The sequence below is a fragment of the Canis lupus genome, chromosome 2 (assembly GCF_048164855.1).
Source record: "Canis lupus baileyi chromosome 2, mCanLup2.hap1, whole genome shotgun sequence".
Taxonomy (NCBI): Eukaryota; Metazoa; Chordata; class Mammalia; order Carnivora; family Canidae; genus Canis; species Canis lupus.
In genome coordinates this window covers 4,553,733-4,697,911 of record NC_132839.1, presented here as the reverse complement: position 1 = coordinate 4,697,911, position 144,179 = coordinate 4,553,733, and the positions used below count along the sequence as shown (strand labels likewise).

Here is a 144,179-nt window from a genome sequence, read left to right as displayed (position 1 = left end):
CCCCCCAACCTTGGCTAGCAGTGGCCTCCTGGCGCACAATGACTGGTGCTTTAGGGCTGTCAGCACCCAGGGAAGCCGGTCTCTGAGTTTGATCGCAGCGAGGTGGCGTTCCAAGAAACCTAGAGGCAAAGATTTGTCAAAAGGTCCTACGTACTTAGTACTGTACTGTCTGTCGAATGCGCTGCCTACACTGCATTTCTGCAGTTGCCGGACATGGAGCTATCATCCCTCTGGGACCGCGTGGGAATCTTCCAGGGCCCCGGAGCTCCCACACTGAGGGGAGGTTAGAAGGGACAGGACTCACCAGAGGCCTTAGGACAGGCCCTTCGCCATCTCTACCAAGCTGCACTTTGAGCAAACGGAGAGGGTGTTCTAACTCTCCTTATCACTTCATGTCGAAATTATGGACCCATTAGTTTCACATTAGTTAAATATACACTATGACCTAGGAATTCCACTCACAGAAATGCACCGAAAAATAGAAAAGAATGTATCCACAAAGAAGGCCTGCGCAGAATAGTCATAGCTGCTTTATTCACGATCGCCAAAATCTATAAACAGCCCAGATGTCCATCTGTAGAAACTGGATAAATAAGTTGTTACGCTCGTTCTATAGAATACTACTCAGCAATTGAAAAGAAAAGAAAAAAATTTTAAAGATTTTATTTATTCATAGAGACACAGAGAGGCAGAGACACAGGTAGAAGGAGAAGCGGGGCTCCCTGCAGGGAGCCTGACTTGGGACTAAATCCAAGGTCTCCAGGACCACGCCCTGGGCCTAATAAGGCAGACGCTGAACCGCTGAGCCACCCAGGCGTCCCAAGAAAAGAAACTTTTAAAACATGGATAAATGTCCAAAACTCAGGCCGAATCAGACTCTGGATTTGGGGCCCTAGAATCTCTACCTGATTTTAACCAGCTCGCCATCTGATTACTGCGCAGCTTGGCACCATGGAGACCTATCGGAATTTCACATATAATCTAACTCTAGCGTCTTGTTTTCACAACACGAGGCAAGTGACAGATTTTCAAGTAGTTTCTGAAATGTACAGCCCTAGCCCTTCCAATTCCAGAGCTGTTCAACCGCAAACAGGTGGCTGTTCTTCTCCTTACCACAGCTTGTAGCAGAGAGTCTTGGGTATTTTAGTAATGATGAAGCAAGCCACTGCTGTGGTCACCAGATCCCTGGTGAGTTTTCGAACTAATTACCCCAAGTAATAACACTGATAAATATTTTAAATATTCAGGGAACAGAGTTATGAGTAAGAGATATAAATAGCAATTTAGAGACAACTATAGCACTTGATGGTTTTGTTAGAAAAAGCAAAGCAGCAACTGGGAGCTATTAGCTAGGCCTCGATGTTACTGGCATTCTCCGCCAGGACTGAGTGTTGTGTCGAACATCAAAAATCTCACAAAACATCAACATCAGTCGTGGCCACTCTGTAACCATAATGGACCAGCCAAAAATAAGACCCCTCTATAATCAGGTCTGAACAAGAACACAAAAATACAAGAACATCCCCCAAAGCACAAAAATGACCAAGCATCCTGGCTAATATTAATGACTTCTGGGGATGCTTCAGGGGGGCTCAGTTGGCTAAGCGTCTGCCTTCAGCTGAGGTCATGATCCCCGGGTCCTGGGATCGAGTTCCAGATCATCAGGCTCCGTGCAAACACTTCTGCCTCTCCACTGTTCGTGCTCTCTCTTGCTCTCTGTCGGTCTTTCTCTTTCTCGAATAAATAAATAAAATATTATTTAAAAAATAAATGGCTTCTGTTTCTCAACCAATTATAACCTCGCCTTGCTCTGTTCTTCCTACCTTCCAGACAACAATTATTATTAAAATATTCAATCGTAGATTTACCTGCTTTCTAACAGCATCCGATCCAGGGCAAAGTCTTGAACAGTCCTAGAATCACCTAACACAATCCCAATCCTATAATAATAAGCCTTTTACAACACCTTTTTGACTGAGACTCTCCACAGTTCCTCTTGGTGTGCTATCTCTGTTCTTGTGACAAGTCAATAAACCCAAGTTGGTTGGACTATGGGCGTGTTCCTGCTGGCCTTTGGCTGAAAGTCATTAACATTTGTTATAATCAAGACTATCACCCTACCTAAAATTATTCCTTCCTAATGCATATACCCTGAAATTATATAATGCTGTCTTTTTTTTCCCCATTAAAACTGAATTACTCCCACCTTTACTCTTCCTTCTTATCCTGTCTTTATTTATACGTCATTACCACATTCATTTTGACTTTTGTAAACTCCAGGAGGACAGTGACTTTGTTCAGTTTTTAGGAACATAATCTGGTAACTAGAAGAGATGAACTAGAGAAGGAAGAGGCTCCTAGCAGCAAGAAGAGTTAAGATTGTCCAGTGGGTCAACAGGGAAAACGTAAAAGTATGATAAGGCAATTATTGCTGGGAGAATGAAGTAGGGGTAGGATTCAGAATTATTTCTTATGTGGAGTTTTCAGAATTTTGTAATTTATAAATGAGGTAGAGAAGAGGGGATGACAGGAAGAAAATGAACACTGAAATAATGACTTGTTTATTCAAATGATTTTTTTTTCAACGTATAACTACTTGTGGTGAAATAGTGGGCTTTATAATATAAAATATTTTCGTATATGGATAAAATTCAAACCTGAGGTAGACTTGTGTTATGACGTAGATTCGCAGTGAAAGCCAGTCTATAAATTTAAAAAGTTGAGTTTATTTTTTTCAAAGATTTTTATTTATTCATGAAAGACACACAAAGAGAGAGAGGCAGAGGGAGAAGCAGGCACCCTGCAGGGAGCCCGATGTGGGACTCGATCCTGGGACCCCAGGATCACACCCTGGGCCAAAGGCAGGCACTAAACCACTGACCCACCCAGGGATTCCCTAAAAAGTTGAGTTTAAATAAAAGCTTTTCTTTTTTTTTTTAATTCAAATATATTTTATTGAAATGCTTTTTTTAATCATTCAGTCATCCCTAACAGAAAAGCCTTTTCTTTCTTGTTTGCTGACATACAATATACTCCCTTTGAAAGTCACATTTGCCAGTAAGAAGACACTTCAGGATAAAAAGTTGTAGTGCTTGCAGTTGGGTAATGATCATCATTATAAACAGCTGAGGGATCCCTGGGTGGTGCAGCGGTTTGGTGCCTGCCTTTGGCCCGGGGTGCGATCCTGGAGACCCGGGATCGAGTCCCACGTCGGGCTCCCGGTGCATGGAGCCTGCTTCTCCCTCTGCCTGTGTCTCTGCGCCTCTCTCTCTCTCTCTGTGACTATCATAAATAAATAAAAATTTAAAAAAATAAAAATAAAAAATATATATATATAAACAGCTGAAACATCCTCTGGCACCAGTGACCCGGGTAGAACACGGGGATCGTGCTGTCGACCCCACTGATGGGGGTGGGGGCAACGGAAGGCCTAGTAAACACTCTTCGGGAGCAGAAGACATTGTCCTTTGTGCAGAAAAACCATGCAGCGCCCCAAGGGTTCAATAAACTTAATTCCTTATTGGACTGTGTTTTTGAAATACTCAGAACCAAAGATACCACACAAATGAGCTTCTGAAGTGCTCAAAGCCAGAGACAGCAGGCTCAAGTCCCAACAACGGGCACAAAGCTTATTAATAAAACGTTCAGCTGCTGCCTGCACTGTTCTTCCCTCGGCTCATCTGACCAACTGATGCTCACCTGGGTCTCAGCCCCGGTGTCACCTGTCGCAAGAGCCCTTCCCCAGCTGCCCCGTGCCAGTGCACCGTTCCTGTCCCTCGCCGCAGCTCCCACGTCCGAATCCAGCCCTACTCCCAAATTAAGCTTGCTCCCGATCGCTAGCACCTGCAGGTGCTAATCAGTTGCGTTTTAAAGAGATTATCTCGGGTAGACACGATGTTATCAGGTGAGCTCTTTGGAAGAAGGTCTGCAAGTCCGAGTACAGGAGAAGTCCGAGGTGAAGAGCAGCAGCAGATGCTTTACTGTCGGCCTGGAAGAACCAAGCTCCTGTGGCCTGGAGAAAACTACGTGGCTGGTGGCCCCGAGGAACTAAGTAGGCTGATGATGGGCGCCAAGGCCATTCCTCAGTCCCGTGGAATTCTAAAGTATGCCAACCAAACACCTGAGCCTCCGAGAAGATCCCGAGCTGCAGAAGTAAGAGCACGGGGCACGGACGCCTTGATCTCAGCCTCGTGAGAACCTGAGCAGAGAACCCAGTTGACCTCCTCCCAGAACAACTGATACACGTAACTATGAAATAGTATATATTATAGCTACATTTATTATCATTTTTTTGCTATTGTTGATGTGGAATAGGAAACGTACTTGGCCAGCAAACAGTCCTGAGGAAACCAAGACTTAATGCAGTTTATTGGGAGAAAGCAAAGCAATCAATTATCCATGCCTCTTCAAAGATTAATTCAAGGTCATGCAAGGAGACACCAGGACTTACAATCCTTATTCATTGTTCTCCCACTTTTATGTAAATTAATGGGATAATTGAGGCAAAACTGGGGGTTTAAGTTTTCTTTCTTTCTTTTGCTTAAGATTCCCATATTTATCTTTTCTTCTACCTAAATGAAATTAATGCTACACAAAGATGTTTCTCCATTTATAACCCCTCAGTTCTGTGTCCAGCCATATCCTATATTGTAATTGATATTTTTCTCACTTTCCACTGCTAGAACAGGGACTTTATTTTTTTTTTTTTTGTAAGATTTTATTTATTTATTCATGACAGGCAGAGGGAAGAGCAGGCTCCATGCAGGGAGCCTGACGTGGGACTTGATCCCAGGACTCCAGGATCACGGCAGGGCTGAAGGCGGTGCTAAACCACTGGGACACTGGGGCTGCCCAGAACAGGGACTTTAGATAAAATAGTTGAGTTGCATATATCTCCTGAACAAATGTTTTTCCTCCTAAGTTTAAAAACATTTAGGTTTCTTATTATATAATAATAATATATTATTTTATATTTTTATATATTTTAATTATACATTAAATATAATATATATTATATAAATTAAATCACTTTTTAGGGGCACTTGGCTCAGTCAGTTAAAGCCCAACTCCTTGATTTCGGCTCAGGTCATGATCTCGGTTGTGAGATGGAGCCCCACGTCTGGCTCCGCACTGGGTGTAGGGCCTCTCTGTCTCCCACTGCCCCTCACCCCTCTAAAAAGATTACTGTTAGTGACTCACAAATGGCAAACCACGATTCTTTGTGTTGACAATTTGTGGCATCCGTACAATAATCAACTGAATGTCAGTGCTCTGGCTTTGTTTGCCCCACTCCCGGGTCTGATTACCCGCAAAGGTTGCCCCTTCCTAGCCAGTTCCCTAAATAAAAAGAGTTTCATCTCCCACTCATATCCAGGATCCACAAACCAAAGGGATTAAAATGACCTTTCAAGTTACATGTGTGATGCTTCCTGGCACAAGTAGGGGACAGAGAAAGGGTGGCAGGAGTGGTGATGCGGGGTAAAACCCACCTCTGCTCTGATCCTCTGATACTGCTGGCTTTGTTAATCCCTGGATCAGGACACCTCTTGCCTCATGTTGCCTCCTTAGCCGAGTGATGGACATTGTTCTTCATTACTCGTGAGGGAGTAGATAATACTCTTTGGATATAGAATGGGGTGAAAGAACATTTTGTTTAAGGGGATCCCTGGGTGGCTCGGGGGTTTAACACCTACCTTTAGCCCAGGGTGTGATCCTGGGGACCCGGGATCAAGTCCTACATCGGGAAAAAAAAAAAAAAAAAAAAAAGTCCTACATCGGGCTCCCTGCATGGAGCCTGCTTCTCCCTCTACCTCTCTCTCTCTCTCTCTCTCTCTCTTTCTGTCTCTTATGAATAAATAAATAATTTTTTTAAAGAACATTTTGTTTAAATATTTTATTTATTTGAGAGAGAACAAGTGGGGGGAGGGGCAGAGGGAGAAGCAGGCTCCCCGCTGAGCAGGAAGCCCAATGCAAGGCTTGATCCCGGGACCCCGGCCCTCCCCATCATGACCTGACCCAAAGGCAGAGGCTCAACCAACTGAGCCACCCAGGTGCCCGAAAGTACATTTTTCTTCAAGTCCTTTTTCCTCTGTAAAAATAGAAAGTAAGAGTCATATGCAAGTGTGAAAACAATGGAAGAAATTATTGGGAATCAGTTCTCTTTAACCTCATAAATTACATAAATTCCCTCAATTTTCTGGAAGAACGCTTTATCAATATCTCATCTTTGTTATCGTCAGTAGCTTTGGATTTCAGTTCTGTTCTACTTGCTTTATAATCACAAATTACATTTGTTTTATCATTTTAAATTTAGTTTGTTGTGTGTTTTTATCCACTTATGCTCACAGTAGATAATGATGCAAATATACCAACCCAGTTTGGGGGCCGTTGTTTTCTACTAATTTCATGTGAAGGTCCAAGTAGAGGGATTAAAAATTATATTGTCTTTAATCTAATTGTTAAAGCAAACCTAAACATCTTCTTGTAAGATGTTTTAGTTGGTCAGTAAAGCTTGTAAGTGAATTCCCTCTCCTACCCCCGTCTGAGTAATGGGAATGAGTGAAATTTCGATGTTAAAGTCTTTTGTCCCCTCCAAGGGAACTGATCCCCATAGCTTGACCACCACGGTTATAGAAAGCATACTGTCTTTGTGACTTCTTTACCTTTACCTTCTTTACCTGCCTCATAAATTAATTTCCATCTTATTTTGGAAGAATATGTGAGTATGTGTGTCTGCATATGTTTCTCTATGTTAGGGAGTCAGGGCTTTTTCCAGTTTCTATTGTTTCGCCAATAATTTCCCCCAACAAATCAATACATTTCTTCTATTTGCTGCCATGTCTGTAAAAAGCAACATCCCAAAACATTAATGAATTTGGTCTAGGTTGAGTAATTTGAATCTTTATTAGACCACAAATCAGAGGTGTTCACTGCTGGCTTACTGACAGATAACAAATGCGGATAGTGGTAGATGTCATTTTCAAGTGCTATGGGTATAAAGGAACTCTATTTCTAAAATTAATATAGTCATTTTCTGTGTCAATTTTGAAAGGATAAATAGTTTTTCCAGCTACCAGCCTCTACGTATTCTTATAAATTAAAAAAAAGGCAGCCCAGGTGGCTCAGCAGTTTAAGTGCCTGCCTTCGGCCCAGGGTGTGATCCTGGAGTCCCGGGATCAAGTCCCACGTCGGGCTCCCTACATGGAGCCTGCTTCTCCCTCTTCCTGTGTCTGCCTGTGCCTCTCTCTCTCTCTCTCTCTCTCTCTCATGAATAAATAAATAAAATCTTTAAAAAAAAAAAAAAAGAAGAAGAAGAAGAGGCACCTGGGTGGCTCAGTGGTTGAGCATCTGCCTGCAGCCCAGGGCGTGACCCCAGGGTCCCAGGAGGAGTCCTGCATCAGGCTCCCTGCATGGAGCCTGCTTCTCCCTCTGCCTGTGTGTGTGTGTGTGTGTGTGTGTGTGTGTGTGTGTCTCTCTCTCTCTCTCTCTGTCTCTCATGAATAAATAAATAAAATCTTTTTTTAAAAATTTTTATTTATTTATGATAGTCACACACAGAGAGAAAGAGAGAGAGGCAGAGACACAGGCAGAGGGAGAAGCAGGCTCCATGCACCAGGAGCCCGATGTGGGATTTGATCCCTGGTCTCCAGGATCACACCCTGGGCCAAAGGCAGGCGCCAAACCACTGCGCCACCCAGGGATCCCATAAATAAAATCTTTTTAAAAATAAGAAAGAAAAAAAAATTTACTTTAGAAGTCTCAGGGGCACCACGATCTATTAGGATCTTCACCAGAAAGATATGTGGAGCACATAGCCAGTGGAAAGTGACCAAAATCTATAAAGAATTACAAGAAAATTTGTTATTTCAAAAGAAACCCTAACTCTAAGAGAAATTAACCCTAAGACCTAGCTTAAATAGTATTGCCTGTTTCGTGATGTTTCATCTACTTTCATTAACAGCCAGCGTCCCTACACTCCTAAAATGTCTCATTTCTTACTATGCTTTTCTGATCCAGACGACACCTCAACAATATTGAGATTTGCTTCATAGTCTCTTCTTAGAAATGCGGTTTTGGAGAAGAGCCAATGAAGAAAATTAACAATCCTTTCCAGGCACATTTTAGGAAACATTTGCTGAGATCAAGTTGGACAATGATTACTCCAAAAAGAAATTTTGAAGAATGGATTAATGGGGGCAGCCCGGGTGGCTCAGCGGTTTAACGCTGCCTTCAGCCCACGGCTGATCCTGGAGACCTGGGATCGAGTCCCATGTTGGGCTCACTGCATGGAGCCTGCTTCTCCCTGCCTGTGTCTCTGCCTTGCTCTCGCTCTCTCTCTTTCTCTCTGTGTCTCTCATGAATGAATAAATAAAATCTTAAAAAAAAAAAAAAGAATGGGTTAACGGGAGAATAATTGTTTCTAAAATAAAATAGCCAGGGATCCTGGCTGGCTCAGTCAGGGGAGCATACGACTCTTCATCTCAGGGTCATGGGTTCAAGCCCTATGTTGGTTGTATAGATTACAAAAATAAAAACTTAAAAAAATATTTTTAATAAAATAAAATATGAGCCTGCTGCTCATTTTCTGGGAAGCCATCAGGTTTTAGACTGCATGAGGTATGTGGGAATGTGTATGTGTGAAAGAGAGCTTCTTGTGTATTATGCTACCATCAGTAATTATTTTCAAGAAATACCAAACAAGTTCTACCTTTAACTCAGTCCCTTCCTTTATAGAGATACACTGATACACACAAGCAAAGAAAAATTTTCAGGATTGGAAAAATTCTGGAACCCTTCTGACTAGACTGAGACAGGCCCTGGGGCTGAGCTTATAATCTTGGCCACAAGAGAGAAAGCATGATAGGAGGAAACAGAAGACAATAGAGAAATGACCTAAATGTTATGGTGAGGTAGGGTCTTTCTAATGGCACACAGCCCAGAAACTATCCCTTCCTGTCCCTGAAACCTAGACCTCAAAATTTAAGTAATTTAAATTAAACTCCTAATGAGATATCCTCACACACCTAACTAGGAGGGCTAACATTAAAAAGATTGATATAGCTGGTGTTGGCAAGGATGGGAAACAACCAAAATTTTCATATACTGATGATGGAAATGCAAAATGGTAGCCAGTTTGGAAAACATGCCACCAGTTTCTTTTAAAATTAAATACACAATTACCATACAATCCAGCCATTTCAGTCCTGGGAGTTTGTCAAAGAGAAATAAGAATGCATGTTTACACAAAAGCCATTATGTAAGTATTTATAGCAGCTTTATGTATAATACGAATATGAGATGCACACAACTCCTTTTTCCATTAGTGAATGGATAAACCGTGTTATATCCACAGCAATGGACAAATCTCAACCACATTACACTGAGTGAAAAAAGACTCAAAATGCTACATATTGTGTTATTACACTTCTATGACTTTCCCCAAAAGGCAAAACTGTAGGGACAGAAAACAGAGCCCTGGTTGCTAGAATGGAACTTTTTGGGAGAGTTAGAAGTAGTCTGTAACTTGGTGGTGGTAGTGGTTAACAAGACTAAATGCATTTGTCAGAAATCAAAGAACTATACACTGGAAAAGATGAAATTTACACTGCATAAATTATATCTCCATAAACCTGACTTCAAATGAAGGAATAGAGGATGTAAATCTATGAGACATCTAACCCAGACTCTTCAAAAATTCAATGTCATGAAAACAAAAAAGAAGAATATCTGAACTAGATTTAAATAGACTGATGAAACAAAAACACCAGATGAAATATATAAACCTAGAATGGATTCTGGTTTAAAATAGCGTAACAGAAAAAAAAAATTTTTTTAATTAAAAATAAATTAATTTAAAAAAATAAAAAAATAAAATAAAATAGCGTAATAGAACAACTAAGAAAATTATCTTTGGGGATCCCTGGGTGGCTCAGCGGTTTGGCTCCTGCCTTCGGCCCGGGGCATGATCCGGGAGTCCCGGGATCGAGTCCCACATCAGGCTCCTTGCATGGGGCCTGCTTTTCCCTCTGCCTGTGCCTCTGCCTCTCTCTTTCTCTGTGTCTCTCATGAATAAATAAATAAAATTTAAAAAAAAAAAAAAAAGAAAATTATCTTTGTACAATGGTGATTTGAATATGGACTGGATATTAGATGATATTATATAATTATTGTTAATTTTCTTAGGCATCAAAAGAATATGATTATATAGAATGGCTTTTTTTCGTTAAGAGATCCATACTGTGGGATCCCTGGGTGGCACAGCGGTTTGGCGCCTGCCTTTGGCCCAGGGCGCGATCCTGGAGACCCGGGATCGAATCCCACATCGGGCTCCCGGTGCATGGAGCCTGCTTCTCCCTCTGCCTGTGTCTCTGCCTCTCTCTCTCTCTCTGTGTGTGTGTGACTATCATAAATAAATTTTAAAAATTAAAAAAAAAGAGAGACCCATACTGAAATATTTAAGATGAAGTATAATATTTACAGCTTAGTTTCAAATGGTAAGGAGGGAGACATGACAAATGCTGATTTTTACTTTTTTTTAAATTTTTTTTGAGACAAGGGCCAGGGAGAGAGGGAGAGAGAGAATCTTAAGCAGGCCCTGTGCTCAGTTCAGAGCCTGGGGCTCTATCTCACAACCCTTAGATATGAATTGAGCCAAAAGCAAGAGTCAGATGCTTAATAGACTGAGCCACCCAGGTGCCCCCAAATACTGATCATTTTTAAAACTAGGTGAGGAGTTGTACTCATCAGGAAGATGTCTTTAAGTGTAGTGATAACACTCTGACCTAAATATTCTCTTTATTATATAACAAATGCCCATAGTGGTTACGATTAAAAGGAAAATTCTAAGAAAATATGTATTGCATGATTCGAGGTTTAAAAAGTATGTGTTGGGACGCCTGGGTGGCTCAGTGGTTGAGCGTCTGCCTTCGGCCCAGGTCTAAATCCCAGGGTCCCGGGATCAAGTCCCACATGGGCCCCCCGCAGGAAGCCTGCTTCTCCCTCTGCCTGTGTCTGCCTCTCTCATGAATAAATAAATAAAATATTTTAAAAATTAAAAAAAAATCCCAGTTCCATACCCAGGTTAAGTAAGGATAGCTTTTGGATTATTCTATTCATTCAACACTTAGTGGTGACTGACTATGTGACAATGCTGGGGATACAGACCTGAGTAAGAAGACCCTCTCCTTCCTCCCGGAGCTCACATCTAGAGACCCTCCTGGTCCTTCCTGCTGACTTCTTCATTCCCTCACTCTCTCCCACCTCAGATAGTTACGGAGGCTTACTGTTAACACGACGGCTGGGTCATATTTGGGTTGAATACACATTTCCAATCTGCTTTCCTATCTTACCCACATGTCTAACAATGTTGCTGTGTGGGAAATGTTATGTGAGAGGCATTCCGAGCAGCTTTTGTTGATTAAATAAAAACATTAGTAACATTTCTACAACTTCCTCAAACAGAAGAGGAAAAGGATCTCCTTTCATAATTTTGTATCACTCCAAGATGAGTAATAATTTGCAAATGAATTTTGACTACTCTGCTGTATTGGAAACTGCCTATATTCATGGGTTGCCTGTCATTTTCCAATGATGCTGTTATTGCTGAAAATATTTCTTGAAGTTCTTTTTTTTTAAGATTTTATTTATTTATTAATGAGACACAGAGAGAGAGACAGAGACCTAGGCAGAGGGAGAAGCAGGCTCCATGCAAGGAGCCTGATGTGGGACTCGATCCTGGGAATCTGGGATCCCACCCTGAGCTGAAGGCAGACGCTCAACCGCTGAGCCACCCAGGCATCCCTTGAAGTTCTTTTTTAAGATTGCTTTGAAATGTAGAAGTGTTCTATTATGAGTACCTCAAGTGTAGATATTTGTTCAAGGAGAATTTGGTTTTAGAAAGTCAAAAGTCTCTTGGAAAGGATTTTAATCTCATTGTGCACATACGAAATTAAGGATCAAAAATAAGGTTTTGGATGACCTCCTTTTCTACCTTCTACCTTGAGTCTCCTACCACAAGAACCGTAGAAATCATCCAAAAGCCTTTCAGCATTTTAAGTGTTTAAAGTATTAAGTATAGAGTACTAAATAAAATTTCTACTTAGGTCCTTCCAATTTCTGCTCCTTCACCTTACTTACCAGTAGGTACCACTACTAACATTATCGTGTGTATCAACACCAGATTATTTAGGAACTCATAAAGATTGATCTATATACAATAATCACATGTATATTTTTATTTGAATTTTTTTATTTTTTAAAGATTTTATGTATTCCTGAGAGACACACAGAGAGAGAGAGAGAGAGAGAGAGGCAGAGACACAGGCAGAGGGAGAAGCAGGCTCCATGCAGGGAGCCCGATGTGGGACTCGATCCCCGGGACCCCAGGGTCACGCCCTGAGCCCAAGGCAGATGCTCAACCACTGAGCCACCCAGGCATCCCCAGAACTGGACTTTTATAGTAAGTCATGTTTGTCTTAACCCATTGCTAAAGGATTCTTTTTTTTGGAGCTAGAATCATGAACCTTGTAGAAAAATAAAATAAACCTGCGTTAAGGAATGTTTCAACTCAATTACTGAAGGAACTGGAAAAAAACGCAAAAGTCCACTTCAAGGAGATTGGGAAGACAAGACACAAAGGCAACGAAGAGTGCTCAAATGATTTGTTAAAAAGGGGGGGGGGGGGAAGAGGTCGAAATTCACAGGGAAATCATCAATTGCATCTTCACCAGCAAAAATCATTAGTATTGGGCCCCTGGCAGGCTTCATCAGTAGAACCTGAGACTCTTATTTTGGGGCTGTGGGTTCAAGCCCCATGTTGGGTGTGGAGATTACTTTAAAAATAAAATATTTTTTAAAAATCACTTGCATTACCAGTAGCTTACTACAACTAACAGGGTGGTAAAGACTCCGTTGCAATGAAAAATGCAAATTATGAGGAAGAGTGAGCTAGGCAACACTTGGCCTTTCATAGGATATTTTTTTCAGAGTGATATTTTTTCCTTTGTCATTTCAGTCTTTCGCAATTTTTCCAGATGGTGTCTTCTCCTTGTGAGAATAGTAATTTCAAAGATTATTATTTTTTTTAAGATTTTATTTATTTGACACACACAGAGCGCACAAGTGGGGGGACCCCAAAATGGGGCTCAATCCCAAGAAACTGAAATCATAACCTGAGCCAAAGGCAGACCCTTAACCAATTGAGCCCCCCAGGAACCCCTCAAAGATATTCTTAATCACCCCAAAAGACTGGTTTTACTGAGTTTGACTTCATTGTTTATATAGTTGAAGCAAGGGCAGGAAGAGTTAGCTGTTAAAAAAGAGACAACAGGTTCATGAATTGTTGAACAAAGCCAATTTGATATCAGATGAATTTTTTTCTTTCTTTCCTTCCTTCTTTCCTTCCTTCTTTCCTTCCTTCCTTCTTCCTTCCTTCCTTCTTTCCTTCTTTCCTTCCTTCTTTCTTTCTTTTTAACAGAGCTAGCTACAACCTGTGGGCTGATTTCCCCCCCCAAAGCCTGGTTTTGTGCCTCTGGAGCTAAAAATAGTTTCACATTTTTAAATGGTTGAAAAAACATCAAAAGATAAATATTTTTTTGTGACACACGAAAATCAAACTTTGGTCTCCATAATTAAAGGTTTATAGGAACACAGCTATGCTTTTTCTTTACATATTGTTTGTGACTGCTTTCCCACAGGCTCACAAAACAAGGCCAGATCTAAGGTGAGGCAAGCGAGGTTCTTTTCTTTGGTACAAGGCTTGAGGAGGCACCAAGAACTAAGTAGTAGATAGAGGTGCCTGGCTGGCTTAGTAGGAAAAGCATGAAACTCTTGATCTTGGGGTTGTGCGTTGGAGCTCCACATTAGGTGTAGAGATCACTAAAAATATATAATAATAATAATAATCTTTTTAAAAATGAGTGATGAAAAATGAATGAATTTTACATTGATGCAATGTTTTGTTCTAAAGATTTTATTTATTCATTCATTCATAGACACACAGAGAGAGAGAGGCAGAGACAGAGGCAGAGGCAGAGGGAGAAGCAGGCTCCATGCTGGGAGCCTGATATGGGACTTGATCCTGGGTCTCCAAGATCATGCCCTGGGCCAAAGGCAGGGGTTAAACCGCTGAGCTACCAGGGATCCCCCTGATGCAATGTTTTTAAAAATCAAAGGTAATGCAAAAAAAAACCTCGATGTCAAAAATTTAAACAAAGACAGAATGTTACTGATTTTTCCATTTGCTTCAAGCTCCAATACAGTTTGGCAAAACACGGTGACATCTCACTCGCCTCACCCTGATCCTGGCTCTATTGAAAACCTAAATTATTTACCACTGGCTTTGGAGAAAAGTTGATAAGCAGCATTATTAAACAAACATATAGCTGCCTTGAGGTTTTTATTCCAACTTAAGCACTAAGCTTCAAGGCCACAAAATAAACTTCTGATCAGGAGATTTCATAGAGTCTTGGATTGGAATCTTAAAGATTCTATTACTGGCTATCCTAAGGCTAAGAAATCAAGTCCCAAAACCTTTCTCCAAACCAGACTTTGTCTGCAGTACCTATAAATTCAGTGATTGCCTCATTTTTGAGGTCCTCAAAATGAGCTAAGTTTTCTGGCTTGCCAGTAAGTGAACTTTCTCTTATCATTTGTCAACCTTTGTTTTCCATTAAAATGACCTGTCATCACTGATTTAAAAAGCCCCATTCTCAAATCATACACTCCAGGCAATTTGTCTAAATGAATCCTGGTGTAAAGGCAGACAGATTCTTATTGAACATATGCAACTATAGGATTTTGAAAAGCCACGAGACTTAGTAAAAGTTTCTGAATTTAGGTGCATCAGTGAGAATCAAATATCATGTGAAAATGTTTTATTTCAGCTTATAAAAGCAGTACACCAAATTGTTGTGGGCTACAGGGGCCCCCAGCTGGGTCAGTTGGTAGAGCATGTGACTCTTGATCTCAGGATTGTGAGTTCAAGCCCCATGTTGGGCGTGGAATCTATTTATTTATTTTTTATTTTTGGAATCTATTTTTTTTAAAAAAGAAAAATACGATAAAAACAATAAATAAACAAATGAATAAATAAATTGTTGTAGGTTACAGATTGCTTAAGAAGAAAGAAAAAGGGCTTCCTCATTTACCTAAAAACAAAACAAAATAAAAACAGAATAATAACACAACCAGCGATATTCCAAACGAATAACCACCATAAAATTCCTCTCATCACTCCACTCATTCCTCTGTAATCAACTTTCACTTGGCTGGGTCTTGGTTAGCAGTCTGCTCTCATGAAGACCCTAGTCTCTGAACTAAAAGGGATTGGAAAATTCTGACTCAGTTCATTTGTAAGGTCTGAAAGTTACCTAAGTGCTATCATTTCAGAAGTCTGAGCATGAGTCTGTTTTTGAATTGCCAATAATACCTATTATAGTCTTTTTTCCACTGGTCCCTAACACTGTCCTTGTTTGTTGAAGACACAAACTCTGGCTATAACTTTTAACAGTCCTTAGGCAAGCCTCAGAGTAAACAAAACAAATCTATCTGTAGATTACAAAGACTCCATGGCTATGGCTTATTTATTACTGCACCCAATAATATCAGAGGAAAAAAATAAAATTCTCTATTGGAGGTACTGCATAGCTATTTCATGAGTTGTATTCGGATTTCCCCTGAAAGTAAAAGTACTATAGATAACAAACATCTAGGGATGTCCTGTTAGGCATGCAAGCTCGGAAATGTATCATGAAAACGTCTCTCTATACAAATCTATGCTAAGAACAAAAACAAAAACAAAAAACAAACAAACAAAAAAAACCCCAAATCTATGCTAAGGAATATAAGAATCTCTTCTGACCTGTCAACCCTTCCCACCCTCTTCTCAAAATAGGAACATCTTGAACAAACCTAATTATTTCTAGCATTTCTCCTTCCATAAGGCAAGGAAGCAAATCTTTGTGACTTTTTTCCTGGGGTCTCTGAAAATCTCAAAGATGCTTATAGGTATAAAAGATATCCTGAAATAATTATTTATGAACCTGGGGCTCTGGTTTGAGGAAGGCAATTTCAAAAGAGTTGTCAAAGGACATGTAGACAATTAAGATAGGATCATGGGTTACTGAGAAACAATACCTAGTTACTTATTTAATCAAATTGACAATAAAAGACTTAACACAAACCTAGAAGGTTAATGTGATTGTAAAGAACCTCAGCTCTTTGAAAAGTGGGAAAACTTTGTTCTTTTTTTTCCTTAAATAATCAAGAACATAATAAAATCAACATAAGGCACAAATAAAATGATTCTGATAAGTCACAGAATCTTTGCTATGTAGGCAGATAACATGAAAAGTAAAGAGTAAGCTTTCATCTTATAAATGCTAACTATTAATCAGTGAACCAAGGAAGTAATCTATTTAAACTGAGTTAATCTTTGCCAAAATTTAACACATATTATAGCCTCTTTCAGACTGAAGTATTATAAAACCAAAGAAAATAAAATTCCCTTTATAAGTCTTCTCCATTATATTATTATTTTTTAATTTACAGTGTCTATGATCTAATTTTTAATCTCAGTCACTACCCTCAAATTATATTATTTTTATATTCTGGAATAAACTGACCTTTTTCTTAAAGATTGTCTTCGTTCATTTGGCTACTATAACAAAGTACCATGGCCTGGGCGGCTAAATCAACATTTATTTCTTACAATGCTGCAGGCTAAGACGTCCAAGATAAAGACACTGGCAGATTTAGTGTCTGGTGAGAGCCCTCTTCTTGGTTCACAGACAGCTAACTCCTGGGTCATCTCATGGCTGAAAGTGGGTAAGGGAGCTCTCTGGGTTATGTTTTATAAAAGCACTAAACTCATTGATGAAAGCTCCACCCTGATGACCTCCAAAAAGCCTCACCTCCTACTGCCATCACATCAGGGATTGGATTTCAAACCTACGAATTTTGGAAGGACAGGAACCTTCAATCTATGGCGAGGACAGAGTATGGTCTCAGGATCTGTAGGGTCCCCAAAACTCTTTTAGAAGATGCACAAAGTAAAGACTATTTTCATAATAATATTAAGATGTCATTAGCTCTTTCCATTCTCATTCTCTCAGAAGTACACAGTACGGAGTGTGGCATCACAGCAGATTGAATGCAGCAGCAGATATGAGAATCCAGCTATCTTCTAGTAAGCCAGATATTTAAGAGAGTCCCAATAGTGCAAAGTAATGCCATTCTTCTCAACTTTTTTGGTTTTAGAAAATATAGTTACTTTTCATAAAAATGTCATTTCTTTCAACATGTAGTAGGTCCCTATGATATTGCTATTTTTCCAAAGATTCAAAAAATAAATATTTTTATACATTTTTCACATAAACAAAATCTCTTTGGAATCCTCAATAATTTTTAAAGTGTAAACAAATATAGAGATTTTTTTTCAATTCCTTCTTTTTTTAGAGAGGAAGAAAGGTTAGGAGATGGGCAGAGGGAGAGAGGGAATCTTAGGCAGGCTCCATGCACACCACAGAGCCTGATGCAGGGCTTCATCTCACAACCCTGAGATCATGACCTGAGCTAAAATCAAGAGTCAGACACTCGGGCAGCCCGGGTGCTCAGCGGTTTGGCGCTGCCTTCAGCCCAGGGCGTGATCCTGGAGACCCGGGATCGAGTCCCACGTCGGGCTCCCTGCATGGAGCCTGCTTCTCCGTCTGCCTGTGTCTCTGCCCCTCTCTCTCTCTCTGTTTCTCATGAACAAACAAATAAAATCTTAAAAAAAAAAAAAAAAAAGAATCAGACACTCAACCAAGTGAGCTACCCAGATGCCCCTAAAAATTACACTTCTCATGGGGGGAAAAACCCTACTCTTCTTTGTTTTTTGTTTGTTTGTTTGTTTTTAAATTTTATTTATTTATTCATGAGAGACACAGGGAGAGAGAGAGGCAGAGACACAGGCAGAGGGAGAAGCAGGCTCCATGCAGGAAGCCTGCTTTGTGGGACTCAATCCCGAGACTCCAGGATCACGCCCTGGGCCAAAGGCAGGCGCTTAACCACTGAGCCACCCAGGGATCCCCCACTCTTTGAAAAATAAAAGCACACACATAATTTTATTTCTCTCTCACTCTTGCTCCTATTATGGCCTCAGCCACTCCTAATAATTATAATTTTAAAAAAGAAATAATTGACTTTTCTTTCACAGAGTAAAATGATGGTATAGGGATGAAGTGATTAAAATTACTTTAAACTTAAAACATCTGACCAATCAGCAGCCACAGAAAGAAACATCTAAACTGAAGCAGATACTCCCCAAAATAAAGCTGCCATTGACCATAGAGATTTTCTCATTGGGAAGAAGATTGGCCCTTACCGCCAGGAAGTACAAATTAAGCTGTTCATTAGCATCATAAAGACCAATAGAAAAAAAATAATAAAGACCAATGGAAACTTTCATACTTTCCAGTGGAAGCCCTAGACCCATCTCTTTATTAAGTTGGCATATAAACCTTTACCTCTGTCTATTCAGTGAATTATTCATTACTGGTGAGTTCTGTGAACAGATATAAATAAACCTTGTCTTTTCTCTTGTCTCTTGTTAATTTGCAGATCCCTATGAAATGGAAGTAGCTATAGGAAAAGTTTCTCTCCCAACAGGGATGGATTGCTGAACTATTTGTCCTACACAATCATTTGAATAAACTAGCACGTAACACATGTAACATAACCTCTACAGCAACATCCATCTCTTTTATACCTTGTGAAGATGGCAAGAAGGAACACTTCATTAACATGACCAAAAGTTGGGACACCTGGGTGGCTCAATGGTTAAGCTCCTGCCTTTGGCCTGAGGCGTGATCCTGGAGACCTGGTTGAGTCCCACATCTGGCTCCCGGCATGGGGTCTGCTTCTCCCTCTGCCTATGTCTCTGCTTCTGTGACTCTCGTGAATAAATACTAAATAAATAAAAACAAACAAACAAAACCATGACCGATAGTTATAGCCTTTTGGTAGCAAATGAACTAGGATGAAAAGTAGCTACATTTCAAACTTTGCTTCATAATCGATGGTTCAGTATTCTGATTTGTCTAGAAATTATCCTGGTAGTCAATGTTTATCTATTAATTAACTCAATCTAATAACAGTCCAAGGTTTTAGGTTACCCAAAGATCTTGGAAATTATCTTGAAGCTGACACACTAGAAAACAAAACTACTGTTGTAATTAAAAGTTTATCAGAATAATGACTCAATTTAGTTGAACAGTATTTACCTTTAAAAAATTATGTGGGAGAGGGATCCCTGGGTGGCTCAGTGGTTTAGCGCCTGCCTTTGGCCCAGGGCGTGATCCTGGAGACCCGGGATTGAGTCCCACGTAGGGCTCCCTGCATGGAGCCTGCTTCTCCCTCTGCCTGTGTCTCTGCCTCTCTAAGTCTATAATGAATGAATGAATGAATGAATGAATGAATAAATAAATAATTAATTAATTAATTAATTAATTATGTGAGACTGACGTCAGCTTATTTGATTAATAAACCGGCAGCTTGGAAAAAAACAAATCTGAGTAAAATAAAATGTACATAAAGGAATCCAAATATACCACCCACTGTGACATAAAAGTTACTTTGAGCAGAAGGCATTTGAGTTTCCAAATTTCCTTATTTGTGTAAAAGCAGAAACTCTCCCCCCGCCCCCCCATCCTCCCCTAAAACTCAAAAGAAACGAGGTGCCACACATCCCATCCCCGGGAGCAACCAGGTAAGACTGACATCACTGAGGATGAGAAGTTTTCTATTACCACCTTTAACAGATATAGTCACAAAAGTTATCTCCCATCTATTGCCTATTTGTCTTCCTAAAAAGCCATTCATTTTCCTTTAAGTGCCCTGGTCTGTAGGTATTTGCCAATGGGGGAAAAAGTCAACAAAAGTAGTTTTGTTGTTGTTTGATATTCACCTGTGGGAGCTACAGCAGATGAGCTGGGAGGCTGCTTTTGAGAGGTGTGTCTCCATGGTGCATGTTCCCTGGCTCTGCAGGTGAAGCCATAGGGCATCCTGGAGGAGGATCTCCTAAACCTTTGAAATTTAAATTTTTAAACAAGGAAAATCACAGTCTTCAATCAAATGTAACATGAACACATGCCAAAGAGTTTTAAGAATCCATTAATCAGTGAGAGAATCAGGACAGTGTTAAAAACCAAGTAAAAAAGAAAAACAAAAAATAAAATAAAATAAAATAAAATAAAATAAAATAAAATAAAATAAAATAAAATAAAATAAAATAAAATAAAATAAAATAAAATAAAAACCGAGTCAAAGGAGAAGTCAAAGAGTAGACAAAGTAATAGACAATCAGACACATGGGAATACGTTTGGTAAGAGACTCAAAATGGGTAATAAAAAAAAAACTGGGTAATATTCACAGGGCAATAATCAACCATATCCTCAGTAGTGAAACTTCACTCGTGTCTCTATGGACAAGAATTATTTGGTTTTTTAGAGAGAAAAGAAGTTTTCTTCTACAAGCTTAGGTGCCTGACTGGGTCTGAAAATTAAACTGACAAAGACAGATTTGCAGGAGAAAAGCATGAATTCATTTAATATTAGTTTTATCTGGGATCCCTGGGTGGCGCAGCGGTTTGGCGCCTGCCTTTGGCCCTGGGATCGAATCCCACATCGGGCTCCCGGTGCATGGAGCCTGCTTCTCCCTCTGCCTGTGTCTCTGCCTCTCTCTCTCTCTGTAACTATCATAAATAAATAAAAATTTAAAAAAATATTAGTTTTATCTGACATAATTCCTTCCCAATAATAAATAACTCCTTCTTAAGGAAATGAAGACCTAAAGAAGTGATTAAACCTAAATGTTTGTATGCTAGGTCTGATGAAGAGCTAGGTCGTTGTGGAAAAATATGATGGGACAGAGACTACGAGGTAAGTGTGATAAGTGGAAAATCGAGCAAGGCCTGATTGTTTGGATGATTCTTCTTCTTTGTCTTTGTCTTCCTCTTCTTCTTCTTAGATTTATTTCTTTTTAGAGAAAGCAAGCATCAGTGCAGGAGAGGCAAAGGAACTGGGAGAGAGAGAATCCCAAGCAGACTCCCCGCTAAGTGCAGAGCCTGACCTAGGGCTCGTTCTCGAGTCCCTGAGAGCATGACCTGAGCTGAAATCAAGTCAGGTGCTGAACCAACTGCACCACCAGGTGCCCCTGGATTCTCTTTGATGTCCCTCTGTCTTGGAGATGAGGATGATTCCTTTCTTCTGGGTCTATGGAGGGCGCTTCCCACAGGAGCCTTACAACCTCACTGCAAGAAAGGCAGTGGACGGGTAAGTCAGGGAGACTTTGTGCTTCCTCAAACTCAGCTTAAAGTATTCAGTGGGCCAAAGTGGCTGCGTTTGGGGCTCTTGTGCTCTGCACTACAACTAACAGAGCAATAAGATAGCCCTGAGATGACAAAAATTGTAGATAACTGAGAAGATTAGGCCAGACGACACCCAGCACTCCACAGAGCCCCCAGGAACCTCTTACTCCTCTTTCTAAAGCTTCCACAATTTTTTTAAAAGATTTTTATTTATTCATGAGACACAGAGAGAGAGGCAGAGACCCAGGCAGAGGTAGAAGCAGGCTCCATGCAGGGAGCCCGATGTGGGACTCCATCCCGGGACTCCAGGATCAGGCCCTGGGCCAAAGGCAGATGCTTAACCCCTGAGTCTCCCAGGCATCCCTTCCACAATCTTTTCCTACAGATTTTCTCGCACCGCTCAACATGCCTCTTCTTCTGTGTCCTCAAAGGCAGCTTAGGGAGATCTCCCCTTTCTCTTCCCCATCCTTTCCCTCCCTTGGCATCAGGCCTATTCACATTTAGCTCCATCTAATTTCTCTCTATTAACTTTCAGACAAAGCACGAGGAATGAAATAATTTACATGAAGCTCTCCACCCCTATATACCTTATGTGCCCAAAGGTGCGGATATGTTAACAGTAATAGTAATGATGCTTGTTGTCCTAGTGAAATCTATAATTCAAAATATCTTTTTAGGGGATCCCTGGGTGGCTCAGTGGTTTAGCCCTTGCCTTCGGCCCAGGGTGTGATCCTGGGGTCCCGGGATCGAATCCCACGTCAGGCTCCCTGCATGGAGCCTGCTTCTCCCTCTGCCTGTGTCTCTGCCTCTCCCTCTCTCTCTCTCTCTCTGTGTGTGTGTGTCTCCCACGAATAAATAAATAAAATCTTAAAAAAAAACAAACCTTTTTTTAATGGAAGGCAAAGTGAAGTAAAAATTCTTCACTGTGCAGAGAACCAGCGTTCGATGTGGGGCAAATCGTTAGGCAGCCCAGCCCTGGCTGTTCACAACTGCAGCATCTCCGGCTTCAGGAACAGGCTCACGGCAAAGGTCATATGGGTTCCAGGGGTCAGGGAAGTAAAGGCAGGTCAGGGCCCCCCAGGGTGTATTGGTGGCTTTTTTATAAGTGGCATGTTTAGAAATGTACACTTGTCTGTTCTTTGAAGGGGACAGTAATCACGAGGTAAATGACTATGTTCTTGTCATTTAAAATCTTGTTTATGCAAGTGGTCTCCTGGTGACAAAACGCTATGAGCGATATGTTCCCTATATTGTAGAGCGTAGAACTGTTATGGAGTTTTTCGTTTACTTAAAACAAAAGTAGATACTTCATTGTGGTGATTTAGATCACTTCAATTTGGTAATGTCTCCTATTTTTATTTAAAAAAATTAAAATAATTAATGTTAGAGTCTTTAATATTATTGTTTTGAGTTAAAATAATTAATGTTACAGTCTTTAATATTATTGTTTTTTTAAAGATTTTTAGCTATTTAGTTGAGAGAGACAGACAGACATAGCAAGCGAGAAGGAGAAGCAGGCTCCCTGCTGAGCAGGGAGCTCAATGTGGGGCTTGATCTCAGGACTCTGGGATCATGACCGGAGCTGAAGGCAGACGCTTAACCAACTGAGCCACCCAGGTGCCCCTTTAATATTATTTTTATTTTGCTTTTTTTCCCCCATCTCCTGGCATTTTTAACCTTTTGGAGTTTATTGAAACTTACTACCTGTGTGTATTTTTTAAGGCCAGGGAGGGGCAGAGGCAGAGGGAAAGAGTCATAAGCAGGCTCCACGTGTAGGGCAGGGCCCATCGCAGGGCTCAATCCCACGACCCTGACTGACATCATGACCTAAGCAGAAATCAGGAGTCAGACCTTTGACTGACTGAGCGACCTGGGTGCCCCTACATAATGTCTATTTTTAAGCTATTGAAATATTTTCTCTCGCTAATGATGCTGACACAGGTTCTGTGCTTCACTAATCTTTTTTTTTGTCAGGCTCCTGAAACTTTCCCTAGGCCCCTCCATGTGCTTCCTTGTGAAATCAGGTTTTACCAAGAGCTTTGTTAACTTAGTTTAACCAGAACCCCCTACTCTGCCTATCTTTTTTTTTTTTTTTTCTACTCTGCCTATCTAATCACTCCTGGTATCTGATCAGGTTCCTCACCGCCCTCCCTCCCACCCCCCCATCCCTATCCCACCCCGCTGCCCACCCTATGATGTTTGATCACCCTGTCCTGTCTTCAGCAAGAATCCTGTTAGGTTGATTTAGCCAGAATCACCCTCAGCCCTGATGCTTCCTGGGTAATTTCCCACCACACTGACCACCTTGCTTCTGGGCTACAGATGACCACCACCCTGTGCTGTATTCAGAGTAGAGCCCAAGCTCTCCCTCCCCACCCCTCACTGTAAAATCCCATCGCAGGGGCCCCTCCACCTAACTCGATGGCCCTGAGTAAAGTTGGCCTTGCCGTCTTCTATTTTATTTATTTTATTTAGTATTTTTAAATTTTATTTATTTTTTATTATTTTTATTTATTTTTAATTAATATATTTTATTTTATATTTTATTTTATTTTATATTTTATTTTATTTTATTTTATTTTATTTTTTTGCCTTGCCATCTTTAATAAGGGTCACATGTTTTGATTTTCTTTAACAACAGTTTAGAGAAAGACTCCATAAGGAAAATTACGTATTCGATTTTCATTAATTAAGTAAACACAAGGAAAGAAAGAAGTGTTGACAGGTTAGGTATCTTGGAAAAGATTCTCTGTATTCTCATTTTTAATTTTTATTTATTGATGATAGTCACACAGAGAGAGAGAGAGAGAGGCAGAGACACAGGCAGAGGGAGAAGCAGGCTCCATGCACTGGGAGCCCGACGTGGGATTCGATCCCGGGTCTCCAGGATCGCGCCCTGGGCCAAAGGCAGGCACCAAACCCCTGCGCCACCCAGGGATCCCTGTATTCTCATTTTTGAGGGAAAGCAATCAGTAAAGATCAGTATTCATCTTATCTCTTCAATCCCTACTTTCATGTCCTACTATCTTTGGGGCAGCTAGAATTCATTGCTGGCTCGCTTTCCTTTCTGCAAACTGAATTCCTAAAAATATTTTGAGGAAGTGCCAAAGGTATATGTCAAAGCGATAACATAACAAATTTTTCCTCATTCGCCATCATTTGCCTCTGACAGGAATTAATGACTTACCCTGGCTGTGTCAAAAAGTCATAAACAGGGATCCCTGGGTGGCGCAGCGGTTTGGTGCCTGCCTTTAGCCCAGGGTGCGATCCTGGAGACCCGGGATCGAATCCCACATTGGGCTCCCGGTGCATGGAGCCTGCTTCTCCCTCTCCCTATGTCTCTGCCTCTCTCTCTCACTGTGTGCCTATCATAAATAAATAAAATAAAAATTAAAAAAAAAGATAAGCTAAAAAAAAAAGTCATAAACACTATATACCATCACCCAGATCTTCTAAATGTTCCTGAAATCTTGTGAAAAATCAATTGTCACTTAGAAAAACACTAAAATGTTTTCCTTTTTATACATCTGGTCGAAATCTTAAGGAGATACATAGCAGTTTGCAGTTGAATATGAGCTGGCTCAATCAGAAGAGCATTGACTCCAGATCTTGGGGTTGTGAGTCCCAGCCCCATATTGTGTGTAGAGATAGCTAAAATAAACAAACTGAAGTTGAATATGTCAAGATATCCTCAGTAGAAAACTAAAAAAAGGGAGGGGGCAGGAATATACAATTAGCCAGAAAAGAGAGACAATAGAAAGACGGTGAGGATGAAGAGTAAAACAAGTGTCTCGGAAGGGCAGAAAAAAAGGATCCACCCATCTCGAGGAGGGAAGGGGAGAGATCTTTTGAAAAGGCTTCATCAGAATAGGGCAGTAGAAGTGGTTTGTAAAGGGTGACACTGACAATGACATCAATGAACATTTGTCCATTAGATGCACTTTGGGGCTGCCTAGCGGTGGTCTGAGGCTGCAATGAAAGATAATTCAAGCAACAGCATTTAAGTCTAAGTTATGTAAAGTCTGGAATTACACCTAGAGAATCAGCAATAGATCTTGAGTGGCAAAACCTGCCAGACGAAAGTCACTGTTCTCACCCTATATCCTCATTTCTCTGTTCTTCTCAGCTTAATATATTTCATACTCTCATAAGCTGCTGTAACACAACTACCTCCTACCCATGGCTTTCTAGTGAGTTTAGTGAGCCCTTCGAAAATCCCATTTGTCACAATTAACAATCATAAAGAATACACAATATACCCACTGTATCATCCGCACACTTTTTACATGAGAGTAGGTAAAGCGGTTGTGTGATTGGTGGTGGTGGTGTCAGAATGTCCCAGGAGAGGTTTCAGTTACCCCTTAAAAAAATTAAGAGCTTTTGTAACCCAAAACTCACTCTGGCCCCATGCCTTGCAAATTTTCCATTTTGATTCTACCTTCAGTGGATACTTTCCCCAGGATCCCCAACACACACACCCTCTTTCGGATGGTAATAGTGCATTTAATTGTTCAATGTCAGCTATTCAAATCCCTCAGGTGGAGATAGGATCATTAACATCTCAATGATACCTATCTCTTATCTAAATCTTTCCTGCTTTGCAAAGGAAAAGTCTATTTAAATCCGTTAAATCTCTGAATTCTCCGATAGAGCCTCCACCAGAACATTTATAAAGATGCTAAAATGGATACCACCACTACTTTTTAAGAAATGAACCCTTCCACGCTTCTCATTTATCTCCTCCGTTTGCTTCCTCTCTCCAGGCCGACTTTCAGTTTTCAACAAATCCCACCCATTTCCCTGTCTTACTTCCATCAAGAATTGTAGGAAAAACTATAAAGTCACCCCTTAGTCCCTTTCAACCAGATTTTCTTCTCGGGAGAGTTCCAGTTCTTTTCATTTTGCAAAGCACCACCAACATACTGTTTTTTCGATTGGTAATCCTACCATTTATAAAACCTAGTGGCGCAGCAGTTTAGCGCCTGCCTTTGGCCCAGGGCGCGATCCTGGAGACCTGGGATCGAATCCCACGTCAGGCTCCCGGTGCATGGAGCCTGCTTCTCCCTCTGCCTGTGTCTCCGCCTCTCTCTCTCTGTGTGACTATCATAAATTTAAAAAATAAATAAATAAAATCTTGGGATCCCTGGGTGGCGCAGCGGTTTGGCGCCTGCCTTTGGCCCAGGGCACAATCCTAGAGACCCGGGATCGAATCCCACATCGGGCTCCCGGTGCATGGAGCCTGCTTCTCCCTCTGCCTGTGTCTCTGCCTCTCTCTCTCTCTCTCTCTGTGACTATCGTAAATTAAAATAAATAAATAAATAAATAAATAAATACAAGGACTTTAAAAAAAAAAAAAAGAAACCTAGTTTAGGTGCATAAGAAAGTAAAAGAAAGTTAAGGCAAAAGAGTTAAAGAGTTAAAGAAAGTTAAGTCCTCTGGGAGTCCATTTCCTTATCTGTAAAAAGCTCTGCATCACAAATCTCTTAAATGGTTAATGGGCAACCCTGAGAGGCCCTACTTAACATACAGGCCGCAGGTTTGTAATCTCTGTTCTGCTCCAGCCCAGGTGCCTCTTCTTCCAGGCACCGTGGATCCTCCACGACTGGCTTCCGAGGCTCCACAGCTATCACAGATTTATGTAGTTTGGCCAATAGTCATTCAGTGTTACCCTCAAATGTCTTCACAGTTCCCAGATGCTGTGCTCATTCTTTTTTTTTTTTTTTTTCTACCTTAAATCCTTTTCATTTAATCAAGCAGCATAGTACACACGTGCATGCATTTTTTTTTCCAGGGGAACTTGCAGTATTTTATTTATTTTTATTGTTTTATTTTTTAACTTGCAGCATTTTCGATACGAATCTCTTTTCAAGGTAGTAACTCACATGTATACAGTTGGGGAGATCATTGACTCGTTTGATCAGTGAATAGTTTCGAGCATCTTCTCTGAACCAAACTACTGTCTTAAAGTACCCGCTCCCAGGGAACTTAGATTGTAGAACAGAGAGTATGTATGTTGGGGGCTGGGAGCTATTTTACATAAGGTGGTTAAGGTATCGGCTCTAGAGGAAGTAGTATTTGAACAGAGCAAGGAATGCAATCTCTAAGTAGGCTATGCTGATACCTCTAGGGGGCAAGGGAATAGGGAGACCCAGTAACTGCAAAGGTGCTGAGGTGGGAATCCCAGAATAGCAAGGAGCAGAATCAGTGCGGAAGGCAGAGTTTAGTAGAAGTTATGGAGGTAGGTAAGGGGGCAATATCCAATGACCTTCTTTACCATAATAACCACTTCGGACTTCATTCTGAATGATATGGAAAGCCACTAGGTAGGATTCCATTTCAAGCTGGATTTCTCTGCTTTATAAAAAGGACCAATGCTGAAAATCAACTTAGCACACCATTTTTTTTAAAAGGATGAATACTTTCTTTTCTTTTTTCTTTTTTTAAGATTCACTTATTTATTTTAGAGAGATGGAGAGTAGGAGGGGCGGAGGGAGGGAATCCTCAGACTCCCCACTGAACAGAGCTCAATGTGGGGGTGTGATCCTTGGACCCTGAGATCATGGCCTGAACCAAAATCAAGAGTCATGGATGCTCAACCAAATGAGCCACTCAGGTGCCCCTCTTTTTTTTTTTTAAAGTAGGTTCCATGCCCAACATGGGATTGAACTCACAATCCTGAGATCAAGAGGTGCATGCTTTACCAACTGAGCCAGCCAGCCAGGTGCCCCCAGTCTTTACCCTTTTTATTTCTACCCTGGAGCATCCCATTAATTGTATGATAATTATCTGATGTAGAGATTAGCAAAGATTTTCTGTAAAGGACCAGCTGGAAAATATTTTAGACATTTCATTCCGTGTAGTTTCTGTTACAACGACTCAACTTTGCTATTATAGTGCATAAGTACCCATGTACAAAAGAATATGGAACACCAATAAGACTTTATGGACACTGATGGTTGAATTTCATGGGATTTTTGTATCATAAAATATTTTTTCTTTTGATTTTTTTAAAAAGATTTTATTTATTCATGAGAATACACAGAGAGGAGATAGAGAAGCAGAGACACAGGCAGAGGGAGAAGCAGGCTCCATGCAGGGAGCCTGATGTGGGACTCAATCCCGGGTCTCCAGGATCACACCCTGGGCTGCAGACAGTGCTAAACCACTGAGCCACCAGGGCTGCCCTTTCTTTTGATTTTTATTCCAGCCATTTAAAAATGTAGAAACCATTCATAGCTCATTGGCCATACAAAAATATGCCTTAGGCTAGATTTAGCCCACAGGGCATAGTTTGCCAAACTCTGACTCAGTTGTAACTTGTTACAATAATTAGGTCTTTATTTCTAGCCTACTGAAAGAAGAAATGAGAAATTATGGCAGAAAGAGAAAAGTCAATCTCATTTGAAATCTCTCAAGCAAGACAAATATATACACAAAAATGTATTGAAATCTTCTTAAGTGAATACAATACGAAGTCTATGGTCAGGGAGAAACAAGCTTATATATAAAATAGGACAAAAATAGCTTTTGAAAGTAATCTGAAAAAGACATCTATGTTTTAATAGCTCAGAAGTAAAACATAAGGTATATTCAGAAAAAAAAGCTTTAAATGTGGGTTTTTCTCAAGAATCTAAAGCCAGGGTGGACTTTACTCATAGGCAAAAGATGACGGTCATCACTGAGTGATTTCCGGGGCAATGGACAAGTTGTAGCGCTGTTAGAGAGGGCAGCTGGGTTCCGACAGGATACCTGGAGGTCAGGTCAGCAATGAGGAAGGCGTGGCCAGCTGTCAGGAAGGTCAAAGGCTTGTCCTAGAGGCCAGGCCTAACCAAACAGGCTCAAGATGATGGTTGCCATGACAGGCAAGCCCTGACCAAATTAGGAAGGAAAAGCAGGAACCACTGTTTCTCCACCCCAGGTAATAAATACCTCACCCCCAAGTAAAAGCTAGAAACCCACCCCCCAGGGCTCACAGCTCTCTCTCCCTGGAGCTCACCAGCACTCCTATCTCAGAGTGTACTTTTTGCTTTAACAAACTGTTCTGCTCGTGTTCCTCATCCCCTGTGTTGTGTCTGTCCTTGAATTCATTCCTGTGACAAGACCAAGAACGTTGGGTGACTCCTTCAAGTACCAGAGCCCAGGGACTCCCTGGTTCACTCAGCGACAGCACCTTCCCGAATATTTTCACCACCACCTTCGTGATGCCTGAAGTTTCTTTAAACAGGATAAATCTTTTTATTCCAGAAACAGAAAGTTTAAAATAGAGTTAAGTTTTAACAATAAGTATGCACCCCGTGGTGATATCTGAAAACTTTCCAGTATGTGCATTTACATGAAGACTTTTAAAAGATGTCAACATCCTTATGTACTGTTTCCTAAAACTGATCCATCTGAAATGTCTGAGTCACCATTGGTATAAAAGAATGGCATACCCATCCCCCTCTCCACCCTAAATCTCACTACCGTGCTTGGCTCAGGAATGTAAATACCTGTGAAGAGCTAAACAAAGGAATATTCAAGTTTTTGTTCAAGGAACACCCCCCCACCCCCCCACCCCCGCGCAGTGATTAATTAAGGCATATGTAGTTTACACACATTTTTGTTAAAGGTGAAGTTCTGAGGGGAAGCCTGGCTGGCCCTACCTGGTGCACCGTGTGACTCTTGATCTCAGGGTGTGAGTTTGAGCCCCAGGGTGGGTGCAGAGGTTACCTAAAAACAGAATCTTAAAAGAAAAAAAAGTGAGGATCTGAGAAATAGGATGTTCGACTCATGTTGAAGCATTGAATTCACAACAGAAAGGAAGGGTAGACGATGATTCTTATTCTTCTAAACAGAAAAGGGATGCTTTGTCAAGCTACCCAAATTTTGATATATTGGATAAAACCCATAGATAAAAATGTAACAGCGCTTCTTTAGGTGGAGCATGCTTATTCAAAAAGGTAGTTTAGACCTGTTTCATCAAATCTCATCTTCAGTCATTGGTTTCAGTTATAACCGATCCTTTATTTCATCCTATAAAATAGTTAATAGTCTGTATCTTAACAAGAAACAAACTTATTTAAATATATGATAACAATTTAGCTGTTAACTTAAAAATGAGCAGGAGGGTACACAGAGTTTCACATTTATTTTAAGGGATGAATGAACAAAAATGCTTGAAAACAATTACCCTAGAGAACTGGGAGGGGCCCTCAGTTCCTGTGGGGAAAACAAGAAGACAGGGAGAAGGGGAGACCTTGGGAAATTTGGGGAGGAGCACAAAGAGGTCGCCAAAGAATCCGAACACACATCCACTTTGCAGTTTTCCAAGAGAGCAGCCCTAATACCATCTACTAAATCTAAATCTACGCTCTTCCCACCCCTCCATGTGAGATTGGGCAAAAAGAAAGGGAGGTGGAATTAAGCTTTATCGGGGTTTCGTTGGGCAGAATAACAGTTTAGGATTGGCTAGTTTGAATAATTCCAGCCCCAAACCTACAGGGGTGGTCTCTGGTTGTCTGTACCCAGCCCTGGGATGATTTAAAGCAGGGGAAATATTGGTTTGGGATGTGAAAGTTAGACAAGGAGCTGGTTGGAGCTACAGATTTCAGATGGATTGGTTTGCATATGAAGATGTGCTCCCAGCCCAGTCTTTGCTGTCTCTGAGAATTGGCTAGCCCAGGGAAGGACAGTCTTTATCAGGCTAGCAAGCTTTCTAAGACTTCAAACATCACAAAATAGTGAAAAAAATTTTAATGTTTTTTTAAACATTTAGAAAATATTTAATTTATTTATTCATGATAGTCACACAGAGAGAGAGAGAGAGAGAGAGAGAGAGAGAGAGGCAGAGACACAAGCAGGCTCCATGCAGGGAGCCTGATGTGGGATTCGATCCCGGGTCTCCAGGATCACGCCCTGGACCAAAGGCAGGCGCCAAACCGCTGCGCCACCCAGGGATCCCTGTTTTTTTAAACTTTTTTATGTGTATTTTTTTTTTATTGGAATTCGATTTCCTTTAAAAAATGTTTAATCGGATTATTTGTTGATATCTTTTGCTCACTTCTTAATCAAATTGCTTGTCTCCTTGCTACTGAGCAGTAAGAGTTATTTGCAAATTCTGGATAATAGACCTTCATCAGATTTGTGCTTTTTTTTTCCAAGATAGTTTTTTTTTTTTTAAGATTTTATTTCTTTATTCATGAGAGACACATAGAGAAAGAGAGAGACAGAGAGACAGAGACACAGGCAGAGGGAGAAGCAGGCTCCATGCCGGGAACCCGACGTGGGACTCGATCCTGGGTCTCCAGGATCAGGCCCTGGGCTGAAGGCGGCGCTAAACTGCTGAGCCACCAGGGCTGCCCCAGATTTGTGCTTTGCAAATATTTTCTCCCAGGTCTGTGACGTCTTTTGCGTTAATGATTAGACAATTATTCCTTTTTTTTTTTTTTTTTTTTTTTTTTTTAGTTAAAGATTTATTTATTTATTTTAGAGATTTGAGGAGGGGCAGATGGAGCGAGAGAACCTCAAGCAGATTTCCCACTGAGTGCAGATTTCCGTTATGGAGCTTGATCCCAAGACCCATAGATCATGATCAGAGCCGGAATCACAAATGGGATGTTTAATAGACTGAGCCACTCAGGCGCCCCTGGACAGTTGTTCTTAAAGTCACTGTGTCTTTCCATAGTATAAAATTGCTTGGTTCATTGATTCTTAATCCTGACTTACACATTGAAACCTCTTGTGCAGTGGAAATCTTTCAAGGATCCTTATTTCATTGTCAATGGACCCCCTCCCCCCATGGTGTTTGTTTGTTTGTTTGTTTTTTAAGTTCCTTCAGTGTTTACTTGCATAGCCAGGATGGAAAACTACCATGTTAGAGAAAGCATGTAACAAGGGTCTTGGAGGCATTGTTGAAGATAGTCAGAGACTGGCTTGTTTGATATTCTCTGTTCCCGCCAATCAATCGCCCAGCCAGCTGGTCAGGTCTCTTGGATGTGAGGACCTGTTGCTTCTTCTCTGGATGCCTCGTTAGGTGCCAAGTGTTCGGCACTTTCATGTATATTATCAAATTTAACTCTCCCACCAACACTGAGGGAGTAGATATAATCCTCTCTTCAGCAGATAAAGGAAATAAGGTTGAGAGAGACCAAGCAAATCAATTACAAATACACAGTTAATAGGGGATAAGGACAGAAAATATGAACTCTGTATTCTGACTCTAAAACCCATGTTCTTTCATCTATCCCTCAATTTCACAACCACAAGGCAGCACCAGGTTGAGTCAATGCTTCTCATTACACGATGTCATCATTCTTCATCAGAGAACACCATCTCATGTCTTAGGGTTTGCAGAAAGAACAGGTATTTGAAGTGGAAAGGAAGGCTACAACTTCATGCAAAACTTCCTCAATAATTAATTCCCCAGTGCCTTTGAGATTTACTAAAGCAGACTTCTCAAAAGAAGTCAGTAACTGTTAAAGGTGAAAAAGAAGCAGCGAGCCCCAGAAAATTTTCATGTTTAAGAAATTCACCCTCACTTTTACAACAAAGTTACTAGGAGGGGAAAAGCTTCATTAAAAAAAAACAAAAAACAAAAAACACTCTTTCTAGCCCAGAGGAAGGAAAAAAACTTCTATTAAGCAGAAGAGAAGGACGGAGATTCCGGGACAGTCTCCTAAAGTATTCCCCAGAGGCTCCTATGGAATTTTCCATTTCTGTCAAGAAAGAAGGGAGGGAAAAGGGTGGAATTACTTTGAAGCCTCTCATTTAGAAAAATCTACTAAGGTCTTTAAGAATGTATATTTGACAAAGAAAGAATAACATCTTTTTCAAATTCTCCTAAATAATTTTCCAGATCCCCTAAAACCTCCATGAAGACTTTAGAATCTTTCAAGCTCTGTTGAACAGGAAAGAATTCACTGAAAATTTAAGCAAATAGGCATTTAAGTTGGGCAATCACAGTTGCAATTTGGGCTCAGAGATTCAGGTGGAAGCCTGGGTCACGTTCCCAGAAAGACAGGTGGGGACAGAGTTGCAGAGGCAAAAGGCTCTGAGTATAGTTCTCCTGCAGGCTCTGAAAGAAAAGGGAACGAAACTAGGTTAACTGGGATTACCTGGGTTGATATGCAAAAGAAAGATTGAAGCTTGTTAAAACCTTGGCTCCTTTAGACGTGAAGAAGGCAGAGGGTATTCTGATGAGAAGTTAAGTCCAAGCTGTGGGGCTTACTGATGGCTGAAAAGTTGTTTTTAAGTTCCTGGTTTCCCTGAGGAGGACTTACATAAACCCCTCATCCCTCATGCATCCCAACCTATTTTAAACAGAGACTCTCTTAGCTAGGCTGGCTCGCTCCATTTTATTTTACTTTATTTTATTTATTTTCTTTTATTTTACTTTAGATATTTATTTATTTTTTTTTATTTATTTATTTATAGACAGAGACAGGAGGAGGGAGAAGCAATCCAAGGAGCCTGATGTGGGACTCGATCCCGGGACTCCAGAATCACACCCTGGGCCAAAGGCAGGCGCTAAACCGCTGAGATCGGGATCCCCTCCATTTTAAAATCTCCTTTTATAGCTCAAGTGAGGAAAATGGTAGGACTCGTTTAAAACCATACAGTCTTAGGTCTTTAAGATTCTAAGGAAATAATATTTGTGGGGAAAATAGAGAAGTTCTGTGAAAACTTTTAAGAAAGGGAGAAAAAGGGGGCCCAGAAGCAAAATACAGAGAGAGAAAAAGACAACACAAAGAGAATATGTTTAGTGGGGAAAACGAGTATATTCATGTAAAACTCTCCTGAGATGTTTTGAGGGTATAGATTATTCCAAACTGATATTTTTAGGCGAGGCTGCCAGAGGGAATAAGAGGCATCAGAATTGGATAAAAAGGTGCACAGAAATAATTATCTTAAATAAATTTTTCATAAAGAAAAAAGGAAAGGAAAAAAAAACAAAAAAGGGAAAGAAAAAGAAGAGAAAGAAGAAAAGTCCTTGTGCAAGATTTCCTAAATAAATTAATTCCCCAGTGCCTTCAATAATTAAGATAAACTACCTCAGAGGGAGAAAATATTGGAGAAAGAAAAAAGTATTGAAGAAACTACTTTTGCAAAACGGCAGCTTTTCTAAATGTACTGTAGTATCTAAAACTAAATATTTAGATGAGAGGGTTTTCAGTGTAAACATTTTATAAAGAAATTAATTTGGTATTAAAAAACAAACCCATCCTAGACTTTATGACTAAGCAAATACAAAGAAGATTCCGGTTCTCTTCTTAGCTAACTTATCAGTTTGGGTAATTGATTATCGAACATAGTCTCATATTAGAATCATACAGAGAAAAATTTTAAAAATATATGCATATGCCAGGCCTTGCCTTCCAGAGATTTTGATTTAGTTGGTCTGGTATGAAGAATTAGCAGTATTTAAAAAAAAAAAAATCTTCCCAGACAATTCTTTCAAGTTATCCTCATGAATGTAGCAGAGGTAATAAATCAATGGTTGCAAAGAATCAAGGATATGTATTAAGAAAGTGTTACAGCCGGAGAAAGACAAATACCGTATCACTTCATTCATATGTGGAATTTAAGAAACAAAACAGATGCACGTAGGGGGAGGGAAGGAAAAATAAAATAAGATGAAAACAGACAGGGAGACAAGCCATCAGAGACCCTTAACTATAGGAAACAATCTGAGGGTTGTTGGAGGGGAGTTGGTGGGGGGATGGAGTAACTGGGTGATGGACATTGAGGAGGGTACATAATGGAATGAGCACTGGGTGTTTATGCAACTAAATTCTACCCCTGAAACTAATAATACACTATATGTTAACTAAACTGAATTTAAATAGAAAATTTTAAAGAGGGATCCCTGGGTGGCGCAGCGGTTTGACGCCTGCCTTTGGCCCAGGGCGCGATCCTGGAGACCCGGGATCGAATCCCACGTCGGGCTCCTGGTGCATGGAGCCTGCTTCTCCCTCTGCCTGTGTCTCTGCCTCTCTCTCTCTCTCTGTGACTATCATAAATAAATAAAAATTAAAAAAAAAAAAAAGAAAATTTTAAAGAGAAAAGGAAAAAAAAACGTTAGGGTCAATTTGACAGAATAATTTTACACTACTGAATTTAAAGGTAAAATATTTTGACTCGTATTTTATTTGCTTTTATTTTTATTTCTTTTTCTAATTCACTGATTCGTAATTTACCAACATATTGGTCTACAATCAAGTGAAACCCTAAAATTGAGAATCACTTAAATACCTTCAGCATGGATTTTAAAGATTTTGCTGAAAATACAGAAAAGTCTTTTTCTAGTAGAAAGAGCAAATTTAAAAAAAAAGAGCAAATTATTTTTTCTTTCTGATGGATGTAATAGTTGATGTAAATAAGAGTGTTGGGAAATTAACTATACAGGGAAGTGTAGATAATGCCATGAGCAAAGGCCCTGTGGTCGCCACACAGACCCCACAGGAGGTCCAAAGGGCAGGAAGCAAAAGCGGTCATGTTTATCCATGGCAGGTGGAAGTGGGTTAGGTATGTGCTTCTGTGGAAGGCCCCAGCTCCCGTCAGATGCCCTCTCCACGCCCTTCCTTCTGCTTGTATTATCTGCTCCCTTCACTTACTCTCAGGCCGAGGGATTGCCAGCCACTACCCAATTTCCTTAAATCTTACCCGCATCTTAAATTCTTGCCAAATTACCCCGTTTAAGGGTGCCATCTGTTCCAAACAGGACCCTGACAAACACCACCTTCACATTTTAATACTTAAAAAGCAAGACAAACCCCATACATTCCCAGTTTCCTTATTTGCTTGAATGTAAACATTAACTAGATGCTTCCAATCAGACACAGCCTTCTGGGATTCGCGTTTGGAGCTGAGTTTTGCAGGGATGCGGGTAGGGTGCAGGGCATCCACTCTGCCGTCACAGGTGTTTCAGTGAAGTTCATTTGGGGAAGCAGAACCCCTATGAATATCTGAAATAAGGTTTCATTGTAGGAATAGGACTGTACACAATTGGAAGAAGGGCTGGGGCAGGAAAGGTCCCCTCCAGCATCGGAAGATCAGGGAAAAGCCACGTGGTTCTCAGGCACTGGGACAGGTGAACGAGTCAGGCCTTGCGGGAAGCCAGGCACATCCAACTGCAGAAGGGGACCCCAAAGGGCTGGTGTTGAAATCTATGTCCCCTCATCCTGGCTCTCATCTCTGAGTACACAGCAAATTTGACAGTGGGGGGGTACCTGGGTGGCTCAGTGGTTGAGCATCTGCCTTCGGCTCAGGGCGTGACCCTGGGGTCCTGAGATCGAGTCCCGCGTCTCCTCGCAGGGAGCCTGCTTCTCCCTCTAGCTGTGTCTCTGCCTCTCTCTCTGTGTGTCTCTCATGACTAAATAAATAAAATCTTAAAAAAGAAAAAAGAAAAAAAAGAATTTGATGGTGGGCCTGCGATTGCTTTGGTGTTGACCAGAACTGCCAGCTGTTGGGAAGCACTGGGAATGGGGCCAGAAAGGACGAGTACGAGCCAGCTCCTCGGCACCTCCGTGCCTCTCTGTCTCATGGTCTCTAACCGCAGTGACCTTCAGAGAGCAGTGGCTGGCCTCATCTACTTGCCATGGAGTTTGGCCAACTCTAACCCGGAGCCATGCCGTTGTTCTGCAGTCTTTCGGGGAGTTTTGGGGGTCTGCATTTCCATGAATGGTCACCAGATGACAGCAGGACACTGACGACACTCAGGCGTGATGTTAATTGACTGCAGGTTTGGTTGGCTCTCCCACACAGGGTTTGGCACACCTCTACGAAGACTTCCCCAGTGGCTCCAGGGTCATGCTGACTTGTCCCTGACATCATCCCGACGCCACCTGGACTGTCACGTGACGCCACCTGGCCTTGCTGGACAGACAGCAACAGCAGGAACGTCTGTTAGCGCAGGTTCCGGACAAGCCCTGGCCCCCGTGATGGGCCAGGCTTCCAGGAGGGGCAGCACCCTGGTTTTGCCCACTTCCCCTGCACCGGAATTCTCACCCCAGTGGAAGCTCCTGAAGGACTGGCCCCAAAGAGGCCGAATTTCGAATCCATTGTCAACTAAGAATGATTATTGTCTTCGGAAGGAAAGGAAATCCCCTACTTGAGAAACACAGCATGGGTGTCATCAGTGGCGAAACAAAAGGCTTGACTAGGACCCCTGGGTGGCTCAGGGGTTTGGTGCCTGTCTTCGGCCCAGGGCCTGATCCTAGAGACCCAGGATCAAATCCCACCCGGGCTCTCCGCATGGGGCCTGCCTCTCCCTCTGCCTGTGTCTCTGCCTCTCTCTCTCTCTCTGTATCTCTCATGAATAAATAAATGAAATATATATTTTTAAAGATTTTATTTATTTATTCATAGAGACAGAAAGGGGGTGGTGGTGGGCAGAGGCACAGCCAGAGGGAGAAGCAGGCTCCATGCAGGGAGCCTGATGTGGGACTCGATCCATGGTCCCCAGGATCACACCCCAGGCTGCAGGCAGCACTAAACCGCTGCGCCACCGGGGCTGCCCAATGAAATATTTTTTTTTAAAAAAAGACTTGACTATATAATCTGCCTTGCAGAGAGATTTATTAGCGAAATAAATCTTATAATTCCACCTCTTTTTTAAATAAAATATTTGGCAATGAAAATTAAACATCGATGAGAGTTTATAACACGTAAAGTACAAAGAATGAAGCAAAAGCCTCCCCGTCTTGGAAGAAGGATGCCTGACCCATTCAGTGAGCCTAGGAAATGGGTAAAGACAGAGATGCATGAAGAAGGGTGCCGTCGGTGGCGCCCCGCGCTCCCTGTCGGCCAGGCATTTGTCCAGCCTCACTCAGCTGGTTTACGGTTTTGTTTTTTTTATTTTATTTTATTTTATTTTATTTTATTTTATTTTATTTTATTTTATTATTTTATTTTATTTTATTTTATTTTATTTTATTTTATTTTATTTTATTTTATTATTTTATTTTATTGGCTTATGGTTTTAATAACACCTTCTGCGACTCTCTAAATTCCTGGGCACCTTTATCTTCCCGCCCCGGGTCAGTCAAAAACTTGATCCTGGATAAACCCAACGGCCTGACCCGGTCACGTCTGCAAGAGGCCCAGTGGGACAATGATGACAGATGTCACCCAGCAGAGAGGACGGTCCCTGCCACGCACTCGTGATGGTCGGCTTCGTTGCTGCCAGCCTTACCTGGGCAGGTGGCGCTTGCTCCCTGGCTGCTCCCCGAGCCCCCCAAGCACTGCCGCCCTCCCCCGGGGCTCTGTGGCCGCACGCCTCATGTGTGTCCCCTGTCCCCATGCTCAGGTGCACGTGCTCGGGGCTGTGGCCCGCGGGCAGGCCGGCACCAAGCCCCCCGGGCGGCCCTCTCGGCAGTCGGGCTCCTGTGCAGTGCACCCCCTAACCTCTGCCTCTCCCCTGAGAGAAAGGAGAACAGGTAAGCTGCCTTCCAGCGCTTGCACTCCTCAGGGCCCCTTTCAGCACTTTGTGTTCTCCGGGGGGCGGTGGGGGGCAGGAGGAGAATGTTCAGCAGGGGCACAGCCTAGGGCCAGCGGGTCAGCCAGAGGCCCAGTCGTGAGAGGGGGAGGCGGGGGGCCGGGCTCCTTTGCCCCCTGGGCCCTGCTCAGGGGAGAGAGGCTGCCCCCATTGGTAGGGCTTGGACCCTGAGGTGGGTGGCTGGGGGCTCCCGATGGCACAGAGAGGTGTCCACGTGGAGACTGTCGCCCTGCACGGCCTCTTGGGCTGCAGCCTGCAGCTGGCCTTAGCCACTCGCCCTGAGCCGCCAGCTGGCTGCAACTGCTGCACGAGGCACGGAGGAAGCAGGGGCTCCCCTAAGAAACGGGGGAGACAGGCCCAGGCCTGTCCCCGGGGCCTTGTGGACCCCAGTCCTCCGTTGCACGCAGCTGCCCTGCGGGCTGTTCTCCGGGCTGGGCGGCCCCACCCGCGCTCACTAGCAGCCGGGGCCTTGGCCCTCTAAGGGGCTGTGTTCTGTCCAGAGCAGCTTGGAGACGTTGGCTTTTTTACTTTTTTTTTTTTTTTTTAAAGATTTTATTTATCTATTCATGGGAGACACGCACAGAGAGAGGCAGAGACACAGGCCGAGGAAGAAGCAGGTCCCACGCAGGGAGCCCGATGCGGAACTCCATCCCGGGACCCGGGGTCACGCCCGGGGCTGAAGGCAGGTGCTCCACCGCTGAGCCCCCCGGGGATCCCCTTGGGGACGTTTTCTGTGTGGCTCCTTGTAACCGGCACCGGCTGGGGGCCAGTGGCCTCCTGGGGGTGATGTCAGGGAAGGCGAGAGGGCGGTAGAGGTCAAAGGGAGACGGGCGCGGGCGTCAAGGGTGCCTCTAGGCCTGCGAGCCCCGGGAGCCGCAGGGCGCGGGCCCCCAGCCCCCTGGGAAAGGCCTAGAACCTCGGGCCGCAGCAGCTCCCTCCCGGGCCCACAGGGTGGCTCGTGGGGGAGGCTTGCCCCGGGGATGTTCTGGGGGGTGAAAGGTGGCCGAGGCTCTGGCCGTCCGGGAGACCCAGGCGAGCCAGGCCCGGCCCGGGACGAGGAGGCGGGCGCGGCCCGAGGGCAGGACAGCGCCTGGGCCTCTGCGGGATTAGATGCCTCACAGGCACCTAGGAAAGCCTTTTCCAGTCTGGAATCACTCCCAACTCCCAGAAGCGTTGCCGGGTGGTGGAGTCGCACACGCCCCTCACCCAGTGTCCCCGACGCCGGCGACCCACTGCCTGGCTGCAATGACCAGAACCAGCTGGGCCGGCTGCTGACCACCCCGCGGGGCTGCTCGCATTTTGTGGGGTTCCCCCAACGCCTCTTTCCGGCCGTCAGGAACCCTCCTGCCTTTAGCCGTGATGCTTCCTTCACCTCCTCTCATCCTGACGTCTCTTTAGTTTTCCTCTTTCATGATCTTGACACTCCGAGAGCACCTACTCGTCGGGTGTTTGGTTTTTACTGTCCTTCAGTTTGGGTTTTTCTAGTATTTTATCACGTACGGTTAGATGAGGTTATGGATTTTGGGCCAAAAGCCACAGAAGTGAAGACGCTCTTCTCAGAGCATTTTCTCAGGAGCCACGTGAGGTCAATATGGCCTCATCCACCTTCACGACCGGGTTAAAGCGCTGTCTGCTGGATTTTTCCAATATAATGTTTCTTTTTTCCCCCTTTTCAATTAATAAATCTCTTGGGGTGCCCGGGTGGCTCAGATGGTTGAGCATCTATCTGCCTTTGGCTCAGCTCGTGATTCCGGGGTCCTGGGATCGAGCCCCACATGGGTCTTCCCCCTCAGCAGGGGAGCCTGCTTCTCCCTCTCTCTCTGCCTCTCCCTCAAATAAATAAAACATTAAAAATGAATATAAATAAATAAATAAATAAATAAATAAATAAATAAATAAATATCTTGGAGAGGCTTGTCAGTGGGTCAGTCCATTAAGCACCGACTCTTGGTTTCGGCTCAGGCCATGATGTCAGGGTGGTGAGATCCAGGCCTGTGGGGGGCTCCATGCTCAGCTGGAGTCTGCTTGAGGTTCTCTCTCTTTCCCTCTCCCTCCATTCCTGCCCCCAATTGCACCGCCCCCTCCCCAAGTACATAAATAAATGAATAAGATCCTTGGGATCCCTGGGTGGTGCAGCGGTTTGGCGCCTGCCTTTGGCCCAGGGCGCGATCCTGGAGACCCGGGATCGAATCCCACATTGGGCTCCCGGTGCATGGAGCCTGCTTCTCCCTCTGCCTCTGTCTCTGCGCCTCTCTCTCTCTCTGTGACTATCATAAATAATAAGGAAAAAATATTGTAAAAAAAATAAAAATAAAAGAATAAGATCTTTAAAAATATATCTTGGAGAGAAATTTTTTTTTAAAGATTTTATTTATTTATTCATGACAGACCCAGAGAAAGAGAGAGAGAGGCAGAGACAGAAGCAGAGGGAGAAGCAGGCTCCATGCAAGGAGCCTGACTTGGGACTGGATCCCCGGTCTCCAGGATCAGGCCCTGGGCTGAAGGCGGCACTAAACCACTGAGCCACCCAGGCTGCCAACTCCCACCCCTTTTTTTAAAAAAAAGATTTTATTTATTTATTCAAGAGAGAAATTCTTTGACACGATCCTATTTCTCATTATATTTACCCACTAAGTTTAGCATCCGTTGATGGTCCTTGCCTGCCCTGTTGTCGCTGTGCTCTTGGCCTAATGGTGATTTGCTATGTCCCCCAGTCGCACGGTTGATTTCCAGTACGTGTGAGGCTGCGGGGGAGACTAAGGGCAAGAGAGGGCTGGTCGAGGTGCAGTTCTTTCCTGCACAGCGGTACACGGGGGTGGATTTCCTTCTGACCTTAGGGGGATCGTAATGTCCATGAGCATTCTTGGGCCGGTATGTAGGAGGATGGAGATTCAGAGGGAGATACTAGACTTCCTGCTAATAAGTCAGTTGGGGAACCGAATCATTAAGTTAGAAAAATATTAACCATATTTTTACATGATTTTATAGAGCAGTTTATTCCAGTTAATTAAATTTAATCTGGAATACAATGATCCCTTTAAATGTATAGATTTAGGTATGCCTCCACTTTTTGAAAGTTAAAGAAAATTGTGTTCCACAGGGTTCATTTTTTAATTTATGCCAATTATTTACATTTAGCTTTCTTTCTTTCTTTCTTTCTTTCTTTCTTTCTTTCTTTCTTTCTTTCTTTCTTTCTTTCTTTTTAGAAGTCAAGGGAATCTTTTGCAAACTATCATACCTTATTTATTTTATTTTTTTAAGATTTTGTTTATTTATTCATAGAGACACAGAGAGAGAGAGGCAGAGGGAGAAACAGGCCCCATACAGGAAGCCCGACGTGGGACTCGATCCCTGGTCCCCAGGATCACACCCCAGGCTGCAGGCGGTGATAAACCGCTGCACCACCCGGGATGCCCTACATTTAGCTTTCTATCGTCTTTCTTTTTTATCTACTATCTTCTTTTCCCCCTACACTATCTTTCTCCTTTTGTCTTTGTCCTCTGCTTTGTGTGGATATCTTAAATGCGTCTCAATGCTATCGGTCCACTTTTCTATAGGGTAATATTTGATCCTAATGAATTTTGGGTCTTGCAATGATATCATTTTCCTCCTCAAGTATTTCACTCTATTTTTATTTCATTCTTTCACATCAGATTTTCTCTGACATTATTAAACATTGTTTTCTAAACTTTTTTCTTCTATTTGTTGGAATATATATCTTCCAGAGTATGCTCTTTGGATGCCAGTGTTCCCTTCCTTTCTTCCTTTTGCTATACTTTGCATACTGCCTCACTTTGCATCATTAAAGATCATCTCTTTTATTCTCAACTTTGAATCAGAATAGTTTATCCAGGATTATGATTTGCCCCCTCTCCCCAACGCTACATATGGCTTCTTGTTGACTTCTTTTCCTATTCCCCTGGGCAGTATTGGAGTCTTCACTTAGAGCTAGAAGACTTGATATGTTGGCTTGTATTTTCTGATCAATTATGCAGCTATGTGAGATGGGTGGGGAGGAAGCAACATCTAGGGGCAACTGTATTCAGGGAAATTTATCTCTGCTCTCTCTTTCCTCATAATTCTCTTGAAAAGTCTGCACCCACGGCTGGCTGAGTTGGGATAGTGATTTTCCTTTTTTTTTTTTTTTTTTTTAAGATTTTATTTATTTATTCATGAGAGGCGCAGAGAGAGAGGCAGAGACACAGGTAGAGGGAGATGCAGGCTCCCTGCGGGGAACCTGTTGCAGGACTTGATCCCTGGGCTCAACCCCTGAGTCACCCAGGCATCCCGGAATAGTGATATTTCCTAACCAATTATGGCTTTCAATGTTTTGCTCTTCTCTTCAGGATGAGCGAAACACTTTGGTGAACAGTTACAATATTTTTTTGTTTCATGCATGAGTGTGTGTGTGTGGCTGTACCTATATCCCCGCGCTTATCTATCTTTACTTGACACTATCACTCAAGATCAAGATAGTGGTCCCTGAGAATTATTCCTGTCTCTGTCCCACTTTGTGGAGCACCTGGGGCGGGGGGGAAGCCTCTCTTGCTTAGTTTCTGTTCTAGCTTCTGTCTTGGAGTGTTGGCTAGAGGACTTCAAAAAATATATTCCATATCTTTCTCCTGGTATGCTACTGTTGTCAGTTCTGGTATTTCTTTTTTTAAAAGATTTTATTTATTTATTCATAAGAGAGAGAGGCAGAGACATAGGCAGAGGCCGAAGCAGGCCCCCTGCAGCAAGCCAGATGCGGGACTCGATCCTGGGACCCCGGGGTCACACCCTGAGCTGAAGGCAAATACTCAACCACTGAGCCACCCAGGCGTCCCAGTTTTGGTATTTCTGAATTGGACAGCATGAAAGAAGTGGGTTTTGTTGTTGTTTTTGTTTTGTTTTACAGTATCTTACTATCTTACTCTACCGTCATCTTTCTAGAAAGGAAATTCTCTTTGACTTTTGGTATTTATTTACTCTACTCTAAATTGAATGATTTTTCATTGATGCCTCACGAAGTTTGCAATTAAGATCATATATGTTCCAACTGTTCAGTATTGAGGATATTATTTTTATACTTTGCTTTTATTTGTTGTTGGGCTTTTTTGTTTCAAATTCTTTTAAATTCATTTATGGGAGAAACCTCCAGCAAAATCCCCATATAGTTCCAAAAGAATCTATATGCTTTTTGTAGCATGGAAAGCAGGCTTTGCCTCTCCTACCAATGAAATAAGATATATCTCATTGTCATTTGTTTTGTGCTTTTGGAATTCAAAATATACGACTTAAGTTGTAACAAATCTCTTCTTACTTTCATAATCTTCTATATGTTTTACCTAAAAACAACCTTTGAAGTTCATAAAATATGAAAGTACTCCCTTAAAAGTTTTTGTTTCTACTATAATTTTTTTAAGTAACAGAGGGCTTTGAAACACAAATGAATTCCCAGATGTAGTCATATGTGATGAAGTTATATGATCACCAGATGTCAGTCTTGCTCCATGCCATATTTCAACCAGTGCCTAGAAAAGCTAACTGCAATGCTGGTTTTCAAGTGGTGAAATATTTTTATCAGCAGGGAAGCCTTATATCCTCTAATTAAACAATAAGACATAAAAGGGAGTTCATTTTGATAGTAGAAAAACAAAACAAAACAAAAAAATCCTCTCTATTGACTTTAATTATCACAAGAAAGAGGTAATTCTTTAAAACACCTGTCACTTAAGGAATGAAGAAATTATTGCATGGAGCTTAGCTTGCTGCTAATTATATACTGGCTTTATTAAATTGACATATACAACAGTTGCTTCATAGTTTTAATTCGAGCCAGCACAATTATGGTGCAAATTTAAAGTGTCATTTTCTCCTCAGTTTTGGAAGAACTGATTAAGTACAAACTAGAAATTATTGTAAATGTCTTGAATTTTCCTGTTCAGAAAATAGTGAGTGTTAATTTTTTTGGAGATCATTCTTTTCAATGGTAGGTAAGATGACGTAATTTCATAAATACTACACCAAAGTTATCTTGAGGATTTGCACGTTTCAAAAAAAATGTAATGTCAGTAGATACTGCATTTCAATTATAATTCCTGACATTTATTGTGTACTCACTGGATACCAGGCACTATTCAAAGCACTTTTTATGTTTTAACTCATTTGATTCTCTCAGTAAACCTATGAGGTCCATACTCACCATTTTTTTCTTTGTTATTTATTTATTTATTTATTTAAAAACATTTGTTTTTTCAAGAGAGACACAGACTGAGAGAGAGAGGCAGAGTTGGAACACACTGAGTCTCAGAAAAGTTCCACAAACTACTCAAGATCTGATGTTTCCACTCATGAAGTCTGGTTTTGGGACCTACTGCTGTGCCATCCGGTGAACTTTCATACACCAGTCAACTTCCAAAAATGTGTAGAAGTTGGCCTCTTCCTGCAGATCCGTCCCGGGTCTGAGCAGTGGTGCCCCTCGTGATGGCGAGCCTACCTGGGTGGCACAGCCCAGCAGCCAGCGAGAAGTGTTCTCAATCCAGGAACGGGCCCCTTATCACACTCAGTGGTACTGGCGTAGGTGTAAGCACTTCCTGAGGCCAGTTGTGCTTCACGTGGAGGCCCGTCTGCTGGAGAAGATAGTTGGACCAAGCAGAGCCCTCCTCCTGGGGTTCCAACGGGAGTTCAAGGTCCTGCTCCAGAAGATAGACCCCAACTCCGAGGGCAAGGTTCAAATCCTCATCGTGGGGAGGCGCTGGTATCCAAAGTGTGCCCAAAGGCTGATTCACACTTGGCCGTTAAGCCCCGAGGGAAACACTATGGAGGCACAATGAGGCTCAGCCTGGAACCCAGGAAGTCTTTTGAAAGAGAGAATGTCCATTCCAGTGATTTCCTCTCCACCGCAGTGATGAGCAGCCTGGATGAAGCCATGCAGCCCCTGGAAATAGGCCAGGACACTGTCCAGGAACCTCTTACCAAGGCAGTGTAATTTTTGTCATTGGGACCTCAGTGCAGGGCATGGGTTCGGGTCAGGAGCCTTACCCTCCGAGGCCCAGTCTGAACTCTGCCTTTGCTCCAGTGGCCAAGGAGAAACCAGCATTGTCAGGGTTCTACCCACCTTTCTCCTTCGTAGATAGTTGTTTCAAATCAAATGTGAGTTAAAATAAAAAAATAGGGATCCCTGGGTGGCTCAGCGGTTTGGCGCCTGCCTTTGGCCCAGGGCGTGATCCTGGAGTCCCGGGATGGAGTCCCACATTGGGCTCCTGTCATGGAGCCTGCTTCTCCCTCCTCCTGTGTCTCTGTCTGTCTCTCTCTATGTCTATCATAAATAAATAAAATCTTTAAAAAAATAAACTTGAAATAACATAGCTATATACATAGATATAGACTAGGATTGTCAAGAAAGGCAATCCTGCTTTTGCATGCTTCATGATGGGAAAAGGCTAAGAATTAATAAATGGCTGCTTCTGCTTTTCCATAGCATTTTGTATGAGTTGGTGTGTGGCTGGGATCTTTAATGTTCCAGGGAGCATTTGTCCAGAAGGAAGAACTTTTTTTTTTTTAAAGATTTTATTTATTTATTCATGAGAGATGCAGAGAGAGAGGCCGAGAAGCAGGGTCCATGCAGGGAGCCTGATGCGGGACTCGAACCCAAGTCTCCAGGATCATGCCCTGGGCTGAAGGCGGTGCTAAACCGCTGAGCCACCCAGGCTGCCCCAGAAGGAAGAACTTTATTGCTGTTTATACTTTCCCTAATACTAATTTTGTTTTTGTTTTTGTTTTTTTAATTTTTTTAAAATTTTTATTTATTTATGATAGTCACAGAGAGAGAGAGAGGCGCAGAGACAGAGGCAGAGGGAGAAGCAGGCTCCATGCACCGGGAGCCCGATGTGGGATTCGATCCCGGGTCTCCAGGATCGCGCCCTGGGCCAAAGGCAGGCGCCAAACCGCTGCGCCACCCAGGGATCCCCCTAATACTAATTTTGAAAAAAAAATGTTTCATTGATATTAAACAAGCTTTATAAACCCCCCCCCCAAAAAAAAAAATTCGTAGAGGTTAAGCTACCACAGAATATTCGGTAGTTGGTTATTTTATTTTATTTTATTTTATTTTATTTTTTAAAAAAGATTTTATTTATTTATTCATTCATGAAAGACACACAGAGAGAGGCAGAGACACAGGCAGAGGGAGAAGCAGGCTCCATGCCGGGAGCCTGATATGGGACTCGATCCCAGGCCTCCAGGATCTCGCCCTGGGCCAAAGGCAGGTGCTAAACCGCTGAGCCACCCAGGGATCCCTTTTTCTTTTCTTTTCTTTTTTTTTTTTTTAAGATTTTATTTAAAAAAAAAGATTTTATTTATTTAGTTGGTCATTTTAGAGTGGTTTTTAAGTGTGTTACAAGTCAGAAAGCTAGATTCCTCAGCTTACAGGCTAGGTTATTTTTGTGTCCGTCAGTCTTGCCTACTCACTTTCAGAGTCTCATGCTCGAGTGGAGAAGAAACTTAAACACTGTTCAACAGCTAGAAGAAAAAATATATATGTAAAATATTAGTTCTTAAAACTATTAATACTTCCAGGTTGATACCAAAGAGAGTCAATGATGTTGTTGTTGTTGTTGTTGTTGTTTTGGAAAAAAAAGTATCTTTATTATAAGGAAAATACACAGCAAAACAGAGCTGGAAAGTGGTGTGGGTAGAAGATCTAGAAAAAAATCACAAAACAAGCAGCTCAGTTACCAAACAAGCTGTTTAGACATGGCTTCCTGCTGTAAAGGAGAGTGATTTAGCTCTTATCTTTCCCACCTTTCCTGATTCAAAAAAATCTGCTCTTAGGTCTGGGCCCTGGGACCCCCATTTTCCAATCTGTTCTCTTCCTGGAGTTTGGGAAAGGTAATATAGTTCTCAGGCTTTCAAGATACAGAAGACAATACGGAGAAGGGAAGGATGTTCTAGCCCTTGGGTCCAGTGTTACCCCAGCCCTATCCCTCAGTATTTGTTGATGCCAAAGAGATGAACCCTGTGGAATTGGAGTAATTTAGGCAGCCGTACACTAAGCAATGAGGCTGTGTTGCTGAGGAAGTGAGCAGCATCATACTTGGTGTAGAAGCTGGCCAGGAGGTAGAGTACAATAGGAGAGATGCTGAGGAATTTGCAGGAAGAGGTAAATTGGAGCCCGTAGTCCATCTGTTCCCAGCGTGTCAGTAGCCGAGCCCTTCCTTGGTCAGGGGTCTCAAAGGGTGTCCCTTTCACAAATTATGGGTGACATTGCTCAGGGTCCAGACAACGGTATGCTGAAGAAGGGGATGCTGGGTAGAACCACATGCAGCAGTCCTACCAAGATGATGTAGGCCAGCCAGATGCCCCAGCTATCCATCACTCAAGTGTTGGGGTTTACTTCGCAGTATGCCACCCCCACATTCATCCTGCGGCTTCCCCAGCGGGTCCGACTCGAGGTGCCCAATGATGCTGTAATAGAGATATATGGGAGCTGAAGGGAGCCACATTTGTGGTCAACACAGGGTAATATATAAACTTGTCAGATCTATTTGTCGTACACCTGAAACGAATGCAACATTGTGGGTCAACTATACCCAAAATTTTTTTTAATTTTTATTTATTTATGATAGTCACACACACAGAGAGAGAGAGAGGCAGAGACATAGGCAGAGGGAGAAGCCGGCTCCATGCACGGGGAGCCCGATGTGGGACTCGATCCCGGGTCTCCAGGATCGCGCCCTGGGCCAAAGGCAGGCGCTAAACCTCTGCGCCACCCAGGGATCCCTATACCCAAATTAAAAAGAAAAAAGATGCTGACTGGGATAAGGTGGTAGATCTAATTTGACCCCTTACCTAAACCATGTTAAAACTATAGACAGGGTATGTTTTAAAGAATCAAAAACTCAATGTAGAGACAGCTTGGTAGGAGAAAACAGCAACAAAATTTCGTAGGATGGAAAGCAGGTGGTTGAGAGCCAACTGTTAGCCTGGAAGGTTGAGAACAAATACAATCTGTGATTTACTCTAGAGCCTTGAAAAAGTTCAGGAACTATTCGTTCCAGGTAGGTTTGGAATTGGATGCAAGGTGTGTCCACTTGTGAGGGTGTCTGTGTTGGAGTCATGCTATCATTAAAGGTATGGGTGGATGCTGTTAGATTTAAAAATGTCCTTGTAAAAAAAAAAAAATGTCCTCGTCTTAGGACACCTGGGTGGCTCAGTTGGTTAAGCATTTGCCTTCAGCTTGGGTCATGATCTCAGGGTCCTGGGATTAAGCCCCACGTTGGGCTCTCTGCTCAGCAGGGGGTCTGCTTCTCCTTCTCCCTCTGTTTTTCCTCCTCTCTCTCAATTTATTTAATTAAAAAAATCTTTTTAAATAAAAATGTCCTCCTCTCTGTGGCTCTGGGCCATTGCCCATTGTCCATCTAGGGAGAAGACTAGAGGTTTATTTCTGGAGAGTGTAAAAGAGGATCTCTGCACAGGGAGTGAGGGGAAAGGGCATCTTCAGCACAGTTGAGGGAACATGGCTACAAAGCCAAGAACAGGGCGGAATGTATATCTACACAGATATACCTAATGTTGAATGCAGAACCCTCTGGACACCATCCCTTACTTGGTCTCCAGAATAGTCGGACAGACTCTCATTCTCTAGTCAGGGTCTGAAGATTCTTGGAACTCTGACCAGGCAAAAAGGAAATACCTACATATATCAGCACCAGGGCTTTCCTAGCAAATGACTCGTCCAGATAAACTTAAAGAGAAGCCCAATGATAAGTCTCCTTCACATGCCCAGGGCTTCCGAATGAGCTTTTTAGTTCCCTATCAAGGGCAGACAGCCAAGGATTTCCAGGTATCTGAGGAAAGCTAACAAAGAAAATGAGGACAAAACCAAACAGAAAACAGCAACTTGGAGGACCTAGAATCTCCCCAGGTAGAAGAAAACTTAAAAAACAAAACTAAACCCAAACCCAAACGACCTTTAATATTCTCAGAAAGACAAAATGTTGTAACTCTGAAACAAGAAGAGGGTGCTAAGAAATTTATAAAGAATAACAACAACAACAAAAAAGATTTGGAAATTATAAACATTATAGCAGTGGGGAAAAAACTCAATAGAACATTAGAAGATAGGGCAGCCCTGATGGCCCAGTGGCTTGGCGCCGCCTTCGGCCCAGGGCGTGATCCTGGAGACCCAGGATCGAGTCCCACATCAGGCTCCCTGAGTGGAGCCTGCTTCTCTCTCTCCCTCTGCCTATGTCTCTGCCTCTCTCTCTCTTTCTCTGTGTCTGTCATGAATAAATAAATAAAATCTTAAAAAAAAAAAAGAACATTAGAAGATGAAATCGAGGCAATGTTCCTGAAAGCAGAGCAAATATAATATATAGAGATGGAAAATAGAAGGAAAAAAAAAAAAAGACAAGAAGGTTAGAGGAATCGTCCAGGGAATCCAATGTCCAAATAACAGGAATTTCAACAAGAGAAAACAGAGAGAAATGAATCATTCAAAAATCTCCTGATTGAGGGGACCCAAGAAGCATCCAGGACGACGGCAGAGACAGACAGACAAACAGGCCTGAAGGGCAGCGAGAAGATTGGCTAAACGTCCGAATGTGGTGTTCACTGTGAGGCATCTGGTCAACGGGCTAACTGGCACCCAGCTGACTTTCTCTGCCGGAGGGGCTGCACCCAGGTTCAGCTTCCCACAGGACCAGTGACTTCTTGTCCCCAGGAAAAGGAGGGGCTATCCCTTTCCTCGGACACCATCATCTCCAAGTGCAAGCAGCTAGTGTTCACACCCCATTCCTACAAAAGCTGGTACCCTCCGCACCCAGCCAGACTATGTAGTCCCTTCCCTTGACTCTAGGCTTGCCCAAGAGACTTGCTTGACTAATGGAATGCAGGGGGCATTTGATGTCCAAGGCTAAATCCTAAGAAGCCTTGCCACGTTCACCCAGGTCTTTTGGAACACTTGCTTGTGGAGTCCCGCTGCCTGCTGGAGAGAAGCTCAAGCGACCCTGTGACAGGAGCTGCTCCCCTGAAAATGCAGCTAGCCGTCTACACAGCAGTGAGGACCAACTTGCTGGTAAGTGAGCTAACCTGGAAGTTGAATGGCCAGGCTCAGTTTAACCACCCAAGGAAAGCTGTAGGAAGCAGAAGTGGGCTGTACCTACCAAGTCCTGCCCAAACCACAGGTTCATGGGCAAAGAAATAACTGGTGTTGTTTTTTTCCTTTTAATCTGCTAATATGCTGAACTTCGTTAGTAGATTTTCTGATATTGAACCGTTATGTTCCTATGTTCTTGGAATATACCCTTTTCTGTGTTGATGTACTCCCACCATTTGGACCCTGTACTGAGTATCATCATCACTTATGGAGAAAAAAAGAAATTTACCAAACAATTTAATAATGTAAAAAAAATGCATGGAAAATGTTTCACTTGTTTCAGACAATCTCAGACATAAGGGTAACATCATTAAGTAGGGCAGCCCCGGGGGCTCAGCGGTTTAGCGCCGCCTTCAGCCCGGGGTGGGATCCTGGAGACCCGGGATCGAGTCCCATGTCGGGCTCCCTGCAGGGAGCCTGCTTCTCCCTCTGCCTGTGTCTCTGCTTTTCTCTCTGTGTGTCTCTCATGAATAAATACATAAAATCTTAAAAAAAAAAAAAAAAAAGAAGAAGAAGAAGAACATCATTAAGTAGTCTGGAGCGATTCCTAGCTGGCAACATTGAAAAATACAGTTTGCTTTATTTTACATAATTAGAATTTTCTTTAATTTGGAATACTTACTCCAAATGAGCTGGTTTCTTCTCTATTTTTCAGTTATTTTGAAGGTTGTGTTTGAAGTTCAGTTCTTCCATTTGTCTTTTCTTGTGATTCAATTTAGGGACTTGATTAATGGTATTCTATTTAGAAAACAACTGAGGCTTCACTAATCTGAAATAATCCGAGGTGGGACTCCATCTCTCTTGCTATGTCTCTCTCTCTCCGTCTTATCCCACTGAACATTTCTTTTAATGAATGTAATCAACTGTTTGTGTAAAAAGGGAGAAACACAATGAGCCTTGAAAGTCTTTTGAAAATGAAAAATAAGAAAAAATAAAAGTAACAAGGCAGACTAGAGGCTTGGAGCTGCTCTAGTTTGAAAAATTTATCAAGTAAGGGGTGCCTGGGTGGCTCAGTCAGTTGAGCATCTGACTCTTGATTTCAGCTCAGGTCTTGATCTCGGGGTTGTGAGTTCAAGCCCCACATTGAGCTCTAGTGTGGAGCCTACTTAAAAAAAAAACAAAACTATCAAGTGAAAAGATGTTTTCCTGCTTTTCAAAGATAATAATATTTAGGAGAGAACCTTCTACTCACACCCTACTCTCCAACTCCTACCCCAGCTACACACACACACACACACACACACACACTCACACTCACTCCCTTATATGTCCCACCCTCTTTAGGGTGATGCTCTTTTAACCAATCCCCACCCCCAAAGCATTCTTTCTAAGACAGAACTGATGGACCCTCCCCTTCCTCTACCACCCTATCATCAGCATCCTTAAGAAACTTACTTTCCAGGAAAAAAGGGGAGAGAGAGAGAGAGAGAGAGAGAGAGAGGAGCAGCCTTAGCAAATTCTCTTTGAGTACATTTCCATTTCTAAGACTTTTTGATAAGAATTTTCTCTCTTTTTTTAAAAGATTTTATTTATTTATTCATGAGACACAGAGACAGAGAGAGGCAGAGACCCAGGCAGAGGGAGAAGCAGGCTCCACGCAGGGAGCCCGATGTGGGACTCGATCCTGGGACTCCAGGATCAGGCCCTGGGCTGAAGGCAGGCGCTAAACCGCTGAGCCACCTGGGCTGCCCAGAATTTTCTCTAGAAGATGGCTTGCTTGGAAAATTTACTGAAGTCCCAAATAGTGAGGGACCAGCATTTATTGCCAGAAGTGACACTAGCAGAGAGTAGAGTTCCCAGCTGGGAAGCTGTCATTATGTAAATGTACCCTTGTGACAGCCCTTGGAGGAGGACAAATGACTTGTCAGTGACTTCTTAATCAGCTTGTCTCTTGCAATAATAATCTAATCACTGGTCACCTAATTAAAAATGAAAGAAATTAGTGCCTTTCCAAACACTAAGCTTCTGGAATCTCAGGTTACAGACTGTCATTAAGCAGAGAGCTGTCAGCTATTTGCATGTCACTCTACAGAGAGGCAGGATTCTGTGAGGTGCCTCATGCTCATGCTCATGTCTGTGGTTTGATTACTCTTGCCATCATTCATTTAATGCATTGATCTGGATGATTTGCTACTCTGGGGCCCTCATTCATGATTTCCACTGCTAGTATTTATTGCGGTCTTACTGTATGCTAAGGGATATATCCTGGGGGTATAAAGAACAGGAAACTGTTCCAGCATTATGGTATATGTGCTGCCGAAGCGAGCACTGTTCCAGCATTTTGGAATATATCACTGTAGGGGAAACAGATCTAAAAATATTTAACTATGATGTAATGGTCAAGCCGTGGTAGAGGTAACAAATATGCATGCATATTGCAAAGCACGGAAGAGGCGAAATGGTGGCCCATTGGAACCAGTCCACAGAATCTGAGATCCTTTTTTTTGTGGGGTGGGCATATGCTCCTCAATTTACCGAAAATTCTACCACACCCTATTCTTTTAAACTTAGTCTGCTTCTTTCATTTGTGTTATATGCCTGGTCCTTGTTAAACTCTTGAGCTTGAGATCTTGGTAGAGAGATAGATTCGACAAACAGACACCTGCTGTGAGATGCTATATTATAATTGATTTAAGTACTGTTCTTTTAAATGAGTTTCAAAGAACATTTTCATAGTGGGTTAAAAAGTTCTTAATTACACTCCTCAGGTATGGAAAAAAAAATACCTCACTAGCCACCTGTGCTGCATAGCAGGGAAAATAAATTGTAAACTTGTCAGTCAATAGCATTTAAGAGTATCTGTTTCTATTTTAATGCTTTCTGAGGCTATCCATTCTCTTTGGGCTTAGTGCTTAGTCTTTCACTTCTCTTCCTTCTTACCTGCTTCTCTTCAGGTGATGTTAGGTGTTTGGGGGCTTTCTTGACTCTGCGATGGTCTGGAGAAAAGCATCCTCAGAGCCATTGCCGGTCTTGCTGCCAAGTGGCTACCTGGCTGCCCCAGACCAGTGCCCGTGGAAGGGAAGCTCATCTTTAGCCTGTTGTGAGTTATTTGGACATAGGTGCCACTGCTGAGTTCACAGTCACAATCTTTTTTTGCCCTTGGATCCAACATTTCCATTCACGGTGGCCTCCTTCTGATCTCATCTTTTGCTCAGGTATACCCAGCCCTCTTAGCACTTTTAGGCTACATTTGGGCACTGAAAACTTTTGGGATCCACTGAAATCCATGAACAGATTGTTGTTTTAATTGTACTGGGATCAAAGAATATAGTTTATGTGACATCAGTCCTTTGAAATTTGCTGGAACCAGCTCCAAGATGTTATTCGTGATCAATTTTAATAAATATTGCATGTGAGGTTGAGAAGAATATGCTTTTCTCTTTTTTTTCTTTTAAAGATTTTATTTATTTGTTTGAGAGAGAGAGAAAGAGAGGCCACAAGTTGGGGGGAGAGACCAAGGGAGAGGGACAAGCAGGTTCCCCAGTGAGTGTGGGCTGGATCCCAGGACCCGGAGATCATGACTTGAGCCAAAGTCAAATACTTAACTGACTGAGCCACCCAGGTGCCCCAGGATATGCTTTTCTAATGATAGAGTGTATATTAGTTTCTTATTCATATGGAACAAATTAACAAAATCTTAGAGGCTTAAAATGACATCCGTTTTTATTACCTCACAGTTTCTGTAAGTCAGAAGTCTGGGCATGGGTTCTCTGCTCAGGGTATCACAAGACTGAGATCGAAGCATCTAACAGTGTTCTCATTTGCACCTTAGGGTCCTCCAAACTTATTCGGACTGTTGGTAGTATTCAATTCCTTGTCATTATAGAACTGAGGTCCTCATATTTTGACTAGCTGCTGGCCTGGGGTCCTAGGGCTCCTACAGCCCCCTCTGGTTCTAGCCATGTGGTCCTTTTACACATGGCAAGTTACTTTTTAAATTTAATTTAATTTAAATTTTTTTAAATAAGGAAATATATATATTTTTTAATTTTTAAAATTTATTTATGATAGTCACAGAGAGAGAGAGAGAGAGAGAGGCAGAGACATAGGCAGAGGGAGAAGCAGGCTCCATGCACCGGGAGCCCGACGTGGGATTCAATCCCGGGTCTCCAGGATTGCGCCCTGGGCCAAAGGCAGGCGCCAAACCGCTGCGCCACCCAGGGATCCCTACTTTTTAAATTTTAATTTATTTTTTATTTATTTTTAAAGATTTTATTTATTTATTCATGAGAGAGAGAGAGAGAGAGAGAGGCAGACACAGGCAGAGGGAGAAGCAGGCTCCATGTAGGGAGCCCGACGTGGGACTTGATCCGGGGTCTCCAGGACCACGTCCTGGGGCAAAGGCAGGCGCTAAACCACTGCACCACCCAGGGATCCCAAGTTACTTTTTTTTAAAGCCAGAAGGAGAATCTCTCTCCAATCTGAAAAGATGGGGTCCTATGTAATGTCATATAATCAAGGAAGTAACAGTCTTATCACATCCATGGGCCCTATGCAAGCTAACGGGGAGGGGATTTTACAGGGCATGCACATCAAGGGGTGGGAATCTTGGGGACCACCTCGGATTCTTACTACTAAACAGTAAAAGGGTCTTTATATGTTGATTAAATCCAGCTTTTTAACTGTGCATTCAAATCTCCTTTATGCTTATTTTTCTGTCTGCGTGAGCTAATCACTAATGCAGTTGCGGTGATTATAGATTTATCTGTTTCTTCTTATAGTTCCATCTGTTCCATTTTTTTGTTTTATATATTTTGAGAACATTTTATCAGGTGTATACAGCTTAGAATTCTATTGACTTTCTTTAACTCTAACAATGGCTTTTGTCTTAAAACCTATATTTTTGATATTAATATAGAAATGCAGACTTTCATATTGTTAGTATTTACCATATATATGCATGTATACATATATATACACATATAAATACACACATACACACATTCAATTTTCAGCCACCATGTACCTTATATTTTTGGTGTGTGTCGATTATTTCTTGGTCCTTAACATGCTGCTCCTAAATTTAATAGCTTAGTAGCTCAACTACTTGATTTGACCATGTTTCTGTGGGTCAGCAATGTGTGTTGGACTCAGGCAGTTTTTCTGCAGGTCTTCCATGGAATTATTCATGTGGTTGCAAGTCCCTTGACAATTTGACTGGCACTAGATGGTTCAAGATGTCCATATAGGTCTGGCAGTTATTGTTGGCTTTCGACTGAGCCACTCTCTCCACATAGTTTCTGATCTTCAAGAAGGATGCCTGGGTTTCTTCATGTGGTGTTGGCATGTGAAAACTGAGAGCAGAAGTTGAAAGGTTCCTTGAGGACCAGGCTTGGAAATTCACAGGTTACTTCTCTCCTGTTCTCAATGTATTCAGCGAATCCCTAGGAACAGTCAGAGGCTCTGGCCTTGGTGTGAAACTTTTAAGGGTCCAGGGGCATGACGGCCAATAATTTTTTTCATGACAGTTTCTCTGAGAGGGAACAATGATCAGTGCTCCTCCATGGCTACGACATAGATATGGCTTAATTCAATGATTAAAAATGTTTCAGACTTTTGCTATCAGTGAGAATCCTTGTTATTGACTTCTATTTTGAGTTTTCAATGCTTGTGATTTCCTCTCACATGTATCATTTGAAAGATTCAAAATAAGAAAGAAGATGTACCTATTGAGTAGGGATTCACCTTTAAAAAACCAATTGTTTTAATCATTAATCAATTCATTCACACAGAAAATATGAATGTTTCCTGATTTTTGGAGAAATTCAAGTTCACCTTTCTTCTAAATAACTTGCTCCAAATGACTATCGTTAAAACAATGGAATTCTATAGTGAAGATTTTAGTTTAAAGATGTATTTATTTATTCATAAGAGACATAAACTGAGAGAGAGAGAGAGGCAGAGACATAGGCAGAGGGAGAAGCAGGCTCCTCGCAGGGCACCCAGATGAGGGGCTCGATCCTGGATCCCGGGATCACAACCTCAGCCGAAGGTAGGCACCCAACTGCTGAGCCACCCAGGCATCCCTGTAGTGAAGATTTTAAAAGACATTAAAAGAGCAATTACTTCTATCCAACTCTATTTTTCAGCCCTGAGGCTGAAATATTCATTCTGATTCTCTTCCTTCTGCAACACAGTCCATTGCTCTCAATATATGTCTGTCTTTCTTCAATTTTTGGCCGGGCATCTGGCTGCCACTAACGAAGACTAGTCGTAGTTGTATAACTAAGTTCTGGAAAGGGTGAAAGTGATAAATATGACTTTCAGAAGTGACTGTAAAGAGAAGATAAATACTTATCTCTTTCTCCTTTCTTCTTTCCTTTTGGCTTAAACAAGAGAATCAGAGCTGCGGCAGACATCTGAATCAAGTGATAGCTGCAGGATGAGGTTGACAGAGCAGCAAGGTAGAGAAGCCTAATTCTATCACTCCAAGTCTAGATCATAGATCTGAACAGTTTGATGAGAGAAAAATAAAATTCTATCATGCTTAAGCCATTGTTATTTTAGGGGCTCTGTCACTGATTGCTAAAGTGAATCCTAAGCAGTTCTTTTTTACGTGCTTGCTTTCGCTCACCATTTTATCCCCAACATCTGCTATAGGATGTGATGGAGCTGAACTTTGAAAGACAGTCATCCGGCAGGATAAACATGATGGGCTTTCCCTAGCCTGGGAAGGGGGATGTAAAAATATGAATCCCAACTGAGGACAAAAAGCATCCCTGGCACAAAACATGCAGTCAATAAATATTTGTTGAATGAATTAATGAATATAATAGGCAGTTGTCATATTTTTTAATCAAATATTATACTTGTCTAGATCATTTTCCTATAGCAGTTAGTCAACTCCTACTGATCTCTCAAGATTCAGCTTAACTGTGGCTTATCTGTTAAACCTCCCCAGCTGCTCCTGGCATTGGGGGCGTCTGCCTCCCTAAGTATGTCTGCAACCGTTATACCTATTTCTGCTATCATTTTATCATATTGGAACTTGAGAGGAGTGCCCATGACTTCTCACTTTTGGGTCCTTACTACTCAACATGATGGCTGGAAGAATGGAGGGGAAGCAAGGAAGCAATTCTTCCAAACATATGGACTTTCCTTTGAACATTTACTTCCTTTGCAACCTAGGAACTGCATCTTTCTCTCTCTCTCTAGAGGATGCATTTAATGCAGCCTCTAGAGAGAGAGAGAGAGAGAGAGTTTTATTTTAAGGAATTGGCTTATGAAATTGTGGGTGTGGAAGTCTGAAATCTGTGGGATAGACTGGCAGGCTGGAGACCCTGGGATTCCGTTGATGCTACAGTCTCACGTCTCAAGGCAACCCACTAGCAGAATTCCTTCTTCCTCCAAGACTTCACTCTTTCTTTTATGGCCTTCAACTCATTGGATGGGACTTATTACAGAGAGTATCCTGCTCTACTCAAAGTCTATTGATTTAAACACGAATCACACCTGAAGATTACTTCCATAACAACATCTAGATGGGTGCTTGACAAAAAACTAGGGTACCATGGCCTAGCCAATTTTTTAAAAAGATTTATTTATTTATTCATTTATGATAGACACAGAGAAAGAGAGACGCAGAGACACAGGCAGAGGGAGAAGCAGGCTCTATGCAGGGAGCCCGACGTGGGACTCGATCCCGGGACTCCAGGATCGCGCCCTGGGCCAAAAGCAGGCGCCAAACCGCTGAGCCACCCAGGGATCCCCTGGCCTAGCCAATTTAACACATAAAATTAACCATCAGAGGAAACGTAAAGAGAAGTGAGTTTATTTAATAATTTTAAGTTCAAGTAGTACTATTTAGATGAACTTTGCCAGGAAAATTGCATTTATTATTCAGTATTATAGCAGGTCACCATGAAGCCAGAAAAAAATATTGATTATGACAAATGAGAGGTCCCATAGAAAACAATTGGAGATAAAATCAGATGTTTGATAATTTCAAATTCATTATTACCGCCTACATAAAGTTTACTCTCACAGAGCATTTGCTATGTAATAGAATTAAGCTAAGCTCATGTGAACCAAGAGTTGTGGAAGAAAAACAAAAAGAATGTGCACATCAGGAATTTCACTGAAGGTTATAAGATTTTTACAATTATTAATCAAGGATTTGAAAACTGGACGCCTGTGGGGTTCAGTGATAGAGTGGTTGCCTTCAACCCAAGGCGTGACCCCAGGGTCCTGGGATTGAGTTCCACATCGGGCTCCCCTCAGAGAGCCTGCTTTCTCCCTCTGTCTGTGTGTCTCTCATGGATAAATAAAATCTTAAAAAAAAAAAAAAAAAAAGAATTAAAAAAAAAGAATCTGAAAACTTTGAAGATAATACTTCTTTGCCCAGGAAAAGAAGTCCTATTCATAGTCCAGATGAAAACTATATAAAGAGGAGGAAAGGAGGAAGTGATCCCTAGAATGTGTTGATCTAGATTAATGGTTGCAGTGTGCAATGCTGTAAATTTAACTTTTCTTGCTGTTTGTGCACTAAATGGTACTCAACTGGCCCAAAAGAATTAATGCAACTGCTAAAAGCAGGCCAACTAATTTATAGCCAATAGCTTATATACCAGGAAAACTGGATCAATAAGTAATGTTGTATTTATTTCCAAGAAACCTAGCAATATTTTTCTCATTGAGAAGTGAACAGGGATGAAGTCAGTCATGAAGTGTTTTTTTCTGAGGATGGAATGAGCATAGGGAAACACTTCTCTCTGAGGAAAGTATATAAAGCAGCGACCAGCAAGGCAAGGAGGAAGAGAAGGAAAATGCACGTGGCAGGAAAAACCTGCTAGATCTTTCTCAGTTTGACAGAGAATGTGAAGAATTTGGGTCAAAATTAAGGCCAAGGGGCACCTGGGAGGCTCAGTTGGTTACCATCTGCCTAGTCTCTCAGGTCGTGATCCCAGGGTCCAGCCACTGAGCCCCAGGTCAGGCTCCCTGCTCAGCGGGGACCCTGCCTCTCCCTCTGCCTCTGCTCCCCGCCTCTCTAAAATTAATAAGGGGGATCCCTGGGTGGCTCAGTGGGTTAGGTGTCTGCCTTCAGCCCAGGGCATGATCTTGGAGACCCGGGATCGAGTCCCACGTCGGGCTCCCTGCGTGGAGCCTGCTTCTCCCTCTGCCTGTGTCTCTGCCTCTCTCTCTCTCCCTCTGTGTGTCTCTCTGCGGTAAATATGTAAAATCTTTTTTAAAAAAATTAATACATAAAATGTTTAAAAATATTAAAGCCAACACCCAGAAAGAAAGACCAGTCCTCTGTGACATTATCATTACTAGAATCCCATTCACCTTCTCTTTAATGCATTCAGGTATCAATCTTCTATTTCTTCAGCTGTAGTTCAGGGAGCTCACAGCAGGCCGGAGTCGGATGGGAACCAGTCTACAAGCAGCCCAGCCTGGTCTACACAGTTCATGCCCAGCCCAGGTCCGTAGCCTTCTCTGGAGGCCCTACACAGTTCCCTCTACGGGCTGATGGGTCCTTAAGTTTCTCCGCTGGGGGTGTTTGAGGGGACGAGGGGGTGGAGGGGGGCTGGGGGGCATATGCTCAGAGAGGTGTTAACACCTGTGATGGGCCCTAACCAGTGATACCCAGAACACAGCTGATAAATGCCCCAGTCTCTGAACACTGGAGGACCGAGGTCCAGTTTGCTCCCAGGGGTCACCCGCTCACTGACACTCTCCTCCCTCCCCCCGGGGTTTCGGGGTCACCTCCCCATCACTAAATCTTCGGCTCTGGGGGATGAACCGCCCCAAGCCATGAGGGAGTAAGTGAGGCCGGCGTGGTCTTCCCGCGGAACCTCCCCCTTGGCAGAGGAGGCAATAAACAAATCACGGGAATAAATACCCAGAAACTGTGTTCCGGTGATCTCAGCAGCAAGGTGACCAGCAGGGCCCGGGGGGCAGGGCGGGGCCTCGTCCGGACCCGGGGATCCCCGTCCCCGAGGTCCCCGTGCCGCCCTGGAGCCTCCCCTGGTTGCGGGGGTTCCCCCTCCCGTGGCGCCCCGTTCCTGGGGGGCCGTTGGGCACCGGCCCAGGCGGGGCGCAGGGCTGCGGGGCTGCGGGGCTGCAGGGCTGCGGGGCTGCAGGGCCGGGCCTCCCGCTCCGACCCGGTCACCCCAGGACCTTGGGGCGGCCTTCGCTGCAGCTGGGCCCGGGCCTCTCCCGCCCCCTGTGGGCCGCTCGGGGCGACGGGGACACACGGGCGGGGCCTCCCGTCCGGCCCTCGGGTCCCGCCAGCACAGGAGGCTCAGCACAGCTCGCTCGCCGCCCCCACGTGCGCAGACACGACGGCCGTGCCCGGGTCGGGGGTAAACGCATCATTTCAGAACGAAAAGCCTGCCTTCTTTCTTTTAATTAGTTAATGGGAGACACGGAAAGAGGCGGAGGCCCAGGCAGAGGGAGGAGCAGCTCCCTGCGGGGAGCCCGACGCGGGACTCCATCCCGGACCCCGGGGGCACGCCCTGGGCCGCCCAGGCGGCCCCGGACTCGATTTCTTTATGAACGCCAACCCGCGCTGCAGAGCCGCGGAGCCGCGGAGCCCGACGGCGGGGCGCGGACCCGCCCTCCTGCACCCGCCGCGCCGCGCCCCTCCGCCGCGTCCCTGCCGCCTGCCCGGCCGCGCCCTGCAGCCACGCCCCCGCCGCCCCTCGGCCCCGCCCCAGCCCCGGCTTCCGGTCCGCACGTGGGGCTCGGCTCGTCCCCGCTTCCGGCTTCCGGTCCGCACGTGGCGCTCGGCTTGTTCCGGGGTGAGGGGCGGCCGCCGGTCAGGGCGGCGGTGTCAGCAGCGTGGCCGCGGGGCTCCGTGTCCCGAAGGCGGCCCGCCCAGGTCCCCAGGGGCTGACCCCCGAGCTGACCTCGCGGAGAACAGTTTGAGCGCAGGTACGGTCCTGGGCCCGCGGTTGGGAGGTGCGCAGGGCTGGGGGGCACGTCGGGGCCAAGAAGTGTTCGCTGGCGATTGTGGCCTTTAACGAAAAAGGAGGAAAAACACCCAGGAATGGGAAATGCTGGAATCCACAAGCTAAAGGAATTTTAAAATTATTTCATTTTGTTATTTTATTTATTTATTCATAGGAGACAGAGAGGTAGCGACACAGGCAGAGGGAGAAGCAGGCTCCACGCAGGAGCCCGTCGGGACTCGAACCCAGGACCCGGGGTCACGCCCTGAGCCGGAGGCAGGCGCTCACCGCTGAGCCACCCGGGCTGCCGGAGAAAGTGTAGCGTCAGCCTGCCTGGCTGAGCCACTACAGTCCGTCCTTTCTTTTTTCTTTCCTTTTTTTTTTTTTTTTTTTTTTAAGATTTTATTTATTTATTTATTCATGAGTGAGAGAGAGAGGCAGAGACACAGGCAGAGGGAGAAGCAGGCTCCATGGAGGGAGCCCGACATGGGACTCGATCTGGGGTCTCCAGGATCGTGCCCTGGGCTGAAGGGGCGCTAAACCGCTGAGCCACCCGGGCTGCCCCAGTCTGTCCTTTCTTTGCATAGTTTTGTTAATGCATGAATTTCAGTTGCTGTGGTTTAGTTAAATTTAAATACCAGGCCCTGCAGGACACAGTCTGGGTTTCAGTTACCGTGTGAGTAACTGCGCAGAGGACACGAGTTGCTGCTGGCCCTTCAGACCACAGGTCTTTGTGTAAGTAATGGATACACAGCACGGCCAGTGACCCATCCCATCGCTTCTTTCAAAATCTGCTGGCGATTGGTCGGTGTATGTAGTACATCTGTTAACTCCATGCACCCGCAGGCAGTAAAGCACGTAATTATGTGGCTTCCGTGTCTCCCACGGGATTAAACCCCTGCGACGCCTTGGAAAACCGGATGATGGAAGAGAGAGTCGGCCAGCGAAGCTGAAAGAGCAGCAAAGAAACAACGTGGCGGTGCTGAAAGTGAAATTCAAGCAGAATTTCTAGAAGAAATGAGCGGCCAGGGGAACGTTGACATTGCTGCCAGTGAGAGATGCTACAGGTGCAGCCAAGGGATTGAGTGAGGCTGTGCACGCCTAAGTGGGGAAAGTGCTGGCCATGGGAAGAAGGAAGATACCCGGAGGAAGTGACCCCTGCAAACACTCCAGACACCAGGGCAGATATTTCATAACCCTCGAAGCATGAAGGATAAAATACTGGAAAGTGATCCACACCTAAAAAATGACATGACAGTTTGGGGCGTGTGGTGGCTCAGTCGGTTAAGCATCCGCCTCGTGATTTTGGCTCATGTGGTACCAGAGTTGTGAGATGGAGCCCAGGTTGGGTTCTATGCTGGGTGTGGAGCCTGCTTACGATTCTCTGTCTCCCTCTCCTCCTGACCCCCCACCCCCTATTCCCTCTCTCTAAAAAAAAATTAAAATTTTAGAAAAATAATGTTACAGTTTGCCAAGGTGCAGAAAAATGCTTCTCAACATAAGTAATGTGAGATGATAATTTGAATGAATGTTCAAACTACCTTTTTTTTTTTTTTTTTTAAAGATTGTATTTGTTTCTTTAAGAGGGAGAGCTAGGGAACACAAGCAGGGGGAGCAGCAGCAGGAGCCCTGAGCCGAAGGCAGATGCCTAACTAGCTGAGCCACCCAGGTGCCCCAGAACTACTCTTGACTATTTTTATACGAAGAAAGCAAACACTTTTCATTCTCAATGTTTCTAATATTTAAATTGGAGTGTGCTAAGTACCATTTGCATTATAATTTTCATTTCTCTGTGCATTTGTAATGGTAATCGGATGAGTATCTGTAATCTTTATTTCTAAAAAGATTTTATTTATTTATTCATGAGAGAGAGAGAGAGAGAGGGAGGCAGAGACACAGGCAGAGGGAGAAGCAGGCTCCATGCAGGGAGTCCCATGTGGGACTCGATCTCGGAACCCCAGGATCACGCCCTGGGCTGAAGGCTGCGCTAAACCGCTGAGCCACCCGGGCTGCCCAGTATTTGTAATCTTTTGATAGAAAACTTTAAATCATTATTTTCTCTCTCTTTTTTTAAACATTTAATATATATATATATATATTTTTTTAAGACTTTATTTATTCATAGAGATGCAGAGAGAGAGAGAGAGGCAGAGGCACAGGCAGAGGGAGAAGCAGGCTCCATGCAGAGAGCCTGACGTGGGACTTGATCCCACGACTCCAGGATCATGCCCTGGGCTGCAGGCGGCGCTAAACCGCTGCGCCACCGGGGCTGCCCAAATCATTATTTTCTCATTGATTATCAAGCTCACTTTACCATATTCAGTATGCTTGGTCACTCTATGGTCCTGCATTCCTGTGCAAAGTAAGGACCACCTGCATGTAGCTGAGTATCCTGAGTGAGTTATTTTAGCTGTCTGTGGCTCATTTTTTTTTTTCACCTGGAAAATGGAGATAATGATGGTATCTACCTCATAGGGATGTTATGATGGTTATCTGAGTTAATATCTATAAAGCAATTAGAACAAATAATAGGTAATTAGTAGGTTAATAGCATTAATTGAATGCCCCAGTATATATTATTGTATGGCCATATTTTAACTTTTAAATAATCCCTTATTGTTGGAAATTTACAGTGTTTGTAATTATCTGTGATAAACAGTGTTGCAGTGATCATCTGTGTACATGGATCTTTGAATACTAGGTGTTTCTGTTGGATAAATCCTTTAAGAAATTTTTTTAAAAAAGATTTTATTTATTTGAGAGAGAGCATGAAAGAGCAGAGAGCAAAGGTGGGGAGGAGAGGAGAGAGGCAGAGGGAGAAGCAGACTCCTCACTGAGCCGGGAGCCTGATGTGGGGCTTGATCCCAGGACCTGGAGGTCATGACCTGAGCAGAAGGCAGAAAGTTCACCTGAGCCACCTAGTGCCCATTAGATAAATTCCTGAGGAGGATAGTTGGCATTACATAAAATGACCACTTACAAATTTAATAAATATTTCTAGATTGCTTTCCAAAAATGTACAAGGACGTGAGTCCCTATTTCCCCATAGTCACACACATTCTGAAACCTTTTAAATTTCTAACTTGATAGGCAAAAATGATATCTGATTTCAACTAGTATTTCTTTAATAAGAAGTGAGCTTGATCATTTTCACATGTTTATGGACTATTTTGTATGTCTCTTCCTGAAAGGCCAGTTATAGTTCTTTGCTTATTTTCCTATTGATGTGTCGTTTTCATAGTGACTTTTTTCCTGTTTTCCTTTATTTTCACCTATTAAGTAATGAAATCAAATGTTGCAAAAACAGTCGCATATACCACCTAAATAAAAATAAAGTTGATGCAGTTTTTCCTTATTTATCAGTCCTTCATTCTAGGCAATAACCTATTTCCTTATAACTTAAAAAAACCCTTGTTTTAAAACAATTATAGAAATTGATAAAATAGCACCAGAAATTGATAAAGTAACACACAGAGCTTTGTGAACCCCTTATCCAGTTTCTCCCAGTGATGGCATTTTATATGGTTATAGTACAATATCAAAACCAGGAAATTGGGATCCCTGGGTGGTGCAGCGGTTTAGCGCCTGCCTTTGGCCCAGGACGCGATCCTGGAGACCCGGGATCGAGTCCCACATCGGGCTCTCGGTGCATGGAGCCTGCTTCTCCCTCTGACTATGTCTCTGCCTCTCTCTCTGTGACTATCATAAATAAATAAAATTTAAAAAAAAAGGAAAAAAAAAACCCAGGAAATTGATATTGGCACAAAATTGTTGACTTGATTACAGTTTTTTTCCCTCTGTGTATGTCAAGTTTTATGCAGTTTTATCTCATTTATAGAATTGTATAACCACCACCATAATCAAGATACAGAACTCTTTCTTTTCTTTTTTTTTTTTTTTAATTTATTTATGATAGTCACAGAGAGAGAGAGAGGCAGAGACACAGGCAGAGGGAGAAGCAGGCTCCATGCACCGTGAGCCCGATGTGGGATTCGATCCCGGGTCTGCAGGATCGCGCCCTGGGCCAAAGGCAGGCGCCAAAATGCTGTGCCACCCAGGGATCCCCAAGATACAGAACTCTTATCCCCCAAAAAGGAACTTCTTTGTATTACACATTTGTATTTGCACTTATATCCATCCTCGTGTCCTAGCAACCACTGATCTGTTCTTCATCTCTTTAGTTTTATCATTTCAAGAATGGTATACAAATACAAATATGTAAGTATGTAGTCATTTCAGATTGGAATTTCTTTTTTTTAATATTTTTTTAAAGATTTATTTATTTATGATAGACATAGAGAGAGGCAGAGACACAGGAGGAGGGAGAAGCAGGCTCCATGTCAGGAGTCCGACGTGGGACTCGATCCCAGGACTCCAGGATCGCGCCCTGGGCCAAAGGCAGGTGCCAAACTGCTGAGCCACCCAGGGACCCCCAGATTGGAATTTCTTTTTAAGATTTTTTGTATTCATGAGAGACAGAGAGAGGCAGAGACCCAGGCGGAGGGAGAAGCAGGCTTCCTGCAGGGAGCCTAATGCAGGACTGGATCCCAGGACCCTGGGGTCACGCCCTGAACCGAAGGCAGATGCTGCACCACCCAGCCACCCAGGTGCCCTGAGATTGGAATTTTCTACTGAGCATAATGTCCCTGAGAGCCATCCAAATTGTTTGTATCAATAATTTATTCCTTCCTACTGCTGAGTAGTATCCCACTCTATGGATACCAGAGTTTGTTTGACCATTTGCCCCTTGAAGGACATTTGGGTTGTTTCCTGTTTTGACAGTTGTGAGTAAAGCTGATATGAATATTCATGCACAGGTTTTTGTGTGAGTGTAAGTTTTCATCTCTCTAGGATAATTGTCTAAAAGTATGACTACAGGGTGGCAGTATGGCAAACGGATTTTAGGTTTATAAGAAACTGCCAAATTATTTTCCAGAGTGGCTGTACCATTTTACATCCCCACAGTAATATATGAATGATGCGGTTTCTCTGCATATTTGCCAGCATTTGGTATTATCACTTTTTTATTTTAGATATTCTGCTGGGGTGTAATGATACCTCATTGTGGTTTCAATTTGCATTTCCCTAAGAGTTGATAATGTTGGACATCTTTTTGTGGGCTTAGTTACTATTCATAACTCTTCCTCGGTACAATGTCTCTTTACCCATGTCTTTCACCCATTTTCTTACTGAGTTGTTTGTTCTTTTTTGCTATTGAGATTTGAGACCTCCCTATATATTCCAGGTGAAATTCTCTGTCAGGAAGGTGGTTTGCAACTGCTTTTCTCCAGTCTGCAGCTTGTCTTTTCATCTTTTTAATAGAGACTTTTACACCGCAAATGATTTAATTTTTGATAAACTTTAGCTTATATCACTTTCTTTTATGGCTTTCTTATTGATTGTTAAGTGCTCATGCATTAGGGGAATTAATCGTATGACAGGTATGTTGGAAATAGCTTTCCAATTTTTATGTTAGTTAATTCATGGCACTTTGTTCCATATCAAATCTTCATCATTTTAATTTGTTTTATCTTTTGTACTGTTACCTCTTCCTTTAAATTCTTTCCTTTTTTGCCTTCTCTCTGCTCTGTGATTTTACTCAAGTGCCCTAAACTCTTAAAGTCTTTAGAAAAAACTCTCAATTCCTGACATCTTAATACACTCACTTTTTATGCTCTGTATATTTTTTCCAGCTGATCTCATGTATTCTCACAGCTTCAACTATAATCCCTAGCTTTGATTTGTATGTATAGTTCCCAGCTGCTTGGATATTTTCACAAGGCTATCCTTCCATCTCCTGAAACTCAAATGTCCCCAGAGGAAATCATTATTCTTCCCAATTTGGTTAAGGACATTCCCATCAATCTAGGCTAGAAACTGCAGCATCATCTTTACCTTTTCCTTTCTCTTATGAACACGTGATATGTGTTCACCAGTGGTCACCAGTTCCTACTGACTTATTTTGCAGAGTCCGTTAAGTCTCTTTTTCCCTGGTTCAGACTCTGATCATCACTAATTTGAGATGACATAGTTGTCTCCTAAATGATATTCCCATGTCTTCTCCCTTTCAGTCTATCCTATACATTATTGTGATTGTTGTCTTCCTGGGACAGAATCCAGGTTTATCATTCTTCTCAAAATCCTACGATAAAAAGAGAAAGTAGGGGCAGCCTCGGTGGTGCAGTGGTTTAGCGCCTCCTGCAGCCCGGGGTGTGATCCTGGAATCCCTGAGTCCCACGTCGGGCTCCCTGCATGGAGCCTGCTTCTCCCTCTGTTTGTGTCTCTGCCTCTCTCTCTCTCTCTCTCTCTCTCTGTGTGTGTGTGTGTCTCTCTTTCTCGTGTCTCTCATGAATAAATAAATAAACTTAAAAAAAAAGTAAGTAAAAAAACAACCCCCCCCCCAAAAAAAACTAATGAATAAAAATATAACAATGGGTGGATGAGAGACTAAAACTTTTATGGAAGATAAAGTATATGTATAAGTCTGACAATTTAAAAATCTGAGAATTGCTGTTTCCTTAGAAAAATATAAATTACCAAACTTGAATTTAAAAAAACCTGAAAAAGTCCAGAATAATGAAAGGGATGTAGAAGATTTATCATTTGAAATGGTACTAGACCTAGTGTTAGTTGCTATGGAGGAGGAACAAAAATCCAAAAGAAGCATACCCTCTCTGAGACCTATACTGAATTTAAAGGCCCACTAAAAGTTTTTTTCAAAATCAACACTAAGCATGTTTTACTTAATAGAGCACAGGTTGTATCTAGCAAAGCAAGAGAATGTGACTGGTTAGATTACTTCTTGATTCTTTTAAGTTTATGGACTTTATATATTTTTTTTCCAAGTCAGATCTCTTGCATATAGAAACGACAAACAGAACAGAGATTTTTTGGTTTTGTTTTTCACATTATTTTTGTTCTCTGGAAACCTCAAGATGGCAGCATTTTACTTTAGAAGGTGTTTACTGCCTGTAGTACCCATCATGCTTTTCTATTTATATTAGCACCAGGAGCCAGGCTGTCCATAGGGGGAGGGAGACAGGTTGGTGTGTGGATTTCAAAATATTCTGACCTTTTACATTCTTCTCTAATTTACCATCTACAACCTCTGTAAATTGGTACTTGAGGTAAGCCTTCAGGTAAGCAGTTTCAGGTATTTTATTCTAGCTACATCTGTCCCACTCCAGCTAAATAGCTGATTTTTCTGTTCCCAACATGCTGCTTGCCACTTAGAAGTTAGGCAGTGGAGAGTCAATAGTATAATAGTGCAATAGTATCAGACCTTGCCCAGACTGAAATGGTCTCCTTGCCTCCTTAGAGCCTCTTTTCCAAACTTCCTATCGTATCATTCTCTTTTTTTTTTTTTTTAATTTATTTTTTATTGGTGTTCAATTTACTAACATACAGAATAACACCCAGTGCCCGTCACCCATTCACTCCCACCCCCCGCCCTCCTCCCCTTCTACCACCCCTAGTTCGTTTCCCAGAGTTAGCAGTCTTTACGTTCTGTCTCCCTTTCTGATATTTCCCACACATTTCTTCTCCCTTCCCTTATATTCCCTTTCACTATTATTTATATTCCCCAAATGAATGAGAACATATAATGTTTGTCCTTCTCTGACTGACTTACTTCACTCAGCTCGTATCATTCTCTTACTTCCAACCATCCTATGGCTTTCCAATGCAATAAAAATAAACCCAAACTCCTTACCATGACCTGTGTGCTCTATAGGGTCTGGCCCTCCCTGCTTCTATGACCTCATCCTTTGTCATTCTCCTTGCCAGCTTGCTTTGTTCTAGCCACTAGTCTTGCTGCTCTTTAACACACTGAGATTGTTCACCTCAGGGCCTCTGCACTTTCTGATTATCTCTCACTTTTGCATGTTTTTTTATTTAAGTCCCAAGTGTCACTTCTTCAAACAGGACTTCCCTGACCACTGTCCTCCCCCTGACCTTATCCTTGCCCTGGTTTATTTTTCTTCATTGGAAGAATATTACTATCTAATAATTTATTGTTTGTTTTTCTCAAGCAGAATTAAGTTCCATGGAGGATTAGGACTTTGTTTACTCCTTTTTCCTCTTTGAACCTAGAAATAAGCCTGACACGTCATACATGCCCAATAACTAGTTGTTGAATGAATGAAAAAGTGAAGCAAATCACATCACTTTCAGTCAATCTGATGTCTCTATTTCATCTCTTTTGTATATGGCAGTATGCCAGATACTCGGAAAGTAACAGTCTAAATCCTAATGAGGCAGTCTTACTGACACTAACTCATTGAATTTTTTAGACACCCATGATTATCTACGTTTATTAAAGGCATTTGATTTTAAAAAGTCTCTCCTGAATTGTCACTAAGGCAAAAACGGTTAGATAAATGATGGCAGTTAGGTATCTTTAGCATTTAAGTAATTTAAAAAACATTGAAGTTAGCATCAGAGTATTCTATTATAGATCTGTGGGATTATTTTTTTTTTAAGGTTTTATTTATTCACAAGAGACGCAGGGAGAGAGGCAGAGACCTAGGCAGAGGGGAAGCAGGCTCCCTGCAGGGAGCCCGATGTGGGACTTGATCCCAGGACCCTGGGATCCTGACCTGAGCCAAAGGCATACGCTCAACCACTGAGCCACCAGGCGTCCCTGTGGAATTAATTCTTAAATGAAGTAAATATCATAGAGAAGTTATGCAAGTTACCTAAAGAACTTGTCACTTTTGTCAAGAGTATCTGGATTACTAATCCCGGATGTTATTTTGTCTGCAAAACAGCTCTGAGGCTTAGAATATTGAGGCTGCAAAGAGAAGAGTGTAAATAATGAAGATGTAAATTCAATTATGGCTATGTCCCCATTACAGTTCTTTTTTTGGTAATAGCAACATACCATGTCCTCAATTTATAAATGGAATTGCATTGGATGTAAGCATGTGGAAGGAGAAATTATGAAAAGTTCTTGGTAAATAAAAAGCAATTCATTAAATATTCCCAGCCGTATGGATCTACTCAAAATATTTGATTCAGTTTTGCAACTACATAGAACCCTCAAATTTAATTATAATTTAAATAGTATTCTGTTCTGAAACATATTAAGATAATTCTCCATATTCTTTTATTTTAAGTAATAATAAACATTTGCTCAAATATATTAAATGTCTTCTTATTTGAAGTGGAATTGGGAATTAAACCAAACCGCTTGTTTTTTCATGGTAACACACTGAGTGTCCCTGTCTGTCATTTTTGTAAATGCTCATTACCTTAGCTCTTATTATTAAAAAAAAAATCATTTTGAGGTCAACTAGGTGGCTTAGTGGTTGAGTGTCTGCCTTGGGCCCAGGGTGTGACCCCGTGGTCCCAGGTTCAAGTCCCACATCGGGCTCCCTGGATGGAGCCTGCTTCTCCTCTGCCTGTGTCTCTGCCTCTCTCTCTCTCTCTCTGTGTCTCCATGAATAAATAAATAAAATATTAAAAAATAATTTTGATTATTTTCATGTTTACCATATTATAACTAATAATATCTGTAAATTCTAAAGTGTGTACAATGTGTTGGACACATTAATCAAGCACATTCACATTGCTTGATTGATACTAATGGACTAGCCTTGGAACCCAGTCACCATTTCTAATACATTTTCAATGGGAAAATGGACTCAAAGTTTACTTATTTAAAGTTTTTATTTATTTGTTAGAGAGAGAGTGCGCGAGCGAGCATGTGCACGCACAAGAAGGGGTAGGGTGGAGGGAGAAGCAGACTCCTAGCTGAAGCAGGGAACCCGATTCAAGGCTCAATCCCAGGAGCCTGGGATCATGACCTGAGGCAGACGCTTAACTGACTGAGCCACCCAGGTGCCCTTGGACAAATGAAACTACTATTACTACTACTATTTTTTTTTTATTTTTTTTTTACAAATGAAACTTCTTAACACTATGTATTTATAAGAAGAGACCTACTTAAATTGGGTGACTGCAGTGAATAGAAACCTATGCAGCATAACAAATTGGATTAAGTTAGAATAACTTTTGTGTGTAGGAGCATATTGAAGCTCTTTCGTATTTTACTTCCAAATAGCGTTCTTGGCATTTAAAGATATTAATGCTGACATTGTTCTCTGCCTGTTTGCAAAACTAGAGAGTCTGATGTGTGTATTACTTGTAGTTCTTCCACAGTAAACAGCATTCTTGTGAATTCTATCTCTTGACTGTGATGTGGCAAGGTACTTTAGTAGCAGTACCTCTCTACCCTCTCTCCTAAAGTTTGCCTTTCCCCAGATAGCTCCATTGTCTGTGACTGCCATAGTTGGCAAAGTTTGTTGCTGCTGTTGCTGTATCTACACATCCGCATCGATATGATTCGGTGAAACCTTGTTAGTGCACTTCAGCTCACTCTTGCTTTGACTCACTACAGGTTAATTCATTAGAGGGAGGTCATTTTGATGGAGAACTCAAAATCTCCTTACTTAAAGTGGTATGACAAGATAGCCACTTATTCTTCTGGCATGCCAGGGTAGATATGATGGACATCTGTGCTTTATCCATACTCAGCATCCCAGTTTCCTATGTTGAGGTAGAAATATCCTTCTTTAGGGAAGCACCCTCTTTCGGTTGAGGTTCATTTTTTTTTTTAATTTTTTAATTTATTTATGATAGTCACACACAGAGAGAGAGACAGAGACATAGGCAGAGGAGAAGCAGGCTCCATGCAGGGAGCCTGACGTGGGATTCGATCCTGGGTCTCCAGGATCGCGCCCTGGGCCAAAGGCAGGCGCTAAACCGCTGCGCCACCCAGGGATCCCTCGGTTGAGGTTCAGCTGGAGTTGAACCTTCTTCCTCTGGAGTCACTGTTCGATACATGAAAGCCCTGGCCATAGAGGCAGTTCATAGAGACTGTGATCCAGGCAGGCCAGTCACAGCCATAAACATCAGTTTAGGATTTTCTACTGGAACCAGTGAGAAAGAGAAACTTTCTTTTGTTCTCTGGGGTTGCTAAGCCTACACCTTCCGATGGCCATTTTGCCACCACTTGACCACTGAGAATGATAGCAACATGGGGCAAGCCACGCTGGGAGATGGAGAATCTACAAACTTGATTGCTTAAGTTAATTGACTTGGTTTCTGCTTCTTGCAACCAAAAGAATCTTGGATAACACAATGGGGATGACCGTAAACCACATCTCAAGAGCAGTGATGTTGCTCTATTTGTGTTCTCAAGGATGTAAACAGTTACAGTGAGGACTTCTGTTACTATCAAGGTGGGGCCCACTAATTCAGTTGTTGACATTTTCCTGAAGAGCAGAAAGTGTGCTTCAGGTTGCTGATGTCGTGTTTTAGAATTCTGCTTCATTGTCCTTTATCTTATTTGTAAAACTCGAGTGGCAGAGAGCGATAATTAGGGAAGGGCTTGTGGTATATCATCTTGTCAACTCTGTAATTGTAAAACAAATCTTAGTATTTGGTTGAAACGTATAGTAATTAATCAGTAGAAGGGCAAATTTCAATTGAGGTACCGAAGAGTGTCCATGTGATGGATGTGCGTTTGAATTTAGGCTGTTTTCCAGCCTTACGATAATAGTCAAGTTATTTAATCTCTCAGCCTCTCAAATTTAAAATGGATATAATAATCCTGCCTGATATAGCACTTTTTTTAATAATTTTTTTAAAAAATTTATTTATGATAGTCACACACACAGAGAGAGAGAGAGAGAGAGAGGCAGAGACATAGGCAGAGGGAGAAGCAGGCTCCATGCAGGGAGCCCGATGTGGGATTCGATCCCGGGTCTCCAGGATCGCGCCCTGGGCCAAAGGCAGGCGCTAAACCGCTGTGCCACCCAGGGATCCCACTTTTTAAGAAAAAAATAATAGGTGGATTAAATTAAGAATAAGATTAGAACAGTGCCTGGGCATAGTAAGTCCTCAAAATACGTTAGTTATGATGATTCTTCCCCCTTGTTTTTGGGCATTAGAGCATGTGGTCCAGAAAGGAACTCCAGATCTGCACGTGATGATACCATCTTCATCTGTTTCTCCAGACACGTTTGGACATGAGTGTGGCAGCCCAACATACACAGACAGACCCTAGGCTAGACTTTAGCATGCTTTTAGTCTCTTGTGGGCTACTGGTTAATATAGAAATGCAACAAAATATGACTGCTATATCAGGATTGTATTCAGCCTTGAAGCAATTTCCATTTTTATACGTTCACTTATACCAGTTTGTATGATAAGAAATCAATGAGAAGAGAACTATCTTGGCAAGAACCCTGCCTAGTAAAAAGGTGTTTTCTTAGACTGTGTATGCCTTTAAACATAGTTATTTAAAAATTCGTTATTTCCTTGCAAAAATGTGATTACAGCATTATAAAGAACACATTGTAGTTGCACAATAGCCTTCATTCAGCTCTCTTCAAGCAAATATTGTAGATGTCTAGCGTAAGTACAACCACATGTTATAAAGGAAGTAAGTGAAAGGATGTAGCATCTAAAATTGGTCAGAAAATCAGAGAAAGGTTGGCTTTTTTGGTACATTTTTAGCCGTTATTTCTTGGCTTGAATTGCTCAATGCGAACTTCTGTGACAGGAACAAACTTTTAGAGAATGAAAATAATGCATTAAAATCATTTAATACCTTTTTTTTTTTTTTTACTGAGATTGATCTTAGTTTCAAGTAAATAATTACCCGTATCTCTCATTATGACTGCCTTTAATACTTTTCAGCCTTCTTCATTGTCAGACTGCCAACTATCGAATATTATAGCTGTCAGCCTGAGTCTAGAAGTAACCCTTTTAAATTTCTTGCTTCTAATCTGTAGTAGAGAGGGTAATTAGATTTTCTTTCTTTCTCTCTCCCCTTCCCTTCCCTTCCCTTCCCTTCCCTTCCCTTCCCTTCCCTTCCCTTCCCTTCCCTTCCCTTCCCTTCCCTTCCCTTCCCTTCCCTTCCCTTCCTTTTCCCTTCCCTTCCCTTTTCCCTTCCCTTCCCTTCCCTTCCCTTCCTTTTCCCTTCCCTTCCCTTTTCCCTTCCCTTCCCTTCCCTTCCCTTCCCTTCCCTTCCCTTCCCTTCCCTTCCCTTCCCTTCCCTTTTCCCTTCCCTTCCCTTCCCTTCCCTTCCCTCTTTAAAAAAAACAAGGGGCTTGAACTTAAAACTCTGAAATCGAGACCTGAGCTTAGATCAAGAGTCAGACACTTAACCAGCTGAGCCACCCAGGTGCCCCAGATTCTTTCTAAAACAAAAATGAACAGGCTCTGAGTGTGAATCAATTTTCTATTGACGAATTGAGTGACCTTAGTGTATTGGTTTGCAGTTTTTTTCCCCTAAGATTTTTTTTTTTTTAAGATAGAGCAAGCATGAATTGGGGGAAGGGCAGAGGGAGAGGGGGAGATGCAGACTCCCAGCTGAGCAGGGATCCCCACATCGACCTTGATCTCAGGACCCCAAGATCATGACCTGGGCTGATGCCAGACACTTCTCCAACTGAGCCACCCTGGGTATTTAAAGGCTTCCATTACTTACTTCTGATTTTCTCAGCGTGTCCAGATGAGGAGCTAGCCTTTGGTTAAATAATATGCCTTTATAATAAACTAAACTTTTCAGAGACTTTTTCTGGAGCTAAGACCTATACTTAAACATAATTTATTTTCACTCGCTTATTACCTTGTTCCTGACTTTCCAACAGGAGTATTTAATGTCAAGAGGAACATATCTAGATTCTATATTTTCTATCAGCTGTTCTTCCAAATTCACCCCTTTCCCTTCCCTGCCAAGCCAAGACAATCATGACCTCATCACTATTTTCTCAACATACCTTGCTTATACATAATATTTAAACTTTTGCTTTAAAAAAAATAAAAAATAAACTGTTGCTTTGAGTTAAGGCACATTTTTCTACCCTCTCAACCATCTTCTATTTCTTTGTTTTCTTATTTCTTTTATTTTTCTTTTTGTTTCCTTATTTCTTTTATAAGTTATCTCTGTGGGCAACATGAGGCTTGAACTCATAACACTGAAATCAAAAGTTGCATGCTTTGCCAACTAAACCAGCCAGGCACCCCTCTTCTCATGTTTCTTAAGTCATCTCACAGACTAATGTTTTCATGACTCTAACTCTGGCCCACATGAATCACTTCCCATTGTAATTGCCTATAACTACATGGTTTTTCCCATTGGGGAGCTGATGAAATACTACTACTTACCATTCTCTGTTTGGGTGTATATATGCTTATTATCTCTAAGTATGCTATTATCTACTCTGAGCAAATGTATGTTCCTCCTTCAGTACAGAGAAGAAAAGAATATTGTTAATATTCCTTTTATATTCTTCCCATTATCTTATGTCTGATAGAAAGGAAATGACATGTATTCAATGAGGGATGACAGAGCAGCACAGGAAGGCTAGTGATTTGAGCAAAATTTTTTGCCCTTCTTTGTATGTATCTTTATTTCTCTTGGCACAAGACTTCTTTGTATAAAGGAGCCTGGATATTTTCATGCTTCATCAGAGGGGGGAGGAAAAGTGATGCCTTAATCACTCACGTATATGTGTGCACAGGGCTTTAAAAGAAACCAGGGTTCAAGGGATCGAGTTGCTTACACAGAAGTGAAGTATCAGGTCCACTTGTAGACCTAGGATGGTTTCAGGCATTTTTTTTCAGATAGAAGATTTCTTGTCTGAAGTCCAAGTACATGATTGATATATTCTCTAATCATGGACACGTAATATGTCCAATTATGAAAGAACATCTGTTATTAACTTGTTATTTCCATCTCCATGTTTATGTTTTGTCAAAGGGAATCTTTTCCATTGTTTCTTCTCCATTTTTAAGCCACTCTAATGGAGAATTTGCTCTACTTATTTTTTTTACATTCCAGATGCAAGTTATTTTATTCTTACTCTACTTGTTTTTTTATTTTTATTTTTATTTTTTTCTAACTACTTGTTAATGAGTCATTTAAATCCTGTGGGTTTTCTTGACCTAAATTCCAAGTGGTTTTTTTTTTTTTTAATCTCAGAACATGGTGGACACTTATTAGAGATGAATAAAATCCTTCCTGGAAATAAAATGTGTATCATTAATTGGGCAAGCCATCAGTCTTCACTTAATAATTCATGGAACCCAGGAAAGGATTCAGAGATATCTGAATTGTTTGGTTACAACAGGATGCTAGTGATGGTAAAGTCAGAAGAGCCTCATTTCAGCCCAGTTAGTTTTATGCTGATGAAATTTCTGCTCTAAATATGCACACTATTTTTTTTCAGTGTAGGCAACTATCTCAATGATCCACCTGCCCCATCAGGAAGGAAGGAGCTGAGTGGCAGCCTCACCACTGTGAGTGAAGTTTCAAAGCAAAGAGCCACATTTCTATAGATGCAAGGTCAGTATATGTCAAAACACGGCTATTTATTTCTAAATAATCAGAAATTAAAGATCTCTGCAATGCTGTGTTCCAGTTTGTGTTGACCCAGCCCCATTCTTTTTCTGGCACCATAACTGGCGTACAAAATGACACAAGGGATCAACCTGCTGCAATTTGACCACCTGCACTCCTACGTTCTTCCCCAAAGTTTATTATAAAGAATGTTTAATTATAGATCTGGCTAACTACACAAAGCAGACACATATAACATATAAAAAGCTTTTTATTGCCAGATAAATGCTTTCTCAGTTGCAGTCATATTGAATGGCAAGTGATGATACCCAAGGATTTGCTAATTACAGGTCTAAATTCCCAGTAGATTATACTGAGGTTATACCCTGGACTCCACCTCCTATTTCAATGCAGAGGCATGAATTCAAATTAGGTAAAACTTCTGACTATACCTATTATAGCTAAAAACTTCTGTTTCTTTTTTTTTTTTTTTAAAGATTTTATTTATTTATTCATGAGAGACAGAGAGAGAGAGAGAGAGAGAGAGGCAGAGACACAGGCAGAGGGAGAAGCAGGCTCCATGCAGGGAGCCCGACGTGGGACTCGATCCCGGGTCTCCAGGATCATGCCCTGGGCTGAAGGCAGGCGCTAAACCGCTGAGCCACCCGGGCTGCCCAAAACTTCTGTTTCTTGAATCAAAAAGGCAAAGGGTTAGTATAAACTATATTTAAAATACATTAAATAATAGGGTAATAGTGGCATTTGGTGTTCTTATAATTTTATACAAGATAATTCTGATATTGTCACATTTATTTCCCACCCCTTTCTTGTGAATAATGTGGTCCTTCATAGGTTCTTGGTGGAGATTTGGAAGTTTGAAGGGAAAATGTCATATAAGAGAAAAAGTTTGAAAAATAATCCAAATTTTTATTCCATTATACTTACAAGCAACTTTTGAGCTCTTATCATTCTTTAGCTGCCTGGTGGAAAATAACTGCTTATAACTATAGTGCTTAGATAGATTTTGCTGTCACTTTCTACTTTCTGGGTATTGTCCAATTGTCCATTTATTCTTTGCTTATAGAGAATCATGGTTCAACAATTATATATTAGGCCAACCTTGTAACATCAGTTTTCAGTATGGCCACACATTAATGAAAGTTCTTTCACGGAAAATTTTTATGTTCTGTTAAGAAAAAGATCTATTTGTATAGGATTATTCTATTAATAATTTTGGGTGTCCTATTAACCTCAATTATCCCATTTAAATATTAAAAATTTATGTTTAAATAAGAAATACATTCACATATAAAAATTTGGAAGTTATAAAATATATATACAGTGAAAAGTGAGCTTCTTACTCATCTCTACGGCAACTACTCTTACTAAGGTTTTTTTTTTATCCTTCTGGAGATGTTCTATGCATGTATACACAAATAAAGAAATCCATCCACTTTTATACATAATGGCTGCATGATATGTTACATTTTTACACTTTGCTTTTTTGTGTAGCAGTTTATCTTGGAGATCTCTTCATATTCAGCTGCTTTATTGGGGGATATAATATTCCATCACAATTCTTAAATACACAAAGGACCCTCTGATTTTTTAAGACATTTAAAATGAAAATACATTTCTTTTCCTGGTAATCAGAATACATGATGGTTTATCTCCCTATTCTAATTTAGTATATTTTTGCAGGAAAATTAACAGTGTGCTTATTTTATGCAAATACATGCAAATGCCATGTGGTTTCCAGTACTGACGCTTTCTAGTTAAGTGGCTTTGGACATGTTACTCTCTGAATATAAGTTTTTTTCATTTGTAAAAAGGGATAGTACATCTGAAAGGATTGTTGGAAAGATTAAATAAACTTGTGATCATGACCCACTGTAGCTTATTACATGGCACATAGTGCTATGTCTAGAACATTTACATCTGTGTTTACCTGTGTATTTATAGCTCTGTCTATGTTTATATCTAGATGCATATCTGTGTTCATAGCTAAAGGATTGTGCTCGCTTTGGCAGCACATATACATAGCTAAAGGATTGCCCGTATCTTTACTGTATGAAATTAAAATTGAGGCATCTGAGTAGCTCAGTCAGTTACGCATCTGCCTTCAGCTCAGGTTATGATCCTGGATCCTGGGAATGAGCCCAGTATCAGGCTCTCTGCTTAGTGGGGAGTCTGCTTCTCCCATCTCTGCCCTTCCCTCTGCTTGTGTTCTCTCTCTTGCTTACTCTTTCTCTCAAATAGATAACATCTTTTTAAAAAAAAGAAAAATTAAAATTAAGATGACTACCTCATCTATAACCTACCCCATGTTTCTGTATTTTCTGTGATTTTTCTTCATAGCGCTTACTGACATAAGTGACATAGCATACCTGACATTATATGTTTTTTTACTGTTTCCACTAGGATAAGCTCTAAGAAAGCAAAGACCTTGTCTATCTTATTTACCACTGTGTCCTACACAGCCTAGAATTATGCCTGACGTGTAATAGGTACTCAGTACTTAATGAATGAATGAATGGATGAATGAATGAATGAATTTAATAAATATTTATTGAATGTCTATCTTACATTGAACTTGACTCTTACAATTTAAATGTACATTGAATACTTACTTATTATCCTTTTAAATATAGGTGCATGCTGTGTGATAGGATCTTAGAAGCAGAGCAATATGATGTGCTTGATGTACACTATCACAGCTTCTGGTCAAATGAAATAATTAGTCTTTGTTAGAATCAGATTGCAGCAAGTGAAAGAGATCTGAATGATCAGGGTACAGGTTCCTCAGTTCACAACTAAAAAGAATTCAGCCTGAGGAGCAAAGCTTGAATTAAAAAATGAGGTTTGACTCAGATACTTTCTACCATATTAATTTGCCTCTTAATCACCTACTGTGAATTTAATGCTTTACAAATCACTGTGGGAATCTATGGTCATGAAGTAATGTTTCTGTCCTCAGGAGCCTTATTTGGAAAGGTAGTTCTAGCATGTGTCAACTGTTAGAGAATATTATAGGAGATAGCATGGTGCTAAAAGCTGGAAGATACAGTAAACTAATTCAGAGATAGACCAGGAAAGGCATCATGGGAGCATGGAACTCCATCTAGGCCATGAAGAATGAACTAATTTAGATGGAAAATTTGGGAGAAATATTACAGATAGGGGAGACACATGGAGAACATGTGGGGATGAACATGAGCATTTATGAATCATAAAGACAGGGATGCTAATGACACATTGCAGAAGCACATGATAGGTAAGCAGCAGGAAATACTGTTGGGAGGGGATGTCAGGCAAGTAAAACAAATGACTTTCGCAACATTTATTTCTCTGTGATGTAAGAATTGAGACTTTTTATTTTAAAAACGAACTGGCGAGGGGCACCTAAGTGGTGCAGTCACTTGAGCGTCCAACTCTTGATTTCAGCTCAGGTCATGATCTTGCATTGGCACTCTAATCTCAACCTGTCAAAAATGATCTCCTCTTCTTTCCATGCTTCTTTTCCACCTTACTTTCACCACCACAAACCTGAGAGTTCTCTTTTTTCCTCTCTCACTATTGAACCAGTCTTTATTTATTTTTTATTTTCTAATTTCTTTTTTTTTTTAAGCAACCTCCACGGCCAGTGTGGGGCTTGAACTTACAACCCTGACACCAAGGGTCACATGTTCTCCCGAATGAGCCAGCCTTGCACCATGTATCAGTCTTTAAGTCTCATCAATTTATATCTCAACACATAATCAATTTTATTTGTATCCCCACCACTGACTTAGTCTTGGTTTATAGGATTACTATATTAATGCAACAGCTTTCCAACCAAACTCTTGTTTTGAATAGTGCTTTTCTAAATTGTCCTTAAGGTACTGTCAGTTTCTAAGAAGCAAAACTGTCATGTCCCTCTTATGCGTAAAATATTTTATTTGTTCCCCATCTCCTTCAATATAAATTCAGATTTCTTGGCATGGTAATAATAAGCTCTTGGTGATTTGGCTCTATCCTGCTTTCTACCTTGCCTTTTATTTATTTAATAAGTAAAGAATATGTGCCAAGTTCTCTGCTAGGCAGTGGAGAAACAGAGAGAGTGGGATGCAGTCCCTGTCTCTAAGGAATAGGGTAGAATGACATAAAAAGAAATGTTTCCAAATGGAGTAGCAGATACAATACCAAGAGCCTGGTGCAGGCTAGGCTCTGTAGTCTAATTTCAAGCTGGGCACACAAAGATACATAAAATTGGCAACTCAAAGAGCTGAATCAGGTCAGAAATGTATTATTTTCCTGTGGCTGCTGTACAAATTACCATGAACATGGTGGCATCAAACCGCACAAATTAGGGCACCTGGCTGGCTCAGTCAGAGGAGCGTGTGACTCTTGATCTAAGGGTGGAGAGTTTGAGCCCCATGTGGGGTGTAGAGATTACTTAAAAATAAAATCGTAAAAAAAAAAAATTAAAAGAAAAAACAAAAAATCCAAGTCTGGTGTCCATAAATTTAAAATCAGTTTCACTGGCCTAAAGTCAAGGTGTTACAGAGTTGGTTCCTTCTGATGGCTTTAGGGGAGAAGCCATTTTCTTGCCTTTTCTAACTTCTGAGACTGCCTGCATTTCTTGGCTCCCGACCCCTTCCTCACACCTGTCCAGCCTCTTGCTTCCATTATCTCCTGTTTCCCATCTGTAGTCCGATCTCCTCACCCTCTCTCCCCCATGTTCTAAGAACATTTGGGGTTACATTTAGGGTTCACACAAAAATCCGGGATAATCTCCACGTCTCGGTGTAACATATGTACAGGTTCCAGGGGTTTGCAATGGGATAACTCAGACCATCATTCAGCCTACCACAAATAGATAATTTGATTTTTGCCTACAAAGTGGTAATTAAAAAAACAAACAAACAAACACCACAAGCTTGCTGACAATGAAAACTTTTAGGATATTACATGCAAATCCAGATTTCTGGCCTCTTCTGAGACCTCTGTGGGCCTGCACTCCCCTTGGCCGCTGGAGGCCGGTGCCTTCCCCAGTCTGCTCAGCGCCCCCTGCCTTTTACTGCTCTGCGCTGAGGTGGCTTTGTCATCTGTACTGACCTGGGAACCTCTACCCTAAAATCTGGTTTTTGTCCATAAGTCTCCACCTTCGTAGATGCTCACCCCTCCTCCTAGGGTTCTCTTCTTCATTCTCCCTCCTCTTCAATCACCCAGCTACTCCTACTCATCCATACAGAATGAGTAAAAGGGTCTTTCTCTGGGAACCCTTCCCCACATCTCCTGTTGATGTGAGATAGCACCTCTAGCACTGGTGTTGTAACATTTGGCTTTTGCTCCATTTGTTATCTCCCCAGAGGTAGAGTCTGAGTCTTTTTTCTGATGTTAGCACATCACTGACAGGAGGTGCTCAATAAATGTTTGTGGAATGCATAAATGTGATGGATGAAACTGGTGATACTATTGACGGACACATTTGATGTAAAGTAAAAAAATGCTATTAGAAGGAGAGTTTTCAGGGACACCTGGGTGGTCAGTCCATTAAGCATCTGCCTTGGGCTCTGGTCATGATCCAAAGGTCCTGGGATCAAGCCTACATTGGGCTCCCTGCTCAGTGGGCAGCCTGCTTCTCCCTCTGCCTGCCTTCTCCCCCTGCTTGTGTTCTCTCTCTCTCTCTCTCTCTCTCTCTAAGAAACAAATATCTAAAAAAAAATTTAGGGTTATCAGCTTATAAAACAAGATAGTTTAAATTTTCCAATATAGAGCAGCTTTGTAGAAAGACTAGGTGGGGCCAGATACTTCTGAATGAGAAAAGATTTGAATCCAGGGAAAGTGTTGGAGAATTTGGAGAGGAATCGGGGCAGAGTCAGGGCGAGTGGGAAGCCCTGAGGCAAAGCTCAGTACTCTGAACTTGTTTTGTCCAGTAAGACCTGGTCAAACTCTGCTTTGCATCAGGGCCTGTGGACAGATCTATAAATCAGAACATCAGAAGCTGTGCTGTCTGGTATCATTTCAATTCTAGCATGGCTAAAGTGCTCGAAAGAGGCACAAGTTCGAATAATAAAATTGGTAAAATCTTGTGGAAGATGCAGGCAGGGGAGATGGAAAGCTTACCTGGGTCATGAATTATTCATGCTTCACCCGGAGAACAATGAGGCTGAACTTGGCTTTTATTACTGCTTCTGATACAAAGTGATTAGTTTTAATTTAGATGAGTGCACATGCTTATGTAACACACTAAATTCTATTTGGATATTAGCATTTTTGTTTTGACCAGTCCAATTTGAGACGATTTACTTGAGGTTATGGAATTGTTTCTTCCTAACGAATGCATTAGAATTGAATATTAAGATATATGGAAGACTTCTTCCCAGTCCTCACAGTTAATCAAATAAAGTAATTTTTGTCTCTGATGCGGAACCAGAGATGAATGACTCTTTGAACTAAAATTAGTTTAAAATGAAACAGTCATCTGAAGAGCAGAAATATACCCATCCTTTGCTAATATTTATTACAAGAGAACATTCTTGTTTTCCATTGTTGACCATAAAGGTGCTGACTACCCATACAGCAAAACTGAACTTAAGTCACAAGTTGAGTCTCTAAAGTTGGCAAAGGTGGTTCAGCTGTTTCCCCACAACTAAGAATGTAAGCTATATAATGTTAGGTAGGAACAATTGAATATCAGAGCTGTTGATCCTAATAATCACTTGAATTTAGCCATAGACAGCCTGCTCAATTTTTGCTGATTACCATATGCCACGGGGGTTTTTTAATCCAGAATTTTAAAAAAATTTTCTTCATATTCTGCTTGTTTTCAAGTTATAGGGAGAAGTCGTTATGGATCCCTTATAAAGCTTATTTGAAAACTCTTGGTACCTGTATGCATATTAGATTCATTTACTTATTGTTTTGCATTCTCAAGAAGAAAGTTGACTAAAGTAGAGCAAATGGTCATTCCTCCTGTGTGATACCAGTGTTCTATTTCTATAGGGAAAATCAAAAAATGACTGCAGTAATTTAAAAGACAACTGGGCGAATTATTTTTCAGTTAACCAAGATGTATTAGTAGAACTATAACATTAAAAATGCTGATTTTAATATTAAGTATTAACCTTTAATCTTATGATCGAGACTTAATTTAGATTCTCAAGCAATTAGAAAATAACACCACTAAATGCCTTTAAGCCTCTAGTGATCATAGACATTGCAAACCTCCCTTTGTATAACATGAATCCCAATAAAATGAGTCCCAAGTGTTTTTCAAGAATTCTTGTGATAGCTTGGATCTGAAGAAAAGTTTTAACTTCTATATTTTGTTTTTGTTTTTAATATTTTATTTATTTGAGACAGAGTGCATGAACAAGCAAGGGGAGCAGAAGAAGGGGAGAGAGAAGCAGACTCCCTTCTGAGCAGGGATCCCGATGTAGGGCTCGATCCCAGGACCCTGGCAGAAACTCAACCAACTGAGCCACCCAGGTGCCCCTAACTTCTACATTTTGAAACACCAAACAATTTAAAATAAGATTGCACCTTTTTTTCACATTGATATGCATTTTTATTAATTAAAGATTAATATTTTTATTTATTAATATTAAAGATTAAGATTTTTATTAATTAAAGATTCAGGATTAAAGATGTATATTTATATCAAACAGTGATTGTAGAAGTAATTGTATATCCAAACACATGCTGTCTATGCTGTCAACTTGTCTACTTTTTTTTTTTTTTTCCTGAAATGACAGGAAACCCAGACCCTAATATTTGGAGATAATCTTTATGTCTTAATTGTATTTTCAATATGAACAGAAATAAAATGGATTTAGGAAATTTGAAATGTAATATTCTCTTCCCGGTTGTAAGGATGAAGGCTCTTATCTGTGAAAGTGACATTTCTTAAAAACCCTTTTTGATAGAATACAGGAAACAACAATCTATATTTTTTGGGACAAGAATGACAGAGGCCACTTTTTAGTTGCCCTCAGTCTGGCTCTAGCCATCAGTGGCATGTGTTCTTCTATTTTTTGTAGGTGTTTCCTGTCTTGCCATTTCAAGTGCATTTTCTCATAGCGCAAAATGGAATGCTCTCCCTCCTTTCTGTCTCAGGAGTTACTGTGGTCATGTCCCTTCCTCATGCTTCATGAGAAGCACTGGCTTTCCCGGGCTAATCAGAAGAGCTGGAGGTCTACAACATGCTTAGCCCCACCTGAATGAGCTGGCCTTAGTAATCATGCCTTCCCATCTCCCTCACATTTCCCATTCCCACACTCTGACAACCGAAGCTCATCAGATGACAGATGGCCATTAGGATATTGGTTCTGAAAGACCGATGGCACCTATACTTGAAAGATTTTGATGTGGTCAGATTCGGAAGTTCTTTCCTTTGTCTGACATTTTTTGCTTTACCTTCTCACGTCATACTTTCTCAACAGGAGAGGAAATTCAGTGGTAACTTCTATTTCCTCTCATAATCAATTCTAAGAATATTCCTTTTGTTTGCTTACTACATGAAGATTCTTTTTTTTTTTTTTTTAAAGATTTTTATTTATTTATTCATGATAGTCACAGAGAGAGAGAGAGAGAGAGAGGCAGAGACATAGGCAGAGGGAGAAGCAGGCTCCATGCACCGGGAGCCCGACGTGGGATTCGATCCCGCGTCTCCAGGATCGCGCCCTGGGCCAAAGGCAGGCGCCAAACCGCTGCGCCACCCAGGGATCCCTACATGAAGATTCTTGAAAGAAAACTGCTATGTACTTGTAAAAGCCATGAAACATTTTTATTTACTTATTTATTTTTGGATTTGTGAAGAGATTTACCAAATTGAATGGCTCTCAGAATGAGATTGAACAAGTTTGCCTGGAAAAGAAAACCAAGAAAATGTCAGAAAGCACTATAATTCTTCTGAAGCTTTAAAAACTCTGCGAGTTCGATTTCAGATTTTAGAGGGGGCAAAAACTAGAGTGGGAAAATGTGGTTGTGCTCAGTTCAGTGGATTTCAGCTCAAAGTTACTCTTGTTTAATATCTTTGGACCAGAGAGAAATCCTTCTTGCCTAGCTTGAAGAGTTTTTTTTTTTTTTTTTTTTAAGATTTTATTTATTTGAGAGAACGAGTGAGCGAGCACACCTGTGAGCTGGGAAGTGGAAGAAAGAGCAGAGGAGGGAGATGTGCACACTCCATGCTGAGTGCAGAGCCTGATAAGGGGCTGGATCTCACGACCCTGAGATCGTGACCTGAGCTGAAATCAAGAGTCAGACGCTCAACAGACTGAGTCACCGAGACACCCCTAGCTTGAGGAGTTTTGATAGTACAACAAATATACAGACTGTGATATCTGAAAACATGTGAAGTGCTCATAAGGAATTCAGTGGCTTTGATACACTAAGATGCCTACTCAGGAGAAGCATTGGGAGGGTCTAACAACCTGTGGAGGGTTAGCCACACTGAGAATTACCTTAGGGAGAAACACCACACCTTATAATGTATAGTATAAAAACTATATTCTCTTCTTACTCTGAAGAAAAAAATCCTGAATTTTAAACTTGCATGGGAGAGAAAATTGCCTGGGAGAGAAGAAGCAACATCTATGTTTTCTATAGAGTAGAGCCTGTTTATGGTGGATGTAGTTTACTCATTCACTTACTCCATCTGTAAACATTTATTGAACAACTAGTTTTATATGTGCCAAGTATCGTTAATTTATAGGTAACTAAGGCATCATACTTCTCAAAGAGGGATTCAGATTGAAGGAGGAGGGAAAAAAATCAAATAATTATAACTGCTTAGATGAGCTGCTCAGAGAATAAAGTGACTAATGTTTGTTCAGATATCCCAAATGTAATTCTTTTTTTTTTTAAATATTTAAAGACTTATTTATTCATGGTAGACAGAGAGAGAGAGAGAGAGAGGCAGAGACACAGGCAGAGGGAGAAGCAGGCTCTGTGCCGGGAGTCTGATGCGGGACTCGATCCCGGGACTCCAGGATCGCGCCCTGGGCTGAAGGCAGGCGCTAAACTGCTGAGCCACCCAGGGATCCCTGCCAGATGTAATTCTATGACAAGTCACACTCTGCAGACCTTACTATATCGTTTCTGTATGGATATCATAGGTAATGTTGTAGGCTTCCTGGCAAGGACTTCACATACGGCCACAGATTATAGGTGCATGATACGCTCTGGAGACAGGCAGTGCACTACCCACACAGACCAAATGTCGTGACCCTGTGCTTAGGAGGGATGATTACGGAGTAAACAACTTATATTAGGTAGAGGAAAAGAGGGAACTATGAGGTGAAGCAATTTTTTCTTGTTTCAAAATAAAGTCCTCTGCATAATAATAGAGAAAAGCTCCTTTTTATGATAGCAACAGGTATTTAAGAATAAAGTTAAGGAATGTCTAAAACTTATGCAAGGTAAACCTTAAAACACTTTTGAAAGACACAAACATGAACTTGAACAAATGCAAAGTATATTCTCTATGCTTGAATAGGAAAACATGACATTTTCCCTAAGTGAATTTATTAATGCGAAACAACTCCAATAAAAACACCACCAGGCTTTACTATGGAGTTAGAAGAGTTGACCCTAAAGTTCATATGGAAAAACAAACATGTAAGAATTGCAGGGGAGAGGAACACTAAAGACACAAAAAATGAGGGGGGACTACTCTTACCAGGCATTAAAACATAATACAAATTTCCTATAATTAAAGCAGTAGGTACTCGTACGCGAATATACAGACAAGTCTGACAAGAAAAGAATAGAAAGTCCAGACAGACATCTAAGTTCATACAGAAATCCAGGATATGATAAAGGTAACATCTCTAATCACTGAGTCAAAGATGAACTTAGGTAGCCATCTGGGAAAAGATAAAATGAGGTATTACAGTATACAAAAGAATTAACGTCAAGTTCATCAGAGATCAAAGGGTAAAATTCTCACAATTTAAGTACAAAGAAATATGGGTGAATACATCTTTAATCTTCATGTGGGAAAATCTAATTATGACTCAAAATCCAGAGACAGTAAAAAAGAGAGGGATAAATTTAACCATAAAAATCAGTATTTTTTTTTCCTCAATTCTTCTGTGCTATTCCTACCAAAGACACTTCATATGAATTTAGTCATAAGGAATCATTAGACAAACCTAAGTTGAGAGACATTCTACAAAATAACTGGTCAATATTGTTTTAAAGTGCCAAGATCATGAAATTCACTGAAAGAATGAGTCTCCTTCCACATTGAAGGGATGTGATAATTCAGTAGAACATGTAATTCTGGGCTAGATCTTTTTTCTTTAAAGGACATTTTTGGTACAATGGGCGGAACCCTGAATGAAGTTTGATGATTAGATGGTGGTAATATATCAGTGTTAGTTTCCTGAATTTGATGCTGTGTTTTGGATAGAGAGGAGACTTTCCTTGTTTGTAGGAAAATTACACTAATACTTGGAATAATGAGGCATCATGTCAATAAGTCACACTCAGAGGGTTTGGGGAAAAGCAAAACATCTTTGTATTTGCAACTGTTTAGTAAGTTTGAGATTTTATGTGTGTGTGTGTATAATGATATATAATATATATATCTATAATATTGATAAAACGATTAATTTCATAGAAAAAATTAAATTAGCAAAACTGATCTTAGAAGAGATTTGAAAATTCAAACAAAAATTACCAGAGAAGAAGTGTGGAAAGCTGTCAAAAGGCAACCCACAAAACATTTTCGGGTTCAGATGTTCTCACAGGCAAATTTTATTTAGCTCCTAAAAGTCAGATCTTTCCAATGCTAATTGTTACAGAATATAGAAGGAGAACTAAAGCTTCCAATTCCTTTTATAAAATGAGAAAACATTGATACCAGAACCCAAATATGACAGCAAAAAAAATAAAGGAAAGCAGAAAAGAAAATGATAGGTCAGTCTTTCTTGTGACTATCTATGCGGTTAAGGCAAATAAAACATTAATAAACAAAACTTGGCAGCACATTAAAAGGATAATAAATCATGACCAGTAGCATTTTATCTAGAAGTATAGGAATAATTCAACATCAGAAAAAACTATTAATACAATTTATCATAATAATCAAAATGGAAAAATTACATGATTATCTTCCTAGATGCTGAAAATATTTAATAATAGTCAACATCCATTCTTTATTAAATAATAAATAAAACAGGAATCAGATATGTTTTATCATGTTTCCTTTTTTTAAAGATTTTATTTATTCATGAGACAGAGAGAAAGTGAGGCAGAGGCACTGGCAGAGGGAAAAGCAGGCTCCATGCAGGGAGCCCGACATGGGACTCGATCCTGGGTCTCCAGGATCACGCCCTGGGCTGAAGGCGGCACTAAACCTCTGAGCCACCTGCGCTGCCCACATTTTATCATGTTAAGGAAGAATTCACCTCCATCTTCAAGTGACATCATATTAATTTAAGATTGTGTATGGGGTGCCTGGGTGGCTCCGTCAGTTAGGCATCTGCCTTCAGCGCAGGTCATGATCTCCTTAGGTCCTTGTCTTGGGATCGAGCCCCGTGTTGGGCTCCATGCTCAGTGTGGAGTCTGCTTGTCCCTCTCTCTCTGCCCCACTCCTGCTTGGGCTCTTTCTCTTCTGTCTCAAATAAAATCTTAAAAAAATAAAAAAGAAAAGAAAGAAAGAAAAGATTGTATACTGGAAATGGTCCGTAAGTGACAAAAGGGATATCCCTATTTAATATTGTTCCAGGAGTCCTGGTAAATACCATTAGATAAGACTAAGGAACTAAATTTTTTAAAAAATTGATAAAAAGGAGGTAAAAAGTATTGTAACTTCTAGGTAATGTAATTATACATATGGAAAATTATCGAAGCAAATGAAAAACTATATAAACTGAGTGAATTCAGTCAGGCATTAGGATTCACAATCATATGAAAAGAAGTAACCCTTCACAGATACAGGTAAGCAGTGTTGAAAAACCCAACTGCTGGTGAAGGGCTTCAGCATTTCCAGTAATATCTTTGGGATCTTTTTCTCTATTATGTGGATACACTTCAGAGGTGAGATACCCGAGCCCATTACTGTTTTGCTGTGGGGTAATCAGACTTTTCTTTCCGGTAACTTAGGATTTTCTCTGTGATTTTAATATTGTCAGCTGCACTCTGATGTGGTTATATGTGCATTGGTTTTACTGTCCCCAGGACAATGGCATATCCCTTTTATTTGTGACCTCATGTCTTGTTACAGCTGGAGAATCTAAACCATTTTTTTTTCCTAAACCACTTTTTATTTAAATATTGCCTCTCCCCATTGTCTCTAGTCTTTATTCCTAAAATTTCAATTAGATATTGCATCTGGGGATCCCTGGGTGGCGCAGCGGTTTGGCGCCTGCCTTTGGCCCAGGGCGCGATCCTGGAGACCCGGAATCGAATCCCACATTGGGCTCCCGGTGCATGGAGCCTGCTTCTCCCTTTGCCTGTGTCTCTGCCTCTCTCTCTCTCTGTGACTATCATAAATAAATAAAAATTAAAAAAAAAAAGATATTGGATCTGATATTTCTACTCCCCATGTCTCTTATTATCTCATTCATCTTTTCAGTCTCTCTCTTTTTTTTTTTTTTATCTTTTCTGTCTCTATTGTTGCTTTTGAATTCTCAGTGAGATTCCTAGATCTGTCTCCCAGTTCATTACTTCTTCTTAGCATGTATTTAGTTTATTCAGCTTGTGTATTGAGGCTTTAAAAATGTTTTTAATTGCACTTATTTATAGATTAAAAATTTTTAAGTTATATTTTAAGTGAAATTTTAATGTGTGAGTCAAAGGAGAACTATTTCACACAGCTCGAAACTGTTGTATGGACCAGAAGTCTCTAAACATTTTTTTAGGTATGAATAAATAGCCATGATAGCATTGATTTGTTGCTCTCTAATATGCCACTTGTTTAACATTTTCCTGTCTTTGATAACTGAGGTTATTTCAAATTTCTGCTAATGTAAATATTTTTTGAAATGAATGTCTTTATGCATGAGATTCTTCATTTTCGATTACTTTCTTAGGAACTATTGAACCAAAAATATGTAGTTTTAACATCGTCAACGCTTATTGTCAAAATGATCTCTAAAGGGATGAGCTGATTAAAATGTGGTAGCTTGCATCAGACTGCCACTTCAGCAGCATTGAGTATTTTAATTTTAATTTTTTTGCTGATTTAAATGGTGAAAACAATATCTTCTTTTTAAAAATTTGCATTATTGGATTACTGGTAGTATTGAACATTTTCCCTAAGTTTGCTTACTGGCTATATTTATTGTTTTGAGGTTTGTCTTTTATTTCATTTTGTACTTCATTTATTAGGTCTTTCTGTTTTTCCTATTGATGTGTATCACTCCTTTCATAATACGGATATAAACCCGTCATCATTTCTGTGGCACTTTTTCTTCTAGCCTGTGCTTTTATTAATCTATAAGTTGCTTTGAATGTATTCATTCTGCTTGAAACAAAACCAACCCTTTGTTCATTTTAGTCAGCTTAAAACTGAGGAATACATTTTCTTCATGGAGATGGAGAAACTGCAGTACTGATACCAGGAATGTGCTTCAAAATGGCCTGTAATGCTGTGTTTCTGAGGAGTGGAGATTACAGTGATGTGCTCAAAAGAAAGCTGCATTGCTGCAGCAAAGGACGAGGAAGGGCTGTCTGCCCAATGGTCATTATGGCCAGTATACTGTGGAGTTATTATATGCTCAGCACACAAACCCAAGCTGGCTTGAGTAACTTATTTCCGAAGCATATTCACATAATCAAGCAAAATTCCCCAAGGAATCATTGGATGTGCTGACAAGTCTGCCTGTAGTTAGGTTTCAAAACGTAAACCGTGGAAATGCACACACATTGAGCTTGAGCCTTTTCCTTGTTCAGGCAATATGGGCTTAATTACGAAATACGCAGTTAGACCACCTCCGTTTTAAGAGTAGCCGTGAGGATCCACAGGTATGGGAGATATATTCAAGCAGGTGTTAGTGTGTGAATACAGAGAGTGTCACAGATTAAACAGGGGACATGGGTTGCCTGGGTGGCTCAGCGTCTGCCTTCGGTTCAGGGTGTTACCCTGAGGTTCCACCCTGAGGTTCCACCCTGAGGTTCCGGGATCGAGTCCCGGATTGGGCTGCCTGCATGGAGCCTGCTTCTCCCTCTGCCTATGTCTTTGCCTGCCTCTCTGTGTGTCTCTCATGAATAAATAAATAAAATCTTTAAAAATAAAGAAATAAACAGGGACATAACTAGGGAAAACCATTACCATATTTCACGTGGTAATCAGCATTATTCAACTTGGAGCCAATTGACGTCCAAACAGCCAAACCTGAGTCATTGCCAAGTGGCTGAAGCGACTGTGGCCAGCATCACCACTGGTAGTAGTGTAAAATTACATCTTTTTAAATGTAGATTCCCTTCCTCTTCCTGGTAGAGTTGCTTAGGTTTATCCTCAGGGGAGGTTTATTTGGGGGGAGGGTAGTGGGGAGCTTTAAATGCAAATCTAATTGTCTCTGCCGTTCTGAGTCTTTCTGCCAATGCAGGTTGACTCAGAACTTGTCTTTTGCTACGTGCAGGAGCCGTTGCTCTTCCTACTGCTCAGTAAGCCCCAGTGACCCTCTCCAGGGCCCCACACAGTCTCCCTATATACTTGCACAGACAGTCACAAATCAAAAGAAACCAGAGCCCCATCCTCATCCTTTTTATTTCTGAAAGCTAACTGGAGTGATGAATTTTATTTCTGACTTCCTACACGGAGCCACAAGATTTATTTTCCACTGCTTGGCTTCCACTTCTCAATAAAAGCAGTTAAGCTGACCACGGTAATCAGGTCTTTTCACTAGCAATAAAGCACAAATATCACAGGTTTGAGTCCATTTTTAAAAGCACAATTTTAAAACCTTTAGAAAGTTGATGCTTGGAGCCTCAGGTATAATGACCTCTCCTTTCAAATCAACATTAGACCCAGATTGTATTTCCAAGTGGAAAGGCTGCTGGGCCACAAAACGTGACCTTTGGCTGGGTGACTACTTGTTACCTTGTCAGCTTCAGTGCTGCCTGCCATTAGGAAGAACTACCAAGTAATAAACTATTTACAGCCCGCACTTATCTATCCCCTACAGGGCACTTTCTGAGGAGGGGGAAAAAAGGCAATTGATTTTCTCTATTCGATAGTCATCATCTCATACTTAGGTCATCTAACTGCCTAGTACTGCTTATGTTCAATTCTCAGGGTACCTTATATAACAAGGGCTTATTTATTTTTTTGTGTGTGACAGATTTTAAAAGCCTCATGCTTTTGTACAACATAGAAAAATACCTAAAACCATAGACAAATGAGGTGCAGAGACAAGGAAGACAGAAAGAGGCTTTCCTGTCGTAAAGGATCTTATTTGAACCACACTATAAAAGATATGTCTAAATTCTTCCCCATCCTCTCCAAACATTTTTATTCTGCTGAACTAATAATTATCTTGGACTGTGAAAATTCCTTTTGGAAAATGTTTTCTTCTTTTTTAAAAATAAATTCACTTAGTCTCTAAATCTTGATGTTCATGGTTGAAGAATAAGGCAGTTCTTTGCACCTGTAAGATTACTTAATTCTAAAAAGTAGATTCTAGGGGCTCCTAGGTGGTCAGTCAGTTAAGCTTTTGACTCTTGATTTCAACGCAGGTCATGATCTCAGGCTTGTGAGACAGAGCCCCACAGTGAGCTCTGTGCTGGGTGTGGAGCCTACTTAAGATTTCCTCTCTCCCTCTGCCCCTCCCCATTTACACTCTTAAAAAAAAGTAGATTTGAATAACATGTAACAAGAAACTTCAACTTTTATGGTTAGTTTATATGATAGAACAAACTTTCAAGCAAGGAAGCCATTGTAATACTATTAAAAAAGAAGAATTGTATATAAATGTTTCAGCAGGTATATTCTGAAGATCTAATGTTCACCAGCATCAGGGTGGTCTGGGCACCATAGATCCCTGGAAGTCTAAGATATGGTTCTTTTCTTCAGGTATTATAGCCTTGCTGAAGAGATAAGATGTGTAGAAATGGTTTATAACAAGTAGAGACCAACACAGCACGTATTCATGTAGGGGGACAGTAGACAGAACAGGACTGCTAAGATGAGTCCTACAGTTTGGGTAAAGGTGGATGTGAGCTGAGCCATCAAGTACAGTGAATGAGGCTTATGAGAGAGGCAGAAAGCAAGCTCCCCACACTAGTCTATAGGACCTCACGTTTTGTGGAAGATATGTTTAGAGAGAAGAGTGGTAAGAGGTTATAGAGGAGAAGAAATATGAGCTTGAACTTAGACCTATATCCTTGGGGAAATGCCTTTTATTTTGGGCCTTTAGATCAGTAGTCTTTAGTAGGGTGCATACATATCGGGAGTTGCACAAGACAATTCATTGAGATGTGGAAAGAAAATAGCAGAACTTTGGTTTATATTTGTGTTTATGAATATAAATGCTGTGTTGCATCCTTCAAATAGTTCTATTTCTTTAATATGGTACATAACACACTGGTGTGTGTAAATATAATTTATAAAGATATGTATATATATGCACACACGTATATATATCTATATGTATATAGATATATAAAGATTATTTATTTATTCCTGAGAGACAGAGAGAGAGGCAGAGACATAGGCAGAGGGAGAAGCAGGCTCTCTGCAGGAGCCTGATGTGGGACTTGATTTCAGATCCTGGGATCACACCCTGAGTCAAAGGCGGATAGATGCTCAACTGCTGAGCCACCCAGGCGTCCCTCAAACATTTTTTTCTGATAGAAGTGAATAATCAAAGACCTTTGGAGATCATTGCTTTACATCATTTTCTTAACCATAATGATTTCTGCCATTTATTGAGTATTTAATATGTGCCAGGGACAATATTAAGTGCTTTATGTCACAACGTTATTAAGTCTAACCTGCACAATAAACTCTATAAGGTAGGTAATGTATGTGATCCCATTTTATGGTATTTGAGACTCAGATAGGTAAAGTAACTTGCCCAAAGCCACTCAGATGGTAAATGGTAGAACCAGGTTCAGACCCCAACCTGCTGACTGACTCCAGAGCCTATGAAATATGTATTCATTGTTTTGGTCTGACAAAGCCTTAATTGTCAGATCTTGCTTGATACAAGTAGTTTGGATTTTTTACCCTTTCATTTATGAAGTAAAGGTGAACTGTTTTCATAATAATAGTTTACACTCAGAATCCACGTGGTTGGAAGCTTCCAGAATATATATATTTTTAAGATTTTATTTATTTATGCATGAAAGAGAGAGAGAGAGGCAGAGACACAGGCAGAGGGAGAAGCAGGCTCCATGTGGGGAGCCCAATGTGGGACTCGATCCCAGGACCTGGGATCATGCCCTGAGCCAAAGGCAGATGCTCAGCCGCTGAGCACCCAGGTGCCCCAGAAACTTTTCTTTTTTAAAGAGAGAGAGAGAGCATGCACGTGAACGCATGAACAGTTGGGAGGGGCAGAGAATCTTAAGCAGATTTCATGCTGAACGTGTAGCCTGACACAGGGCTTGATGGGGCTTGATCCTGTGACCCTGAGATCATGACCTGAGCCAAAATCAAGAGTCAGATGCTTAACTGAGTCACCAGGTGCCCCAGCTCTCAGAATTTTTGAAAGTATTTTTATTGCATGTATGGTGTGCCAACACTATAGAGTAATTCCTTACAACCAGTAAATACAGTTGACCCTCTAGAACCATGTGGGTCCCTTATATATGGATTTTTTGGAGAAATACAGTACAGCATTATAAATTTATTTTCCTTGTGGTTTTCTTAATAGCATTTTCTTTCCTCTAGCTTACTTTATTGTAGGAATACAGTATATATTACATATAACAAAAAATATGTGTTAATCAGCTATGCCATTTGATAAGGCTTTGTGTTAACAGTAGGCTATTAATAGGTGAGTTTTGGGGGAGTCAAAAGTTATACATGGATTTTTGTCTCTATAGGAAGGGGATGGTGTCAGCATCACTAATCCTTGTGTTGTTCAGGGGCCAACAGTATTTCTGTTAATTTGTCCACTAGTCCTCCAAATTCTTTTTTTTTTTTTTTTTAAGATTTTATTTTATTTACTCATGAGAGAGAGAGAGGAGAGAGAGAGAGAGGGGGGCGGGCAGAGACACAGGCAGAGGGAGAAGCAGGCTCCATGCAGGGAGCCCGATGTGGGACTCCATCCTGGGTCTCCAGGATCACGCTGTGGGCTGCAGGCGGCGCTAAACCACTGCGCCACCGGGGCTGCCCTCCTCCAAATTCTTTAGGCATTTTTGAGACAGAATTAAAAAGTGATTTAGCTATATATGTCATATGTTTAGCAGCCGGGAGAGGGCACCATCTACATAGACTTAAAGGCATGTGGCCAGACCTCCATAGTTACTTGAAGGTAGAACTATATGAAACATAAAACCAGAGAAGAGTAGAGAAGCCAAAGGTTAGATTCTGTTGTGTGGAATCCTCTGTGAGGACAGGAGTGGACTCTTCCCACTTTTCTGTGCTGCCTAGGACGGCATTGACTGAAAACTATTGAAATCCCAGGGTGTTGGGGACTTGCTGCAGGGCCCTCTCCCTTGCTCATCTTTGAGGGGCTGGAGATCCAAGGCACTTGTCAATTTCCACCCCTTTGCATGTACCGGCAACTGGGAGCTTTAGCACCTTGTACACAGATGCAGGACACAGATACAGGATGGTCCAGGATTGATCCAGCTATAGGGCTAATTGACCTGAATGAAGACTCTGAAGACAGAAAGTCTTAACTGTCTACTGAACTACTTAACAGTCTACTGATGACTTTCTGTCTTAGGAGTCTTCAGTAACAGAACATATTAGAGTCCAGTGTCCTCTCTAACGTATTTACATCTTCTGTGCTGGCATGGAAGTCCCTGGCATGTCTAAAATCATGTATATTAGGTTCATATGTGTAATGTTGGAATAAATACAACCACAGATATATCTAAGGCAAAGATACTGAGTTTGTGACTTTAAAGAAAAGGTGGCACGAGTCCATGTTTGCTAGAAAAATTGCCTAACAGCACCTCTTGACTGCCTAGTTAATGGCCAGGCTTTGGCAAATTGTAGTAATTTACACCACTTTCACCATTAGAAGGTCCATATTATTATTATTATTTTTAAAAGATTTTATTTATGTATTCATGAGAGATAGAGGTAGAGACACAGTCAGAGAGAAGCAGGCTCCTCGCAGGGAGCCTGATGCAGAACTCGATCTCAGGACCCTGGGATCACACCCTGAGCTAAAGGCAGAGGCTCAAACACTGAGCCCCCCGGGCGTCCCAAGAAGGTCCATGCTATTACAACACGCTAGAGCACAGTGATTTTTATGGAAAGTTGATTCTGCTGGTATTTATCTGTGAGGTCAAGGCAAATTACTGAACTTCTCTCAGTGTGTTTTCCATTTGTGAAATGGTTAAAATAATAGTTCCTAATTTGTAGGTTGTTGATAGAATTAAATAAAATAATATGTTTCAAATGCTTACCTCCGGGTGCCTGGGTGGTGCAGTTTGTTAAGCGTCTGACTCTTGGCTTTGGCTCGGGTCATAATCTCAGAGTCCCATGTTGGGCTCTACACTCAGCATGCAGTCTGCTCAAGATTCTCTTCTCCCTCTGCCCCTCCTGCTGGTACTGTCTCTCTCAGTCTCTCTCAAATAAATCTTTTTTTTTTTTAATAAACAAAGTCTTTTAAAAATTTTTTTAAAATGCTTATCTCAAAAAAAAATGCTTATCTCAGTGCCTGTCTTATGCTAAATGCCCAATAAATATTAGGTATTTTTGCAGTTATTTAAAAGACTTCTAAGTGGCCTCTTGTGCCTGTTAGACCCTATTCTTCAGGGAGTGGGAGCTTTGTCTTTGGAGCTGGAAGTTTTGCCCCAATGGTGGTGAACTGATGTGGAGCCAGGGGCTTGAGAGGGATAGGCCAACTTTACTGAAGACTTCCTGTATGTCAGGCAGTGTTGTAAGTGCTGGGGCTCTAAGCAAAACAGATACTGTTCCTTCCATCATAGAATTTAAGAGATTGATGAGGAAGGAAAAACATAAGAATTGATGGAATCAGTGCCTGATTCAATCAGGAAAGTTGTCCTTGAGGAAGTAACATTTGAAATGGAATCCAAAGATTTAATAAAACAGTTTACTGAAAGAGATGCCACAGGAGGTAGTCAGCAGATGCCAGAGACCTCAGGCAGGAGAAAGAATAGTGTGACCTGAAGGAAAGCCATTGTGAATGGAGTACAAGTTAAAAATAGAACTACCAGGCAGCCTGGGTGCCTCAGTGGTTTAGCGCCACCTTCAGCCCAGGGCCTTCAGCCCAGGGCATGATCCTGGAGACCTGGCATTGAGTCCAGTGTTGGGCTGCCTGAATGGAGCCTGCTTCTCCCTCTGCCTGGGTCTCTGCCTCTCTCTCTCTCTCTCTCTCTCTCTGTGCCTCTCATGAATAAATAAATAAAATCTTAAAAAAAAAAAATAGAACTGCCTTGTGACCCAGCAATTGCACCACTAGATATTTACCCAAAGGAAACAAAAATACAGATTTTATAGCAGCATTATCAACAAAAGCCAAACCATGGAAAGAGCCTAAAGGTCTATTGACTGATGAATGGATACACACACACACACACACACACACACACACACACACAGAATGGAATATTACTAAGCCATCAAAATGAATGAAATCTTGTTATTTGCAACAGATAGGGATAGAGTGTATTATGCTATGCAAAATAAGTCAGAGAAAGACAAATACCATATGATTTTACTCCTATGTGGAATTTAAGAAACAAAACAGATGAACAGGGGAAGGGGAAAAAAAGGGAAAAAAAAGGAGAGGGAGGCAAACCATAATAGACTCTTTTTTATTTTTTTTTTATTTTTTATTTTTTTTATTTATGATAGGCACACAGTGAGAGAGAGAGAGGCAGAGACACAGGCAGAGGGAGAGGCAGGCTCCATGCACCGGGAGCCCGACGCGGGACTCAATCCCGGGTCTCCAGGATCGCGCCCTGGGCCAAAGGCAGGCGCCAAACCGCTGTGCCACCCAGGGATCCCTAGACTCTGAACTATAGAGAACAAACTGAGTGTTGATGGAGGGGATGGGTGGGGGGAGGTTAGATGGGTGATGGGCATTAAGGAGGGCACTTGTGATGAGCACAGGGTGTTATGTGTTAAGTGTTGAATCACTAAATTCTACTCCTGAAATCAACATTATACTGTATGTTTACTAGAATTTAAATAAAAACTTTAAAAAATGGATTATGTAACTATTAAAAAAGTGAAACATGTATTGGAAAAAATCTGAATTGGAAAAAATGTCAAAATGGTAATGGTTGCAGTTAGTAGGCTACCCTAATAACTAATTCTCCTCAGGCTGTTCACTAAATTTTATTTTATTTACTTTATTTTATTTATTTATTCATGAGAGACAGAGAGAGAGAGAGAGAGAGAGAGAGAGGCAGAGACACAGGCAGAGGGGGAAACAGGCTCCATGCAGGGAGCCTGACATATGGGACTCGATCCCAGGTTTCCAGGATCATGCCCTGGGCTGAAGGCGGTGCAAAACCACTGACCCACCAGGGCTGCCCACTAAATCTTATTATAAATATATTATTTTTATTATTTTTGCCTGGGAATAACTTCTGAGTGGCCTGGACAGAGAGAAGTGGAGAGCTGGGGGAGGAGTCTGCTGGGTGGAGCTGTTCAGGAGCTGCTGGCCCATTAACCTCTCCCTTTTAGGTTTTTACCTTCCTGTAGTATCTGCTTCCCTCTTTATTTTTTAGTCTTCCAGAAAATTCTCAAAATCTCTCCTCCTTTGATGTGATACAGATTTGTTCCTTTTTTTGAATTGAAGTATAGTTGATGTACAGTGGGTTTTTTTTTTTTTTTTTTTGATATACAGTGTTAGGTTCAGGTCTGCAACACAGTGATTTGACAATTCTGTACAGTGTGTGATGCTCACCACAATCAGTATAGTTACTGTCTGTCACTAGATTTATTCCTTTACTGCATGATTGGGGTCTAAAGAGAGAGAGAGGAAGTAAGTACTTGTTCTAAATTTGCTACTTGAACCAGAAATCCCAATTTGATTCTTGAAATATAGAAGAAGTGTATTGTATTCCTATAGAATGTTTAATGTTTGAATAAGAGATTTAATTATTTTGCTAATGTCAAGTAGTAAATTGACACTTACTAATGTCAATTACTAAAGTCACTTAGATTGGGAAACTTTGGCCTAAGACAGAGCTTCTTGCACTGAACTTAAGCTGAGAAAATCTATTGTATAACCCTGACTGGCCTGGTCTTTTGATGAAGTTTTAACTATGGCATGCAGGTAAATGCCTTTCATAAAATATAAAATGCTGACTAAGCACACAGTTGTAAAACACTCGTCAGTCCCAGACTCAGATAAAGTGGAAAACTTCATAGGAAGCAAAAGGATAAAAGGAGTAGATGGAAGAGGGTAATGAATTCATTCAATCAGCTAGTAGAACTTTTTGTATCAGAAAAATGAACACATTTTCCATAAACATTTAATTTCCATTTGAACGTTGCTATTGAATTTGCTATAATTACCTCTTGAGGGAAATGGTTCTACTTTCTGACTGTAATTAGCTCCAGGAATATTTTCCCAATTTCAGTTTCAGTTTGCCCTTTGCTCTTGCTTTACTGTTCTTCAGGCCTCTTCAATCTAAAGTCTGTTTTCCTCTCAAGTCAGGCACTTTTTTTTTCAAGTGTTTTTCTACCTGAAATGTCATTTCTTTAATCTAAATAAATCAGATCTCTTGACCTCTTTTGGTAGCTTTCTTCTCCTATTAGCAACTGTTTTCATTTGTTTCTAGAATCTAAGGTTTCTCTCAATATTTTATCTGCCAAATTCAGTTTTCACATACTATATAAATGTCTCTTTTATCCAGATATAAAATAGCACCCTAACCATTTCATAGTGAAAACCCTTTGCATCACCTTTCAAATCACAATTGGGTGAACTTTTCTTTAATAGACACACATATTGTAATTAATACATTTGTAGATATATCTTTGGGGGTGGGCTCTGAAGGCAATTTTGAAAATCATGTGCTATTTTTCACTGCCTTACATAAGGTTTTTGCACTGTCAACTCATAGATTCTGCAAATGTTACTTTATCAGTTGATAAACCCACAGCTATTCATGCAGACTCTGCACCCAGTCATTCATTTGTTCAACACCAATATGTGCCACATGCTGTTTTAGCTACTCTGAAGCAATAGTGGATGAAAAACAAACTTGATCCCTGCTCTGTGGAGTTAGGAATCTGGTAGGGGAAAACATTTCAAATGTGATAAGTGCTATGAAGGAAAAGCATGCAATTAACTCTAATGGGACAAGAGGTTTCAGGAAAGCTGCTTGGGATCACAGATGCCATATGCAAATACATTTATTTGAGTGTAAATGATATTTGAGAAGTATCTGGAGCTTCAGCAGCAATAGGTTTTTTTGTTTTGTTTTGTTTTGTTTTGTTTTGTTTTTAAGACTTATTGGAGCTCCTGGGTGGCTCGGTCAAGCAGCTGGCTCTTGATTTCTGCTCAGGTCATGATCTTAGGGTCATGGGATCAAGCCCCACATCAGACTGCACACTCAGCATGGAATCTCTTCAGGATTCTCTCTTCCTCTGCTCCTCCCCCCTTGTTCTATCATTTTAGAAAGAGAGAGAGAACGTGAGTGAGTACATGAGTGGAGAGGAGGGGCAGAGGGAGAGAGAGAACTTCCAGGAGATTCCCTTTGGAGCAGGGCTCAGTCCCACGACTCCTGAGATCATGATCCAGCCAAAGTCATACTCTTGACCCATTGAGCTGCCTAGGTGCCCCAGCAATAGTATTTTTTTTAATTTATTGAAATATAATTCATATAATACACAAATCACCCATTTAAAGTGTATAAACCAACAGCTTTTGGTATGCTACATGAATTTTTAATTGTAGTTTTATATATATATAAATATTGTTATATATATAAGACCATAAAATTTGCCATGTTAATGATTCTTAATGGTATAATTAGTGACACTAATTACATTTGTACATTAATACAGTGTCATGCAGCCATCACCACAAAAACCTTTCATTAATCACCCTAAACTGAAACTCTATATTTGTTAGGCAGTAATTCCTAGTTCCCCTCCCCCACCCCTGGTAACCTCTATTCTAAATTTTGTCTCTATGAATTTGCCTATTCTAAGTACCTCATATTTGGAATCATACAGGATTTGTCTTTTTATGTCTGGCTTGCTTCACTTAGATAACGTGTTCAGAGTTTATTAATGTTGAAGTGTGTATCAGAACTTCATTTTTATAGCTGAATAGTATTTCATTGTGTGTATTTACAATACACCACATTCTATCAGTTCATTTGTTCATGGATGCTTGAGTCATTCCCATCTTCAGCTCTTGTGAACAATGCTGCAATAAACATTGATGTGTATCTGTTTGAGTTCCTGTTTTCTGTGCTATTGAGTAAACATCTAGGAGTGGAATTGCTGGATCATATGGTAATTCTGTCTATCTTTTTGAAGAACCATCAAACTCTTTTCTATGGTGGCTACACCATTTTATATACTCATCTTGAATATATGAGTGTTCCAGTTTCTTTCTGTTCTCGCCAACACCTGTTATTATCACTTAAAAAAATCATAACCATCCTAGGAGGGATGAAGTTAACCTATTTTTAACTTTTGGAGAAACCGCCAGACTGTTTTCCAAAGTGGTTATACCATTTTACATTCCCACCAGCAGTGTATGAAGGTTTCAGTTTCTGCATGTCCTTGCTAACACTTGTTATTACCGGATGATTTGATTCTAGCCATCCTGGGTGGTATGAAGTAATACCTCATCATGATTTAAATGTGCATTTCCTTGGGGAGCCTGGCTAGCTCTGTCAGTGGAGTGTGCGACTCTTAATCTCACCAGTGTGGATTCAAGCCCCATGTTGGGTGTAGAGATTACTTAGTGAAATCTTTAAAAAAAAAATTAATATGCAGTTCTTTTTTTTAAATTTGCATTTCTTGATGGCTGATAATATTGATCATCTTTTCATGTGCTTATTGGCCTCTTGTTTGTCTTTGAAGAAATGTCTATGCAGATCCTTTGCCCATTTTTAAATTAGCTTGTCTTTTTATTATTGAATCATAGAAGTTCTAATAGCAGTATTTTTTTTTAAAGATTTATTTATTTATTTGAGAGATTGTGAGAGAGCAGAGGTGGGCAGATGGAAAGAAAATCTCAAGCAGACTCCCTGCAGCACTCGATCTCAGGACTCTGAGATCACCACCTGAGCCAAAACCAAGAGTCAGATGATTAACTGACTGAACCACTCAGTCACTCTTAACAATATTAATGTTAATTCAAAGCTACTGGGCAGTGGTTCAAAAAGGAGCCCTTCTTTAGCCCAACAGTAATATGTCTGTCTGTAATCCCTGGGATATTTTTATGAGTCTTTCAGTACTTCCAAGGATTTATGGGGGTCAGTTAGTTTCTTGATCTGATTCCTTTGGGGTTTTCACATGAAGTCAAATGATTAATTCTAAAAAAGAAGAGACTCATTTTAACCCAAAACAATAGTCAAATACCTAAATCTTACTGTTTCCCCCTATAATTTTATTATTTTTCTGTGCAGTAATTTTCCTTGGGTTTTCACAATTGTCTTGGTTTGGTATTTAGCTATGTTCCAATTATTTATAATTATTTCCACTATTTATTTCCTTTTTTTTAAAAAAAAACTTTTGGCCCTATTTTTTTTTTTTTCTTTTTCTTTTTTTTTTTTTTTTTTTTTAATTCATGGTAGAGAGAGCGAGAAAGGCAGAGACACAGGCAGAGAGAGAAGCAAGCTCCATGCCAGGAGCCCGACGTGGGATTCGATCCCGGGACTCCAGGATTGCGCCCTGGGCCAAAGGCAGGCGCCAAACCGCTGAGCCACCCACGGATCCCCCCACTATTTATTTCTTTGTATTTGGTTAGAATCATTGAGTTCCATGATATATATCATTTGTTTTTTTTTTTTTTTGAGTTATAATTGATATGCAACATTATATTTGTTTCAGAGGTACAACATAATGATTCAGTATTCCTATATATTTTGAAATGATCACCACAATAAATCTAGTTAACATCTAGTTAACATTAACATCTAGTTAACATAAATCTAGTTAACATTACCACATGTAGTTACAGATTCTTTTTTTTTTTTTCTGTGATAAGAACTTTTTTTTTTTTTAATTCTTTTTTTTTTTTTTTAATTTATTTATTCATGATAGTCACACGGAGAGAGAGAGAGAGAGGCAGAGACACAGGCAGAGGGAGAAGCAGGCTCCATGCACCGGGAGCCTGACGTGGGACTCAATCCCAGGTCTCCAGGATCGCGCCCTGGGCCAAAGGCAGGCGCCAAACCGCTGCGCCACCCAGGGATCCCTGTGATAAGAACTTTTAAGATTTATTCTCTTAGCACCTTTACAGCATGGTAACTATAGTTAATAACACTGTATTGTATGATTACATCATTTATACCACTCCTGGGTCATGGGCAATTTTCATGTCAAATTAATTCACATTTGATTAATGTCAAATGCATTCAAGGTTATTAATGAGAAATTATACTTGGGATTTATAAAGCAATTTCTACATACAAAGTGCTCTTCAGATAGTAACTAATTATGCTTTACAATACACCTGAAAGATAGATTTATTACTAATAATATTTGTCCTGATATCAAGTTCCATGAAGTGCCCCTTGACACAAAAATCTAATATTATATAAGTTAATTGAGAAGAACCTTTGCTTCTCAGCTTGCAGGCAACTGTTTATCCAGGTATCACATCATTTATCTCTTGGCAGATGTTTTTTTTCAAAAGCAATACTCAAAAGTGTTGCAAATACTTGATGAATTATACCTTGTCTTAATAGAGGAACCGTGAATAAAAATCTCCCTTTTGCTATTTGATTTCAAGATAAAAGGGAAGGGAAATTATAATTTTTAGTTGAAAGGTGAGTGTCAAAAAAAAAAAAAAGGTGTCTTAAGAAATGATCAACCTCTTTAAAGCACTGTGAATTTCAGATGGGTTATTTGAATCCATAACAGTGGAACGAGTTCAATGATTACTTAGGATAAAGGGAGTGATAGGGTCCACGAGAATTGGGTTCTGTTTTAAACTCTCACATTGACATTGACTACTTTAGTGATGTTTGGGCAGGTCTCCTAGCCTGAGTTAGTTTGCTTATACAATCATGAGGTCACTGTAAGTCAGTTCTATAAACTGATAGTCTGAATGCAGCCCTAATTATGAGTTGTTTAGCCCACAATATATATATATATATATATATATATATATATATATATATATATATATATATATATATATTTTAATTTGATCTGGTTTCCTACATTTTTAAAAAGGGAAAAAAATCTTAAAACTGAAGGAAATTATCCTGATTTTATATCAAATAAATACCAGAAATAAATACCAGAACCATATCAAGGGAGAGCAAACAAAGAAATCAAGAAAGAAGTAATACAAATAACTTAGGCACATGGACTTCCCTTGTATACCCTCAGTTTGGAGTAGGGAAGAGGCTGGGGAGGGGGAAGAATTGCAAACAGACTATGATTTTTTTTTTTAAGATTTTTTATTGAGTAATGGCTACACCCAACATGGGGCTCAAACTCACAACCCCAAGATCAAGAGTTACATGTTCTGACTAAGCCAGCCAGGTGCCCCTATGATCACTTTTAAGTAGGTTCATTTATGTGGTGGTATGGCAAGAAATTCTGAGATGACTTTGGATGTATAATGGGATTAAGCAAGTAAGTAAATACGTTGATGTTGGAAGCAAGAGTTCTCAATGAAGAAGAAGGGACAAACAAATATGGAATATGAGCAGGGATTGGAATTGGAGTTAGTAGTATATACTCATGGTTTCTGAAATATATGTGTTTATGCACGTATTAATCTATTGCTATAAAACTATCCTAAAATTTAGCAGCTTAAGACAACAAACATTTATTATCTTATAGTTTCTGTGGGTTAGGTATCCAGGAATAGCTTAGCTGAGTGGTTCGGACTCACTGTCACTCATGAGATTATAGTCAAGCTGTTGACTAAGGCCACAGTCATCTTCAAGGTTGACTGAAGCTGGGAAACCCACTTCCAGGCTTACCAGTATGGTTGTTAGCTGACAGCTTCAATTGTGCATTATGTGGACTTTTCCATAGGCTGCCTAAAATATGGTAGCTGACTTTCCAGAGACAGTAAAGGGAGGAAGAGACAGAAACCAAAATGAAAGCTCCACAGTGTCTTTAATAACCTGATCTCAGAAGTGACATATCATCAATTCTGCTGTGTGCTATTGATCACTCAGACCAAACCTCTCACAAAACCTCCCACCAGGGTGTGAGTGCCAAGAGACAGGGATTGTTGGATGCTATCTTGGAGTTGGCTCTCATAATGCATGTGTATATATGTCTATATCTATATGTTTGCATGTATGTGCATGTACATATGGCTATGTATACATGTATTTCCTAGCTCTGTTGACCAGAAGAGCCAGAAAGCAAAGACATGGTGGTAGCAATCAGCATATCTAGCATCCAGATTTTGGTCTCTAATTTCATTCTCTGTAAAAACAACGAGAGCCTCTCAGATAAGGTTGATTCCAGGGTAGGGGCAGGTGGGTACAAGATGATACAGGAACAACCTTTGCTCTTCCAGAAAATAAAGAAATACCCAAACACACGATAGGGAAATGTCACAAGGATGTAGAAGCCAGCTGGATGGATCTACCCATCAAATCTGTGACAATTTGGACTTCTAAATAATTAAGTAAAATAAGTTATCAATGATTGAAAAAAAATACAAACTCATGAATTTTTACTGATGATCGGTTGGTAGGTAGATAGATGACTTCTCTTGCTTAAAGTAGAATGACTAGGCCTTACTGTTAAATATAGACAGAGTGCTGGATTTAGGAAATCATCATTTGCATCCATAATGGTAAAGACTGGATCATACAAGAATCATCAATGCATGCTAAATTTAGGATGAAATTTTATGAAGAGAAATTTTATGAAGTCTTAAAGTATCTCCCCCACAGACTACTTATTGATTGCAACTGAAGAAAACATCCCAGTAATTATAGAGTAGAGAAACAGGGTAACAGCTTGACCAGGTGATCAAAATCAGCCGTGAAGGACAGACATACTTTGCATGCTTCCAAACGATATGTTCTAAGAACTCTACCCAAGGATATAAAACCTGAATCTAATCAAGAGGGAACATCTGATGAACACAAAAGAAACTTTCTATTTGAAAAGAAAAGTGTCCAGAGGAACAGTATTCTTTAAAAATGTCAATATTGTGAAAGAGAGGCTGTGGAGATGTTTCAGATTAAAAGAGACTAAAGAGGCATGGCAATTACATGCAGTTACCCAACCCTAGACTCATTCCTGTACTGGAAAAGGAAAAAGTGCTATATAGGTCAGCTGAAATATGGGCAGTAAGTAGCTTACATAAAAGTATTGTGGTAGAAGAAGATTGGTCTGTCCCGTTGGCCAGAGATTGGTTTTAATGCTAGCTTCCCTATTACTAAATGTATGATTTCTGTGTCTTTGTTTTCTCCTCTGAAAATGTAGATAATTAAACCCATCTCATGTAGGTTATAAAACTATTTAGCCAGAGTTAAATACTTGGTGCAGAGTAGTAGACCTTCAATACATGTCTTGTTGTCTGCAGTGGGACCACCAACTGAAAATTATCTGCTTAGTTTTTTTTCCACGTAGGAAACCAGGTGTAATCACTACAAAATGATCTCTCTGCCCTAATGGTATGAAAAATTGAAATAATTTTCCTAAGCATTTATCTTACCACCATAGGGTGGTTAAGGCCATTGCTACATGTGGTCTGACTTTTTTCTAACTACTTTAATAAATGATGTTGGCACAGTCGCTCAGATTGGCTGTATAGCCCCACCAATTGATAATCACCTGCCAAAACCAGTTTTGATTATTTTCAGAGTATTGGATGCCTGCTGAACACAAAATAAGATATGACACCAGCCTAGCAAGTTGGTTGTCTTAATGCCAAGACTGTCTTTTCTTGTGTCCAGTAGCTTCTATTTAGGGCATTCTCTAAAGGGCATTCTTTAGAAAGATAAGCAATATTTCAGTACATAAAATATGAATACCCACGTCCTTTAACTGATTTCTATGATTTCTTAGAGTAATGGAACTATTATTGAAAGAGACCGTGTAATTCTCTACCACAATTTTTTCCTTTTTAGTAGTCTTTTAGTAATTTGACTCTCTAGAAATATCTCATTAGGAATGTGAACAATCTCTAAGAATCAGCATACACCACAAAAATAAAAAAGAATTTCTGGAATTTTCACATAACTGTACCCCATACATTGACTGTCTCCTGCTGACCCTTTAATTTCTTATTAGAAAATTTTTTTTTTTTTTTTTTTTTTTTTTTTTTTTTTTTTTTTTAGAGAGAGAAAGAATGAGCTGGCTGGGGGTCAGGATGGGGAGGGACAGATGGAGAGGGAGAGAGAGAATCTGAGAGAACCTTAAACAGGCTTCACGCCCAGCGTGGAGCACAACACAGGGCTCATTCTCATGGTCCTGAGATCATGACCTGAGCCAAAATCAAGAGTTGGACACTTAACCCACTGAACCATCCATGTCCCTCTCCTTCTGAACCTTTATAGCAGTCTGAGATCAGCTTGTGCATCTCAGTGCTGCTTAACTATTCCAATATGCAAAGCTTTTTCGGATTACTTGAGTGGAAGATATTCATGGGTATACTTTAAGAAACGTATCCTTGTATTTTGGGAACAGTACCTTCACTTGGTTCAATATACAGAAAGTGCAGAAGGTCAGTAGTGAAAAGTCTTCCTTGTACGTTCCAAGCCACCCAGTTCCCCTCTTTGAGCAGTCAACGATAAGAGTTTCTGGTATATCTTTCCAGGAATATTTTGTGAGTATATATGAAAATATTAATGTGTACTGTCTCTCTCGGGTAAATATTTATACACACTGTTCTGCACCATGTTTTATTTTTCACCCACAGTAGATCTTGGAGATCCTTCTTTGTCAGCTCATAAAGAACGCTTCCATTCTTTTCTAGGGTTAAGAATATTTCATTGTATGAATGTACCAGTGTTTAACCAGCCAAATGATAGACATTTTGGTTGCTTTCCACTGTCTGCTCTTGTAAGCAATACTGCCATAAATATTCTGGTGTATGTATCACTCTGGATATGCTTAAACATCCCTATAGGTTAAATATTTAGAACTAGAGTTCCTATGTCAAAAAATCCATTTGTAAATATGATAGATACCATCAAATTGTCCTCTGTGAGAATGTTACCAGTTTGCATTTCTCTATAGTGGAGAAGTGTGTCTGTTGATCTCCTTGATGTTACCACATAGTGTTATCACCCTTCCTTGACTTTTGACAAGTAATAAACAAAAAATGTTGTTTCGATAAATCTTTTTTTAAAATTGTATATATTTATTCATGAGAGACACAGAGAGGGAGGCAGAGAGATAGGCAGAAGGAGAAGCAGGCTCCATGCAAAGAGCCCGATGCGGGACTCAATCTTGGACCTCAGGATCACACCAAGCCAAAGGCAGATGTTCAAAGGCTGTGCCACCTAGGCTTCCCGGGTGCCCCTGTTTCAGTAAAGTCTTATTTGTGTTTCTCTTGTTCTAAATGAGATTTAACATTATCTTTAGTTTAAGCCCCACTTGTATTTCTTTTTTTCTGTGAGCTCTAAGTTCATACCCTTTGCACATTTTTTTTTCTTGGATTGTGTATCTTTTTTATTTGAGAAGGTTTGTATATAATTAGGAAAATTAACCCTTCGTATTTGACATAATCTGAGAATGCTTTTTCCAAGTGTATTATCATAGAGGCTTTTATAGTAGCTAGTTTATTTTATTTTATTTTTTTAATTTTATTTATTTATGATAGGCACACAGTGAGAGAGAGAAAGAGAGGCAGAGACACAGGCAGAGGGAGAAGCAGGCTCCATGCACCGGGAGCCCGACGTGGGATTCGATCCCGGGTCTCCAGGATCACGCCCTGGGCCAAAGGCATATGCTAAACCACTGTGCCACCCAGGGATCCCTATAGTAGCTAGTTTAAAAAAAAAAATTGAGGTATAGTATACACACAAAACATACTTAAATTAGTGATTTTTTTTTTTTTTTAAGTGAAGACACTAGGGATGCCTGCATGGCTCAGGGGTTGAGCACCTGGTTTAGCCCAGGGTGTGATCCTGGAGTCCCAGGATTGAGTCCCACATTGGGCTCCCTGCATAGAGCCTGCTTCTCCCTCTGCCTGTCCCTCTGCCTTTCTCTCTATGTGTCTCTCATGAATAAATAAATAAAATCTTAAAAATAAATAAATAAAAGTGAAGACACTCATGTAACCACCATCCAGATCAAGAAATGTCATGTTTTATCATTTGTGGAAATATTATTAATTCCAAAAGAAAATGTAAAAATAAATCTTTGAAAGAGGTAAACCATTTTGGATAGATTAGAGACTATAGACAATTAGCATTTTAATTTTCATTATTTAGTGGTGATCGTGGTATGAAAAAGTTGTATTATGTAAAAGAGCAGAAAATTGTAAGGAATATGATTTTTTTCTGGCTAGATTGCATATTTTAATACTAGCTTACTCATATTCTTTTCTGATGAAGTAAAACATACCCTACAGTAAGTGCTATAAAGAGAGCCTTGAAGAATATTAATTTTAGATGAGCCCCAGAAGAGTGATTCATCATTTTGCATTTGGAGCAAAGATCTGGGGATGTTCCACTGTACTCAAATTTGCTACTAATTATTTTAGGGTTTCTGATGCATTTTAAATACCATGGAAGCTTTTCTTGTTTGGGTCAATGATTCATTCAAATGCTCATTTCCTCTGAGTATTCTAAATGTTCTAAATGATTATCCATTGAAACTTCTCTCCAAGTACATCACTGAGAGCCTGCGGCAGTAATAGCCAAGCAAATAATTTCAAGGCTGAACACACAGTGTCAAAAAGGCCTGTTTTAAAAATCTGATTTTTAAAAACATGCATAAAGTTTGACCTTAGACCATTACTAATGGCTATTAAGAATGATAACAGAAGAACTCTTCTTTGAATAAATACAATCCAAACATTATCTCAAATTGATGCAATTACATTTCATCTTCCTCTTTTAACTTCATTTTAAATAAGAAATCTTCACATCCAATCTGGATGTTAGAAATACCCAAATTTATATCAGCGTGGTAGCCCATGAAAATCACAAATAAGAAACAAAAAAGCTCCAAAGGCAGGAAGTCTAAGTAAGCTGTAGCATTACAGTGTGTTCCAGCCTAAATTTGATCAGTTTTGATTTTTGACTTTGGCTGAGTCCCTGGGGAGTCATGAAAAAAGTGTATGAATTTTGTAAATTTAGTTTTGTATTTTTGCCTGCTTTGCATATCAAACCCACCAAAGACTTCTTCCTTGCATAGCATTATTTTAAACTGTCATCATGGGTGATGTCCTTTGTATAATAAGACTTGCCTGTAAATATGATGAAATCAGGAAATCAAGGGAACAGAGATTAGGAGAATAGCTAGAAGCCATAATGCATATAGGAATTTTTACAGATGAGGAAAGAGCTTTACCAGCTGTGAGAGAATTTCACCTCTCTCTTTTTGTAACAAGCAGAATGTGAAATCATGAGCCAGAAATCCTCTCTTCAACCCTAGGACAAGAATAGCATTATTCTCACTGTTGGTATTCAAATATGTGCTCTGAAGAGCCTTAGAGAATATTGCAAAACTTCACTAGGGAAGGGCACACATTGCATTGTTAGCATTCACAACTTAGGCCAAATCATTGAGGATTCTTAACCTCACTTATACTAAAACATCTGCTCTTGTCTCCAACATGAAGAGGCAGTAGGGCGAAGAAAACATTGAATGGATATCTATGTTTTTATAGTTCTGACTCTCCAATGAAGTAGATATCAGGTAAGATGTTTTTGCATCTCAGTGGTCTCTGCATCCCAAAGTGTCAGTGTTCTATAATTTACACTAAAGTATAAATGACTCACAACTAGGTTTGTTAATTTATTTCACACAGAGTAAGTTCAAAACTTAAAAATAAAAGTCTACCCTCCATGTCAGCCTGTTTGTTGGGATTAGGAGGAGGGTAGGGAAAGGAAGCAGGACCCACAGAGACATGCAAGAAGAGGGATGATAAGAACATCAGAGGTTATATGGTGCTATTTCTTTTGCTTCTATTCCTTCTAAAGAGACCTACACAAACTGGAGGTGGTCAGAAGCTGGGTTATATAGAGCTTAAATGTTGCCAGGCTAAAAATAAAATATTGGCCCATATTTCTATAGCTCGCATATTTCTTTTGATCCTTTACCGATACTATAGTTATCTTTCTCTCATCAAAATTTGACCTAAAGAACTGGCATAAAGATAGACATATAGACCAATGGAATAGAATATAAAGCCCAGAAATAAACCCTTGCAAAATAATCAAATTATTTTTGACTGGGATGGCAAGACTATTCAGTGGGGGAAAGGATAGTCTTTTTAACAAATATTGCCGAGAAAACTGGGTATCTACATGGAAAACAATGATGTTAGGGGCATGTAGGTGGCTCAGTAAGTTAAGCATCTGCCTTTGGCTCAGGTTACAATCTTGAGGTCCTGGGATCAACCCCTATGTCAGGTTTCCGGCTCAGTGGGGAGTCTGCTTCTCCCTCTCACTTTGCCCCCCTTTGCCCCCCCCCTTGTGCACTCTCTTTCTCTCTCTAATTAAAAAAATCTTCAAAATAATGATCTCAGACCATTGCCTTACTGCATATACAGAAATTAATTTTACATGGACCAAAAGTCTAAACATAAATATTAAAACTATAAAACTCTTAGAAGAAAACATGGGGGAAAAGCTGAATGACACTGGATTTGTCAGTGATATCTTGGATACGACATCAGAGGTACATGTAACAAAAGAAAAAATAGATTTGACTTTGAGAAAATTAAAAATGTTTGTGCATCATTGAACACAGTCAGCAGTGGAAAGCAACCTGCAGAATGGAACAAAATATTTCCAAATCATGTATCTGATAAGGGATTAATATCTAGAAAATACAGAGAACTCCTAAAGCTTAATAACAGCAACAAAAAACAACCAGATTAAAAAATGGACAAAAGACTTCAATAGACATGTCTCCAAAAAAGATATGTGAGTAGTCAACAAGTATATGAGAAGATGCTCGACATTACTAATCAACAGGGAAATGCAAATCAAGACTACAGTAAGATATCACCTCACACCCATTTACTGGATGGCTCGTATAAAAAACAAAACAAAACCAGAAAATAACATTGTTGCTGAGAATGTGGAGAAATTGGAACCCTTGCATACTGTTAGTGGGAATGTAAAATAATGCAGTCACTTGAAAGCAGCAGGGTGGTTCCTCAAAAAATTAAAAATAGAATTGCCATACTATGCAGCAATTCCCCATCTGGGTATATACCAAAAATAATTGTGAGTGGGATCTCAAGACATTTGTATACCCATGTTCCTAGAGCCATTATTCACAATAACTAAAACATGGAAGAAACCCAAGTGTCCATTGACAGATGAATAATAAGCAAAATGTGGACTATACATACAATGGAATATTATTCAGCCTTAAAAAGGAAGGAAATTCTGACATGTGCTATAATATGAATGATGAAGACATGCTAAGTGAAATAAGGCAGTCAAAAAAAAGACAAATACCATTTGAATCCACTTATATGAGGTACCTAGAACAGTAATAGTCATAGAACCAGAAAGAATGGTAGTTGTCAGGGCCTGGAGGGATAAAGCATTGGAAGATTTGTTTAATGGGAGTTGAGTTTCATTTTTGCAAGATTAAAAGAGTTGGAGGTGATAATGGTGATGGTTGCATAGCAATATGAAAGTATTAGTCTTATAGTACTTAATACCAGTGAATTATACTGTTAAAAATGGTTAAGATGGGGCAGCTTAGGTGGCTCAGTGGTTTAGCGCCACCTTCAGCCCAGGGTGTGATCCCGGAGACCCGGGATTGAGTCCCATGTCAGGCTCCCTGCATGGAGCCTGCTTCTCCCTCTGCCTGTGTCTCTGCCCTCCCCCCACCGCCCCATGAATAAATAAATAAAATCTTTTTTTTAAAAAACGGTTAAGATGGTACCATTTTATGTGTATTTTACCACAGTAAAAAACTTAAAGATTCATTTAAAGAATTCGCAGATTAATTTTAACCAAGTAAGGGTTGCACTTTGAACTTCTTATATGAAGGATGTGAGGTCATTAGGTAAGCAGTGTACTGGACCACAAATTCCTTTACCAGTGGCAGGCAATAACAACATTGGGAGTCATCTGCCGTCACTTAGTGCTGCTTGTACTTTTAGCCAAGTTACAACTACAGCACTCTCCCTCTTCAACATAACTTATGACTTAAAAAATAATTATAGCTAATATTTACGGAGTTCTTACTGTATGCCAGGATACTGTACTTAGAGTTTTATACATATTTATGTTAATCTTTATAACAATGCTGTGAGTTAGGTGCTATTATCATGTCTGTTTTACATACGAGAAGTTTTGTTCTTAGAGTGGTAAAATCAGTAAATTGTGAAGCTGGGAGACCATTCTTGGTTGTTGGGCAAGCACGTACAGCTTCTGTCTGTCCCCCGCTCACTCCTCCACCCACCCTCGTGTGTCAACATCCCCTCATCCTTTGCACCTGAGCCAACCCCTAAATTGACAATTTGATGTTTTTGTTTCATTGAAAGTAGCAAATAACACTGATAATGTTTATTAAATCCGCACTATGTGCTGCTCCCAGTGCTATCCTTCACTGTTGCTGCTGTGTCAGACCCATTCTTTGTGAATACCTCCTTCAGCACCACCACCTCACCACCACCTGACCATGTGACCGTCCAGGACTCCTCCATCTGAAATGTCAGAGGTAGGGACTATCAGTCAAGAGCTAGCTCTGATTGTTCTGCTAAAACTACCTCAACATGCAGACATCCAGAATGATGATCCCTTGGAGGAAAGCTGAGATTCAAATACAAAGAGAAGAGAGTTGAAGGAAAGGTTTACAGAGCTGGGGATTCAGATCCAAGTCCATGAGGTCAAGAGTTAGCAAATACTGGTAGCTCTTAACTCACATCATGGTCTGGAGGTTTATTTTACAAACGTGTTTCAAGATGTGCTAAAAGCTCATGTTCAATGTTATATTCTTACACTAGAATGATGCCTCCGTGAGAGCTGGGTTTTCTCTACTCTTGCTTATATCCAGTATCTAGAACTCTGCCTGCCACAGTGGATGATCATAAATATTGAGAAATCATAAGTATTTGTGCAGTGAATGAATGAATGAATATGTGCCTCATCATATTGTAAAGTACATGAAAAAAGTTCATTGGGCTCCTGGAGTTTGAACTCATTATGCTGAGATCAAGACCTGAGCTGAGATCAAAAGTCTGATGCTTAAACAACTGAGCCACTAGCTGTCTGGTTTATCATTTTTTTCCTTTAACACCTTTACCCCAAATAGGCTAAGGAAGAAATTTTTTTCCTCTTCAAAAATTACAGCATTTCCCCCCCGCCAAATGTCCTGTGGCACATTATATCTGAATGGTACAATCCAGAGGGTTGAATGATAAAATGGGGAAATGCTGAGTTAAAAATTATTTATTTTTAAAGATTAAAAAATATATATTTTACTTAAGTTCAATTTGCCAATATATAGTATAACACCCAGTGCTCATCCCATCAAGTGCCCTCCTTAGTGCCCGTCACTATCTTTAAAGATTTTATTTATTTATTTGGGAGAGAGAAAAAGTGAGGGATAGAGCATGAGCCAAGGGGGAGGGGCAAAGGGAGAAGCAGGCTCCCTGCTGAGCCCCACCAGGGACTTCATTCTGGGACCCTGAGATCATGACCCAATCCCAAAGGCAGACACCCAGCCAACTGAGCCACCTAGGTACCCCATGCTGAGTTACAATTTAAAAGGATTCTTTGATGCTGGACCTCTCAGAGCTCTTAATGTGCTTTCTCATGTTGAGTCTGTAAAGAGAGGAGAGAGAGCATGTGCAATTTTCCAAAATTAATTTGCCATGGAACACTTCAATACAAAGAAACTTAGAACAAGTACTTCAAGGAAAACTTTAGAAATTCTTGTCTAGAAGTTTCTGCAGTTTTACCTTATCTAAACCAATACATGTCAGATCTCTTCCATCATCTAAATCTTTCTTGACCTGCTCCATACTCCATCAACATTTACATGATTTCCATTAATTTCCACCATAGTCTTCCAGGGGGTTGACTAATCTGATATATTCAGGTAAAATGTTAGTTCCAGATAAGAACTTTCTTACTTCCCAAACCACATTAGCATTGCAAGGAAGCTTAAGGTAGCCCCAACCCAAGAGTTGGCCAGTTCAGAATTTGAGGCAGTCTCAGTCAGTGGAATGGGAGCAGAAAAAGGGGTGAGGGTCAGGAACAGTTTGGTTTGGAGGAAAAGGATTTTGACAACCCTTTGAGTTATACCCTATAGGGATCTACTCCTCTCTCCACACAAACAGCAGGCCCTTTATATCCTCTGCTGCCAAACTGGGACGACTCTTCTTTTCCAGTATTAGAAGGAAATATCAGTAGGTGACCAACCATTCTGATTTTTCCAAAAGTGAAAGATTTCTCGGCACATAGGACTTTGAGTTCTAAAACCAGGGAAGTCCTAGGCAAACCATGACAGAACAGACTCTTCACAAAATGTAATGATTTTGTGGGTCTCTAAAATTTCTGAATCAGAAACGTCAGTATAAGCCACATATAGTCATTGTCACTGAATTGCAGAAATGCATTTGTGAGTTTTTTTTGCTCATCGTGAAGGAAAATGATGTGGGAGAAAAAGTATACAGTGTTCTCAGTCATTTGAAATCAATTATGCAGTTTGTGGAAGGCCTAGCTTTCTCCTTCCATTTCCTCACCTTGTCTTTTTGGGCACTTCACTGCCTTTTTTTTTTTTTTTTTTTGTTCAAGAGCACTGGAGAGGGCATTGAAGCTGGTGGGAAAACTGTTGGTCCTGAGGGTTAGGGCTGCTATTGGTGTTATTGCACTGTTCCCTCAGTCCCCAGTCCCTCTAACCTACTGACTAATATGCATCCGGGCCTTTTGTTACTGAGTTTTTACCATCTTTCTTCTATTTTTTATTTTGTTTTGCTTTCCTAGTGTAATTGTTTAATGTTTTCATGAAAAAATATGATGCCTAACACCATGTGTCAGCTACCGTGCTATAGATTTTGAATACATTACTTTGTCTAGTTTTCACAAAACTTTAAGATAGAAATAATTGTTTATCCCCATTTTACTGATGAGACTGATTAAGCAATTTGCCTGAGGTCATAATGGCAAGGGAGGCTAGGATGCAGATCTGGGTTACCTGACTCTGCACCACTATTCCTAAGCGCTGCCCTAGCTACACTGTGCCTTCTATGGTTGGAGAGAAACCTAACTTTGCAACCCTAGGCTGTCATCACCAGGTGAGATGAGTCTGGGTGTTGGGAAAATGCTTTATCATTCAGATATTTTTATATACACAGACTTAATTCAATAGCTGGAGTTCCTCCTTTCTCATTGGCTGTTCCTTCTCAGTTTCATTTGCATACTTTGCCTTCAATCAGTCATTAAATACAGGATTCCTGAAATCTCATTCCTCGCTCTCCTCCCTTTTTATTCTTTACTCTGTCCTTAGGTTATCGGATTCATGTCTCACAAATCTACATTTCCAAACCCTCTCTTCCAAGCACCAGATCCTGTCTCCAGCTGGGTACCTGCCCTCATCGTAGATGTCCCAAATAATTCTCATACTAAACGTTCTGAATCAGACTAAAGGAACTTCTCCTTGTGGTTGCTTGAATGGACTTGGAGGACCTGGCTCTTTCCAACATCCTCCATCTTACAGCCACTGTATTACCTGGTTATGCAACCTGGAAACCTAGGACTAATCTTCATTATCTCCTCATCTAATCTATTACTACTAGTGTTTCTTGGAGAATTGATAAAGTTTGCTAATCAGTCTACCCACAGACATTCTGCCTTCCTTATTCTTGTTTTTTTTAATTACAGACAGAGAAATCGTGAAAAAAATTTTATTAAATTTTTTATTTTAATTCCAGTATTGTTAACATACGGTGTTATATTAGTTTCAGGTGTACAATATAGCGACTCAACAATCCTATACATTCGTTATTTAGTGTTCATCATGAAGGTATTCTTGCTCTCCTTCACCTCTTGCACCCATCTCCTCACCCATCTCCCTTCTGGTAATCATCAGTTTGTTCGCTAGAGCTAAGAGTCCATTTCTTGGTTTGTCTCCCTCTCTTTTTTTTCCCCCTTGCTTATTTGTTTTGTTTCTTAAATTCCACAGATTAGTGAAATCATGTGATATTTGTCTTTCTCTGATTAAGTTATTATGCTTAGCATCATACTGTCTACCTCCATCCATAATGTCACAAATGGCAGGATTGCGTTATTTTTTATGGCTGAGTAATGTTTCAGTGTGTGTGTGTGTGTGTGTGTGTGTGTGTGTGTGTGTATCAGATCTTCTTTATCCATTCATCTGTCAGTGGACACTTGTGCTGCTTCCATAATCTGCCTATTGTAAATAATGGTGCTATAAACATAGGGCTGCATGTTGATTTGATTTTGTGTTTTCGTATTTTTGCAGTTAATACCCAGTAGTGCAATTACTGGATTGTAGGATAGTTCTATTTGTAACTTTTTGAGGAAACTCCATACTGTTTTCCAGAGACCAGTTTGTATTCCCATCAGTAGTGCAAGTGTGAGGTGATATCTCATTGTAGTTTTGATTTGTTTTTCCTTAATAAGTGATGTTGAACATCTTTTCATGGGTCTGTAAGCCATCTGGATGTCTTCTTTGGGGAAATGTCTATTCCGGTCCTCTGCCCATTTTTAGATTGGGGGGTTTGTTTTTTTGGTGTTTAGTTGTGTCAGTGCAATATATATTTTGAATACTAGCTCTTAATTGGATATGTCATTTGCAGTATCTTCTCTTAATTGCCATTTAGTTTTTGGGATCATTTCCTTTGTTGTGCAGAAACTTTTCATTTTGATGTAGTCCCAATAGTTTATTTTGGCTTTTGTTTCCTTTGCTTTAAGAGGCATACCAGGAAAAATGTTGCTGCAGCCACTGTCAGAAACATTACTGTCTGAGCTCTCTTTTAGGACCTTTATGGTTTCAGGTCTCATATTTAGGTTCTTGATCCATTTGAAGTTTAGTTCTTTTTTTTTTTTTTTTTAAGATTTTATTTATTCATCAGAAACAGAGAGATGTGTGAGAGACAGAGACACAGGCAGAGGGAGAAGCAGGCTCCATGCAGGGAGCCCGATGTGGGACTTGATCCCGAGACTCCAGGATCACGCCCTGGGCCAAAGGCAGGGGCTAACCCACTGAGCCACTCAGGGATCCCCTGGAGTTTAGTTCTGTGTGTTGTAAGAAAGTGGTCCAGTTTTGTTTTTTTGCATGTTACCATCCAGTTTTCCCAACACTGGATGAAGTGTTGAAGAAGGAAAACACAGTTTTCTTCAACACTTGTTGAAGAGACGGTCTTTTTCCCATTGCATATTCTTTACTTCTTTGTCAAAGATTAATTGACCATATAACCATATTAAGTGGGTTTATATCTGAGTTTTCTATTCTGTTCCATTGATGTGTCTACTTTGTGCCAGTAACATACTGTTTTGATCACTACAGCTTTATAATATAACTTGAAGCCCAGAATTGTGATGCCTCCAGCTTTGCTTTGCTTTTTCAAGGATCTTTTGTGATTCCATACAAATTTTAGGATTATTAGTTCTAGATCTGTGAAAAATGCTGGCAGTATTTTGATAGGAATTGCATTAAGTCTATAGATTGCTTTGGGTATATATTTTAACAATATTTGTTCTTCCAATCTGTGAGCATGGAATGGTTTGCCATTTTTTTGTTTCATTTTCAAATTCTTCCATCAATGTTTTATAGTTTTCAGAGTACAGGTCTTTCACCTCTTTGAGTTAGGTTTATTCCTAGGTTATTTTATTATTTTTGGTAGAATTGTAAATGGGAATATTTTCTTAATTTCTCTTTCTGCTGTTCATTATTAGTGTTTAGAAATGCACCAGATTTCTGTACATTGATTTTGTATCCTGTAACTTTACTGAACTCCTCATATGTCAGTTCTAGTAGTTTTTGGCGGAGTCTTCAGGATTTTCAATATAGAGAGTCATGTCATCTGCAAGTAAATGTTTTGCTTCTTTCTTACCAATTTGGATGCCTTTTATTTCTTCTTGTCATCTAACTGTTGTGGCTAGGACTTCTAGTACTATGTTAAATAAAAGTGTTTAGAGTGCACATCCTTGTTTTGTTCTTGACCTTAGGGAAAATGGTTTTTCATCATTAAGAATGTTTGCTGTGGGTTTTTCACTTGAGGACTTTATTATGTTGAGGTATGTTTCCTCTAACCCTACTTTGTTGAGAGTCTTTTTAATGAATAAATCTTGTACCTTGTCAGATGCTTTTCTACATCTGCTGAAATGATCATATACTTTTAATCCTTTTATTGATGTAATTTGTCACATTGATTTATGAATATTGAACCACCTTTGCATCCCAGGAAGGGTGAAAGGTGATCATGGTGAAAGATTTTTTTAATGTATTGTTGGATTTAGTTTGCTATTATTTTGTCGAGGATTTTACATCTGTGTTTATCAGAGATATTAGACCATAGTTCTCTTTCTGTGGTGTCTTTATCTGGTTTTGGTATCAGGGTAATGCTGGCTTCATCAAGTGAATTTGGAAATTTTCCTCCCTCTTCTGTTTGTTGGGATAGTTTGAGAAGAACAGATGTGAACTCTTCTTTAAATTTTTGGTAGAATTCACCTATGAAGCTGTCTCATCCTAGACTTTTGTTAGTTTGGAGGTTTTTTTTGTTTTGTTTTGTTTTGTTTTTTTACTGATTCAATTTCATTGCTGGTAATCAGTTTGTTCAAGTTTTCTGTTTCTTCCTGCTTCAGTTTTGGTAGGTTATGTGTTTTTAGAAGTTTACCCATTTCTTCTATGTTGTCCAATTTATTGGCATATAATTTTTATAATATTCTCTTAAAATTGTTTGTATTTCTGTTGTGTTGGTTATTTCTCCTTCTTCATATGTGATTTTGTCCAAGTTCTCTCTCTTTTTAGGCAAGTCTTGCTAGAAGTTTATCGATTTTGTTGATGTTTTCAAAGAGCCAATTCCTGGATTCATTGATATGTTCTTGTTTTCTTAGTTTCTGTATCATTCATTTCTGCTCTAATCTTTATTATTTCCTTCCTTCTCCTGGTTTTAGGCTTTGTTTGCTAATCTTTTTGTAGCTCCTATAGGTGTAAGGTTAGATTGTCTATTTGAGATTTTTCTTGGTCCCTGAAGTAGGCCTATATTGCTCTGAACTTCCCTCTTAGAATCGTTTTTGCTGCATCCCAGAGGTTTTGGACCATTGTGTTTTCTTTTCTGTTTGTTTCCATGTACTTTTTTATTTCTTTTTTTGATTTCTTTGTTGATCCATTCATTGTTCAATAGCATTCTATTTTATTTATTTATTTATTTATTTATTTATTTATTTATTTATTTATTTATTTTAAAAGATTTTATTTAGGGATCCCTGGGTGGCGCAGCGGTTTGGCGCCTGCCTTTGGCTCAGGGCGCGATCCTGGAGACCCAGGATCGAATCCCACATCAGGCTCCCGGTGCATGGAGCCTGCTTCTCCCTCTGCCTGTGTCTCTGCCTCTCTCTCTCTCTCTCTCTCTCTCTCTGTGACTATCATAAATAAATTAAAAAAATAAAAAAAATAAAAAAATAAAAGATTTTATTTATTTACTCATGAGAAACAGAGAGAGGCAGAGACATAGGCAAAGAGAGAAGCAGACTCCATGCCAGACGCCTGATGTGGGACTCGATACTAAGACTCCAGGATCATGCTCTGGGCCAAAGGCAGACACTTTTAACTGCTGAGCCACCCAGACATCCCTGTTTAGTAGCATATTATTTAACCTCTATATATTTGTGGTCTTTCCAGATTTTTTTCTTGTGAGTGATTTTTAGTTTCATAGTATTATGGTCATAAAAATGCATGATATGACTGAATTTGTTGAGATTTGTCTTGTGGCCTAGTATGTGATCTCTTCTGGAGTATGCTCCATTTGCATTTGTAAAGAATGTGTATTCTGCTCTTTTAGGATAGAATGTTCTGCATTGTTCTGTTAAATCCATCTGGTCTAGTATGTTATTCAAAGCCACTGTTTCCTTTTTGATTTTCTGTTTGGATGATGTGTCCAATGATGTAAGTAGAATGTTGAAGTCGCTTACTGTTACTGTATTACTATTGATTAGTTCCTTAATGTTTGCTATTAACTACTATATTTAGTTGGGTGCATAAATATTTACAATTGTTATTTCTTCATGCAACTTTTTATTTTTTAAGATTTTATTTATTTATTCATGAGACACACACACACACACAGAGAGAGAGAGAGAGAGAGAGAGAGAGGCAGGGACACGGGCAGAGGGAGAAGCAGGCCCCATGCAGGAAGCCCAATGTGGGACTCTATCCTGGGATTCCAGGATCATGCCCTGGGCCAAAGGCAGGCGCCAAACCGCTGAGCCACCCAGGGATCCCTTCATGCAACTTTTGATCTCAGAGTCATAGAGATTACTTAATATATATAAAAAAAAAAAAAAAAAGAAAAATTAAGGGCTGCCTGGCTGGCTAAGTCAGTGGAGCATGTGACTCTGGATCTCAGAGTTGTGGGTTCAAGCCCCATGTTGTATGTAGAGACTATTTAAAAATAAAATCTTGGGGGGAAAAAGTAATTATTATATTTCCTTGTTGGATTGTCCTCTTTATTATTGGTGTCCTTCTTTGTTTTTTGTTATAGTCTTTGTTTTAAAGTCTGTTTTGTCTGATAAAAGTATTGCTGCCCTGGCTCTTTTGACATCCGTTTGCGTGATAATTGTTTCTCTATCCCCTCACTTTTATCTGCAGATGTCTTTGAAATGAGTCTGAAATGAGTCTCTTGTAGGCAACATATAAATAGGTCTTGTTTTTTTTTTTTTTTAAATCTACTCTGTCACCCTCTGTCTTCTGATGGAGCACTTCGTCCACTTCGTCCATTTACATTAAAGGTAAGTATTAGTAAATATGTATTTATTGCCATTTTGTTACTTGTTTTTTGGTTGTCTTTGTAATTTTTCTTTAATCTTCTCTTGCTCTCTAATGGTTTGCTGGCTGTCTTTAGTGATGTATTCCTTTCTCTTTATTTTTTGCGTATATATTACTGGATTTTGATTTGTGCTTACCATTAGGTTTAACATCTTCCGCATATAGCAGTCTATGTTAATTTGATGGTGCTTTAAGTTTCAACCACTCTTCGCTCCTCTCCTCCCATATGTTAGGTATATGATGTCATATTTTACATTCTTCTATTTTGTGAATCCCTTGACTAATTTTTATAGATACACTTTTTTTTTTTCTTATTGCTTTTGTGATTCCTACTTTGCACATTCTCACTGTCTGTCTTCTCAAAGAATCCCCTTTGATATTTCTGTCAGGGCTGGTTTAGTGGTCATGAATTCCTTTAGTTTTTGTTTGAGAAATTCTCTCTCCTTGCATTCTGAGTAATAGCCTTGCTGGATAGAGGCATATTTTGCCCTTTTAGCACTTTGAATATATCATGCCCCTGTCTTCTAGCCTGCAAAGTTTCTGCTGAGAAAACCCCTGATAGATTTCTAGTATTTCCCTTGTATATACTTGTCATCTTTTCTCCTACTGCTTTAAAAATTTTTTTCTTTATCATTGCCTTTTGCCATTTTAATTACTGTGTCTTAGCGTGGACCTCCTTGGTTTGATTTTGTTGAGGGTTCTCTGTATCTCCTGAATATGGATACCTGTTTCCTTTCCCAGATTAGGGAAATTATCAGCTACTATTTCTTCAACTAAATTTTTTGCTCCCTTTTCATTTTTTTCTTATTCTGGGATCCCTATAATTTAAATGTTATAATGCTTGTTGGAGTTGCTGAGTTCTCCAAATTTATTCTCAGTTTGCATAATTTTTTTCTCTTACTTGCTCATCTTGATTCCTTTTCATTACTTTGTCTTCGTGGTCATTAATTCATTCCTCTGCTCCTCTAGCCTGTTATGTATTCTATCAAGTGTATTTTTTATTTCATTTATTGTGTTCAGCATCTCTGATTGGTTCTTCTTTTTTTTTTTTTAATCTCTGTTAAGGATCTCATTGTTGTCCTCCAGTTTTTTCTCAAGTCCAGTGAGTATCTTTAAGATTTTTTAAATTTGTTTATTCATGAGAGACAGAGAGAGAGAGAGAGAGAGAGAGGCAGAGACACAGGCAAAGGGAAAAGCAGGCGCCACGCAGGGAGCCCGACGCAGGACTCGATCCCAGGACTCCAGGATCATGCCCTGGGGTGAAGGCAGGCACCAAACCGCTGAGCCACCCAGGGATCCCCCATGATCATTACTTTAAATTCTCTATAAGGCATGATACTTGTATCTATTTTGCTTAGGTCTCTTGCTGTAGTTTTGTCCTGTTCTTTCATTTGGGCCATATTCCTCTATCTTCTCATTTTGTTTGACTCTCTGTATCTTTTTCTGTTTTAGGATAGTCAGCTACTCTTCCTGCCCTTGCAAATAATGGCCTTATGAAGGAGTTCTGTAGTGCAGTGTCCTCTGTTCCCCATGATCTGGTGCTTCAGGGAGTGTATGTGTGTGTTGCCTATGTTCTGTGTATCCTGGCTGCTTTTTCCTCCAGTTCAGTCACCTGCAGAGGTCCTCTTTGCCTGTTGTGGGCAGTGTGTGGCCCTAGCCAGGGTGGAACGCATTTTAACATTGTGCATGCTGGTCTGCTTGCAAAATGAGACATGCTTCTGCCCCTGGAACCAACATCCCACAAAACACAAGGGTCAGAGTCGTGGTGTCCACAAGGTTTGCATCTGTCTCCTGTGGAGGGGCCCTGCAGCACAGGGACTGAGGCAAACTGACTGGAAAGGGTGGGTTGGAGGAAGTGGGGAGACGGGAGGCTTGGTGTAACCAAGTTAAATAGCAGGTTTCAGTGCTGCCCTGGTTCCTACAGGTGACCATATGTTTATGCTGGAGCAGATGACAATAAAATGGCACCTGCCAGATCCTTTATTCCTGGAGGGCTCTCTTTGTAATCTCATACTCTTAGATGAGTACAGAGCTCTCCCTCCTCTATGCCCAGTTTCAAAACTGCTGCTTCTGTGCTATATCTGCATGGGCTGTTTGTCTGCTGTTTCTTTAGGGCAGGGACTCAGCTTCCTAACATGCTCTGGGCTCTTCCAGAGTTGAACCACTAATTTTTAAAATTCTGGGGTTTAAGTCCTGCTGGTTGTAAGAACTCATGAAATTCAGCCTCTCTTGCTTTCAAAATCAAATGTTAGGGGGGATCCACCTTTTCCTTGTGGGCTTGCCAGTGTGACAATCTGTTTCTTACCCTTCTCTATGCCACCGGCTTCCTCCTGACTGCAGAGAGTCTGTTAAGCTCCCAAACCATGTCTCTGCTCTTAATACCTTCTTCAGTATAGCCTCCTTTCTACTTTCATTTGTGGAGTTTGTTCTGTCAGTCTTTGAGTCTTTTTCTGGTTATTTATGCTGATGTGTTATCTAATTGTATCTGTATGAGGTTAGCTTAGGAAATTCAATTTCTTAGCTTAAGAAGTTCAAACACTACTACAACAGTAAGAAGAAAAGCAGTAAACGGATTCAAGCATTCTAAGCTTTGTTGACATTCTCTCTGTTACTAGGACTTCTTCATGGGTCTTACAGTTCTATGTTAGACCATGAAACATTTGCATACACGTCGTCTTTAATGTCACTTTTATCTTTTTTTTTTTTTTTTTTACAAAACTTAAGCCATTTATTGATCATTCAACTTTTCTAAAAAACATAAACATGAGAATAAAATAAACACACCCAAGATTCATAAGCCCTTGCAGGATAGGAAGCAGCCCTGGACAGAGAGCCTGCACATGTTTTTCCTTATACCTGGTGTCTGCACTTCCTCACATTCTAGGGTCCCATGTGTCGTCACCTCTTACAGAGGAAAAGAAGCCGAAGCTACAAGATTCATGTACAAGAGGGTCACGTCAACTTTAGAGCTATTTGGTGCTAATGGCTTAAACATTCTAGTTGACAAATAAGCACTAATACCTACTCCATGCTATCCTTCACTGTCATTCTTTGAAATTGCATCTTTGGAACTGATTATGTTCCTTCACTATAGCTACAGCCCCTCTAGGGATACCCAAACACAAAAACCCTAAAATCCACACAGTCTTCAAGTTCAAGTATAAAGGTTTGATTCAGGACAACCCAGACTGATGTAGTGTTTCTTTATACCTCTGTAGTGTCTACTGGGTGTCATCCCCTTTGACAGGCTGACCAGATGACAGCACAATGAGGGAGCACACATGGTCAACTCTGCTACTGCCTGTTCAATCTGGACACTGCCCACAGTCAGGGCTGCATGCTGAAATCAGTGATGACCTCGGCCTGTCTTCATTCTGAAGTTGTACTCTTAAGTAACCGAATCCATTTCTTCGCGGTTAATTCAATGGAGCTTCCAAAAGGTGTCAGACATACTCTTAGGAAGCATCCTGGGATGGAGCTGGGGGGTCCTGGCTCTCAGGCTCTGGAGGGGGCGCTGGCACAGCTTCTTTTTTCTTGGCCGCCAGGAACTCATGAATTGCTCTTTCTATCTGTGGTCTAAAGATGTGGTTTAGTTTGGGATCCACCACTTGAGAAATGATTCTGTCCACTCCAGCTTCCAACATCCCTGACTGAACCACACTCTGCCTCAGACCATTTCGCAACTGGTTTTTGTTCATTGTAGGATTCCATTCCTGCTTGTCCAGATGTGTTGACACAAAATTATCCACCTTCTGCCTCAGGTTTTGGTAAGCTGGCTTGGTGTCCACGTCGGCCAGGCAGTCCCGGCGGAAGCTGTCAAACAGGCCCCTGCTCTTGAGCTGCTCCACGATGAGAGCGATGAGCTGCGGGTCGCCGGGAGGCAGCGAGGCCGGGTTGATGGGGCCGCCGCTCCCGCCGGCCCCCGCCGCGCCCGTCGCCGACCCCGCCGAGGCCTGGCCCGCTCCGCCGCCGCCCACCGAGCCGGGGCCCCCGCCGCCGCCGCCGTCCGCCATGGCTGCGCCCCGGGACCACAAAGGAGACCGAACACGGCTGCTCAGGGGCAGAGAGCCTGAGTCGTGTAGAGAGGGCAGAAGCGCCCAAGAAGGAGGCGGCGGGGGAGGTGGAGAAAGGGGAGGCGGAGGGGGGAGGGGAGAGCGGGGAGGGCAGGGAGGGGGCGGGGGCGGCGGCAGGGGAAGCCGGCTCCCCACTTTTATCTTTTTTATGGTTCAGATATTCATCTATACGTCTATACAGGAAAAAAAAAAGCTGTTTTTTTTTTTGTCCTTAAAAAAAAAATAAATAAAAGGGTCCTGGGCAGCCCGGGTAGCTCAGCGGTTTAGTGCTGCCTTCGGCCCGGGGCCTGATCCTGGAGACCCGGGATCGAGTCCCACATCAGGCACCCTGCATGGAGCCTGCTTCTCCCTCTGCCTGTGTCTCTGCTTCTCTCTCTCTCTATGAATAAATAAAATCTTAAAAAAAAGGGGGGGTGTCCTCCTACTCTCTAGTGTCTTCTCAGCCTCCTCACAGAGAAATCCTTTTTAAAAATCTGATCATATCAGTATGATTGTTTCCCTGCCTATATCTTCAGTCTCATCTTACACTAAAACTATTATTCTGTATCATGCAGGACTCCCTTCACAAATTAGATGATATAATCAAGTTGGACAATTTAAGGAGAGGCTAATAAAGTTATAGGCAGTGTTAATGGCTGGACCACCTGATGCCTGAGGGGTTAGGAGGGGAAAAAGTTACTATAATCAGGAGATAGTAACTGTATAGAAACATTGCCTGATAGGAGTGGTGGCTTTAGGTAGAAGGAGGCAGATAATACATGATTATCTGTCAGGGAATGTGCTAAGGAAACAATTAACTTATTCTCTTTCTACCCTCTAGTCCAACCTGGTGCCTCTCATTGGTTGAACTCAACTGAAAGTGAGGTCCAAAAGAGACCATTGTGACAGTGCATCAGCCTCCAGGAGCCCTCCAGAATAGGGCAGAGAAGGCTAGATAATGGGCAAGGGAGAAATGGAAGGTAGTTAGGATACTTAGTAAACCAGGAAGAATTTCAAATATAGAAAGTATCAAAGCAAAATAAAAACCACTTCATACATTCAGTAAAAAACAATCATAACTGTAATACTTGAACTTCAGGTGGAACAATAATTTACTTGATGTGCCATGTACAGTTCTAGAACAAGACTTTCCAGGTATCGCAGAATTCCTTTTTCCACTCTCCACAACTACAAATTCTACTTGGTTATACCATCATCACTAAAACTCCCCTTTTCCAGACATTGGGCCTTTCCTCATATCTGTGTTAGTCAACCCAATTCACAAATATTCTCTCACTAAGCCTGGCCTAACCACTTTGGAGATTGTCTTTTTCTTCTCCTTCCCCTTCTCTTCCTTTTCCTCCTCCTTCTCCTCACCCCTTTCTTCCTTCTTCTTCAACTATGTTTTGCCTCTGAAATATTTCCCTCTGTTTTTCTCCTAATAGAAGAAAAGTCTGTTAGTTTTCTTTTTTAACATGTAAGGCATGTGTTGTTATTCTTTATTTAAAAAAATTAAAAATATGTAAACAAAAATCATAAAAATATTAACATTGAAACGAAGTGAGTTATTTAGATGAACTTGATATACCTCTTTAAGAAGCTATCAAGTGTTTTATAAATATTTGTCAGCTATTTAAATTGTGGCATTCTTATGGGAATGACTGTATGCTTGTGCTGACTATAATTAAAGTATTTTGGAAATACTTTCATGAATTTTACTTCTTGAAATTTGGCAGATTAGATGTTCCGAAAAACTCTCCTGCTATAAGCACCTAGAAAGGCTGCATAAGGTCAAATACACATCTGTTAAAATTTATAGATGTGCTCACAATAAACGGTAGAAAGCTTCAAGTGTCAAAAATGGAGAAAGAGAAAAGCCCGAGTGGGAGTGGTGCCCACAGGCTGCCCTAGGGCATCTCAAGTCTTGAGGAATCTAGAGAGGAGAGATTTAATGGCTATGAGGGGAGCTGAGCCTAGGTATAGGGCCTTTTCCATTTGGGGAGCTGGAATTTACACACCTGCATGAAGTCCAGACCCTCAAAATGTCAGTACTCTTTTTCTCTGTAGAAGAGAATGATACCTTTTTTAAAAATAAAAACTGATCTTAGATTTGGGGGGAGATATAAAATATAAATACCAAATTCTGCCTGTAGGAGGAAGGCAGGAGGGAGAGTAAAGGAAGTAAATGCAATAATAAAAAAAAAAGGTACACGCAGGGCTTCTAGTATATCTGCAGTGTTTTACCTCTTGAGGTATGTGCACCTGAGTTTGTTAGACTTTTTTTATTTGTGAAATACTTTAGAATGAAAGACCATAAAGAAAAAAATGAAGTTACAAAGTAGTGAGTATGGTATGTCTTTATCAGGTGCGCCATGTATATGTGTAGAACTTCTAGAAGGATATAAGGATGTACTCTTAAATATAGACTAAGACAAATTGCAGAACAATTCATATAGTAAGATAACAATTTAAAACATGAATCAATATTATTAGTACGTAAAGATACATATCCACATAATATGATAATTATAAAGAGATCATATATACAACATGTGTGTATATATATGTATAAATACATATATATGAAGTATATATATAAAAAGAGATTGCTAAACACCAAATTAAGTATAATGGTTATATTGCAGGGGAGGGTGGGGAAGACATCTAAAAAGGGCCGGTGGGGAAGACATCCAAAAAGGGCCACACTAGATGAATTGAACAACTTTGGCAATACATGTCTCTTAAACTGAGTGGCAGTGCATGAGTTTTAGTTACGTTATTCCTCATTCCCCTTTTTGTTTCTTAAATATTATAAAATATACTGTAAAGCTTTTTTTTTTTTTTTAATATCCCACCTATTTACTCGTGAGAGACACAGAGAGGGAGAGAGAGAGAGAGGCAGAGACACAGGCAGAGGGAGCAGCAGGCTCCATGTAGGAAGCCCAACGTGGGACTCAATCCCGGGTCTCCAGGATCAGGCCCTGGGCTGAAGGCAGTGCCAAACTGCTGAGCCACCTGGGCTGCCCCTGTAAAGCTTTTATAATGAAAGATTTTGGTGTCATAATCTCTCTGAACAGCACTTGGGCATGCTTGTGGCCCTGAGGAAGTGCTGATATTCTGATACCTTTAGAGACTGATCACTTCAGCTCAGAATACCTCTTTGATTTTTTCCCTAATGCAATGATTTATTTTACTAATAGTATTTATTGAGCTTCTACTATGTCCTAGTCCCTATTTTGGTTGTTAGATATATCAATGATTAAAACAGACAAACTATAATCTAGTAATATCAGATTCAAACAATTTCAAGAAAGTCTGGACTCTCCAAGAAAAATTGCTGAATAGACTCCCTTACCTGCTGTTAATGGGGTTGATAGATGGTTGGTAGAGAGTGCTGGATGGTTTTTGGGATTCATTTCTGAGAGTGCTATACATCCTCAAATAAACCTAGAAATCTTGAAATCTTGATTAAATCTGTATCAGCATTTGATAAAGTGTACCAATAATTACCATATCACACATTATTTGGGTAGACTCATCAGGCCTGGAGTACAACTGAATTAGAGTTAACTGAATATTATGCATTTTTCACTTACCAGTTGTCCTGATAAGGTAGTCTCGATATTGCTATGGTTTAGATTTGCATCCTAGAAAATAGGCAGGAATCTGCTTCTGAACCTGAGAAGTCACCATTGCCCTCCCTCCCAAGTATTGATTATGGTTTCTTTGTACCATATTGTTGACTGATTACAACTATCTTTTTCAAAGGAGTCATGCCCTCTTGGAAGAGTAAAAGTCTACTTGCTTGTTCAGTCCACCTATCCTTGTCACTTAACAAACCACCCAAAATGATGCCTTAAAACATTAGTCATTCATGAAGCCCAATATCTGTGGATTAGGAATTTGAACAACACTCAGATAGCCCTCTCTTCTGCCCCATGGAGTCCTGGTTGGGTCACTCAGTTGTATTCACCTAGTAGCTACTTAGATTTGGAGAGTCCAAGAAGGATTCATTCATATGTCTGGTGCCTTACTTGTATTGATTGGTGTCTGAGCTCATTTGGGCCCCTCTCTTTCTTTTACAGTTTCAGGACTTCTCTACATGAGCTCTCCACAGAGTAACTGAACTTCTTACATGGTGGCTCAAGACTCTAAGAAAGTGTGTTCCTAGAGGCAGGAAGTGCAAGCTACGGGTCTCTGAAGATCTGAACTCCATATTGGCATAGCCTTACTCCCAATGTGTTCTCTCAGCCAGAGCAGTCACAGAAGATCGGATTCAAGGGTAGTGGATATATCTTCCTAACATACACAGGAAGAATGTTGATGAATTTGTGACAGTCTTTAATCCATCATATCATCCTTTTCCCCTATTAGCTAGTGAAACTGGGCTAGAGTCATTGGTATTCTTTGTCAGGGCTTCATACATAAGCTTAACACACTGAGATAAACAGAACTCCGTCTAAGTAGAATAGGTCAAAATGGGACTCATGCATTAAACTCCTTCTTAGGGTGCCTTTAACCAGAAGAAGGCAAGATAATGTCATGTTGGGCAGCAGGTTAGGCAGTTAGCTGGAACAATGACTCAACAACCAGGATTTAGAAATTAGAGCCAAAATGTCATCCCTACATTTCACTTCATTCCACTTAATGAATACTTTTTCAGTACCTACTACCTGCCAGTTACTACTAGACACAAGGGTGAGATACTTGTTCTCATGGATCCTATAGTCTGTTGGAGGTTAACAGTAAATGGGTAAATTATTTAGTAATCTACAAAATATGACAGATTTGGCAGGGAGTGAAAGTCTCTTGGTGGTCAGGAATAACTCTGTAGGAGTGGAAGTTTAGTCTGATTATCAGAGCAGTACAAATGAGCCAGTGTCAGAAGGAAGTACATTCTGGAAAGAGAAAGAAGTAAGTGCAAGGTAAGACAAACAGGATGAAGGGCAGTGTGTTTGGAGCACTATGAATGATGGGAGAGTTGTTGGAAATGAAAACAGAGAAAGATGGAGAAGTCAAATAATTGAGGGGCTGGAAAGCCATGGTCAGGAGTTTGGGTTGTATTTGGAGTATAAAAGGAAGCTGGTAAAGGAATTCGATTCAGCAGAGTGGTGTTACTTGATTGATGTTATAAAAATACCTCTAGCTACTGTGTGCAGAATGGACTGTGAGGGCATAGGTTAGTGAACCCTGTGTGTGCGTGTGTGTGTGTGTGTGTCCCCATGAGAAATGAAGGCTGGTTATTAATGATGGAGATGGAAACAGTAGAGGGATTCTAGAGATATTTAGGAGGAAACCCTAGTAGGGTTAGGTGATAGATTGGAAGGGTACAGAGGAACAGGAAGACGTCGAAGGGAGAGCTAAGTTTCTGGCAGCTAGGATCCACTGTCAGCTCACCTTCTCACCCAAGTTAGGACAGAATATTTAGATCATTATTTTCACTCATCACAAGCTTGCTTTTGAGAGTGAGGCTTCTGTATCACCATGTAGCTTCTGTAAATGCTACAGCAGTGAGCCCAGAAATGTTCAGAGACACTAAATATATTTTCAAAGTGCCTTTCAATCCACTAAGGGAAAAAAAAGAGGGGACATGCCTTCCTAACCCTTTCACTGTCAGCATATTAGGCTGAGCCAAGAAACATGAGCTTTCCCCCATGTGAGTGTCATAGAGCATCTTTGAAAAGAAGCTAACCTGATTATGAAAATGAAGTTGAGAGACTCAGGCTCCATGGGAAACTATGACTTGTTCCCCTGACACAGAAATAGCTCCAGGATACCTCACTTCCCTGCTGCATGATGCTGTTCCTCTTGATTTATTTTCTCAGATGAAGGAACATTGAATGATCACAACTCTAGCTTTGTGCCATCACAACCAGCTTTCATCAATCATAGACTCAGACACTGGACCGAAGAAGTTGCCAGAAAAATATCTGAGTGAGAATTATTTTCTGGGGGTATCTTTACAATTCTTTCGATTGTAGTTTATCATTCAAGTCTGAGTAGGGGTGAGTTTGGACACCACGATAAAAAAAATAGGAGTTATGGATAGGCATACCCTGAAGACACAGCAATGGAGGGAAATGAATGTGCTCCACTAGCTGGGAAGTGCTTAGGTTCAAATTTTCAGCCTGCTTAGCTTCACTGCTTAGCTGCTTGTTCATCTCCCTTGTGTAAAAATGTCTATATTCATGTGAGCAACTCGTACAAACAAATCTAGGGATCAGAGTCAAAGCACTTTGATATTCAAAACTCTGTGGTCCTTTGCTCTAGCCAGTAAATTTTGCTTTGACTGAACTGCTTCTCCAGCTCTTCACGTTCAGCAATATGCTCTGCACAACTTACAGCAAGATGTTCTAGAATTATCTCTAAATCAATATAAAATGAGCACAAAAAAATAGAAATTTGCAGCCAGTGTCTTCTGTTCTGTCTCACCTTGCTAACAGTTCTAAAGACCTTCAGTGTGCAGACTAACTATCTGGCACGCAGGACCACTGCATGGAACACCACCAGTAGACATTCATACTGTATTGTCTTTGAGTCCCAGCCACTGGATAGTTAGCCGAGGGGTGGTGCCTTTCACCTGTCCCAAGGAAGTTGTGGAATGAGGCAGCCTTGTTGCTCACTATCCATGAATCATCTCACCAACCTACTAAAAGCGCCCTTCCTGCCTGTGGCATGACCTGTAGGGCATGACCAAGAATGACCTACCAGCATTCTTGGGCTTACCCAGCTACAGACTTCGCCCAGATGGTGCTTCTATAACTTATGACTTGGCTTTTGTCCTGTTGTACTAGAACTCTACCCTAAGCCCCACCCAGCTCTTTTCATTCTCTTCTCTAGGGGACTTGGAATCTGTTTCCTGTAGCCACCCTGTGTTCTCTAGCACTTGGCTAGAGGCTTGGCTCAGCAAGCATAATTTGCCTTAGTCTACTCCAGAAATTCTTTCTGGCAAACCTCATTTGTCAGATCCAATTAACACCAAGGCCAGGTGTGCTTCCCCCTAGAACCCTGTGACTCGCCCTCTGTGAATTCATGCCTAGCCTTGATCCTGCCATTTTGGGCTTATTCCCTCCTTTTGTAGGATCACTTTTGAGGATCAGGTGGGCAACACTAGAAATGACATTATTCCATTTTAAATCCATATCATTGGACATCTAAGTGTGGGCAGAGTTACAAATAACTTCATTTAAGACCCTCTGCCAGCAAAGTTTTTTTTTTTTTTTAAGATTTTATCCATTTATTCATGAAAGACACAAAGAGAGAGAGAGAGAGGCAGAGACACAGGCAGAGGGAGAAGCAGGCTCCCTGTAGGGAGCCTGATGCAGGACTCAATCCTGGGACCTCAGGGTCATGCCCTAGGCCGAAAACAGGCACTCCAACTGCTCAGCCACCCAGGTGTCCCTGGCAGCAAAGTTTTAAAATTTAGTTGATGAAACATCAATAAATGCCACTATTTTATTTGTATTTGAAAGGACAAGTATTTGGAAGATAACTTCTCAAGATTGGATCTGCTTGCATTGAGTCAACTAATGACATAAGCTTCCTACACTGTCATTCTCTCCTTTCTGTCCAAGCTCTCCTATCTTTTCGCCCCAGAGAACCCTTAAAAATTTGGACCAATGGAGGAAGTTAGATATAGGAGATGCAAGCCACAGGTTTTTTTAAATTGTGGTTTTCCTTTGTGGTAAGATGAGATCTGCCCTTGTCTTCCTAAAATGACCCATAATACTCTGGACATAATGAGTTCTTTCTGGGAAATAAACCAAAACTTGAAATTTGGATTATTTTAGAGCTGCACTCCAGTGATCCAAAGAAAACAATGAATTGAATATTTGCAAATACTGTAATGTGACTTAGTTACACCATTGTAATCTAGATACAGATTTAAGACACATGGAATCCCTATGCTCCCTGGTGGCCCCCCAAGGGTGACATCACTTGTTATGAAGTTAAGAGGGAGTAGCTCAAAGAATGTAATGGAAAAATCCCAAGTGCATATGTAATTGGTTATGAATCTCAGAAACTTCACTCTGTTTACACTAGGAAGACTGCACATCTTTTAGGAATCAGGAGTCTTTTGTTGTTACCACAAAACTATCTGTTGAAGATCCTGTTCCTCTTACACACCCAGATTTTGTTGTTTAGGAACTCAGACCTACTGAGCATGGGGAAACTTCAGCCACAGCCTTTTTGGCAGGAATGGGAGTTGGGATATCTAGGGATGAGGAGTAAAACCCCACCACTTATGTCTAACAACCTCTTCGCATTTTCACAGTAAGAGGGTTTGGGTAAGTGTCCAAAAACTGTTTCCCTGATTGTGTGCAGTAGACACTGCACAGTGAAGAAAAGCCCTGCTTGGGTGTCAGACTGACTGATCTGAGTTTAAACCCTGACTGTTAGTGACTGTGTAACCCTTGGAAAATGTCTTGATCCTCCCCGAGTCTGTTTCCTTATATGCAAAATTGGGGATAAAAATAACTATTCTGCAAGAATTGTTGTGAGAATTGAAGATAATTACTATTTTTCATGTTTTCAACAGAGTAGAAATTCATAGCCAATAATAGCTGTTGTAAATATTTGTAATTGTTATTACTACTATTATTAACTTATCTCCCTCTTCTATCACCTCCTTCTGTGAATTTCCTACAAATTCCCCAGTGACAGGGAAGTTAAGTTCTGAGGAGCATTGTTTATTCATTTATCTTCAGGTTGTCTAGCCCCCAAACTTACTGCAAACTGCTGAGAATTCCTCAGCCTGATGCACACTCCACAGGAGTCTCCCTACTCGGAAACTGAACATGCAGTAGCTGTCTTACTTCACTCACGTTTGCAGGGCCCCCTCTCTCAGGTTCACAAAGCCCCAGAGAGCATCTGTAGCTCCACTGTAGTAGTTGAGATCAGGCCACCAGCATGAAGCACTGTGTCTGTTCATGGGAGACGGAGTCATTGTTTGTGCCCTGAATAAAGGACTTAGATATAACAAACAGTCACTTATTTCTAACTTTTAGTAATTTTTATACCATGTTCATAACTCTATCTTACGACCGTAGATTTTAAATTGATAGATTACTTAGGTGTGCAAAAATGTAACTTTTTTATATCTCCATGATTTAATTCAACTAACTCGGGACCCTATCGTATCTTACCATTTCTTCAGATGTTGGAAAAAATGATTTTGGTTTTGTAGATTAAAGGTAATTTAGTCACTTTCAGTTTAAAATTTCATATCTCAGTTAATTATATTCAGTTCAGGGTTTAGAGTCACACAATCCAAGGTTTGTGGCCTTTCTTTCCATTCCCTGATATGTACGATTCCATCAGGGTAGCACATCTGGTCTACAGACCAGCCTCAGCTCTTCAGCAGCTTCCTTTGGCTCTTTAGGGATTGGCTTCTGAAGCACTATATCTGCTGCTAATGTATCTGGTCACACCTGCTTGGGGAACTTGGACAGAAATATGGTGCTGGCGTTTGTTGTCCCTGCCAGAGCTTCTGGTGACCGGTCTGTGTCTTCTGCATCTCCTCATCCTGACTGGGGCCTGTTTTATTCCTCTGGCCCTTATGGCCTTTCTCAGTACCATTTAAGGAAGGCATGAACTTCTGGATGACTGCCATATTGTGCTGAGGTCTTCTCCCTGCTTAAATATACCCTCCTACCTTCCTGCCCCACTCCATCCACCCTGTGACAATGCTGGCACACTGAGAGGAAGTCTCCTTTCACAGATTCAGACAGCAGGTGGGGCAGAAAGCTCTGTGTTCAGCCTACTTCCAAGGCATCTGGGATTATCATTCTCTGCATTCTTCCTTAGACTGAGGCCTAGGGGGTGGGGAATATTGCTAATTGCTGTTCTGATTGCTCTTCTTCTTATTTTCCTGCTAAAAGAAACCCAGTTTAAAAAAAAAAAAAAAAAAAAAAGAAACCCAGTTTTGTTCAGGGTATCAATGTGATTAATATCAATATTTACCTTTTCAGATTTCCTTTCACTAGGGATGGGCAATAAGATATAAATGGGATAAAAAGATATAAATGGAAAAAATTGGATAGCCTTCACAGAAGCTATTGTTTCCAGGATTTAAAAAAAAAATTAAAAGCTGATGTGTGTCTTTGCCGTTGCCTTTTCTCCTTCTTGCTTATTGGAATGCATACATGACAGTAGAGTAGCCACCTTGTAACTGGCAATCCATACGCTAACCCTGCAGTAGGATGCTGAGAGCAGTCTGGACCGTTGATAAATTACTTATCTTCAAACCGCTTGTTAAAGGGGAAAAAATAACCCTCTATTTACTTAAGCTGTCGTGATCATGTCACTTGTACATGTAGCTAAAAGCAATAAAAACTGATCAACTTGAGCACCATATATATATATCCTAGTCTTGCCATTTCTAAATATGCGTGGCCTTCCAGCTTTCACTGGTACCAGCAGACTAGCAAGTGTTTTTATTGATGTCCTATGTGTCAGGAAACCACTGTTATATCATTGTGGGGATATAAAACTTCCTTAGATTCCTCAGTGCTCCTGCAAAAACTGTAGTCTCCTGAGACATAGCATTTTGTAAAGGATACAAAGATGGAGAATATGGGCTTTCACTTCCCCTGGACACATTTTCGCATGCCATAAGTATTAGATCTGTAGCCATTTATTTTTCTAATGATGTAGCTAATTGCTATGATCTGAAAGGATAATAAAACTTCTCTTATCTCCCCCAAAGCCAAACATCCTGAGATAGGCACCTAGGTTAGCTCCTAGGAATTTATATATAAAAAGAGATGAAGCCAGGACCTCTCTAGGTTGAAACACTCCAGGCTTTCTGACACCTAGAGAGATTTTATTTACAATCCAAACAGTTCGGGTGAGAACCCAGCATCATTTCCATCCCCAAAAGATCAGAAGTTTTTTTGTTTTTTTTCTTTCTCCTCCTATTTTGGGGAAGGGCATAGAGGCAGCTGCCTCTCTCCTGTGTATACATGGAGAAAATCCATTATTCCGTGCCCTCTACCACCGAAGTTAAAAGATTCCGTGGCTCTCATTGAGAAGTCTGGGGTATCGGTGTGGGAGACAAAGGCTGTAATGTTATTCTGGTTGTTGATCTGGTTGTAGTAATAAAAAACTCTTTCCTCTGCCCAGAAGCCTCATGTCTGCAGTATCCACATATAAAAAGTAGGTAACTGTGCAAGTGGCATAACCAGTCCCCCAAAACAATCACATCTGTATCCTTACTACTCTGTGGTCTACTTTATAGCCTCCATTCTTTTTGATTTCACTAAGTTCAGGCTCATTTAATACTGCAATTTCTTCTTGTTCTAAACAGCCTGACTCTTAGACTCTTGTAGGAAGTGGACTTTATGAACTTAATTTGGAAGTCCGAATAAGAACAATTAATCTTTTGTCTCTGTTGCGCTCTTTCCTTATTCTGAAGAAGGCCTTTAAAGAAGTAATCTTACAGGAATAAAATATCTATGGTACAATATTTCCAAATATGAGCCTGTTGTACTGTTCTGTGTTACCTAGTATGACATTATCTTGTTACATGATGTTGTAATCTTTCATGATGTTGTAAATTTAACCTCTTGTGAGACTTCTTCAGAACCCCGGTAAGTAGTACCTCTACTGACCTTATTGTTCACTTTGCACTGTGCATTTCCCTCTGTCTCTTTTATAGTGTCTTTCTTGCACAGACATGGTACTTTTGCATCTTGGAATGGTGTAATAATGTGTGTCCATCAACCTCCTTATCCTTTTTTCCTTCAAATCCGGTGGGTTAAGTGGCCACAAATTCTTTGATCCACTTCTCGTTGAGAAATGAGGACTATTTTCCTTCCCTCTGTGCACCATCTATGATAGCAACATAGAATAGAGCAGAAATGACACTGCACTAGTTTTGGGGTCAAGGCCCGAATAGACCAGCTACTTCCACTTTATAGGAAACAATCCTGCAGCTTGGAACCACCATGTAAGCAGCCCAGTTACCCTGCAGTAAAGATCATATGGTGAAGACAAGGAGTCCATGCTTACGCTTCTAACTCTCCTTGCCAAGGCATTGAGCATGTGAAGGAGAAGTTAACCTGAACCTTCCAGCTCCGGTTGAATACCCGAGTGACTCAGATGATGTCTCGTGGAATAGGAGAGCTGCTCAGCTGAGCCTTACCTGAATTCCTAACCCCTCCAAATTATGAGCTATAATTAAATTGGCTGTTGTTTTAAAGTATCAATTTTAGAAGGACTTTTTTTTTTTTTTTTTTTTAATAGAAGGACTTTATTACACAGCAGTTCAAACCAGAACACCCAGGCTCATCGCTGTCCTTCCACTTTGGCACCAACATCCTTTTTTCCCCTTTTCCTGAGGACAGTCTCATAGCATCCCCAACATTGATTATATCCAAATGCTATTTATTATGATAACAGTGTTTCAAGGAACCATATAGAAAGTTAATTGCCAGACAAATTGCTTAATAGCAGAGGATGTGAATTGTAATAATTATGTTTAGATATCTTTAGGATCTTGGTCTGTCTTCTACTTGGTGAGACATTGTGTTCACTCAAGTAGATTTTTTAAAAGCCCTAATCAACACTATCATTGCTTATGCTGATGAAAATTTTGGTATTAATAAACCTTAAACAGCCTCAGGGTTTGATTTCTTTTCCATTTAAATCTGTTAGGATTCATAAAACAGTTATGATTAATGCAAAGAAATACATCCAACATACAATGATGTAATTTTTGTCTAAAAGCTTAAGAAAAAAATAACATAAAAAATTTAAGGTAGAATCAAGATTGAGTACCTATACTTCTTAGAGGGATTTAGAGAGATGAGAAAGGAGGAGGTGAAGAGGTTGCAGTGTCTTTGTGTGGTCATGTCGTTTTGGTTTTTCTATTAAAATTTTAGAACCTAAGTTCCTGGACGCCTCTAGCAGTGGGTATTGACTCGATCAGACCCAAGCCCCCTTGCTGTCCTGAGGTGAAATTCATATATAACATAATCTGTCTCTGCAATATTTTGAAAAAAATACAGCACCCTAATTTTAATATAAAAGAAATAAAAGGAAATAATTTATAATATAGTATTTTAACATGAAAGAACTTGAGCTCCATAATACTGCAAGAATAATGAAGACTCAGGTGCTTACGCACACAGATACAAGCGCTGTGATATTGACAGCTACAGGTGATTGAGGTGTGGTGTACTGGTGACTCAAATACCACAGACATTGTTGCCACAGGTGATAACGGTTTTTTGGAATGATGAACAGCTATTGATAATAATACTGAACAAAAAGTAAAATTATCCCTTAATTTATATAGTTACTGCATTCTGATTTTTAAGATTCCATTGTATGTTAAAAGAAACCTCATTATACATTAAAATCATCCCAACTTAGTTTTCCTGAGTATCCGATGGGATATTCAAAAGTCATGTGGCCAAGAGACATTTCTCTATTATGTAAGATTGTTCAACATATGAATAATATCCAGCACCCCTGCTCCCTCCATCACCATGATGAAGAAATTTTCCTCCATAAATTTTGTAAAAGCTCACTAGAGTAGGGTTGCCAGACTAAATCCTGGATGCCTTATTATATTTGAATTTCAGAGATACAACAAAACATTTTTTCGTATAAATATGTCTCATGCAATATTTGGGACATACTTAATAAAAACAATTATTGTTTCTCTGAAATTAATATTAACTAGGCATCCTGTATTTATACTTGCTAAATCTGGCAACCATACCCTAGATGGAGGTACCAATCTCTTGAGAAACTCTGCTCAGCATACTGCTCTCAGGACCTCAACATCTGGAATCATGACCCCAGGGAACACTGAGAATCTCAAGAGAAGAGGCAACATAGGGTGTGAGACACAGCTTCCCTTTGTTTTATCACTGCCCGCAACACACAGAAGTTCTCTAACACCGGACACTATTTTGGGGGGTTAATCCAAACTTGCCTATGGCACTACATTTGTTTGTAATTCAGTTGTCTATGCTAATTTTAATTTAAAGGAAGTCACAAAGGCATCCAAGGCTGAATTTTTCTAAGAAACCATTGAAAACATTTCCTTTGTGAGGAGAAGGGGACAGTTAACCTGTCATTGATTTTCATGTCGGCATCTTTTTCTCTCTGGAGATAATGAAGATAAATAGAGAAATAACATAGCAGTTTATTGGATCTTTTGCTATACATATTTCTTCGGAATACCAAGTACAGATGTGGGTGATATTAAAAGGAGGGAGGGGAGAGGGGGGATGGGACAAAGGTGTACATGTCTGTCTCTCCTATATGACTGAAAGCTCTTCTGAGGAGAGATGTCATGATTCTTACTCATATGTTCCCCAAAGGTGACTTGCATAATACATTGTAATGGCAGAACTTCAGTTTCTCTCTAATGTGACAGAAAGACTCAAAGGCACCAGAGTAAAGTAGATCTATATTAAATAACAAAATGATGTATGTGTGCCTGAAATATATTATTTTTAAAGACCTAAGAAAATTTTGGAGCAAATTTCCTCGATTTTGTAGATGAGGAAAGTAAGATTCAAGAGATCTTAGTTTCTATGAATAATAAGTTGGAGCTGGAAGCCAGGCCTCCTGAAAATGTCTCTCAATTTTGTTTTTTTAGAAATATTCTCAGAAGGTTGGAGCCCCAATTTGCCCACAATAGCAGCTGTTATCACATACACATACCCATTTTTAGCTTTCTTTCCTTCCTCTCTCATATCCTCATTCCGTGTGATCACTTCTAAAATAAATACTTATACTCAGTTTCTCATCTCAGAATCTGCTTTAAGGGGAACCCAAGTTAGGACAAGGGTGTGTAATGATATAACTTTCTTGGTTATTTTTTTAAAGATGTTATTTATTTATTTGAGGGAGGTGAGGGGACGGAGGGAGAGGGAGAAGCAGGGAGCCCCATGTGAGGCTAGATCCCAGGACCTGAGCCAAAGGCAGATGCTTAACCACCTGAGCCACCCAGGTGCCCCCTTCATTAATTTTTAACCTGTTATTTTATGCACTATTTGTAACTGGTGAATTCTCCTACAGAGATCACAGTGCTTTTATTTCATAGACAAAGTGTGGTTGTCATTGGGGCTATTGACAAATGTTCTGTTTTTCCTTTTTTCTAATTTTCAAGTAGACTGCATACCCAGCATGTAACCCAATGCGGTGTGAACTCACTACCCTGAGATCAAGATCTAGGCTGAGTTCAAGATTCGGACATTCAACCAACTCAGCCACCCAGATACCCTGTTTCTCCTTTCCCTAAGCATATAGAGGATCGCTGCCCCCTCTCCCAAGACAGGAATGGCTATTTGACTTGATATGGCCTTTGTAATATAAGTGGAGGTGCTATATCTTTAAGAGCCAGTTCATGGCTTCTCATGTTCACACTATATATATATATTTTTTTTTTTTTTGATGACCTCCAGTGATCCCTACACCCTGACATTCATATCCTTGTGCAGTTCCCTCCTCTTGAGTATGGGTTTTTCTGCTAACTTGATACTAACCAATAGAATATAGCAAAGATGATGGGCTATCATTTCCATTATTATATTCATTAGATTGTAAATTCCATCTTAGCACATTCTTAGCACATTCTCTTACATGCTGGCTTTAGTGAAGCAAACTGCCATGTTTTGATTTGCTCTGTGGTGAGGCTCACATGGCAAGGAACCAAGGCCCCATTCCAGCTACCTGCAAGGTACTGAATCCTGCCAGTAGCCACATACACTGGGAAATGGATCCATCCCCATTCAAGCTTTCAGATGAGACTCCCAGCCTTGGCTAACATCTTAATTGCAGTGCGGGACCAGGTAGCTTAGAACCCAGTAAAGCCATGCCTGGATTTTTGCCCCAAAGAACCTGTAGGATGCTAGTGTATATTGCTTTAAGCTGTTAAGTTTGTGGTAATTTGATACACAGCAAGAGAAAACTAGTTGGCAGTTGTGGCAGTACAGAGATGTAACCTCCTACAAAACCGGGTCCCAGTTGATCTGGTGAAAATGTAGTGCTATTGAAAAATAAAACTTGGGGGTGGCCCAGTCAATGGAACATGTGACTCTTGATCTCAGGATTGAGCTTGAGCCCCATGTTGGGTGTAGAAATTATTTTTTAAAAATAAAATCTTACAAAAAAGAGAAAACTTTGGTATTTAAAACCACTGTGGTTTAGGAGTTGTTGCTGCAGAATAGTCTGGCCTATACCTGCTGAATTATAATGCAAGTCTTTTGCTCCTCCTGCCCGCACCCCCCCCCCCCGCCCCCTGGTTATCTACATTATTAAATAAAGAAAAGATAAAGCTGTGATATATGATAGTCACCTTGAGTTACACAAAGAATAGAATTTTGCATGGGACCAAATTTGCTTAAAAAACCTTCTTCAAATTAATATTCATCTATAATAATCTTTGTCTTTCTCAGCTGCTGGTTTTAATGTAACCTCATCAAAGTTAAGACCTATTCAAATCTCATCTTTGACATGCAAATACCCTAATACTAACGTGCTAATATCCTGCCAAATTTCTGAGTAGTTGCCTCAAAACCTAAAACAGCTAGTTCTACCC

The 144,179-nt window shown here is 40.6% G+C and overlaps 1 protein-coding gene, 2 long non-coding RNA genes and 1 pseudogene across 4 annotated transcripts; 1 reads left to right on the top strand and 3 right to left on the bottom strand.

Annotated features, from left to right (window-relative positions):
* Positions 1-47,435: 47,435 nt before the first annotated feature.
* LOC140609781 (ORM1-like protein 2 pseudogene) lies at positions 47,436-48,220 on the bottom strand (annotated as a pseudogene).
* Positions 48,221-56,817: 8,597 nt separating this feature from the next.
* Positions 56,818-60,940, bottom strand: LOC140609779 (uncharacterized). Its single transcript, XR_012011510.1, has 3 exons — positions 60,798-60,940; positions 60,242-60,332; positions 56,818-56,982 (listed from the first exon to the last, which is right to left on the bottom strand). It is a non-coding gene; the product is annotated as an uncharacterized lncRNA (long non-coding RNA).
* A 716-nt stretch (positions 60,941-61,656) lies between these two features.
* LOC140611582 (uncharacterized) lies at positions 61,657-138,217 on the top strand. 2 transcript variants are annotated; one of them, XR_012012697.1, is made up of 4 exons: positions 61,657-61,831; positions 62,024-62,198; positions 77,091-77,206; positions 131,704-138,217. It is a non-coding gene; the product is annotated as an uncharacterized lncRNA (long non-coding RNA). The 2 variants fall into 2 exon arrangements; XR_012012696.1 differs by lacking the exon at positions 62,024-62,198 and having other exon boundaries at positions 61,663-61,831; positions 131,704-138,216.
* LOC140611572 (biorientation of chromosomes in cell division protein 1-like) lies at positions 126,254-127,717 on the bottom strand. The gene has a single exon (XM_072788231.1). The coding sequence runs from the start codon at positions 127,577-127,579 to the stop codon at positions 127,022-127,024; it is 558 nt and encodes a 185-aa protein (XP_072644332.1). The 5' UTR covers positions 127,580-127,717; the 3' UTR covers positions 126,254-127,021.
* Positions 138,218-144,179: the final 5,962 nt, after the last annotated feature.

Bases quoted from the DNA above. Each gene is read 5' to 3' on its own strand.
- LOC140611572 (XM_072788231.1), bottom strand. From the start codon at position 127,579: ATGGCGGACGGCGGCGGCGGCGGGGGCCCCGGCTCGGTGGGCGGCGGC.